Raw genomic sequence first — 142074 nt, 5'->3', positions numbered from 1 at the left:
GTATCCCCCCCCCACTTTCACTGGTGCAGTTGGTGAGAGGTCAAGTAGTTGACAGTCGTGCTGTTTGAGATAGTTGTCTTTGTGTGAGGAGTGGTAATGGCTGGCATTAGGGGGTGACTCTGGGACGCCAGTGTTCACAGTCTAGCCTTCTGGAGGTGTTGTGGGCCTAACTAGATGAAACACCGGTGAAAGGAGGTTCCCACCTGATGACCCCAAAGACATGATAGCTATCACCGCTCACTGGCCTAGTTGGATATTATCTGTAGGGAACATAGAGCAGGGTGAAAGTTTGTTGCTAGGAAGGTGATCACTGAGTCTGGTCCATTTTTTGTGGCACAAGTTTCTTGTGTTTTTTCAAAATTATGGTAGCTGTTGTTATAACTTTTCTCCAAATCCTGTAAAACCTCCAAGTATCTGTAGGTGTTTTTAGCGGTAAAATACCTCCACATTCTAGTTTTCAATGTACGGTTGAATCTTTCCACCACCAAAGCTTTCAGATCGCTGGCTGTGGCAAAATGTTTTACCTTGTGTTTCTTCATCAGCCTCTGGAAATTCTTGTTGAAAAATTCTTTATCAGAGTCCGTTTGTAACTTTTCAGGGGTCCGACTCTCTTGAAAAACAAATTCAAAAGCCTTCGCTGTCTCCGTTTACGGTACAAACACTATTCCTAGGAAAGTGTACTTTGACCGGTTTATGCAGAGTATAAGCGTCCTGCTCTGATAGAAATTCTTTAACTTTTTCAACATTCGCTTTTTTACTTGTTTCATCTTGCAAGGCCCTGCGGAGTCTATCCGCTCCTCCAAAGCTGCCTGGGTTATGATATGCTTTTTCATGACACTCAGACATGTTTGCAGCCCACACCTTTCAGAGATTATGGAAAATAAACAAGACTTTTTATACAACTTTTAATTTATCAAAAAGAATCAAAAAATATATGATGATGGTGCGCTTTCTGATGAAGATGTTGAAGGTTGCTTTGAACTAGCCGGCAGGGAGTAAAGTGTGTCAGAAATGCTCTGCATAGCCATCGGTGGTGTTGAAGGCCACTTGGGACTAGCCTGCGGGTAGCGAGGCGTGTCAGGAACAATCTGCATAGCTGTCAGGGAGCTTGGCAGTGCACAATATCCGCTCGACGGATAAGGAGCAATCCGTGTGAGATGCCCTTTCCGGTGAGACCACAATGGCTGTGGTTTAGGACGACGAGGACTGGGCGAGTGAACTGTTTTCTTTAAGCGTGTTGGAATTGGTCAGGAGGAGGACGAGGAGGAGTTATTCGTAGATCAATGGCACAGAAGCGGGTGGAGTCTAATGCACCAGAATTTTTCTCACCAGCAGAATGTCTTTGGAACCATGACTGCTCACAAACAGACTTTTAATTCTCTCCACATATTCCTCCATCACCGTCAACCAGTTCTTGAACGGAATGTGCAAACATCTCTGAAATACTCCGCATTCGTTGTTGTGATACGCCAACACAAACTCATCCTTACACCCTTCACTCACCCAATGGGCGGCTCTGTAGTACCATCCACTCGACAAGGTACTCTTGGTCTCCCATGCAAAGCTGGCTGCCATTCTTTTTTTCGGGACTCCTGATCCACTGATTCCACTTCTTCATCCTCTTCTTTTTTCACTCTTAAATTTGATACACCCATCACCAACTTTTTGGGAGCTCATTGTAATTTGTGATAACTCATTATAGCAGTCTCACCGATCACCACAGTCCGGATGGTACACTCTAGAGCTGAGCAACCAAAGTAAGAGGCTCGTCTGAGCAGAGACAATTAGAATAGTGTGCATTGCATTTTATTTTACCGTGTCTTTTGCTTATTTGGGATTCAGTTCTATCTGTTGTTTGATTTGTTTTATTTCCTTTAAATCCCAAAAGTTGCAAAATTGATTGGTGCTACAGATCTCCTGTCAGCCGTCACCGTCATCAGTGATTGAGCAATATCACTCGTTAAAGGACCAATACCCAACCCCCGAACTCTGTTCGCTGGTTCGACTATTGTGTAGTGATATTGTAATAATCAGCTGTGATGACGTCGTCTGGGATATCTTTCTCCTTCCCTCTTCTTCCCCTCACACACATTCACACGCGGCGACCAGTCATCACTCTGTCACCATTAAAGACTCATGTGACTCTCCGGGCATCTTTACTGCTCACACACACCCACCCTCCCACACACTCACAAACTCCTTCTCTCTCCTCCCCACACGCACACCCACATACACACACCATCAAGATCCATAGATAGACTGGTGCGATTGCTGTTGCTGTTGCTGTGCTACTGTGATTGTCATCGCTACCACAATTTATTAGTGTTACTGCATATGATGTTACTACTGTTACCGCTATAGCTATCACCATCGCTAAGGCTATCCATATTGCTAACCCATTCTCATTACATATGTGTTATCTGTTGTAGATTAGTGGCTGATGTGTGTCATTGAATAATTAAACTATAACAGCCATTTATCCAGAGTGATGTTATTTTCTGTTGTATTTTAAACCATCGTTGTTTGTGGTTATTGTGGCTATAATTTTGACAATTGCTGAACAGTCAGTGCTCGAATTTATTGCTTTTGTTAACCCTTTTCGAGACTTGATATTGATTTTGCTAATTTGGACATTGGTCCCTGGTAACAGGGTGGTGCCCCGACATTTACTACTCATAGTAAATATTTTTAGATATCAATAATCAGTTTCATAATCATTGATATTAATTGCCAATTTCCAAATTACTCCTACTGGCACACAACAGGCCTACGGATGCAAGGTGTGGTATGGCAGCTGCACTGCATCCGGGATGAAACAACTGCAGCGGGTCGTCAAGACTGCTCACCAGATCATTGGCTCCCCACTCCCACACCTGGAGGAGATCCATTCTAACTGTCTCCTCCGAAGGGCTAAAAAGACCCGAGATAACCCCACTCACCCAGGACACTATTCCCCAGCCTCCCCTCTGGCAGACTCAGAGTTCTGTGTCATGTAGCTGCTATCCAAGAGATGCCAAGAGAAATTTCTTATCTTATCTTACCTTATCTAATGGCTACAGTCTTCCCAAACCATATATCGCCACACAGTCTCTACAAACCACCAGAACTAGATTTTCAGCATCTGGGAAATGCTGTAAATGTCAAATAAAAATGATGACTGAGGGACACGATGTCCCTTTCATGTACCTCTTCTGCTTGTGCTAATATCACTGCATGATGCCTCACATATTTATTAGCTGACTGTGTTTTTGTTAAGTGCTGACCATGTTCTCCCGCACTAACAAACAGGAACATCAAACAGACCTGCAGTTGCAGTGAGAATACAAAACATTTTCCAGTCTAGAAGAACATTGTTTGTGTTAAGCACTGAGACTTACCTTTACACCTGAACGCTTAAGAAGGTTAAACAAATATTTTATTCAAACAAAGGAACTCTGAACATATATTCTTGTCTGTTCTCAACCTAGTGAAGCTTTAAAAGCACAAAGTGTGTCAAGCGTTCCGTTATCTTCCCATGATTTCACTGGTTAGTCATGTAGCTCTGAACCCTGCCATTAGCTAGAAGAAGAGCCTGAATGTGGGAGGCCAGTTGAGCTAGCAACTAAAGGGCCACTTGGAGAGTTTGGGTCCCTCCAGATTGCTGTGGCAACTAGTCTACTTCATCGCTATTTGAGGGAATTCTGCCACACCTACTCTGTTCTCTCACCGCGTCTCCTCTACACCCTTCAGCACACAAACATGGGCACGCACGCACGCGCGAGCGTGCACACACACACACACACACACACACACACACACACACACACACACACACGTGACAAGCTAAAAACAACCTTGCCCTGGAAAAGGTTGAGTGGCTCTCAACTACCACTACTGTGAGAATAATACACTCACTGCATAAATTTATTCTGGTTATGTGAATAAGTGCTTGTGTTTAGTTTCATATTCCACACAATGAATCACTGGGTGAGTTTTTTGAAGGAAAAAAAACCTGTGAATTTAATGATTATTTTTCGATGGGATTTTATGTAACCCACAGAACAAAGCAGAAACAAGTAAAGAATGTTTGGGTTAAATTTTGCAGCCATCTGGCACCAATAAGGTAGGAAAAACAATGCACATAAAGCTGCATTCACCAGTTTCTGTTTAATTATTCAAACTGTATAATAAAAATACATTTAGTTCTGCTGAAATGTTGCTCATTTTATCTGATCAATACATTCATTTCTTCGCTTATTTTCAATCTACACAATGGCTCTCCAAAAAAACTTTGTCACTAGCAAGGTGTCCCCTGAGGCTCTGAAATGCTGGTGGGGGATACTGGGATACATGATATTTTAAATATATGTTGTTATATTTTTTCACAATATCTTCCTATTCATCATATTAATGTATACTGCCTACATGTATCAATTTGTCATATGCACACTTATTCTCATAGTTTTATTACACACTAGTTCAATGACACCCATGAGAAGGTTTATGCCAAAAATGCTTTTACTAAAATATATCTTTTCCAAAATAAATATTAATCGAATTCCTTGGGAAATCCTCTTGGTGGGAGTGTTGCCTCATCAACAGTCTTTGAGGGACCTTATTTTACGTTGAATGATTGCAGAACATCTATGACTGAATGTTACATTAGGAAAAGTTGGAGGAAATTAAACTGAAACTAAGCTTTAATGAGGGGAGAGTTCGCTCTCAAATGGTGGGCCCTACACTATGTTGTCCAGATCCAAGATGAATGAATTTTTGTTTTTTTGCAGTCTCTTAATGACCAACTGTTGCAAAAATGGAACCCCCCCCTCGTCTCTCTCTCTCTCAACCCAAACGGCTGAGGCAGATAGCGCGAGCCCTGTTCTGCCCAAGGTTTCTGCCTCTTAAAGTAAGTTTTTCCTTGTCTCTGTTGCCAAGGGATCTGTTGGGAGTTTGGTCTAGACCTACTCTGCATGTAAAGTGCCTTGATGTAACTTTGTTATGATTTAGCGCTATACAAATAAATGTCATTTGATTTGTTTGACTCTGGTTTCCTCCCACCAACCACAGACATGCATGTTTGGATTAATTGGTGACTTTGAAATTCTCCACAGGTCTGAGTGTGAGTGGTAGTTTGTCTCTGTGTGTTGGCTCTGCGATGGACTGGTGACCTGTCCCGGTTGTACCCCACCCACACCCAGTGTGAACTGGGATTGGCTCCAGCACCCCCGTGACCCAGAAACAGGTAAGTGGTAAAAGATGAAAATAAATATATGAATGAATATTTTTTTTATCACAGTGGCATTGTCAGAGCTGATGAGAGTGAACCCAGGTGCAAAAAGGGGAAGCGAGGCAGAGGTAGTGAGTCCAGTAGGGCAAGAGCTTTTAATCCAAATGGAGGCAGGGGTCATACACAAAAAGGCTGGCAGGATCAGGCAGACAAAACAGGCAAGGAGTAGGCAGGAAAATCAAACATCAAAAAACAGTCCGGTCGTACACTGGGAGCAAACAACTGGGACTGGGACAAGAGAGAGCTTAGCACACGGGAGGTAACAAAGACAATCTGGCAGAGACGTGGAGAATGAGGCGGGGTTTAAATACACAGGAACCAATACAGGTGAAACAAATTAGGAGTCAACTAATGGCGGGAAAAAGAACAAAGAGGGGAAGCAAACGGCAAACAACAACATGGAACACAAGATTTTCAAAATAAAACAAGAAGTGTACAAGACAACGAACAAACAGAGTCTGACAAGCATAGTGGTTAGCACAGTTGCCCCGCAACAAGGTCACGGGTTGGGTTCCTGGAGTTTGCATGTTCTCCCTGTACCTGTGTGGATTACATCTCACTGTCCAAAGAACTGCATGTTTGGATTAATTTGTAAGTGTGAGTGGTTGTTTGTCTGTGTGTTGGCCCTGTGATGGACTGGTGACCTGTCCAGTGTGTATCCTGCCCTCGCCCAGTGTGACTTGGGATTGGCTCCGGCACCCCTGTGACCCAGAAACTGATAAGCAGTTGAAGATGAATGATTCCACATGCATATAATTGTGGCCATTTCTCAGCTAACAGAGGACACGCTATTTTAAAAATCAACAGTAAAGTTCTTTTATGACTTGGGTTATTTTTTTATTGCTGCTTTTCTCGGCTTACGAAAAATCACAGATTTAGAGATACATGGTTTTCAACGGAGAGCGATCAGATGGCACAATAAATTAATGGAGGTTACTACACTACAGGTCTGGTGACCATGTTATACTTCTTATAACTTAAAGCACCTTGTGTCTCACTGAGTGAACAAGAACACTGACTCAACTCATTTGTATGTTTTTTTCTTACCTACACCTAATTTCATATTATTTCATTCAATATCATTCATATTATTTTCCTCTGTTGATTGACTGGTTGCCTCTACCATGTAAAGACCTTTTACATTTCATCTCCCTGAGGATGAATGTTGCTTTTGAGCACACACATTTGTGTGAGGAAATACATCTTTATAGGCACAGAACAAAGAACAAATGTTATATCATCCAATCAGGAAACAAGATGTTGCTCTTTTTAAACAGACCATAAACAGTTTAAATTGTCCCTCTGAGACCATTCTACCTCTGGCCATTTCGATTTCTCACACTGACCACATGTAAAATGAAACATTAAGCTGTTGAAGTACTTTTACTGTGGGAATCTGTGAGAACTCCTTGACTCCAACAGTGTACAGTATGTTCAGCTGAAATTTAAACTGGCAGCAAAAAGACTGCATGACCATTACCCAGAGTAGAGGTGCATGGAGGTGTGACCTCTCAAGTGTCAAACAGGACTAAATGTTATGATGAAATTAAAAATAAATGAAAACAAACAAAAAAAAAATTTAAAAACAATCTCATTTGAAAACATTGCTAGAATGTTAAACAAATTTATAAATCTGCCCCAAAAAATGAAAAACTTTGTGGAAATAAATTTAAATTACCTAATTTAAATGAATACTGCTGTTTTCATACAGTAATCTTTGGTAAATTCATATGGTTATCGAATCCATAATATCCTGCTCAACCATTTAGTAGAGCACATTTTGATATGTGAATGTATTTTAATACATTTACAATGAAGTGTCATCTCAACCGTTTGGTAGAAGCCTATATTTTAAAAACGTAAACATTTTTTTTTATTTTGATGTTATAATTGCCCCAAAGAAATAAAAATGCTAAAAATTTTCCATTGCATTGCAGGAACATAGGATGGCAATAATTCATCACCTGCAGAATGAGGCCAGGGAGAGAGGAGAGGAACTGGGAGAGACAGAGACTTCAGGAAACATGGTTAGTAAATAAAGTACAGATGCTTAGAACTGGGAGAAACAGGGACTTTGGATAAACATAATGGTATGTCGGTGCATGCAAGGGGAGGTAAGGGAGGGAGAGAGAGAGAGAGAATGAGCGAGGGAGATGCTAAAGAGTAGATGGACTTTGACTTTTTAACTATAAGCTCTGTCAGACAGAAAAGTTTTAAGCCTGGTCTTGAAAATTGCTAAGGAGTCCGACCCCTCTGAGATATGATGGAGCTTGGCCATTAAGAGCTTTATATGTTAGAAGAAGGATTTTACATTCTATTCTGAATTTTACCAGCAGCCAATGAAGAGGGGCTTTTATTTCTTCAAGACATGCCTGCAGTCTGACATTTGACTGACTTCATTTGGCTTCATTGATAAATACAGCTGAGTGTCCTGATAATGCTGCCTAAAGGAAGCAGATACAGAGTGAATAGTATTGATCCAAGTACTGAACCCTGTGGGACTCCATAATTGGCTATAGAGCGTGAGGAGGTTCTATTGCTATTGTTAACATGAACAAACTGATGTCTATCTAATAAATAGGATTCGAACCACCTTAGTGCAGTTCCTTTAATGCCAATTTCATGTTCCAGACTCTGTAATAAAATATTATGACCTATGGTGTTGAATGCGGTACTGAGATCTAAGAGAAGTATGGAGGCTGAGCCATTGTCTGAAGTCATTAGAATATCATTGGAGACTTTAACCAGCGCTGTTTCTGTGCTGTAGTGAGCTCTAAATCCTGATTGAAACTCTTCAAGCAAACAGTTCCTATGCAGATGGTTGTGTAATTGGTTCGCTACTACTTTTTCATTGATTTTAGAAATGAACGGAATGTTTGATTTGAGTCTATAATTGGCCAAAACATCTGGATCAACATTTGGCTTTTTAAGTTGTGGTTTGATGACTGTGGTCTTCAGAGTGTGAGATACATAACCCAAAGATGACGTCAAAGTAATCAGATCCAGAATGAAGGTACAATTAAGTAAAAATCTCTTTAAAGAGGCTAGTTGGTACTGAGTCTAAAAGACAGAGCTAGATACAGTTGCATCATCTAAAACATCAACCTGAGAGATTCAGAGAGAAAATGATTCCAGATGTACAATAGGCATTGCAGTTGATTAAGGAGTTGCTGTATTCAGTAGAAGATTACCGTCTAATGTAGGTAAGAGCTGATGGATTCTTTTTCTGATTGTTACAATTTTATCTGTGAAAAAGTCCTTAACATCATGGCTGCTGAGAGCTAACAGTTAACAACTAATATTAACACGTTTCTCCTATTAATGTATTTTGTTAAGTTCATTTGATAGTAATTAAAAGTGACGAACTAATATATATATAAATACCTTTCACATTAACATACAGGGTTTACTTTCTATAAACATCACTTGACAGTAATTGTGAGCAACTACAATAGAGTATTATCCAATCCATTCAATGCAGAGCCCCATTTGAGATGTGTTTCAAGATGTATAATAACCAGTGTATCATCAAAAAATCCCTTTTATTGCTTGCTTCACAGGAGTAAGTAATTCACTATTTGTACAGTGTTATCTTTAAAGGTTCAGAATTTATAAACCAATAAACAGGCATATCAAATTATAATGTGGGTCTGAAGCTGGCCAACCCAATAAGAGCTCAAACAATACTTTGCTAGAATGTCTTTATTTATTTCTCATTCTGATTACTTCAACAGATACCAAATAAAAGCAAAAACAGTTTTGTACATTGCATCAGCACAATGTCTTGAATATTGCATTCTCGTAAAAAGGGGAACTACAGCCTGTTACAAACCCACCTCGTGCAGGGTAATCGGGAAGTAACACATGGTGGCAGGGATTGTAAATTAAGAAGTGTTTATTGTTGCTCGGACACAGGGAGATGAACAGAAAAGGGCCGCCAGTTGCTGTCAAAACAATGAACCAAATATAACAAAAGGAGGACTCCTAAACAAATGGGAAATAGTTGTCTAATACCTAAAGGGAATAACACAAATGGCTATCTAACTATCCTATTGAATTGGTGCAAAAACAAAAACACAATGGGCAGCATCCCTGAACCTAGTGAGCATAAACAGAAGATTCTCTACAGGGAGATCTCTTGTGATGAGACATACTTTACTGTGGCCCCAAGTCTGGGTTACACAGGTTTTAAGGTACACGAATAAGAGCCACACACACACAGGTTTTAAAGTACATAGACGAGAACCAACCCTGGAGGAGGGCTCTAAGGCCCACAGCTCGGGGCCGTAGCACAGTGAATTTCATTCATACATGTTATTCCAATGGTCTAAGATGGTTCAAATTGTTGGTGAACATGAACAAATCTCTCTCAAAAAGGGATGTTGCTATTGAATATTCTAGTAATCGAGTATTCTACTGAAAATTTCATCGATGAATCGAGTAATCAAATTTAACATATTTTTGTTTAGTTCAAGAGCAGTTATAAATACAGTACAGGTCAAAGGTCTACTTTCTCATTCAAATGATTGGGAAAGTGTGTACAAACTTTTGGCCTGTACTGTATACTTGAGAAAATAAGACATTTCACTTAATAATGAACAATTGCTTGCTTTTTTAGACGATCAACATTTATCTTTATTATCACTTTCGCCTCCATAGAGACAGAGCGCATTTAATCCCCACCCACACTGGAGGAGAAAACAATCAAGAGCTCTCCATTGTGTGAAGGTGTCTCTTGTCACTCTCCATGTGCCAGCGAACACAAACAAATGGCCAAAAGCTGCTGTGTGGTAGGGTGCACTACTAACAGGGTAACAAACCCTGATCTAAGTTTTTATAAGCTGCCAAACAGAAAAAAATTGCCTTTCTCTGGTGTTTGGGTCGGCACCAACCCGTTTTCAAGTTTTAAATGCATTAAAAAACATGTAAATTAGTTTATTGCGTCAAGGCTTTTTGACTTTGTCAAGAACCTCTATTTCAACAAAATAAAACAAAAAAAAATGTTTTCACTAAATTATAAAATGCTCTGGTTGAAATTATGACCTTTGTGTTGTTTGGGTCGGTTTCGACCCAGTTATAAAAGTAAGATTATAAAGCAATAATTAGAACCAAAACTTAAATCATAAGTGCACTGTCAGCCAAAACACTGACAGCCAGCTCCTCTCCCAATCATGCGAGCTTTAGGGGATTCTCATTTTGCCTTGTTTTCCAGTATACCTGCACAAAAACAAAACAAACAAAGACGGGCATGTCCAGACATGTTACGTCAATTCACTCATTTGAGTGGTCATTGAGTGCACATCTCCAATTTGCAGCACGCAAAAATGAGAAGAAGACTTACAGTGACCCAAGTTCTGGATAGTCTTTTTGGTGAAAATGAGGGAGAGGACACAGAGTAGGTTTCTGAGGAGGAAGACAATGTGGAGTATCATCCAGAAGACACAGACACATCTGATGAGTCTGATGAGGAGGTCACCGGTGGTGAAGCTGCTCCCGCTGAAAGATTCAAGTCCCAAAATGGTAAGATCTTTTGGAGCTCAGTACCTAGGGCAGCTGCTGCAAATGTCATCAAAATGACCCCTGGAATCACAAGGTTTGCTGTGACAAGAGTCAGTGAGACATGTTTTGAGCTATTTATGCCATTGTCACTAAAAAGAGTCATCATTGCTATGACAAATCTGGAAGGAAAAAAAGTCCATGGCGACATGTGGAAAGACATTGATGAGGAATACCTGGATGCCTATATTGGTGTTCTTCTTCTTGCTGAGTGTACAGATCCTGCAATGAGGCCACTGATAGTCTTTGGGACGCATCGACAGGCAGAAATATTTTCCGAGCAACAATGTCACTTCAGACCTTTCGCATGATATCAAGAGTCCTCAGATTTGACAACAGAGATACCAGAGCAAGATCTGACAAGCTTGCCCCCATCAGGGATGTCTGATGTTCAACTCAGGGCCAGAGGTGACAGTAGATGAACGTCTTGTCGCTTTCCGAGGAAAATGCCCCTTCCGGCAATACATACCCAGTAAGCCAGGGAAGTATGGCATAAAAATCTGGGCAGCCTGCGATGCAAAAACCAGCTATGCCTGGAAACTACAGATCTACACAGGAAAAGCTGCGAGTGGCATCCCTGAGAAGAACCAAGGAAAACGTGTGGTCCTCGATATGACTGCTGGACTGCAGGGTCACAATATCACTTGTGACAATTTTTTTACCAGCTATGACCTTGGACAAGAACTTCTCAGGAGGAAACTTACCATGGTGGGCACAGTGAAGAAAAATAAACCTGAGCTATCTGCTGAAATCTTGCAGGTGAAGGACAGGGCTCCACTTTCCTCAAAGTTTGCTTTTACAGACACCACCACTGTTGTCTCATATTGTCCAAAAAGAAAACGGAATGTGATACTTATGTCGACTCTTCGCAAAGATGCAGCTGTGTCATCAGGAAGTGACAAAAAGCCCACAATCATCCTCGACTACAACAAAAACAAAGGAGGAGTGGACAACCTGGACAAGCTGACTGCCACCTACACTTGCCAGCGAATGACCAGGAGATGGCCAATGGTTGTGTTTTACAACATCCTTGATGTGTCTGCATGTAATGCATTTGTGTTGTGGACCCACATCCACCAAGGGTGGAACTCAACCAAAAAAGCCAAGTGGAGAATGTTTCTTGAGGAGCTGGGAAATTCACTTGTCAAGCCACACATTGAGCGAAGGGAACAGTTGCCCAGAGACCCAGACGCTGCCGCCTTGGTCAGACAGCTGCAGAGCTCACCTTGCACTCCGTCCATGCCATCAGCAACACAAAGAGCATCCGCAACAGCATCCTCCTCAGCCAGCCCTGCCTCAACACCAACCAGAACAGCCACAGCCACAGCCACAACCCCACTCAGGCCACCTGATTCTAAAAGAAAGAGGTGTCAAGTCTGCCCAAGCAGTAAGGACAGAAAGACAAACGTATTGTGCTTCAAGTGCAAGAAATATCTCTGCAAAGAACACACTAAAAGTGTCACTTTTTGCCACACATGCAGCTAAACACACACACATACACATGCATGTTCTTGCACACAGAGACTTTTACTCTGATTTCGTATTTTGGTTTGATTTGCTGGATTGGTTGTTGTTTGTTTGACCTTGCAAATCTATATTTTGTGTTATGACCTGTTCTGCTTTTCATTTTGTGTTTATATTAAAGTTCTATTGCTGAAAAAAATACTTTTTTGCCTTTTTCTTGAAGTAAATATATATGGGTCGAAAATGACCCGTAACACCATAGATGTTACTATAGTTAATAATATTAAAATAAAAAAATAAATAAAACAAATTTATTTAAGAGATGTGTTCTAATAGCGCTTAGTAATAGTCAGGTAACACAACAACCTTTTATTTATTTATATGATTCTGTTGAGGTTCATTTTACCATTTTTTAAAATTGAAATCGAGGGGTACACTGACAAAAAAAAGGCCCAGAGGCCTACACCAAAAATATTAAAACCAATATTTTCATGGATATGGAAGCCTAACAAGGTAACCAAGAGATGAGAAACAAATTGGATGATAGCTAATTGTTTTTAGTGTATTTTACAGCTGATTTAAGACACGGGTCAAAACCGACCCGTTAACATAAGAGATGGTAACAGAAAGCGAACACAAGAGGAGTGGAGACAGGCAGTAAGAAGAGACGCTGTCAACAGCAACACATCAGCCTTGAAGACTGGGCAGTCAGAGTTGGCTGGTTTATAGTGGAACACAACTTGGATCAATTCACTCACAAGAAGAGTCAATCGGCATCCAAAGAGCTGTAATTTCTCATTGTTGTGCGAGTGTATATTCCTAACAAAAAAGAAGATAATAAATAAGCAATTAGCCCTCACTGGATATTCTTCTCATGCCAAGCTTTTAGAATATTTTGTAACATAAAGGGTGTAGTGTTAAATTTTATAAAGCTAACAAAAAGATAATAAAGCAATGCACATTAATTTATTTTAACTCTAAGTTAAGGTTGCAGAATTGGCAAGGCTAACTGTAAGAGTTGAAGCGAACCAAGGCTAACGTGCGTTCACCACTTATGTTTTAACCCCATAAAATGGAGCAGATTTGAAATGTTTGGGTTATAAAAAGCAATTTTAAAAAGGTGATGTAGTAGTGTAGTAGCCATGAACCATAACCAGCCGACTGACTGCCTGGTCTTCAAGGCTGATGCGTAGCTGATGACGACATGTTGATCAGTTTTTGAAATCGATGTACTCAAATTATTCAAGGAATTGTTTCAGCCCTACACTCAAATACATTAATAATTTTTTAAAAATTCAAATTTGTGATGCCATCTGATAATGTTTGCAGCTTTTCCAAAACAATGAATTGAGAAAGATGCCATGACACTAAGAGCACTCTGGTGCCTCTTGGCCCACAGAAAAAAACAAGGGGTAAGGGTTTTATCTGACAACTGACAATCCAATCCTAACCTTTCCCTTTGCTCTGATCACATCCACCGTCACCTTCCTACCGATCACTTTCCCGCTCGCTATGCTACCAAGGCTTCCCAGGCAACGACCCTGACAGGGGTGGCAGGAAATTAGGGTGGACCCAAGAGCACAACTCCAACAGAGGGATTTCCAAAAGTCAGGTTTAATAAACAGGCTCGGTACACGGGAAGGCAGTCAGTGAAGGCAAAGGTACAAAAGGAGTACAGCAGGGGCAAAGTCCAAGGGTAAGTCCAAGGTCAGAAACACTAGAGAGTAATGACAAGGAAAAAATGCTGGAACGCTTGCAAGAGAAAGACAAACTGGCAGAGATGGTAGGGATCACAGAGACTAAATACACAAGGAGATTATGGTTAATGAGGCACAGGTGGGGGAAATCAGGGGATGACGAGGACAGGGCAAGGCAACACATAAGGACAGGAAGTGGATCTGAAAAGAGAGGAGAGTTCGACACCAAATAAAACAGGAAACAAACTGAATGAGGGAAACAAAATAAAACATGACCAAAATCCAGGATACATCATGACAGACCCAGAGGTTGATTCAGCTATCAGAATAGCGCTGCACAAACGCTATTAATTTCTGAGTGATTGCATATTAGGCGTTGTTTTTGTATAAAAAATGTTTTTTGGCCTGGCAGGGGTTCTCTTTGTTCTAATTGTAGGAGAACTGATTCAGTAAACATTCAGCAAACACTTGTTAAACATGGAGTACAATTAGACCTAGCAGTTCCAGCTGTTAAGTTGGAGAAGTTCAAAGTTGTGAAAACCACAGGGGTGTTTTGAATACCCCCGTTTTCACAGGTAATTTGTTAGTCTGTCCCTCCCACCACAGGAAATAATGGATTAATGCTTGAAGGTTGTTGATGTAGCACTTTTCTCCTTATTTAAGTAATACGGGAATTATTTGACCAATGAGAATTTGGTCAGAAGAGAGCATAATGACCAACTAATTGACCAGTCGACCAGGAGACTACGGCCCTAAAGGTTACCATGGAAAAAAGCTCATTTGGGTATTAAAAAAATGTACAAAATTTGTTTTTGCATTCATTGTCCATGAAGCAGCTCCCTAACCCTTTCCATGCTTGTGTAGGAAGGATGTAAAACAGATTGCAACAGAGTGGTCAAGTCTACTGCAGTGCACACACCTGGTAAACAGATAGTAGGCCTGGGTCATACAGTGTAGCATCAGAAGCTACTGGAACGCTACTTGGCTTTCCCCTGGCTGAGCATGCCCTCCTGCAGGGTGGTGAGACTGGGCATGACCAATGGGGTGTTGAGGCCAGGAACCTTCCAATAACCATGCAGGCCGTATGTGAAGGCAACACTAACTTAGCTGGTAGGCAGCAGTTTACCGGTAACATATTTACTTTTAGCAGTAAGTAGGAGCAGCTGGATATTCTAATGTTTTTTTTTATTAATAGTATTAGGTTATTAACTTATTAACTAGTGAACTGGATAAACTTAATAACACTAGCATGCTAGCTTAGACTCAGTCTCTCTCAGGACACAATTTGCCACAGTCTTTTATTCAATCAAATCAAATTAGATTTATTTGTATAGCACCAAATCATAACAAAGTTAAATCAAGGTACTTTACATATAGTGCAGGTCTAGACCAAAGAGACCCAACAGATCCCCCAATGAGCAAGCACTTGGCGACAGTGGCAAGGAAAAACTTCCTTTAAGAGGCAGAAACCTCGAGCAGAACCAGGCTCAGGGGGGGCGGCCATCTGCCTCGACCGGTTGGGTTGAGAGTGGGAGAGAGAGAGGCGGGGGGCGGGGGGATGTAGTGTAGGGTGAGAATGAGAGCAGGAGAGGGGGATATTCAAACAGGTGTAGGCAGGAAGATGATGCTGCATGAAGTTCATGGAGATGATGATGTAGTATGTAATGAATGAGTATAAGGGAGCAATGATGGCAATGCGTCACCACCTGCAGGATGACGACAGGGAGAGAGAGGAGAGGAGCTGGGAGAGACTTCAAGAGAACATCAGGATGATGGCATCCTCAACTCCAAGTTGGGGCTGGTTGGCAAACTGTAGAGGATTTAAGTGTGGTTTGACCAGGGGCTGGAGCTGCTCCAAGATGAGTCTCTCCAGGGTCTTCATGATGTGGGAGGTCAGCGCCACTGGTCTGTTGACCTTGGTGCCAATCTGTTGAAATCTGTTGAAAAACAGGTTGAGTTCATTGGCCCTGTTGCCAGCTGACCTGAAACCTGTGATGGTTCTCATCCCTCTCCCGACCTCTCTGGTGTTGTTCAGTTGAAGCCTTGACTCCAGCTTCCTCCTGTCCTCCTCCTTAGCCTCTCTGATCCTGACCCTCAAGCACCTCTGTATTGTTCTCAGTCCTTCTCTATTTCCATCTCTGAAGGCCCTCTTCTTCTTCAGAATGGCTTTAATGTCCTCTGGTCGCAATGCTTCAGGGCGATCAGCTGTTCTCTCGTGTAAACAAAGCGGCCCGGTAGCAGTTGTGCACGGCATAGCGAAAACAGTATTTTAAGGGTGAAAAGACAGACTAAAGCTCTCTCCACCAACATGTTTTGGAGAGGTAACTTCCAATAACCACCAATAACAAATGCAGTACACAGTACGTTGAATAATAGGCTAAAATAGTTTAAATCGTAGGAAAACGAGAAAAACTAGCATTGTTAGTAAATGCAGTACACATGCTTAGAACTGGGAGACACAGGGATTTTCTAAGAAGCGTGATTATTGTGAGTGGAGGGGATGCTCAGTCCTTCCCCCAGTAGCCTAGGCCTATAGCAGCATAGCTAAAGAGTAGATGGACTTTAACCTTTTAACTATAAGCTCTGTCATACACAAAAGTTTTAAGCCTGGTCTTGAAAATTGCTAGAGTTCGCCTCTTGGACCATTACTGGAAGTTGGTTCCATAGAAGACGAGCCTGATAACTGAACGATCTGCCTCCAGATTTACTCTTGGAGACTCTAGGAACCACAAGTAAACCTCCATCTAGAGAGTGGAGTGGCCGACTAGGACAATAAGGAACTATGAGCTCTCTGAGATATGATGGAGCTTGGAGCTTTATATGTTAACATAAGTATTTTAAATTCTACTCTGTATTTTACCGGTAGCAAATGAAGAGCAGCTAACACAGGAGGGATGTGATCTCTCTTCCAAGTTCCTGTTAATATTCGTGCAGCAGCATTCTGAATCAACTGAAGGCCTTTCAGTGATTTGCTTGGACATCCAGATAGTAATGAGTTACAGTAGTCCAGCTGAGAAGTTACAAATGCATGGACTAGTTTTTCTGCATCATCCTGAGAGAAGTTGTTTCTGATTTTCCTAATGTTTCTCAAGTGGAAGAAAGCTGCCTTACTAACTTGTTTTATGTGAGGGACAAAGGACATGTCCTGGTCAAATGTTACTCCAAGGTTTCTTACAGTGGAGCTGGAAGCCAAACTAATGCCGTCCATACTGATGAGATGATTAGATAGCATTTCTCTGAGGTGCTTAGGACCGAGTACAATAACTTCAGTTTTGTCAGAGTTAAGAAGTAAAAAATTTTGGGTCATCCAGACCTTTATGTCTTAAAGACATGCCTGCAGTCTGACTATCTGAGTGACTTCATTTGGCTTCATTTATAGGTACAGCTGAGTATCGTCTGCATAGCAGTGAAAGTTGATGCTGTGTTAAGAGGATTGGTCCAAGTACCGAACCCTGCGGGACTCCATGACTGACTACAGTACATGAGGAGGAGCTGTTGTTTACATGAACAAACTGATGTCTATCTGATAAATAAATTATTTATGTCCATGTTTGCAGGACAGAATATGAGCTTAAACATGTACTCATCACCTGATAAAAGAAACTTAAGCTTACATGACAGGTGCAAGATTCTTTAACAATTTTTTGGATCGGAATAACGTTTGGTTAGCAAATGCCACACAGTACAGAGTATTTAACGCATACAAAATGTAAATGCTAATGTTAGCTCTGCGGATTCGATATACATTTTAAAACTCTCACACTTATGCAACATTAACAATTTAGTTATGTCAATTTATAGCTAGTGTTGATTCTTACTATTTTACTTTCCCTTTCTGCTTCCCTTAGCGTTACATTAGCTCAGCTCATGACAAGTTCAGTTGATATCTCTCTTTATACAAACTGTCATGTGGAGACAAAGAAAGTTATTACCTTTAGTGAAAGCTGAAGGTGAATCATCATCCTTGACATGTACCACTTGTGTTACTTTATCCAGAGAAATTGCTATAGTCTATTGCTCTATAGACTTTCACACTGCGCAGATTGATCCTTCATGCACAGATTGGTCGATTACATCAAAGACGAGCTGGTGTCAAATGAAGTTCCTACCTCTCTTGACGACATCATCAACCTGGCCATCCGCATGGCCATCCTGGCTCGCAATGGGAATGATGCCAGGCAGCTAGCCACCAACCCCTGTGGCTGGGATGCACCTCCCTTACCCTAACCCTGCCCCGTAGAATGGAGCCAACGTCAGTTAACTAAGCTCTGCCTGTATAGCTCTGGAGAAGGACATTTTGTTGCCATATGCCCAGTAAAAAGACAGAGGAGACAGTTGAGGAGGTAAGGGTGAGCTCAATAACAGGGACTCCTCACACTCACCATCCACTGCTCCAAGCTCCTGCTTCTTCTGGATGGTTCTCACACCCTGACAACCCTCAATGACTCTGGAGCCGATTCCTGCCTTATCAGTGAGATTGTGGCCCAGCAGTTGGGGCTTGGCTGGGTCCAACGTACTCATCCAATCCCTGCACGAGCCCTTGATGGTCACAAGATGGGCACCATCACCCACCAGTAATCGCCAGTCTCCATGCTCATGTCTGGGAATCATGGGACCATCCAGCTCCAAATTCTGGACTAACCTGATTTGCCTCCGTGTTTCATTCACAGACAGTTAAAAGTGGACCTCGGTTCGGTGTCTGTGAATTAAAGCCATTGGTGAAGAGCCTGAAACTTGCATTCTACCTCATGATCATCAGCTACAACTCCACTGGCTGTAAAAATTGGTCAGATTATATTGAAATATCTGGGAAACTGTATTTACGACTTCCTTGATTTATTTATTCAGTAAACATTGTCTTCTTGGTTTCTAAGTTAAAAGTCCTTTTCAAAATAACATTATTTTTTAAAAATCATATCCCCATTTAGTCCTTTCTGTGCGGAGTTTACATTTTCTGAGTGAGTGTGAGTAGTTGTTTGTCTCTGTGTGTCTTTGTGTGTTGGCGCTGTGATGGACTGGCGACCTGTCCAAGGTATACCCCGCCCCTCACCCAGAACGTTGGCTGGGATTGGCTCCAGCACCCCCATGATCCATAAACTGAAAAGCGGTAGAAGATGGATGGATGGATGATCCCGTTTAGAGATGGAGAGAGAGATTCAGTCATGGATATGGTGAGATTGAAAGGATAGTACCAAACACCTGCCTGACAATCAGGATATTTGGAACATATTGGTTTCATCTCTCACTCCTCAGCTCTATTTTATCCTCAAATAAATGTGTTTCTTCCAGTTTCAAAATATCAAATTACAAACTGGAAATGGTTGTTTACAATTTATCTTTCATCTTTGTCAGTGCTTTAAAAATGAAAATTATGAAACTAAACATCGACTTCCAAGGAAAACACTGCACAAAAGGACATTCTTTGAAATACATGTACATTTTATTGGTGACATTTTTAAGTAATACCATTGGTAAAAAAAAGAAAATACAGCATTTTTGTGGGGAAAAAGACATTTAGGTATTGCAAACTATATTTAAAAAAAGACAAAATGTGCATAATCAACAAAGGACTAAAAGAACAAAGTGTACATTGCGCTGTGTTCCAGCGTGGCTGAGAGGATCATAACTACAAGCTTAATCCTTTTAGAAGTCTATTTTTTTCTATTATTATTTTTTTAAGATAGTGTTAAGTATATTGTTGTACATAATGCTAGCTGACTAGACTGCTTCCTCAAATCATTTCCACTGAACAACTGGACCTCAGACTGATCAACTAGAGGTTTGATATGACAACCAAACGCTGCCCCTCATGCTGCCAACTAATATTGTCTTCAGTCATTTTATCAATTCTTCAAGTATAAAGCTTCTTCATAACAGTGTCCTGTGCATCATATAATACTCAAGGCTATTATGTAATAATGGAACCATGAAACAACATACCAGTGTGTTATTAATTTAATATAATTAAATATTTGTGAGTACAAAGAGGTCTAGAAGGAAGACAGATCACTGTTAGTTAATGGTTAAGTATGTGAAGCGCCCCTGTCATCATTAATGACATAAGCTGAGAAGACAGCAGAATTTTACACATAGCCAGGCCAGTCTCCAACACTGTGAGGTTCCTCCATAAAACATTACCAATCACCATCATCGTCATAATCAGTGGAAAACCTTGTGGAGTAATAATAGCAGTCTAGTTTTTTGTCATTTCTATGTGACACATGCAAAGCGTGCATTGCAGAAACGAGTGCCTGCAAAAGCAGTGGGCACAGAAGCTTGTCCAAGTTTTTACATGGACACTGAGCAAAACAACCTTCAATTCACAGTTCAAATAAAGAAAATGGCTCAATGGATATAATAAAATACACTACAGAATTTATATGTCAGTGGGGGCTGTTGATCAACATCTGATCAACTCAATATTAACTACGCTTTGTTGAGCCAGGCCAAAGCATGGCAAAAAAATGGCACATTGTTCTTACAGTATTTATTTTTAGGAAGATGCTTCATGTTTGGGTCTGCAATATTTAGCTACTTGTGTAAAATGTAAACATTATGTTTCCTTGAGTTGTTTTAGGATATAGTTACACATGTAGTCAGGTGACAGGTCACATCAAACTGAAAACATTTTCCACTTGTAACTGCAAAACAGTAAGGAAGCACTTCAATACATAGAACATAAATGCCTAAAGGCTAAAGCTAAACATGCTGAAGCAATACACAACAGCATTTATAACGGACATTTTGTGACTGAAGTTATTGAGTTGAATAATTTCAATTGAACTATGGATTCAAGTATGGAATCACAGAATATTTGGTTGGAGGAACTTCCCAAAACAACAACAAACAACTCGAAACTCATATTGACTTTACAGAGACAGGTGCATCTCATCAACTTGAGATCACTTTACAAGGGACTTCAGGAAAAGACTGTTAGCTAAGACTGTCCATTGAAGGTATATCAGCTTTGTTGTGTTTTGTGTTGTGTGTTACTATGAGCCAGACCTTGACACATGAACTGACACCAGTGGCAACAGCAAACCATTATGACAATGGTGACCTTTGAGGGACTGGCCATTGGGAGTTTTCCCGGTGGGCCGGTACGGCTGGAGGGGGGAAAGACGACTTTCGGTGCAGTTAGGCTGGCATTCACCACCATCATCCACTGCCCTGGCCCCTGAGTGGGCCAGTCAGGTACTAAATTACTAAATGACGCCTGTGGTCACAAATGTATAAAGCTAGAAATATCATAAGGAAAGTGAAGAGATGCACTTTTGAGTGACATCACATTTTACAGTTACATTCACATACTAGGCACTCTGTTAATGAAGAACCCAAAACTTAATCTAGGCATGTGGCTTTTTTTTTTTTTTTTTTTACATAAATGATTATTGCTGCATTTGCTTTAGTTTGAACATATTAGTAACAATTTATGATGAATTCAATGACTCAATTTAATCTCAGTTGAGTAGAAACAGATCGTATTGATATTTATCAGTTATCAGGGTGGACGCAGAAGGGGACTGGACATATTCTGACACTTTGTCCATTGAAATGCTTTTTAAAGGATGGAGTTATTCCAGTGTCTTTTGTTATTACACACAAAAAAGAGAGAGAGAAAACGAAACAGGTTACAAATCCTGCCTCTTTTTGAATGAGTAAAGCAATGTGAGCTGCCTTAGCCCCTCATGCTATAGCTGTTGAGAAAACTAACTTCTAGAGATGTTCATTTGAAAGCATGCACATAGACACAAACCCAACCACACACATACATATAACATGAACCAATGCTCTTGGCTCTATGGCTGCGGACACAATGCTAAAAATCTGTACAATATTTACCACTGTATTTACATAAATAAACATACCTTACTGTTTGTCTTACACCTGGCTTCAAAATATTTAATTAATAATCAGAAGAAATAACACAAAGGCAACTATTAAGCACATTTGATGATTGTATTTTTGTATTTGTCTGTCTGGGAATGTATGGACAATCTTTAGTGACCATACTGGTAGCTTTGGATCATTTTGGGGTATTTATTCCAAGATATTTGACATTATTATCCAAAGTATGTGTTCAGGTATCGGATTGATTCCTATTGTTAAACTATGAATGGATTTCAATATTCTGTACCTTTCAGGTAGCAACTGATATTCTTCAGTACAATAAATAATATGGAAATAAGGGAGTTTTTTTGGTCAGGGTCAATATTTAGGTAGGTAATGATAAATGCTTCAGATATCACAGCCAAATGTCCGCTCTGAAGTATCTGAATCAGATCTCTGAATCAGTATATCAGCATATACTAAGCGCTATTCCTGTATTTTCTGCATCGTTAATTGCAATAAAACTCACACGCATTAATCTGTGATGGAGATGGAGCATTAGGTTATGAATCAGTGATAATTGGGCTTAACTGACTGAAGTACTTTTATTTGCATTCACAGTGGATCTTTCAGCTCATTGTTTTGGCTTCATGGATAACAGTTGTGCTGCTCATTCCAGCCTAACTTTCTTCAGCCTGTGGTATAGAGCTGTTTCCAATGAAAAGGCTGTGCGCGGTACACTACCTGTCCCACAGCCAACAGCAGATGGCTCTACAGCTCTGGACCAGTTAGGGAACGCAGTGGAACATGTAGCAGCTGAGGAGCCAGATGTTTTTCTCAAGTGAATTTTGGTCGTCAGCAGGAAAATCAAAACAAGTTCAACTGAATAATAATGCTAACACTACTCCATGTCTCCTGAGCGTGAATTTTGAGTTGTTTGGCAACACTTTTACTCCATTAACTATCACTAATAATATGTTAGTGTCGTCAATAGCATGTAACTATTGCATGATCCCTGACATGCAATAACACAACTTGTTCACAGCAAAGGATTGCTATTAGTAATGCTTTTGTGTGATCTTTTGAATCTGTCTAAAACAAAATGGTACAGTGGAGAACATGGTTGACAGCAGTGTGACATAGTCGAGCTTTATATTGGATACTACACTGTTGAAAAGGTTGAATTGTGCAAAACCATTGGAATCGTGGTCAAGTGGAATTTATATAATTTTGATGGATGTTATTACATCCTTTACATGCTTTGATCCCACAAACTGTTTCATGGTGCACAGTCACAACATGGAGCAACCACAAGTATTGAAATACAATGGTGTGTGAAGCTGTAGCATGTAAAGATGTATCCACTGTGGTTGTGCAGAGATATTATCGTGTATGACTTCTTTTTCTGGAGCTTTTCCTCTGGAGTGCACAGAGATTTGAAAAGTTGATGACCTGGATGTGATCAATCATTGCTTAAACCTCAATCCATAAAGTTACAGCCTCAGCTTGGGTGTATGGGTTTGTTTGGGTTTGTCAGAAAATAAACTACTGAGATGAGGTGCGTTGATGGACCTCAGATACACCTTTTCTTTCCCTTTTCATAACAGTTTCTATGGTTGAATGTTCGTTTAACATTTCATTCAAACTTAATTCTACTAGACATATCATTCAGTATTACTTGTTTGGCTAAGCTATTAGTTTTCATTTTGATTCCTTACATTCTATTACATACATTTTCTAGTAGCCTGCCTAATGGCTCAGGAAGTCAATACTAGACTTTACAGTGCGTCCGGTGGACACATCCACTGCCATGGCCCGGATCTCTGTATCACCAAACTGCATGAGTGTCTGGATCTCTCGACGTGGTGCTGTGCTTTCCGTTCCACTCACATCTAGACGAAGTGTTCCACACTTCCTAACACCAGACTCACTGATGAACCCCACACTCTCTTTCTCTGAGCAGTAGACATGGATGACAATAACTTGCTGGGATGGCTTGGCTGGCGTGTAGCTCCGTTTGACCATCTCCCCCAGCGCCACAGACTGGTCAGCGGCGATGAAGGTGTCGAAGACATCAGTGCACCATCGAGTGCCATCCTTCACCAGTAGCTTCTCTTGCGGGTGTTTGCCCTCCACAAAGCGATTGAGGACACCCACACCATATGTGAGGGGTGAGCGGCGGACTTTAATGACACTGGGGTCCAGGCCAAACAGCACAGCTCCTTTAAGGATGGTGAGACCAACATCATGGGGGATGATGATACGGCTGCGGCCCTGTAGCATGTTTTGAACAGCATGCTGCAACAGGGGTGACTCGGCAAAACCTCCCACCAAAAACAGGAACTTAATGTCGCTCACTTCCGGCTTCTCAAATAGCTCAGCTGTAGGACAAAAACAGAAAAAAAAAACAAAAAAACAAAACACTGTAACTGTAGCTAGTAAAGGGAGGATAGATTTTCTTCTCATTGCTGTTCAGAGATAAATGTCTACATTAACATAGAACATTTACCTCTAATTCATCATATCACCCACATGCAAACTCTTCAGTTCCACCTTTTAAAGGTTTAAAAAAAAAAAAAAAAAAATATAAAAAAACTACAGTGAAGTCAGTATTTAGTAGCCTTAAACTAATGACAATCAAAGGGTGACTCCACTAGTTTTGAACTGAGTTCTATCTGAAAATGGTCCTAATTCTAAATTTGCTCAGTAAATCTTTTCCTAACATGCCTACGGTCTCAGTTTCTGGTTTAAAGTCTTTAATACAATATGATGTTCATTATTTCAATAATGGTTCAATTTAAAAGCAAAAAACCATAAAGCAGGGGATTTTTTAGGGTGTAGCTACCTGCTTGACAACTGGGATAGAGCAGAGAGCAAGTCAGCTCAACATTTTCCTTCAAATAAAGTAAAAAAAAAAGAAAGAAACAAGCTGAATAACAAATTTGAGACTTCAAAATGGGAGTTAACAAATCAATGATTGACATGAAATCGAAGCGGCCTTGTATGACAAAGCCATTGTGGGTCCACTTAATTAAGAACTGGAACAGAATGGCTAGGATTTGCAAAAATATTTGAGGTGTTTTCATTTTACAAACGTGGCCAAAAAGAAACACACCATAAACGGGGATGGGGAGGGGATTTCATTAATTATCTACCATATATAGCAGAAAAAAGTGGAATCAAACCGTTTCCCTATTAAACAAATATACACCAGTCCTGGCCTCGACACCCCTGAGCCAAATATCCTAGTTACAAACCCCAAAACCTGACAGTATACTCAGCAATAAAATAACCTACCCTGTCACCCAATCAACAATGGTACAACCTGGATTAATCACACCTGCTAGTGACAGCTTTAGCCAGTATATACAGTACAGCCATACATTTTATATGTATATATACGATACAGGCCAAAAGTTTGGACACACCTTCTCATTCAAATGAATAGGAAAGTGTGTCCAAACTTTTGGCCTGTACTGTATGTCATCCCTGAATTTCAACTCTGTTTAACCCTGGAGACTGTGGAAGGGAGGACATGAAGATAATGAGATGCTCCAACAGAACACTGCTTTTGAGATCTGTATTATAGTGACCAAATTGAAATAAACAGTGATGGAATGTATTATTTTGCTAACGTTAAATGTTACTACAGCTGATGCTTGTCAATTTGTGATTATTGGTTTATTGTGGTGTGTGCATTTACCACAACAGAGGCGGCTGATATGTATGTGGCTGTGTAATTTAGAGTGTTTAGAGTACAAAGGCATGATGATTATATTAATTAGTTACTAAGGCCATACGTTTTCAGTGATCTGATTGCAAGAGTCAGCTTCTGGTCCATTAGTCCACACAACTTTTTTTTTTTTTTTGTTTTACCACTTTTTCCACTCATATCCAACTTCCTGCTTCTTTGCATTTAAAAAGTATGCATTTTTTTAATTTCTGCAAGAATGTATCCAAATTTGGTCAAATGTGGTCCAGGCCACCTTTAAATCTGAGTGATCACATCTCAACTCATGATCAGATCATCTGAGACTGATGTTAATACCAGATTTGAACAGAGTTTGACAGTAGTTAAGCCCCCTATATCATGAAAGATATATCCTTTTGAGATGAGTGTGCCTGAGTGTGTTTTGAACAGCTGAAGTTCAGTGGCTTACTGAGATGTTGAATGATGTGATCTATGGTGGGCTTGAAGAGGGAGTTCATTGCATCTGGGCTCATCCTCAGCATCCCCTGAGATGACCATTTCACAAAATCCACACTGCAGAGAGAGGATCAGTTACATCCAGGGCATCAGTTCCATCTGCTCAAATGAAGACCAGAGCATTAATGAGAACAGACTACAAGCTGTCACTGATGAATGATCAATGATGTGTCGTACACTGGTGATGACTTTGCAAGATCATGCACCTAATGCAAGTATTTGCAGATATATAAAATGCTTTTGTTTATATCATTATACTATATCAACTTTAATGAGAATACATTTCAAATCAAAATGTGCCAAATTGCACGAGCACAAAAATGTATATTCAATTTTAATTACAAAAATGTTCTACATATTTTTGCAAAACAATAGCACAATAGCTGACCATGATACTGTTCTATCTAAAGTTACAGGAAACACAGCAAACACATCCTCTTACTGACGCCATAACACAAGAGAATCCAGTTTCATTTACAAATATTTGAGACAACAAATTAATGAAATTCAGAAAGAAAAAACTGTATAAGATCTTGAACAAGCGGGGTGCTTTGTTACTAAAGCAGCAAATGCTGTAACACATTATGCGTGTGTTGTACTGGCTCTTGAACTGCTTCTGCTGAACCAAGTAATCGAGTCATGATTAATAGATGTGGCAAAGCCTTGCAGGGAAAATACTATATCTGTTAGTAAGATATACAGTACAGGCCAAAGGTTTGGACACACTTTCCTATTCATTTGAATGAGAAGGTGTGTCCAAACTTTTGGCCTGTACTGTAAGTACTTTTCAAACAGTTTAAAAGTGGGTCTGTAAATTGAAGCCAGTGCTCTAGCGCCTTAAAGTGCCATTCTACCAAGACCATCAGTAGGCAATGCCATTGGCTGTGAAAATAAGCCAGATTGCATTGAAATTTATGGGAAAATAGCCTAACTTCTTCCTTGATTTATTAGCTCAGGAATGACTTTACAAATGAAATTATGATCTCAGTCTTTTTCAAATCATTTTTTTAATGATGGCCCCTAGTTAGATGGAAGATTGACCATTTCTTGTAACTTCATTCTCACAAGTAATTCCTTTTCCATTGGGAGCACCCAGCAAGTGGATAGCAACGATGTGTTAGGGGCTATAGCATTGCTCCTCTCAGACAAGATTGGGGCAGAGACTTCAGAGGTAACCACTACATTAAGGGGAAAATAGCAGCGCTACAAACCAAAAGCGACGCAGCAATATCGGCACTTAAAGCCCCAATGGACTCACAAACCCATATGTTAGAAGACAAGAGACAAAAGTCAAAGGACTTTTTAAGCAAGCTGAATTGCTGTCAGAGAAATACCTTGATCTGGAAGGCCACTCGAAACGGAAAAAAAAAAACAGACAGTGGTCTGAATTAGGGAGTGGAAAAAAATGGCCAAAAACCAAGATAGTTTGTTTGTGGCTTGTTTTTAAAGGGCTAGAGTTATCAGTTTCTCTCTCCATTTCTTTGATAGTCTGGTGTGTGTGTGTGTGCGTGTAGCATGGCGGCATAGACGATAGCACTGTTGCTCCACAATAAGAAGGTCCTGGCTTTGGTTCCCGGGCCATACATTTATATATATACTGTACAGGCCAAAAATTAGGACACACCTTCTCATTCAAATGAATATATATATATATGGTGTTATTTTGTACGGCTGTGGGGGGAGGAGGAGTGTGTGTCGGTATGAGAGAGTCAGCAAAAAACTTGCAATACTGAATAATGAAGAAGCAATCAACACCCTGGTTGTAATGTTGGTGGCCAAAATACTAACAGTAATCTATACTGTTCTACCTATCAAGAAATTAATTCTTTGTTCAATCAAGGCAGACGGAATATCCTCTCAGGCCAGGCAGTTTCTGCACATCAGGCTAACATGCCTGCGCTGCATCAATGTTATTATTATGATTAACCACTTTGGATGTAGATCCAATGCTATCCTATGGCTTTGTTGTTTTTTTTTTTTGTTGTTTATCAAGTAGGCTATTTCTTGGTGATTCATGAAATGACTTACAATATAATGGTTTTAGAGATGCTCTGATTGATCAGACGCCGATCATGACTGTCATGGCATGACACCATTTTGCAAAAGCAGGCAATTCGGAAGCTTATCTGAAGTTTTATTCCATATAGTCAAATTTTCATTCAATGTATCCAATAATTTCCTAAACAGCATGCCATTATATATATGTATATATGGATCCATGTTTTCATGTTTTTTTACACCAAATTCTGACCCTACCATCTGAATGTTGCAGCTGAAATCGAGACTCGTCAGACAAGGCAACTTTTTTCCATTTTTCTTCTATTGTACAATTTTGGTGGGCCTTTGTGAATTGTAGCCTCATTTTCCTGTTCTTAGCTGACAAGCGAGGGACTCGGAATGGTCTTCTGCTGCTGTAGCCCATTTCCTTCAAGGCTGTGCGTTCAGAGATAGTATTCTGCATTCACTGGTTCTAATGAATAGTTATTTGAGTTACTGTTGCTTTTGTGTCATCTCGGAACAGTCTGCCGATTCTCCTTTGACTTCTCACATCATCAAGGCATTTTGACCACACAATTGCTGCTCACTGGATATTTTATCTTTTCAGACCATTCTCTGTAACCCTAGAGATGGTTCTGCTGATCCCAGTAGATCAGCAGTTTCTGAAATACTCAGACAAGCCCATCTGGCACAAACAACCACACCACACTCAAAGTCACTTAAATTCCCTTTCTCCCCCGTTCTGATGCTCTGTTTGAAGTTAAGCAAGTTATCTTGACCACATCTACATGCCTAAATGCATTGAGTTGCAGCCATGTGGCTGATTAGCTATTTGTGTTAACTAGCAATTCATTGTAATTGTATGTAATATATATGTATATTAGGTACACACACATATAGAGCCCTCAAGGGGCTCTGAAATATCGGCAGAACTTTGGGAGAAGGCACTATCTCAGGTCCATTGTTGCTCTATTAACACACATTAACACCGCATTACTCAAAAAACTCAAAAAACAAAGATCTGTGTCTCCTCTGTGTAATAAGTGTCATATTTCTGAGGGCTCGCCAGTGCATCTTTTCTGGTTCTGTCTGAAAAGCCTCCTCCAGAATCATTCAGCCTAACCAAGAGTGAGTCTTAGTAAACAGAGAGAATTCGTCATCTTTCAAAATAAAACTTCGTTCGGACTCAGATAATAAATGAAATTGAAATAATAGAAGTTATTTATTCTTTCTGTGTGGCCCGGTACAAATGACCCACGGACTAGTACTGGTCCGCAGCATGGAGGTTGGGGACCGCTGCTTTACACTACCACTGGCAGCATTTCATCATTCACCCCTTTGATTATAGACAAAGGGTTTTTTTTTCGTGGATCAATGGAAAGAATTTGGGTTGCACAGTATATAAAATTTGTACATCAGCGATACATTTGCATAATTTAAATACCCCCAGATCAGACACTATGTAATAACACACCTAGAGCATTTTGTAAATGCCACACTGGAGACACGATGGTGTAGTGCTTAGCGCTGTTGCCCCACAATAACAAGTTTGCAGGTTTGGTTCCCGGCCTGGGGCCTTTCTGTATGGATCTGGCCCACAATTGATTTGAAAGCAACTGGACTTAGGACTTAGGTTGCAGTCCTGAGTCCAGTTGCTTTCGATGCAGTTGTTGGCCGGATATGACCATAACCTGGATGAATGAGAATATACACACTTTCTGTCCGGAATTTGCATATCCTTTCTGTGCCTGCATGGGTTTCCTCCAGGTACTCCGGTTTCTTCCCACCGTCCAAAGACATGCATGTTTAGATTAACTGGTGACTCTAAATTGTCTGTAGGTCTGAATGCGAATGTGAGTGGTTGTTCATCTTTGTTTTTCTTTGTGTATTGGCCCTGTGATGGACTGGCAACCTGTCCAGGAGGTACCATGCCCTTGCCTGGAACGTTGGTTGGAATTGGCTCCAGCATCCCCCACGAGTAGAAGATGGATGGATGGATGAGCTACTGCAGGAACAAGACTAAGCTTGTTCTCAGCATGCTGAGGAATGTTTTGCTCGAACAGACTGGGAGGTGTTCAAACTGCAGCCACCCTGGATGACTCTTCTGTCAGCCTACAGGACTCTGCTGAGTCTGTGGCTGGGTACATTAGCATGTGTGTCAACAACATTGTGTCCACCCTACAAGTTAAGCAGTTTCCCAACCAGAAGCCCTGGATAAACAGTCACATACTGCCTGCTTGGTCTCTTGCATTTAAATCAGGCAATGAGTCTGAGTACAAAGCTGTGAAGTATGGACTGAGGAAAGCCATCACAGCGGCCAAGAGGCACTACAGAGAGCCTCCTCAGGAAATACAGCTCCTGTTGGGCCTCCTATGCAGCACATCTACCACCACAGAGTCCACAGGAGAGCTGCCTCCCTCCTTACGGACCCCACCCGTCCCCAGCACGGACTGTTCACACTTCTACCCTCAGGCTGGAGGTACAGAAATGTGAAATGTAGGACTAGCAGACTAAAGAAGTTTCTTTCCCACAGCCATCTACCGTATCTAACCGTCAGGTAACTGTTGCACTACATTTTGCACACAGAGCTGATAGCTTATGTCTGCTTGTTCTATTTTATCTATTTCTATTATCTTATATTTTGTTTTTAACATGTTTCTTCACTGTGCATATGACAATAAACACTATGAATTTTTCAATCTTGGTTATATTGGGGTCATTGAAAAACTGTGTCTACAGAGCACAGTGCCATCTTCCATCCTATGGCCTCCTCTGTGGAAAAAAAAAACTTCTCCTCCCACACCAACATTTAAAGCATGGGTAACAGTACTGACTGATACCTTACGCTTGGAGAGGATTCAATATATCCTCAATGACAGATTGGAGGAATTCAAAAAGACTGGCAAACCGATAATCTCTTATTTGAAACAAGATGTAGGTGGCACTAAGTGGCACTTTGTCAAGTGCGATGGGATGGGGAGGGAGTTAGATTTTAATATGTCTCCTCAATTATTGTGTTTTTGTGTTGGTTTTTTTTTTTGTTTGTTTGTTTTTTGTTGTTTCTTTTTGTTATTTACAGGGTTACATATTGCATTTCTATAGTTTCTGTTAGAGATGCAGCAAAGGTCAATTTGCATGGTTGTTACACTGCTTCACAATAAAAATATTTGAAACTATTTTTGCACATTATATTATTGGCATTTCATTTTTGTTAGGCTCCGTGGTGTGTGTGTGCGTGTGTGTGTGTGTTACGTGTGGTAGTGTTTGTGTGGGTGACAGTATACTAATTTTCTTTCTGGTGTGGCACTCCCAGGGAGGTGCTTCTAAGCTGGGGCCAATCAGACATCAGGGGAGGTATAAAGGAGACTGGAGGAGATGCCGTGGGGCCTGCTCAGCTGTGAACCTCTGTGTCCAGTTACTGTGTGTTTTTTCACCTTAATGAGAATAGCATACGAGTGTGCCATAGCTCTCAGGTGAAATTGAAATGAAATGATTCAGTCTTATTGTTTGTTTATCGTCCCTCCTTTTGAGCAGATTGTTTTCGGTTCTTTAAATAGGTTAGAGTGATAAGTTATAGTAGGACAATTTTTTTTTAATGATTCACCTGAATAAATTACAACAATTGCGTATTACTTGTGTATTATTTTCTCCCTTCCTGGTCATGATTATTTGTTAGTCTTGTTCTCCCTTAGGACGTAACAATTATATTGCAGTTTTGATGTGTAACTGCAATTTTTCTTGTAATTATTTTTTAATCATGATTTAGTTTGAACAAACATGTTTCTCTGATCCTGGAAAATATGATGTGCAGCCAAAATGTGATTTCAGGTTCTGGTCCCTTGCTTTTAGACTCACTTGCTCTTACGCAGGGCATGTTCCACACTGTGGCCCCTGAACTTCTTATAGTAGTCGATGAAGGAGAATGGCAAGTTAATGTTAAGTGGGTTGGTTCGGTCTGGAGCTGCAGCTCTCTTCCGAGACTCAAATGCAATCATTAAATCCACCCAGGCAGCTGGTCTCTTGACCTTAAATTGATCGATGAAATCTTGGCCAAAGATCTTGCACAGCAGCTTCTCAAATTCATAATCAATCCCAATAGAGCCATAGGGGCCACCTGCAAAAAAGGGGATTATGAATGAGAATAAATATTAAACTCCAGAAGTTACTTTCAAGTGCAATATTACTTTATTTACTTTATTCAACATTTTACCTGAAGCCTTGTAGAGCTCCTTGAGATGCCCCTCTGGAAGCCTTATCTGGTGAACTGTCAGGTCCACTGTCCCTCCACCACAGTCCACCACAACATAACGGTCACCTACACAGAGAACACAGAGAAATGTAACAGTGTGTGTAGTGTGCTCAAGCAAACGGGATCTCAATATTATCTCACAGTTTCCTTCCTGAGTGGAACCACTGCCTCTCTTCTGCCACAGCTCTGTTGTTTTTACACTGTAAAGGGGGACTGGAACCAGTGATAGGGAGCCTAGCTTACCCACACCTCTCTAACTATAGAGTAAACAGTTCGTTGGTGTTGTCATGACAGAAGAAACTGGATGATGTAAATGATATAGGACTCAGAATTGGCAAAGGCAAGCTTGTGTACAGCAAATGATTTACACAATGAAGTACTTTCAAAATCACATCTGAAACATCCTTTACAACTATCGGTCACAGAAACACACACACCAATAAAGAAAGATTTAGAATAAGATTCTGACTTTCTGAGAAAACAAAGTGTATGCATAGGACCTATGATTTACAGAACAGTTATTTTCACCTACAGAAACATTACCTATGGTCAAGTAAGTGCCCTGTGATTATTCTATTTACTTTTACTTTTCATTTAAACTGAAAACAAGTGCTGCCATTAATTCCCAATATCAGAGGAAAACTGTAGACAAGACTACAGTAAATCTAAATAGAGACAGTGCGGCTAGTTGACTGTCACTGAACCACCTGCCTGCTAGTGTCTCAGCCAGATCTTGTTATCACAGCCTGAAAGAATCAACTACAAACCCAAGCAAATGCCACATTTCCTTCAAGGACATCAGATATGAGACATGCAGGCATCTATGCATTGAGTTTGAAATAAGTGGAACCACCTAAAAGGGTATCACACAATGAGGTAAAATATGACAAATTACTTTTTTGAACTTTTCCTTAAAAAGCTTTCTATAAATGTTAGATTTTCTAAGCAACATGCTGCTTTTGAAAGCTACTACTTTCTAAGAGATTGGCAGCATAGTTCAAGCAAGAGTAGTGCCCTCTGAGGAGGAAAAGGAAATCGTAAGTGATGAGTAAAAGAAGATAAAGACTCTACCTTCTTCCAGCTCCGACCAAAGCTCCCCTATGACATTTTCCACCAAAAAGGTGCGGCTCTGCCGGTTTCGCCGAACATGCTCCTTGGCTGGTTGTTAACAAAGAAAGAATGTTCTGGTGAGTGTGATGAAGACATGAAGCTCTGCTGTGAGAAGCTGTGTGCCGTATTTTCAATGATGTGTGAACAAGCAGCAAGCTCAGAAACATAGTGGGAGCAGATCTAAGATCAAAGCATCTGTGCTTCACGGAAAAGCTTCATTTAAATAAGTCACCAACAGATTGGTTTCTGCTCAAGACATACAGTCTGCAGCGTATAAAGATGCCTTCCACACCTCAAGAAAAATATGATACTGGTCATGCAGCAATGAAAGAGGGAGTATAAAAAGCTGAACTCGACCCAGACACTGGGTTTATAAAGTTACCAGAATTAGCAAATTTAGCAAAACTTTAAACTCTTAAAAATAATACTTACACAGAAAACAGAGGAAGAAGACATTATAACAACAACCACCAACCAAAATAGATTTAACGGCAGAGAAATAAAATTAACTACCCTCACTATAAGTGATGCAAAGTCCATGCAAATTTATCCAATGACAAAACGGGAGGTTACTTATACTTTAGGGTCAAATCAGTCTGTTGTGATCTAGAACAATTTTTAAAACAACTTTTCATAAAAAATACAGCATAATTGCTACAGTACATGCCTTATGAACAATGTTGTTTTTGTTTTATTTTACCTCTTTAATGATGGCAGGTTACTACCCTGCATAACAATGAAGCTATTTGACATGATGTTGACTGGCTGATAACAGAACGTAGGCAGAGGAACATTTCCTCTGACACAGAGGAAACCAAGTGGAAAAAACCTAAATGTTTAGTTGACTTGGTATTTGATAATATTTTGATAAAATCTGTAGTAGATACATCTATCCCTCCAACAACCAGTGAAACAGCAGCTCATTAGTGAAAGAAATATTGAGATTGGGAAAGTAATATGTTTCTGGGAGTGCCCATGACCTTTGGTGTCTCATCAGTTCTATCTTGACTTTAAGCGATTGTGAGAAGCAAATATGAAAAAAGTGACTTTGTAACTTTAACTCTGTGATTCCAGCATAAATATTAACATTTGAAAAAGCTCTGCTTTGTGAAATGTTTATTACAAATAAATATATCAAAGTACTGTTGCTAAGAGAGAACAGAAGGTTGAACAGTGAGAAGAAAAGAACAATTGCGTAGCCACAAAAAAAGCAGTAGCAAGATGAGTCAAAGAAAAAAAGAAAGTCCTGATCCCTTTAAAAAATATATATACAGTAAACTACCTTTCACACTGCTTACTGACCCATGACACCATACACTCATAAGATCCCAGAAATAATGGGCTGTCCATAGCAAAATGACTGAGAAAGAAGGACAAAACATGGAGAAGCATGACACAGTGCCCAGATTAAAAAAAAACCCAAAAAACTTTCTGTTATCTAACATGACAGCATTCAGAGGAGAAACAGGGCAGGGACCATGCTGTCTATTAGCTCTGGGGCCCAGAAACTATTTTAGGAGCCTCAGCGGATACTTAATATTATTCCTCATTCTACAGCAGAAGCAAAACATTTAGACAAGGCTGTGAAATACTGGTATATAGTATATAGTCTGGTCAGACCAAAATTGAACTCCTTGGATGCCATAATGCACACCATGTTTGGGGGTCAAATGGCACAGCATATCACCCCAAGCACACCATACCAACAGCGAGGGTTGGAGGTGGCAACATCACGGTGTGGGGCTGTTTTTCAGCATATGGCACTGGCAGACTAAATGTAATTGAAGGAAGAATGAATGGAAAAATGTACTGAGACATTCTTGATAAAAATCTGCTGCCATCTACCAGGATGATGAAGATGAAACAAGTGTGGACATTTCAGTAAGGCAATGATTCCAAACACACAGCCAAGGAAACTCTCACTTGGTTTCAGAGAACGAAAATAAAGCTGCTAGAATGGCCCACCCAATCACCTGACTTGAATCCAATAGAAAATCTATGTAAAGAATTTAAGATTAGAGTTCATAGAAGAGGCCCACGGTCCCTTCAAGATTTGATGACTGTTTGTGCAGAAGAATGGGCCAGACTGACACCTGAGCAATCCATGTAACTAGTTTCCCCATCCAAGACGTGTCTTGAAGCTGTTATTACTAACTAAGGCTTTTGTACTAAGTATTAAAGAAATTTAAGTAAGTGTGTTCAATACTTTTTCCTCTGTGCCATTCCATTTTATCACACATAACTTAATTTATGGACATTTAAGGTTTGATTTATTTGCATGTGTGGATTGCATGGGTTGTTACTGGCATCTTGAGAAAAATATGTATTGATATTTATTGATTAATACTTATTTTACCCCCTGTATAACATACTTCAGGACAAACACTAAGGAATGGATTCCAGATTCATTTATTCAGACTCGCTCAATTCTCAACACATTATCTTTATCTAAAAACATCTACTCCACATAAGGAAACTATTTATCAACAAACCATCAACTATCAGCTCCAAGGTCCCTACATGGAGGTTCCTGACATCCTGAACTACCATCAACTCTGTACCACATAGTGAAGCATTACCATGTATTGAGTTTTCATATATGAAACTGGCTTTCTACAAAGTCACGTCTGATCACAGCATAACAACAAAAACAAGGTCAAGTCGATGACTTCTTAATAATTGTTCTTCAGCTTTGCTTTGTGTCACCTGCTGTTGCATTACAAAGCAGGGCTCCTGCAGCAACAGCAATAACTTTGTGTAGTGTGTTTCACAACCTCATGAGGATTTTAATATCTTATGTTTTGGAAGTCTGCTTCCATTCGATAACATGGATGGAATTAATGCTGGCATAAGTTAGCCAGTGAAAGAAGGCTGCATCTCACAGCTGCATACCTTTGAAATAGGACAGTTTTGCTGCTGTGTTTGGCTTTAATATGCGGCCTCTGAAGAGGTGCAGTGCCTGAAATGGGACACAGCTTTCAACAGATAACATTGTCAATGTTTCCCCTACTCAGATTTGACAGCTTTGACAATTTATGCTATTTATCTTTACATACATTTACATTAGTTTTATTCTTTTATCAGGGCCCTCTTTATTTTCTGCCATTTTCTTTTTAAGGTCCAATCCTTCAAGACATATTCTTACATTTTAGCATTTCATTATTCTTTATCTTGTCCAGTTTCCATGACTGTTTTGTCTGGTTGTTATTCCTATCTTATGTTTATAATTTCAATTTATAACACAATTATTTTTTACCCTGTCTGGGTCGTGTTTTTATACAAAGTATTTGATTGATTGATATAAACATAAACTCACAGCTCTGATCTGCTCTGAATCTCAGCCAATAAGTAAAAACAAAGAATGTGATGATCAGAGGGACAAAAGAAGTCAGTCTGCTTTCACACACACAAGTAAAGTTTTACTTTGAACAAGAAACCAGATTTACTATGATCTGAAACTCTAAAGGTTTGCCAGATGTGAATGCTGATGTCTTCATAAAGAAACTCCATGCTCATGAAGGGTAGTGTTTTGCATAATTAGTGCAGAAAAAAGTGCAAAGGTGATATACTATGAAAGCTTCAATCATGTACAGTCAGCACCTCTTGATCCACATTGATAGAACTTACCTTGGGTCATTCCACTCCCAATGTTGTCAGGGGGATTGAAACCATTTTGGGAGCTCTGGGTCCCCAGGTCCACCATCTGGTGGAGACGGAGCTTGCGGCAATAAATTGAGGCTGCTTCAGGTTCTAAAGCGATGATCAGCTGCTCAGGGTTTTCATGGGATACCAGACCAGACTACACAGGGGCAGAGAAATAGTCTTTTACAAATGAGTCATAAGGGTGATGCATTTAAAACATCTATAACTTTAGCAGGTTGTCTGTTTAAGTTGTAAATCCACAGTCACAGTCACTGTCACAGAGGCAGTGTAGCTCATAGTTGTGTACAAGATAGTGATGGACACCTGGATCCCAATGAGATCAATTCTATTCTTTTGTATATCAGTCAAATGTTTGACAAACAGCATTTGGTTGGGAAGGTGTTAGAAATCTACTTTTCATGTATAAGCTGAGTTAACTAAAACTTATATTATATATAATTCAATTTCATAATGAACAGTCAGAGATGACCTGGTGTTATTCAGCTAACATCATCACTAGCATCAAATCCCTTAAGTTTACATGTGATTAGTTTTTTCATGTTTGTTTTTGTTTCTCACACAACCAAAAACAGTCTAGTCTGAATAACATACCATATTTTGCGGACCATAAGGGGCACCGCATTATAAGGCGCAATAGCAATGAAAGGGTCTATTTTCATACATAAAGTGTACCGGGTTATAAAGCGCATGATAAAACATATATAAAGCGAAACAAAACAGTCAGGTAAGTCAAACTTTATTCAACTCATAACTCAGAATATTGTTCAGTTGTGGCAAATACAGAAAAGTACACTCACATTTCGAATCATTCGTCTTCCACAAATCCATCAAATTCCTGATATGGGTTCGAAAATTGGGTTTACGTTAAAAACCTAATGTTGGCTTGACGTCTAATTAGGTAAGGTAAGGTAACATTGACAAAATTTTGGATGATGGTTGCCTGCCAGAACTAAAAAATTAGTTATCTAAAATTGTCTGATGTTGTAACCCATATCCAACCAAGGACCAACGTTAACACAAACGTTCCGGGGTCAGCTGGGAATGCTGAAGCAGAACGGCTTCATCGCTGACCAAAGTCGGACTTAAACAGTTTGACAGAGCGTAGCGTACCACATAAAATTGGTTTGAGGTCAGTGAGCACAACAAGAATTCATACATAAGGCGCACTGCCAATTTTTGAGAAAATTTAAGGATTTCAAGTGCGCCTTGTAGTGCGGAAAAAACAGTAATCAACGAGGCTGCATTGTTCTTATGGTCAGAACAGAATGAGAACAGTGACGGATGGATTAAAGATGGACAAAAAGAGGAAAGGCCTCTTTTTTTTCCAGTGCAACTGCATGTCTATTGCAATCAGAGGAGTGGCAATGGTGGGCTCCATTGACATCCAGACCGCTAGGCACTGACTCAATGTAGAGATCCAGCTCATTCGCTTCCTCTGTGTTTTAATCAAATCCTTTCTTTGTCAACTTCTCCATCCAAGCATGCCTCCAGATGATGGCAAAAAGCTTTCCCTCCCCCACACCTTTCTTCCTCCTTCAAAGAAAGCAATGACATCACTAGAGAAGATTAGAATCTGGATCATTGTGAAACCACAACAAAGTTTAAAAGACTCACTGAATGCGTTCATTCAGTTTCAGGTGGTAAACCAAATGGGTAAGACTCTTCATTTAACTCTTAATTGTCCAGTCACATGAGAGGACTGATATCCTTTTTACTTCTGCATTCAATTAATATTTTTACATGCTAAATAGATTGGACAGTATGTGCTATGTGTAACCCTGCCCACAGTTCTCTCCACGCAACCTGGCCAAAACCAAAGTAAAGTCAGAGATGACCTGGCAACTAAGGTCTTGCAGCCAGTGGCAGATTGGTGAAGACCAAAACTTAGGTCAAAGCAGAGATAATAAAAAATAACTGGAGTCTAGAGACATGACTGCTATTGATTGTCACTTGGTACTTACATCTAAATAAGGTGAATGGTGTAGGAATTACAATGCCCTCTGCCTTTTTAGGGGACCAAAAGTAATTGAACATTTAGCTTCTCAACTGTTCCATGGCGAGGCTTCTGTTATTCCCTTATTATTTTATTTGCAAGGAGTAGATAAATGTTTCAGAATTAATTTCAACCACTTCACAAAAGGCCAGATCAGAACACTCTCCAGGAGGTAGATGTGTCAAAATCAACAATTAAGAGAAGACGTCACTATACTGAATACAGGGGGGTTAACCGTGAGGTGTAAACCTTTAGTGAGCCACAAAAACTGGAAGGCCTGATTAGAGTTTGCCAAGAAACATCTACCCCATGAAACAGATAAGATGACGAGTAAATGAATGAATGAATGAAGAAACATTTAAAAGAGTGTGCAGTTCTGGAACAACATCCTATGGACTGATGAGACGAAAATGAACTTGTACTACAATGATAATAAGAAAAGAGTATGGAAAAGGTTAAGGGTCTGCTCAAGATGCAAAGTATACCACCTCATCAGTGAAGCGTGGAATTGGTAGTGTAATGGCATGGCCATGTATTGCCGTCAGTAGAACTTCTCTTATATTTATTGATGATGTGACTTTCTACACCATTCACCATCCTTCTGCTATTTGTGGTTGAGTTAATGACACACTCATATCTGTACTCATACAATACAGTGGTTAAATTAGAGACACTCAAACCTTTCTTCTCTTTGCTGTTTTCCCTTTCCTTGTGTTTGTTTGTCAAATCAAATCAAACCTGGTATAGCACTTTCCATGCAAGTAAGCAACACAACAAACAACACTAACAAACAAACCAAATGCGCCTTGTCTCTTGAACCAGCCACTTTGGGTCAAGTGGAGGCAACTGTCACAGCCAAGTGAAGTGATAGGAGGCACATTTTACTGTCTTATTAATTCATGCTTGGGTTTGGCTAAGTGTCGTTGTGGAGTCAGCGTCAGCATGTTCAGAGTGTAGATCTTGTTGCACAACGCTAAAGCCATAAGAATGGTTAAAATCCATCATCCAGGTTAAAAGATACATGCTACTGCACCATTAAAGAGCAGGCCAACTCACTATTCTGTCACATCAAGTGGTATAAACACCTTGGTCAAACGTTTTGCTCTTTGTTGTTTTGGACTGGACTTTGGACTGAATTAACCTAAACATGTATGTCTTCAGACGTTGGGAGGTACCCGGAGGACAATATGCAAACTCTGGACAGAAAGTCCCCAGGCACAGGAACCAAACCTGCGACCTGCAACCTGCACCACACATAACTGATATATTCTAGACAACAGCCTATGCCACCAACAATTTGCGTTCTACTTTGAGGGTTTGGATCCATGCTTAAAACATCACATTTCAAAGTGGTAACAGAATGATACAATTAATACAGCAATCTTTACATCTGTATATGAAAGAACAGGCTTAATAGAGATCTTAATCTTCTGCCACAGTGTGGAGTGTGGAGGCCTGTGCATGGATGTTGTGTGACTGTGTTGCAGAATGTCTCTCTTCAGTCATGTTTAACAGATATTAATTTAGCAAACTATCATATTGAATCATTCTTAAATATACGGTTAGAATTTTCGTCAAGACTTGAAATTGGCCTTTTGCAAACTACAGATAGAGCTTAAAAACAGGAAGATGTGAGCATATGAATCTGACTTAACAGTCTCAGCTTACCTTATAGGCAGCTTCCCTCATGAACTGCTTTGCAGGCATTTTCCAGATGGCAGGAACTGTGATCACCCATCTAACATCATTGTTGTCAAACTCACTTCCTGTCTGATCACTAAGCTCCTGGAGAAAGAAGATTTTAAGCAGTTTTTTTTCCCCAACTCATGGCATGGTAGTTTTGATGCTGTCATATAAGGCCTTGACAACTAGTGAGTCAGGTTGATTAGGATAAAGCATGTGATTATAGAATATCAACCAAGTATTAGAAAATACTGCACTTGTAAAACATTCTAAATGTGTAATGTAGTGCTGACAGAGCTATATTACCTTGAGTGCTTGCTCCTTAAAGAAGGCCAATGCATATGCAAAAATATCCAGAGCTTTAACTCTTTTTCCGTTGGCTGCATGGAGGTCTGTGTCAATGGACAAATTCTAATTGCAGATAAGACATGAAAGTTAGACAGGTGAAGAGGACATCTGGTGTTATAATGCATACTTCTTACTCTTATGAAACAACCATTTCTTCATTTCATTATCAGTTTGGATCTGTATATAAGATCTACTGTATTTACATTTCTGATATGCAAACAAAATGCAAAAAAATATAAAATTATATTATTAAATCACCATCATTTGCCTTTAAATATGTAAATGTAATATTTTCTTGAAGAAAATCTGGAATATTATCAGCCTCAACCTTTCAGTCTCAACCTAGCTCACAAGACATATCATGATGCAGTTGTCCAAATTATTGGAGAACTTAAAAGTGAAAATATGACAATGGTACAATGTCATATGTTGCTCTTAAAATGAGGTATGGTCAGGAGAACTGGGAGCCAGCTAAGTCAGTGTCTAAGAACACATTGTCTGTGGAGTAAGTTGCCTCAGCTGTTTGCTGATAAGCATGGATAAGCCTTTGGAGGTTAGATGGTAATATTGAGAGTCCATACATACGTCTTTTTCTTGACTACCCTAAAACCACCAGTGCATCCCATTAAACACTGAATTCTGTCCACAGTTTCATCACAAACTCAGTATTTACCAACACACTTGATTGTGTAATATAAAAGATGTCTAATGTTGAAATTTGTACTTCCACTTTTTAGTGGAGCTCTGCTAACTGGAGTCTGTGTTGAGGGATAGACTGAGTGGTCAGGACTGGATTCAGTTGTCCGGACGGGACTGACTGGTAAGGACTGATCAACTGACTGATCAAGGAGTGATCAACTCACCACAAACAGAATCCAATCCTCTGAAAGTCTGCACCATTATAATATCAATAAACCAAGGTGCAGGCATGCCTACTGTTGAAAAGAATGGTGGATGGCTCCGCGATCTAACATTTTTGAATTGAGAATTGATTTTTAATAATTCTGATTAAAATTCTGAGTCCACAAATTGAAATCAAGACAAATTCTAGATGAAAATAAAAACAGAGCTAGCAAACTGCTGAAGTATCACTTTGATGAGCCGGACCGACTGATCTGTGTTACAGTTCTGCATTTGTTCAAGAATAACTGCTGTGTGTGTGCTTAAGTCCTTACTGCAGTGGTGTGGAGCTTCATTTTGAATTTTTCTAGGTAGAGCCATTGTTTGGACTCGCTGGGATCCAGGTCATGGTAGAAGTCACGAGCTGCATAGCCAAAACTGTGAAACTTCCTGTCTGGAGTGAGCAGGATTGTGGTTGGTGTTTTCTGATTGGACACACCGGGGTCTCCGCCTTCCCAACGCCTAGGAGGAGGGAAGTCAGTTGACAATCACGTACAGCATACCTTTGATGGATGCTTTTGTCTTCACCAAACTAGTGTAGTATGGTTAGTCTCTGTGTGTCTTCAACACACCAATTTTCATGAAACACAAAAAAAGGTTAGATACATATTGCGATTTGAAGTGAAATACAGAACTCACAGGCAACAACTTTACATTTAACTATATATGTATATATAGTTAACTTTTTATACATTTATTTCTACACACGACTATCAAAGAATGACACAACAACATAACAATTTTGATAAATGCAGTCAATGCAATGGCACGGCAGAAATAGTTTTAAAGCAGACTGTGACCAGTAAGTGGTGGTAAATTTAGGATCAATGCTGATTTCCAGAAAGGGAGGCACTTGTGGTTCTGCCGAATGGCTAATTGTGCATGAACAGAAAGAGGGGATGTTGGGGCAGTGTATGATGTTCAGCTAAGGCTGATGCTAAAGTAATTAAAATAAGACATCACATATTAGGCTCTCATAGTTATGCACAGTCATTGTACTTCCAGAATGCAACTTTAAATGTTAGAAAAAAGCCTATGCAAGGAAGAGTAAAACTATACATATAACAATGAAAAAAATTGTTTAGTCACAGCATTGCAGTTCCATAAAGTTCTTCTCTCATCTGCCTGGCAGGGAGCTTTTCCCTACACATATCGTCCATCCGTCCATCCATCTTCATCTGCTTATCCGAGGTCAGGTCACGGGGGTAGCAGCTTCAAAAGGGAGCCCCAGACTTTCCTTTCCCTGACCACACCGATCTGCTCTGACTGAGGGATCCAGAAGCGTTTCCAGGCGATTGGAGATATAATCTCTCCACTTGGTCCTTGGTCTGCCCAAGGGCCTCCTCCCACTTGATGTAACGTTATGATTTTCCGCTATATAAATAAATCTGATTTGATTTGAAAAGGCATCAAAATTGTCTATGAAGCCAACTTTATGGGTGCTGCAGGCAGAGTAGAGCCAGCTGTGTAAAGTCCTGCTTTAAAAGCTCGGACTGTTGTCTGCAGGTGTTGTTGGTGCCCACATGAAAGACAACTCAGTTTACCTGGGGATGAGAATCCAGTATGCCTGGGATTTTCTCTGTTATATCTGTAATGGTGGCGCCGAGAAAGGATGGGGTGAGGGGCCCCTCAGATGGACATTCTGGAGGATGGAGTCCCTGATGTGGAGTGTGGTAGCCCGTCAGCCTGTTAGCAACTTGGTAGAGCTGCATATCCCGGTGAGGAGGACGCAGGAAGTGCCATCGCACAGCATCCCTGAAGAGCTGCCTCTGCTGGGCTGAGGAGTGGAGGGATGAAGGCGAGCGCCTCAATGCTGGATGTCCATCCACTGGGGCGCAGGCAGCCGTGAGTGGATGGAAAGCCGTGTTGTCTGTCAGCTGGAGCATGTCACCCGTCGGAGGGGAGGCATTGGGATTGGCAGGGGCATTCTCCTGTTCCAGCACCCTGACTGGCTCCACGGTCATGGATAGCGCAGAGTGTTTCTTGCTAAGGGTGATGCTTAAGGAGGAGGGAACCCTGCTTGAAGCGCCGCCAGGAGCCCTCTTCCGACTGCAAACAAATAATTTGGTCCAAACAGTCCTGTTGCTCAGAGTAGAGCAAAAGGGCAGCTGACAGGTGGAGGAGGAAGACTCCCAGAGGAAGTGTCTCCCAGTGTAGCAGCAGCGCCATGCTGTTATAGCTCACCGGTCTGCAAGGTCTCCAGCCAGCCAGACAACACCAGGAGCCAAGATGTGAAGATGGCCAGCAGTGAGTCCTTCCTCCGTAGTTCATCAGACAGCCGTCCAATACTGTCCAGAAGGTCAGCAATCTTTTTTCTGGGCTTTAGTGAGCTGCGTTCCTACCTCGGCAGGTAAGGAAGTGTTCATAGTAATCTCTGTTGCTAAGCACGGTAAATCATCCGAAATCAATCTTTTGCAAAGGACAGCCTCTCTTCACCCGAATGTCCAAAACATGTGGTTGATGATATGATAATAAAATATATCATCAACCTTCAGGCTAGGGTGCTCTGGTACCAGGTATACTTATGAGCCTCCTTATGATCAAACGTGGTGTTTGTTATGGTCAGTCCATGACTAGCATAGAAGTCCAACAACAAAACACTAGTCAGGTTCAGATCAGGGAGGCCGTTCCTCCCAGTTACGCCTCTCCAAGTTACTCCATCATTGCCCACATGTGCATTGAAGCCTCCCAGAAGGACTATGGCGCCCCCTATCGGGGCCCCATGTAGGACCCTTTTCAGGTTCTCCAAGAAGGCAGAATACTCCTAGCTGTTGTTTGGTGCATACACACAGACAACAGTCAGAGTTTCCCCCCCCTGCCACCCTAAGGCGCAGGGAGGCGACCCTCTTGCCCACCGGGGTAAACGCCAACACAGCCCCACTCAGCCGGGGGTTGGGAGTATCCAAGATAATAAGATATCAAGGCTTGACGCCTCACATCTTGGGCAACTCCGGAGAAGAAAAGAGTCCAACTCCAATCAAGGAGTACAGTTCAGGAGCCTCAGATGTTTGTGGAGGCAAACCCCATCAGATTCAAACAGTAGCACTCCACATCCAGCACTGGCTCCTTCAGGGCCAGTCTATGTCACCTGGGTCCAGTATGCCGGGACACCCCCCCCCCCACTTCCACCGCCATCCATTTGGCAGTGCACCTGACCCCACTGATATTCCCTGCGGCTGGTAGGTCCGCGGCGGGGATTATTCACATGGCTTTTTCGTGTGTGGCAGACCTGACCACTAGGTGCTTGTGTACGGGATCCCCATCTGGGCACTGGCTCCAGACAGGGGTGTAACAATTCACTAAACAACGATTTCATTTGAATCATGATTCATGGTTGCTGATTCGATTCAAGTACGATCTTGGTTCATTTAGACGATTTGATATTTGATCCACACAGTGACTTGAAATCGATTCAGTAACTTTTTAGACAAAAATTCAACCAGTGTGACTCTGAAATAAATACCTTGATACTGGACAGTGCAGGCAAAGTTTCAGAGATCCCTGTTGTATCTTGTAAGGAAATCAGGTTAAATTCTGGATATTATAAACAAGCAAACAACAATTAATGGCAAATACATCAACCTTTTATTTGAAAGAAGTGCAACCAGAAGGTAAACCTTCCGCTCTCATTTTCAATATATCACACAATCATGTGCAATCAGCATTTCTTCAGGAGAGGTGCCTGGGCTGTCGACGTTTTGTTTAATCCCATGGCCCCTGAGTAGATGTTTGGAAACATTTGTCGTGTTTCCGTGTTTTGTTTTTTTTTTTGGCTTCCACATATTCTACAAACAGCAACCAACAAATTTAGAACAGCCCCGTCTTTGCAAAAGCCGAAATGTTTCCAGACACAGGATCGAAAAAATGGCTTGCAAAATTTCTTTCTCGCTGTCTCCCCCGTCATGCTGCATTTTGTCGTTTTGAGTTTCGCACTTGCGGATTACGTCACAGACAGGCAGACTGAATTGAGTAATGTTTAGTGTGTCTAAAATGCTAAAAACAAACAAACACACATCCATACAATTTTTGTGCTTACATTAAATGTGCAGTTTCCAATTATTGATGAAAATTGATTCTTTACCATTTCAAACTATTTTAATCGATATATGTCATCAGGAATACCAATTTGAGCACAGATCGATGCAGTTGGATCCCAAGAATATAAATCGATTACACTAAACAGAACACTTTCTGATCACTTCTGTTTCACCTTTGCTAATGCTAGCAGAGGTTATTTTCAACGAAAAACAGTGATTATCAGAAAGAGCATAATTTACCACAATATCAAAACTGTTAAGACCAGTATAATCCCCTTGTTGCCTCCATCACAAGGTCAGAAAAAGAAAGGTCTACATGTAAACCCTGAGGCCTGACCACGAGGTCACCTCTGTCCCTTTGCTGTCTGGAGACTAAACAATCCATCAACAGACACCATTGTCCCTTGTAGTTCACATCCAGAAGTGGACTCAACAGGAGGTGGCAGGCTCTCTTCTCTGGTTGGCAGAGACGTATCTACAACACAGGGAGCCGAGATAACGGGGCAGTGACATCCCTCCCTCTTTGAATACAGACCGGGAATTCATCTTGTTCTCAGAGTGATCTCTAGGTCACTGACGAAAGTGACCTATACACGCGTTTTTATTCCCCTTTTGGAGTTTCACCCTTACTGGAAGAGACGAGACCTAAACCATGTTCACCTGAACACTTTTCCAGATCTGTGAGAGTCAGCTGCTTGTAACCCACTGACCTCTCAGCTTTTACCTGCAGAAGGAAGGAGGAGTTTCTTTACTGAGACACGGATAGTTTCTATGCCCCATTGTCTACCGGTTAAGTCAACCATCCTGTGTTTCATCGCTGTCCCGCCGAGAAACCAGAGCTGTCAGTCTCAAGGAACAAGGACAGCGCTGTCAGCACCACCCATCGAAGGACCTGCTGCTAGACCACACTGACGGATTTATACACACACTGGTTCACTCAGGAGACTGACACAAGTAAGAGGTTGTCTGGGCAGAGAAATTAGATTTGTGTGTTTCATGAGGTTAGTGCTCAGTTATTGCTGTGTTTTAACGGACTGCCAGGTCCTCTGAGGAATAATTTAGGATTATAATTGCTTTTGTGTTTGCGCCACTGTGAGTGAAAAGCAAGTTTCTTTGTTAGTCTACAACCAGACAGTGGGCTACAGACTACCATCCGTACGTTTGCTCTCTGTAGTCAAGGCAACCACTGCTCTCCTCTCACAGTTGCGGGACCGAGAGTAGGTCTCCCTTCTTCTCGATTTGCTCTCTTTCTTATTAACATACACACACAAGCACACACCTACATGTCCGCGGCCGCCAGATAACACTGGCATGGCGCCGCCTTATGCCCAATGTTTATAGTTTGGTTATTGGTCCCGGTTTCCAGGTGGTGCACATTATTATTTGAATTTAATACTTCTTGGTTTTATAATCTCTAATTATCTCTGATAATTACGAATTATATCTGATAGCTAAATGCACCCTTTTATGTGTTGGATCTGCTACTTTTGCACATCTGTCTCTTTCACATTATTCTTATGAATAATAAAATCACAGACTTAAGCACAGTCAAAATCAATGCAGATAATGGAAAGTAGTTTGGAAAACTCATGAAAGACCTTTAAATTGTATTTTGGTGGCCTGTAGTTATTTAATGTAATTGCTTGACAGGAGAATCTCAACTGAGCAACATACTCAAAAGAAATAAAAGTTATGTCATTTTGCTGCGCTAAAAGTTTCATTAAACAAAATCTAGCACTTCCACCTCCTCTCTTTAAGGTTCCCTCATGAAACTGAAATTGGGAGGCTTTGATTCAACATGAGCTTGCTGAACCATTATCTTGACCAAGCCAGATTTTTGTTAAAAACAAAGTTTATGCTCCATAATAAAATCATTGGTGAGAAATTATTTGCCTGCTATAGATTGCTAAACATCTATTAAGCCTACATTTAATCTGTTAAAAAATCAGAAATAGATTTTAAAACTGTAAGCTGATTGTGGCTGGCATGGAATAAATGTTAGATTTTGTCATGACCCTTCTTCTTGACAGATTATACATTCATTTTCCTGTTCCCCATCATGACACGAAGCTTCCAGCACACTGGGCCACTTTTTCTGGGAACAGTCAGCAGTGACTTCTTTGGACTGTGGACTCACAACACATCAGTTAGTGATAGAGGCAACCAAGATTGCTAACCTCTCATTAGATGTTGGACAAGGGTGATTCTGATGTCTATGTAGAGGGTAGGGGGGTCAAGGGGGTAGTTGCTTTGGTTTTGGGTGTGATGGTGTGATCTCTCACAGAGTGGTGGGAAAATTATTGAGAATCCTGGAGTAGGGAAGGTGGTAAATCGAGGGAGGGGACACAGTGCCAAGGGTGCCAAGGGTGGACGGTGGTGATGGTTGATGAGGTGAATAAAATGAAGAAAGTGGAAGAAGTAAGATATCATCTTCATGTTCCCACTGATGTTTCTCTTGATCTAAGCGAGTTGCTGAGTTGGCTGTCCTTGATGCCACTTGTCTCTTGATGTCCCATTTTGACTCTGTCTTTTGTCCTTTGCTTCCAACCTAACTTTCTCCATGCATCACCAGATTGCAAACAGTTTTACTCCCAACCTGTGATGGTGAAATCCATCTCCCTTAAAAAAGATATTTATATCCCAGAAAAAAAATATATCAATGAAGTGGACTGAGTGGGAATCACATGCAGCAGAAAACCATGTTTTAGTATCAGCAATCTGCTAAATCTCTCAACTCCTCCTCTGACTGGTGGTAGAGTGCCACTAATAAATACCTCAGCCACCAGAGAGCGAATTGCTACCAGCAAATCACCAAGTAAGTCCTGTTTCAGCAATTTAGATTGCTGCTTTACAAAATCATTTTTCTTGGGATACAGAATGGTTTTTGTTCGACAGTCAGATTTGTAGCCACATTACCTCTGATTCTTTATGTTATGTCAGTGACCATATCCCTGGGAAAATAGAGAATTTCATATTTTCACTGCACATGAATCTAATCACTTTGACAGCAGTGTAACCCACAATCAGAATTAAGTTCCAGTTTTTTTCCTGTGGCTTCTTAACTTCTGATTTACTGCAAGGCCTTATTGCATTTTCTGATGATGAGAGGATATCCAGGTCATCAGGTAGGGATGCAGAACTATGTGTTAGTAGAACAAATCTGTTCTGCAGCTGCACAGTCTGCTCCTTGGGAGATTTGTTTTTGCCGTTTCAGCAGCTGTCTTCTGCTTTTTCTGTTGGCAATGTAGGCCAGTCGCTTAAAAATGACCAGGTGCTTTGTTCCCCCTTTTACTTGTCCTTCTATGGCCCAGGGGACTGAGCTCTTCCTTGGCCTTGACTTTCTAGTGTCTTCCATGGAGAACTTCCATTTGTAGATTTATAGTAAGGCGCACAGCTTTCCTGTTTCTTTACAGCCTGATCAGTGCTAGTTAGTGTCTGTGGTCTGCTAGTCTGTGTAAATGGTTGTAAAGTTGTGCCATTATCACCCAGTTCCTTTGCCTCAAAATTTACGTCTAACCTGTGGATTTTGGTTTCCACCGGAGTAAACTTCCGCAGAAGCTTGTAGAAATCATCTGCGGCGAGGGGTGGCATCCTGTTGCTTTCAAGTTGATCTTAGAACGATGTCCCCATTGAACACAACTTGCCAAGTGTACCTTTCAATTTAAAAGCTCCACTGTGTTTGAATTCTGCAGCAGAAAACCTTTACCTCCGACCATCCCAGGCTGAAAGTCCGAAAAGCACAATTTTCTATCCAGTTGGGGAAATCAGTTTGTCTGCCACATCTGGTCAAGACCGTGTCTGTGTTAAACATGTTAAAGAACCTCACACATCAGAGGCTCCAAAAACTTCAGCACAGAAATGTAGAAGTGTGATTATTAGCAGACTTCAAACATAAAAATATTTTAATACAGCTTGTACCAGAAGGCCACTTAGAGTTTGTGTAAGTGGTATGGTATGAAGATTTCTTCAGCAAAGGAACCTGGTCAGAAATGCTTGAAAAAATACCTTGTATACCCCTATCAGCAAGATTATAGTCTTGCTGCCTAACACTTCTCAAATACTTGCATTGCAGTGCCAGCTCACCTCATGGTGTGGATGCACTCCGGCTCCTTTGTGAAGGCATATGCATATCCGCTGGACGTGGTACCAAAGTCGATGGCCACCACAACCACAAAGGACAACTGTGACTGGACCTGGTCAGTGTCAGTCTGCTCCACAGAAACAAACTGTTAGCTGGTGTCAGGACAAATGGTCAACTACCCTCTCTCACACACATGCAAACACTCAAATATCCCAGATTTATACTATGAATGTGCAAACACTCACTCAGACTGCAGGCCCTTATTCTAACATGTAACCCTAATTCTAAGGGTGCACTCACACTAGGCCATCCATGCTGTGTACAAGCACATTTGACCCCTAAAGTCCAGATTCTTTGACTAGTGTGAGTTTGAGTGCGCCGTAATGTACTTAAGCACAGTAGACTTTCTGGGCCATCAAACCGTTAGAAGACATAGATTTAGGCACAAACACACGTACACAAAGTAGACATGATACATAATGAGATAGGCTACGAACAGTCATTTTCCAAATTAGAAGTTGAGTGTTAACTCAAAATTTGGGAAAATGCAAATATCAAGTCTCAGCTGGAGTAAATACACAAGAAACCAGAGGTCTTTTGGAAAATCTGCTCATATCTTCTTGGGTATGGATAACACAGGGCATTAAAGCAGTTTTGGGAGAATTCATGATGTAGTCATGCCTGCGCAGTATTACGATTAGAAGGTATACACTTTTACAAATTGCTGTGTATTTATGGTGGATTTAAAACAGTATCTTACTGTATTTTAGATTAATTGTAAGTTACTGTTGAGTATTCATCCCTTGCCTGTAAATTAACTGTTTAGTCAGTAATTTAACAATAACAGAAATGAAATGTTATATAGTAGCATAACATAGTATTGCATTACTGTAAATTTACGGGTGATACAATGATATCTAACTGTATTTTGTACAGTGATCCCTCAAAGGTTAATTGCTTAATTTTTGGTTCACAATAATAATAATAAACTATAACTTGATGGTATAAAACTGTTTTCCCTTATGTTTTGAAAAGAAATGACATCAGTAGTCATTGTTATCTTGCTAGTTATCTTAGCCTACTGGATCACACAGTAACATACAGTTAAATAAAGTAAATGAATAATAAAATTACATTAACAGCTACTTCCATTCTAAATTTGTACAGCACTGTACTGTAATTCAAAGTACAGCACTATACTGTTAACATAAATTACATTAGATGCCATGTAAAATAACAATAAAATACTTGTGTCCCTGCTGCCAGTATTTTATTGTTACTTTACATTTAAATTTGTAACAGTGAATGTACAAGCAATAACCGTGATTGGGCACAGTGCCAAAGTAACCCTTAAACAGCCAAGAGTGGGGAAAAAGAACTGTAAAAAATAATTTGATTTTAATTTTTTTGGGGGGGGGGGGGTTAGGTTAATAGGTTGCCATATTAAGGTTTAAAATATTCAAGATGGCAAGTTATGCATTTCTCATTCTTCTGGTTACAGAAGTTTTTAAATTGGTGTTATTTTTTATTGAAGTACAGGCCTACCACAACCTTCGGTTTTACTAATCCTGTTCTATGAACGGATTGCTTCCACATAAATAGTAACTTTACAACTGAATTCGATGTGAACTAATTTTTAAACTGATTCAAAAAGTAAAACGCGCATACAAATGAACAACAGCACCTCTCAGTTCCTCTCTGTATTCACTTTTTGTGAAGTGTTTGGAAGCAGTTGCATGTTATTTTTTTTTTACGTGAATTTTTCAATGTGAAATGATGAGGGATTGGTTTTTCTTGCAAACTGACCTGAGTGTGTGAAGGAGACAGTGGGGTGATACCAGGGTCCCCCATGCTTTTTGCTGGAGAAGGATCAGCCATCACATCTGCGGAGAAAGGAAAATTATGATTATATCATAATAACACACTTCATGCTTCATTGTAAAGGATCAATTCAGAGTGAATGAACTGAACATCCTGAGACCTGCAGGTCATGGGAGGCAACAGATCTAAAACCGTAGACTGTGTGCATAGCTTCTTAAACTTGCATTCTACCTAATACCATCAGGGAGCACTCCACTGGTTGGAAAAACAAGTCAGATTGAATTGAAGTCTATTGGAAAAAAGTGGTCTTAGTTCTCGCTTTATTTGTTACGTGAATAAACATTCTCCAATTCAGTTTATAGTATCAATCTAGTTTCAAGTTGACTTCGGGACATGATGAAGTTAAAACAATGTTTGTCTCACTGGCATAGTAAGTCAGATCCAGCCACAGTGCTCCTCAGTTAGACCTCATTCACATTCTGTTTTAAGAAGACACTGTCTGTTGAGCCCTGTGACCCAGAAACGGACAAGCAGTAAACGATGAATGACGAATGACTGAATGTCTGATGAGCAGGATTTTTCAGGCAGCTCAGACTGCAAACATATTGTCCCCTCAAGTTTGAAGAAGGTTCAGAAGCAAGTCAGTAATCAGAAATGTCTGTATCAATCTGTGGGGTGTACTGACATTTTGGGGGTAGGTGCCCAGTGAAAAATAAGGGCACTTTGTGCGGTATGAGGAACTGCTGACTGTCTTATTATAAAAATGTGAGATTAAAAAAAAAAAAAAACCAACAAAAACCATTACAGGCAGCACACATTGAATTGCATATTTATTTATGTCAATTTGTTAATAAATATACTTTACCTTTCAGCAGTGGGAGAGTATTCCAGCCACTCATTACCAGAAAAACATAACCCCATAACCCTAACCCTGTTTGTGGAATGACCACCTCTCACCATTTTTTGGGTAAGGCATAGCTGGTTGACATGGCCTACGCTGCAGCACATTGAGATGTAGTTGTCATTCCACTTGTTATGAAATATGTCAACATGTGAAGGATCTGTTCGATATTGCATAGCAGCTATCTTTGTAATTATGTCATCTGTTTCACATACAGCTGCTGAACGCTGGGCGATAAAACAATAACGATAATAACTTTTCCTCGATTGAAATATAAGACTTGGTTGACAGAACTCATTCCATCCATGTTTTGACAGACAACACGAACAGCCAATGATAATGAGAATGGTTGACACGCATATAGACAGAGTAGATGATGCAGCCACCAGTAAGTTAGGAGTTGGATTGAAATATGTGAAAATGGCAGAAAATATTAACACGAGCGACAGCATTCCTGAAGAAGACACCCCAATGGACAGAATCCAAGGCTCAAAAGACGAGGACATTGTTGGTAAGAAAGATCTGAGGAATTTGGTAGCGTGGGGATATTTTGGCTATTTAAAGTCTGAAGAAGCAGAGTAGCAGGCACTGCAAATTGTGTTTTTTTATGTTTTTTGTTTTTTGTCTATTTATTTATTAGGTTTAACTTCTGACAGAAAATAAATAATGTTGAAACCAATTTTAATGTGGTATCTTCACATCTCACATAAGAGTAAAAAGGACCCTTTAAACTTGACAGAAATGGTTATGTGATTTATGTTGTGATATATCAACTATCAATTTTGACTGATATGATACATGTTGTGTTCCACATTGCCAAGCCCTACTAGCTGCTACAACAAGCCTTTCTTGTTCTCCCTCGTTTTGGTCATCAGAGGGCACTGTTTCTGATTCTGCAATTGTGTATGAACCTAGTGCTGCTCTGGATTCTGCTTTATCTGTGTATTCTGGGGGTTGATCTTGCTCCTCTTCCATGCTGGTTGATGGCCTATTGCAGATCAGCATCGAGCTGCTACCCTGTTGTAGCTGCCTAGAATAGAATAATAATAGCCTATTAAGGTAAATACAAGATTACGCCAAGCCTTGTAAAAGAGAAATAACTTATGGTTAATACAAAATAATATAATTAGCTAATATTCATGCCTTCATGCCTCAATTGGTACCACCAAACCACTTTTTGTAGTTAAAATAAAAAAAGGACAGCTTTTAAGATGCTTCAAAACAATTTGAGGAATAGTTCAACTTTAAAATCTGAGCTTTAAGAGGCCCTAAACAGTTAACATGACTCTGGCATTTCATCTTCCTCTTTCTCTCCCTCCTTGCTGTTGGAGAGCAGAGAGCTGCTCCCCTTGGCTGCTTGCTGTAGCTCCCTTTCTTTTTCCTTTCTAAGCATAATGATGCAATTGGTAAATGAAAAGAGACCGACAGTTTGAATAAGACTGCTTGGTTACATTATGACAAGGCACAAGGCTATTTTTTCTAATTGGGAATTGCCTGTATGTCATTTGAGTAAAATTACTGCAAATGTTAATTATGTAGCCTAATGTAAAACTACACAAAACTAAATATTCAGCTCAAGTATACTGATAGATTCACATGCTGTACCAATGACAAACTCTACCAACATTAGTGGTGGTCATCACGTCATATCTATTATTGACTTGGGCTTCGCATCTAGCTTATTAAGAAGGCGAGTGGTCGGCTAATTTATGCTCAGCTGTGTGGTGCTGTATGTGCTGCAATTTTTAGCTTGGCAACTGAGGTTTAGGGGGAAAACAATACACTCAACTCACTTATGTGTTACCTGCCTGGTGGGGCAGGGGAGGAGGTATGTGTGTGTGTGTGGGCTGCTGCTGCTGCTGCAACGTGCCTCTGTTTGTGTCCGCTTTGCCTCCACCTCCTGCACCCTCTATACTTTCATGCCCCCTACCCGAACCAAGGTCTGTATCCCATTCCTACTTTTATCTCCACCTCTTCTATTTCTCCCCCCTACCCAAACCAGGGTCTGTATCCCCACCCCGCTTTCACTGGTGCAATTGATGAGAGGTTAGAGTAGTTGACAGTGGTGCTGCTTGAAATAGTTCTTTGTGTTTGTGCCTCTTTGACACCATGCGGTTAGCCTAGGAGAATTGGCCTGCGTTGGAGTGTTGGCTTTGGCTGTTCAGGTGAGTGTAGTTGCTGAATCTGCTTGTGTAGCTTGTATTGCCTCCCAACTCCTGCACGCTATACTTTCATGCGCCCTACCTGAACCAGGGTCTGTATCCCATCCCTACTTTCTCTCTCTTTTATTTCTCCCCCGTACCCGAACCAGGGCCTGTATCCCCACCCCGCTTTCACTGGTGCAATTGGTTAGAGTAGTTGACAGTGGTGCTGCTTGAGATAGTTTCTTTTGTGTTTGTGCCTCTTTGACACCATGCGGTTAGTACAGGTGAGTTGGCCTGTGTTGGAGTGTTGGTTTTGTTTGAGTATAGGACTGTTTAGGTGAGTTTAGTTGCTGAATCTACTAATGCAGCTTGTATTGCCTCCACCTCCTGCACCCTCTATACTTTCATGCCCCATACCCGAACCAGGGTCTGTATCCCCACCCCGCTTTCACTGGTGCAGTTGGTGAGAGGTCAGAGTAGTTGATCGTCGTGCTGTTTGAGATAGTTGTCTTTGAGTGAGTAGTGGTGATGGCTGGCATTAGGAGGTGACTCTGGGACGCCAGTGTTCACAGTCTAGCCTTCTGGAGGTGATGAGGGCCTAACTAGACGAAACACCGGTGAAAGGAGGTTCCCACCTGATGACCCCAAAGACATGATAGCTATCACCGCTCACTGGCCTAGTTGGATATTATCTGTAGGGAACATAGAGCAGGGTGAAAGTTTGTTGCTAGGAAGGTGATCACTGAGTCTGGTCCATTTTTTGTTACACAAGTTTCTTGTGTTTCTTTCTAAATTCAAAGGAAGAGAGGCATGTGTGGGGAGGGGGGGGTAGCATATTAATTGGGGCATTATTATCACACGCTTTTAATCGTTGAGCATTTGTAGATGATTATGTCAGCATGGGCCAGATACACTGTAAAAAAAAAAAAAAAAACTTTTAAAAGGGCACTTGTTTGGTCCAGTGGGTAAAGGGCAGGTGCTATAGCACCATCTAGTGTCTACCTGTGAACGCCACTGGTATCAATACAAAAATGCAGAGGCCAAGCAGAGCAGGGGAGTTAAACGCCAAAGATGGAACCTGTTACAACTGTAACAAGGTCGCAACAATATCTAAGGAAACTCAGAAGCTGTGGTTGAAAGCTGCTGAAACTGTTTTGACAAATTTTGGTTGGTATGTTCAAAGATAGTACCTACAGTCTGTTTGAACCTGCTGTTGATGCCTGGGGTACAGCTATGAGTGTGTCTATTATTCAAATTTTAATTTCATCAGTCTTTTTATGAATACTTTTTTCCATAAAATGTTCAAAAACTATGATGAAATTATTTCCCAGAAAACCAAGTGGCATCTTCAGTCTCAGGACTCAGTCAGGGGCCTCTCAGCGGACTCAGTTAATTATTTTATTTTGCAAAGGCTGTAAATATATATGTAAATATATACACCAGTGAATATTTAGTATTTCTGTTGTAAAAATAATTAATTATATCTATTCTAATGGATCTAATGGATCCAAGCTTTTATAAGCCTTAAAATACTCTTTGTTCTCAGTTTGATCCTTTAAGCTGACAGCAGGTTTTAACTAAGGAGACAAACAACACAGTGGAGCTATTCCTGGCTGGACAGTGAGTGTAACCAGCAGAGCCACACTGGCCCAAGTGACACCAGATGACCGCAGAGGTTGTGTTGCGGAATTCAGAAAACCCTCTCTCCCAGTGAATAACAGAGAAAGGAAAAGATGCCTCGTCACCTGGTGAAGAGCTGCATGGTGTCTGCTCGATTCAAAAAGCAGAAATTGGCTGTTGCACCTGTCTTTAAAACACAATGACACTTCAGTTGAATTGGAGATTATCTCTCCATTTGCTATCATCATTTTCATTAGTCTGGCTTTATAGCGTTCACAGAAAGTGTTCTTTGAATCTACAAAATAATAAAAAAAGCGACTCCCTCGACATATTGTAAGTGTTTGGCAGAATTGTTTTTCACAACGGGACATCATGTTATCCATCCTTTTTTTCTGCATTACTCATCCTTTTTTCTTCTCCACCCCTACAGAGTGAATGAGTGGTCTGAAGACCCATAATACACTTTGCCAGCAATTATGGTGCAGAATTACAGACCACCTGTGGCTAGACTCCATCTAGTCAGCATGCAGCCCATCTTTTCATGGGCCCAGTAGCCTACTCCCAAAATCACCTTTAAAACCTTGACTTTTTATTCCCACAATGGCCATAAATATCAAATCATGATTACAGAACTTAAGTGATTGCACTTGCAGTAAATGGTATCTCAAGTACTGACTACTGAGCTTCGTGCCAGCTCACTCGCTTTACCAGTATGTAATAAGAAAATTCATTATTGGGTTTCTAAACAGACAGCAATGTGCTGTGAATGACAGCTCTGAATCCCACTTTTACCTCAATACACAGGGTAACTTGAGAGGAGCTCATAGGCTACAGCTCATCTACAGAATGCTTCATACATTTTCATCACTGTGTCATTAGCCTTGAAATTCCTGAGCATTTAAGGAAAATGCAGTCACATGAATTTGACCTCTACTACATTCTGCTCGGGGTATACGTTGGCAAAAATCAACTGTAGCATACTGCTTTAATTTCTTCATAAAATAGTTCAAGACAATGTATAGCTTTTAGAATTCAGTCACAACTGGTCAGAAAATGCCCTTTCTCTCAAGGTAAATATTTTGGAAATTATCTTCAAAGTTAAAATTTGTTCAAACAACAAATTGACCAGCACCTGGTTATAACAGCTACTGAAACAAAAATTAAGCTGAAGCAGTTACAAAGAAAAGTATAAGAACTTTAAAAACAGATTTTCCTCAGCATAGATGTGACTGTTTCAGTCTCACTGTTTGATATACTACAAGTAGAAAGCTATTTCTTTTCATGAATGTAAACTTTGTGTTATTCCTGCAGATGCAGTATAAATAACAAAACTAAACCAAACAAAAAACAATCAGATGTAATGTCAGTTTCACAGTTGGTAAGGCGGTTGGAATTTAGCATTAAAGATAGACTCCCAACTTTACCATTTACTGCATGCCAATCCCCATCCTCTTCCCTGCATTGTCTCCAGTTGCCTTATCAAAAGGTAAAGGGATGGGGAAAAAAAAAAACAAAAAACATCTAAAACTAGGTGCAATCTTCAAGCTATCAATAACTATAAATAACAGGGAACATAGGCAAAGTGGTAGGTTCTGGGTCTGAAAACTGAAGCTAGTACTGAAGAGCAGTAAACCTGCATTCTATCTAATAATCATCTGGGTCATCAGAACCACTAATCTGTATCTAGTTTAAATATTTAACTACTCATAAACTTGTCAATAAACCCAGATCATCATGCGACAATGATAGTAGCAGAAAAGTGACTGTGTAAACTGACAGTAGTATCTTTCAGAATACAGTGTAATGAAGCACCAGCAGATACCAAGTAAAGCACAGACTTTAACGTACAACAGCAAAAAGGGGCCTCATTAAATTAAGCAAACTGAGAAGCACAAATAACGAGGAAAAAAAAAATCCACCATCAAAGAGCCACATTCATGAGGCTAAAGAGATGGTGGTGTTTATTCTTCCCATCTAAGGTCCCATTCATCAAGGCCATACTCCCCTCACCCTGCCCACTGCATCCACTTGGCTGTCAGCCCAGACACACAGGGAAACAGCCTGACAATAGCTGCAGCCACTACACACATACAAGTACACAAACAGAACCACAGCTAAAGCTCACACAGATCTGCAAAAAACCCCATATTATGCCCTGGGATTTTAAAGATGAATGCCAATATATTTCAAAATTTAGCTTAGCTACAAATACTGATTAGCTTTATAACTAGTCATCGGCACAGCAATCATTTCTTTATGTTGTCACGGAGGATTCATTTTCTGGAAGAACTTTGGATATTCAAACTCATCCTCATGCTGAGCCATTACAGTGAAAGAACCTGGTTTTGAAATCTCAGTCCTGGTGTGATCCACTCATCTGACACCTGTTGTAAAATATTCATAGTACCACAAGTTTCTGGTTTTGACTAACACCAGACACAGCATTCTGTCTAATTGTACAACCAACATCATTTAACTATGGTTAGTGGAATGTATGAGATACAGCTTGGGATAGAAATTATCAATAAAATCACAGAACATTGATTTGTTCACTTTATCGATTGATTAGAGATTAATTGTTAAGTGGCAAATTTCTTGAGAAGAGCAAAGACGGCCACAGGTTCACTTCCCAGACCGGGGCCTTTCTGCGTGGCATTTGCATGTTCTCCCTGTTTCTATATGGGTTTCCTCCCACAGTCCAAAGATATGCACACACTAATTGGTGACTCAACATTGCCCACTAATAGGTGGAGGTGTTGAAAAGTTGACTGACAACCTGTCCAGGACGAACCCTGCCCTAACCCAGAACATGAGCTGGGATTGGCTCCAGCATTCCCCATAACACTGATGTATAAGCAGGTGAAAATGAAATGGAAAGAAAATGTAGGTTAGTTTCAAATGGAAATAAATTGTATACTGGCTTATCTATGAAGTGTATTTGCTGTCGAAATAAATGCTATCCACTTTTCCATCATCACAAACTCTTCTCCCCAACACTGTGGTGGTTGTATGTCATGAAGCCTTTGCACTTGATTCTTGCAGCACAGCTGAATGTCAGATATTTAGGTGGTAACTTAACTCCTGAGCTGTTGTACTTAAATGTAGGACCAGAACATGTACATTTGGCTTTCTGTCATCATTTACTAGTTTACTAGATCCCATACAGCACACTAGTTTGACAGCATCACGTGTTTTTGCTTTCGCGTTGTGTTCAGGTACGTCAGGTGTGCAGAATAGTCAACTGGTTGACAAATATAAATGTATTGAACCCTTCTACAACAAAGATAACTGTTTTTGCTTATTTTAACTGCAGACAGTCCAGGGAGTGTCCTGTCAGTGGGTGAAGTGTGAATTCAAACCATCTGTCTCTTTCTTGCGGTTTATTGTGATGCCCGGCAGCATCCAGATGGACCCAGAGAAGGTTAGTGCGGTCACTGACTGGCCCATTCCCACAGATAGGAAACAGCTGCAGAGATTGGGTTTTGCTTATTTCTACAGGCGCTTCATAAGGAATTACAGCTTGGTTGCAGCTCCTCTTCATGCCCTCACATCCTCAGGAACCCAGTTCAGGTGGAATCGTCAGGCTGAGTAGGCATTCCAGTCTCTCAAGCAGCAGTTTTGCTCTGCTCCCATCCTCACCCTACCCGATACCCGAACCTCCAGTTTATCATTGAGGTTGATGAAATCAACTATTTATTCTCCACAGCAAAATGGTTCCAGAATTTTAATTCCGCTATTATAAAATTCTAGTCAAAGGACAAAGACAAGAAGTAGCCTCCCTAACCTTCAAAAGAATAAATTGGAATGAGGATTGAATGCACCCAATTTCATGAACTACTACTTGGCAAATCAGTTGCAATATATCACTAAACGGATAAATCCAAAAGCAGATTACAACTCCTGGCTTGAACTTGAACAGGTAGACCGTAACAACATCAGCATCTCCGACCTCCCCTTCATTACCATGACCCTTAAACGTTATAAGTGCTTCAAAAAGCCCATTATTGCCTCCACTCTCTGCTTGGTGGAAAGCTTTAGAGACCACAGGTTCCCAACTGGAACCCTGTATGTTGTCCCCGATCTGCAACAACCCAGATTTTGTAAGTAACAAAGTCCCTCTCCATCTTAGCACCGCGGAACAGAAAAGAATCACCCACCTCCATCACCTCTTACAGGAAAACCTACTTCTGAAACACAGATTTATTTGAGGCTTTCTGATCAGACAAAATAGAAGAAAATTCCTACATTCCACAATATCATACACCCCCCAGAATTTGTCATTACCATCACAAGGCTTTCTCCAAAAAAGTAGAAAAATCTCTCTAAAATATATGTTACTCTCAAGCACCCATTCTGTGCATTTATTGATATTGAAATGGGCCCAAATCTGCTAAAATACATTTTAAATGACAAAAAAAACCTTGAATTTACAGCTGATCCAGTTCTAAGTGCTTCACAGATCACAAACAACTCAATACAAGATGCATATTGGAATCTCTATCCATGTGCTTTGAAAAGAACATGTCCTTCCAAAAGCCTGAGCCAGAGTCAGTTGACCGTTTAGAAACAGAACCACCACCCCCACGATTTCACACCTAGATGTGAAACTGAGTTTGAACAAAAACTCAGTGTGGACATTGGCTGAAACCAATGTCCACCAAGGCACACTCAGCAGGGGTCCCCGGCAACATCAGTCAGGTAATAAAAGCACCATGGCGACCCACTTCCGTGCTTTTTCCCAGTGCACCGGTTACAATAGAGAGCTACTCCAAGCTTTCTCCAAGACCTGGCCGCCAAAGGGAGCAACACCACCTCAAACTTGAGATGGTGACTTCCACCACCTTAAAGCCTCGGTCACAGTCTTCAATCGCGGGACGCGCATATGGACTGTTGTTGTCTTTTTCCCTCTTTCTTTTTTTTTTTTTGGACCCAACATAGATCACTGTGCAGTCAGCTGATCTTACATCCTGTAAAAACAAGTGCGCCCACTTTGTTGAAGACGCAACAAAGTGCCGCCTTCCAGCCATGATTATCTGTAACTGTGGTGATGATCTTTTCCGGACTCTTTCTCGCTGGGGACCTGAAAAGGGGGGAAAAAGTAGAAGGATTTGAGGGGCCCATGATTGAGAGGGACCCAGAGAGGCCCCTAACAAAATTATGTTAAAATATATATAAATTATAAATTGTAAAGATTCTTTTCACAGGGCCCAAAATCCCTCGAGGTACCCCTGTTCTCTCATCCCAATCACACACACATCTCACAGACATTAAAGTTGCCATTGGGTGTGGTCGCCTGATCTTGAGTCCATTACATGGAGGTTATGTAATGGTAATGCGTAAAGTTCAAGCGCCTTTCCCTTTGTTCATTCCTACCACATCTCATGATGAGTCACCATTTTGGCTCCAAAGACAGCGTAGCTTATGTCACTCCACCGCCATCTTGACTCTGACAGGCACATTACTCAAGTGACCCTACCGCCACCTTCCGTCTCTCTCTCTTTTCCTCTGTCTTCTCCCTATACACACACACTTCACCATTATGACTGCTGTTGCTGCTGCTGTTGTAATTGCCATTTCTATCACTGGTGCTACTGCTGTTGATGAATGCTATTGCTACTGCTACCGCTAACCGCCAGTTGTAATCAGTGTTTAGCTTTTGATAACTGAATTATGATGACAGGTTGGTGCCCCAAGATTTACTATTTTTAGTAGATAATTCTGATTATTGATAATTATTCCCCACAATTATTAATATTAATTGCCAATAACCAAATTGCCCCTACTAGTGCACAACACACAGAATGGGTTTCTCTCGCTCCGATATGTGCACACATTGCACCCAAAACACACCAGACTCCTATTTCCACACACTCTGTTCTCCTGTGCAGCACTTCTGGTCAACTGTAACAAAGACAATCTCCTCCATTTTGGACTGCAGAATCCCATTAACTCCTAACTTTTGCCTTATTGGTGACCTAACATCAACCAACTTACATACCCATCTATACCAATCTGTTCTTGTAGCTCTAGCCATTGCCAAGAAAACAATCCGATTTAACTGGAAAAATAAGCAGTCTCTCAACATCTCCCAGTGGCTGAAACTTCTTGTCGAATATATATCATTGGATTATATATATGCTACCTGATTGTCTTTACAAAAAATGGGCTGCATTCAGCAATTCTCTGAACATTAATTTGGATCTTGACCTTGCCTCGTAGCATACGTCATCGCTGCTCATACCTTCCCTGCACTACAAGTTTACTCTCTCTGCTAAGGTGATAACTTCTGTTTATTGCAATGTCATCATTGCTCCATATTCATATACAGAGTGATTGAAAGCTCTCTCTTTTCATGTCTTACTTAACTATAGTGTCCTGGAATGTGCATGGCATTTGCTCTAGGGCAAAAAAATAAATGAACAAAAACAAAAACAAAACAAAACAAAAAACAAGAAACCCACTTACTCGATTCAGAAGAAAACTGACCTTTTCTTTTAAATCCAAATTTTAATCAAAAATCGTCATTGCTTCTACAATAGCCGACTAATGGATTCTCCACTTTGGAGAAACTCTCCTTGGCATACAATTCACGAGTAAATGGGACAATCTCATATTTTCGGGGATCCCAGAGAGTTTCCTGGACAATCCAGAGGCCCAGATTAAATACTTTATGTTGTCCGCTCTCAATTTTACTTAAAACAGTATGGTAACAGACCCGGAAAGCCAATACATCACAAATACATGTACACAAAGAAATCACAATCATCCAAAGTCCTGAATATATGACTTTGGAATTGGCGATGGCTGGAGGCTTAAAAATCCTACAAAGAGGGAATATATCCTCTTCTCCCCAGTGCATCCCTCTTTTTCAAGAATTAACTTTTTCCTGTAAAATTCCATTGCACTTCAAATCAACACCAGACTGCACAAAAGTATAATCAGTGATCATGGACTGGTGTCCCTCCACCTTCAAATAAAATCCACGGTGAAACCGTCCCCCACTTGGTGCTTCAACATTTCATTACTAAGGGATCCACAGTTTCACACAGTATTAAGGGAAGAATGGGGAAAAAAAGCAGCAGGCTTTTCGGGTCAGGCTGGCAGCACAGTCATTTGCTGCGACTCTTCTCTTCCCTATGTTGCTGTATTTGCTTATTTTGTTTATTCCTATTTCTGCAAACACCCAGAAATACAGGAAGATAGGTACACTGTACAGTGAATTAGTGAATTTGTGAATTTTACCGGTAGCCAGGGAAAAGTGAAGCTAACAGAGGAGAAATATAATCCCTTTTTCTAGTTCCTGTTAATATTCATGCAGCAACACCAGACAAAGCTATCACACTAGTGGGCCATACAGATTGACAGAACTAGCTACTCGGGTAAAGGCAAAGGACAGGGGCTCTGCATCTACTCTAACAAGAGCTGGCGTATCAACATCACAATGACAGAAAGATACTGCTCACCAGATCTGGGGCCTCATTTATAAAACTATGTGCAGGATTGTCACTAAAGGTATACTGAGGCCAAAAATCCAAAGTTTGTGTATGTCAGAAACTATTCAGATTTATAAAACGCTGCGTATGCACACTTAAATCACAGACTGACTATAAGTGTGCACACCTGTATCGGCTTCATGCCATGTACTGTACACACCCATAAAGGGTCAATGCAAAGCACCTCATGAATGCAGCCTGCATATAAAACAAGACTCAGATACAAGTATGACGTCTTGTTGGAAATGATGGTGGATGCAGGAAGAAAAGGTAAAAAAATAAAGTTTTCTGAAGTGGAAGTGGAAATGCCTGTTGGAGAAGTGGAGGCTCAGTGCTTCTGACCTGACACTGATGTACACAAAACTCGTCCTGCAGCTACAAAAGGAGACAATACAAGCAATCAACAACCTGACGGAGGAGTTGAGACAAATTCATATCCCGCTTGTCTTGAAGGGGGCTCTGCCTCCGGGTCATAATCCAATTCGTCTATGCCACTTTGTGTAACACGCCACACGCTCTTATAATGTGACATACTTTGGCAGGATGGTAAAGAAGCTAGTCCTCCAACACATCCAAAGCACGCCACCAACACTTCAGGAGGCCGATGGGGCACTCCACCACTGGCCACGCATGGGCATGGACCTCACTGAAGACAGTTTCCTCTGCATTTTTCCCATTTAAAAAGGGGTGAGGACCTGTGTCTGCACCAGGATGGCGTGGTTCTGGCATGTTGCCCTCTCTAATGCTGGACCCAGTTCAGCACATAGATCCAAGAGCAGCTCCAGGTCATCTAAAATGGCTCATAAGACAATCATCATCATGGACCAATAAGTCTTTATGGTCCTGAAGACCTTCTCCCTCCTAATTCGGCCAATGGCATAGTCCTCCAGCAGTGCCATGGATCAGCATTACGGACAGGGCTCACCACTACATTTGTCAGTTTAATCAGTTTGTGCTAACCCCCATCATGAAAAATATTCTTTAGACTGAAGTGTGTGTACATTACCATTTTCTTTATGCCTGGTTTGCTATGAAAAGCATCAAGTAGAGCTACACTGAGATAAGGAAAGTATGTAGTAAATGTAACAAATGTTAATGGCTTTGTTTTCCACACTATAATTTTTTATTTAATTTAATCGGCATCTCATGATGCGATCACAGTATCACAAGAAAATATTGTGCTATTTACATGTTAGGCAGATGCCGCGCCGTCCTCTCCTCCTCCTCCTGATAAAGAATTTTCAGTTAGATTCTAAGGAGATGTTTCCTAAACAATTACTCAATCCAATGCAAATAATGGAGTTGAATTAAATCATTCTGATGACATTGTTCAAATGCATGATACGGGTTGAAATCAAATGTGTGAAGGGCAATAATAAAAACATAACTGTTCTTCCCACTCTTCATTTCTTCAATCGGACTTCAGTTCACCTCCGCACCGTCTGTGTTGCAAATTCCCCTTTTATTCCAAACTGTGTGTATGCATGGGCCAAAAGTTGCTTAGGAGTGCACACATTTTTCCATCAAATCTCAAGGACGGAAGTTTTAGGTCACGTTTTGTGCATACGCAATGTTAATATTAATATAGCCCCTGGAGTTTAAGGGGTATATAAGGTCTCTGTGTGCCCACATCTAAGGCAGTTTGACCTTCTTTCTCACACCGGCAAACAGACCTGCTGTTAAGAGATCAGTGCCTGAAGTCAAACTAACAAAAATGTGGCCAGCTACTGTGATTCTGCAACTGCGAGACAGAGAGGTCAAGCTGCTGCTGAAAAACCATTATAAAGCCTCTAACCTAAAGTCAGGCCACAAGGAGGCTAAAGCAGCCTACAAGAGGCGGATTGAGGGGCACTTCAATGCAGGGTTAGGGTTAGGGTTAGGCTAGCGCTTCTGGCAGAGAATCCAATACCTCACAAACTTCAAGGGTTCAAAAGACCCAAGCTCAAGTGCCAGCTGCAATCTGGCCAAGCTCAACCTTTTCTTTGCATGCTTTGAGGTGGATGTAACCAGGACTGAGTCAACACCACCCACAATATCAACACTCATGCATACAGATGCCCTGACATTCACTGAACACAGAGGAGGTCAAGGGGGCATTTCTGTACACTACTACTACTGTAACTCATTACTATCTGGATGTCCAAAGAAATCTCTAAAAGGCCTTCAGTTGATTCAGAACGCTGCTGCACGAATATTAACAGGAACTAGGAAAAGAGATCATATCTCTCCTGTGTTAGCTGCTCTTCATTAGCTACCAGTAAAATATAGAGTAGAATTCAAAATCCTTCTTTTAACGTATAAAGCTCTTAATGGCCAAGCTCCATCGTATCTCAGAGAGCTCATAGTTCCTTACTGTCCTAGCAGGCCACTCCGCTCTCTAGATGGAGGTTTACTTGTGGTTCCTAGAGTCTCCAAGAGTAAATCTGGAGGCAGATCGTTCAGTTATCAGGCTCCTCTTCTATGGAACCAGCATCGGTCCGGGGGGCGGACTCTTTAGTAATTTTCAAGACCAGGCTTAAAACTTTCCTGTATGACAGAGCTTATAGTTAAAAAGTTAAAGTCCTCTACTCTTTAGCTATGCTGCTGTAGGCCTAGGCTGCTGGGGGAAGGACTGAGCTTCTCTCTCTCTGTCTCCCCTCCTCTCCATTACCCTCTGTCCCCCTCCGTCTCACTCGCTCTCCTTTCCTCCCCCCTTGCATGTATTGATAAGAACCATCCTTCTTAAAAAACACAGTTTCACCCAGTTCTAAGCATTTATACTGCATTTACTAAGCATGTTCTGCCAAAGTCTCTGTCTCTCCCAGTTCCTCTCCTCTCTCTCCCTGTCCTCATCCTGCAGGTGGTGACTCATCTCCATCCCATGTTCCTGCAACACCTGCTGGTCCCATATAACATGAATTCTGTATTACAGCTCAACTCCATGAACTTCATGCAGCAACATGTTCCTGCCTTCACCCCCCCCATGCCTCTCTCTCTCCCTCCCTCTCCCTCCCACTCTCAACCCAACCGGTCGAGGCAGATGGCCGCCCCCCCTGAGCCTGGTTCTGCTCGAGGTTTCTGCCTCTTAAAGGAAGTTTTTCCTTGCCACTATTGTGCTCATCGGGGGATCTGTTGGGTCTCTTTAAATAAATTTATAAAGAGTTTGGTCTAGACCTGCTCTATATGTAAAGTGCCTTGATGTAACTCTGTTATGATTTGGCGCTATACAAATAAATCTGGTTTGATTTGATTTGATTTTGATTTGAAATTTGCATGTCATGTCTACAACAATATTTAGGCCTTGCATTATTGATACAATTACAAAATGACTTCCGAGGATTATAGTGCCGTGAATTGTTTCAAAATTTTCTACCTTGACACTTGGCCTGAAAACAGCACTGAACTGGTTGATTATGGCAACAATCAATTGGAGGCCTTAATGGAGCGTTTCAGTCATGTCCTCACAAGGCATGTTGCTGTGTCATGGGTTCGATGGGTTACCAGGCTATGAAACAGATGAGTGACAAGACTATGTTTTTCTCTCGCTAGTTCTGGATGCCAGATGGATGCTGTGCCCGGGGAGTGGCAGAATATGAAGACCCTCGTCAGCCAGACATTTAAGGACAAGTCATACAGCAGCTTATGACAAACAATTCTAACCAAAGAGTCATACAGAACTGACTACAAGGTAACGTACACTTCAGAAGTGGAAACATCGATGGAAGGTTGCACCTTAATTGTAATGACTTAGATCTGGTATGCAGTTATTTCTTTTGATCAGTTAGTATGAATACCTTTTAAATTACTTCATTAATTTTACAGAACCTCCTACACCTTGTGGAAATGCTGCTGGTTCTTCCCATTTCAGCTGCACAGTGTGAGCAGGGCTTCTCTGCACAGAAGTGCCTCAAGAGCTCGTTGAGGAGCTGTTTACATGTCGACACCACAGAGGACCTTATTTGAATCACAACAGAGGGCCGCTCCCTTGAATTATTTGATCCAACTGAATGTGCAGAAAACTGGCTGTCAGCTGGAAATAGGTCATGACGACCCACTTACAAATCCTGGCCTAGCGATTACAACATGAATTTTGTGTAAATGCAGTCTGCAGTTTTGATTATTCTTTTCTTTTAAATGTCATCTTAATGATCTTATAATCAATCTTATAATAACAACAGAGGACTGTTTTCTCATAGTGAGTGACTTTAATTTTCATGTTGACAACCCCTATAATGCAAATGCTAAAGAACTGTTAAATATTACGGATAGTTTTGGACTATCTCAGCATGTGACAGAGCCAACCCATAATAAGCGACACACTCTAGACTTAATCATTTCTAAGGGTTTTCAAATCTCTGAGGTAGAGGTGACTGATGTGGCTCTCTCAGATCATAGTGTATAGTGTCTTCCTTCCTGTTTACACCTGCAGAACCCAAACAGAGGTAATAATGAAACGCTTCATTAGTGAAAACACTTGCTCGCTGTTCAGCCAGGCTTTTACACCTTTACACGCTCTGCTTTCAGCTTCTGTCAATGACCTTGTTGGCTCATTCAGTTCCAGAGTCATGAGTGTTATCAATAACATCACCCCATGAAATCTAAAGTTGTGTCTGGGAAAAAAAAAGGTACCCTGGAGGAAGGCCAAACTTGTTGCAATCCAGAAGAGTGCGTGTAGACAAGCAGAGTGCAGATGGTGTAGAAGAAAATTCCAGGTTCACTACGAATTTTTTTTTCTCACTTATAGCCAAGAGCTGAAATGTGCACAAAAGTCCTTTTTCTCTGACATTATTAACACAAACAAAAATAATGCAGGCACTTTATTTAACATTGTTGACAGACTGACAAAGCCTGCAGCATCAATTCCTCAATAGCTCTTATCTACTAATAGTCAGAAACTGACTCAACTGAGACTTTAGTCTCGAAGAGGAACAGCACCTCAGCAGAATTATTTAGTTTTAAAAAGGAAGATGCTGTGCAGCATCAGGTATTGTGCAGAACATGCCGTGCGACTGTTGCTACTTAATGGGGCAACACTACAAACCTCTTCCAGCACTTAAAAAAAAACACCACAAAGCCATTTATGACAGTTGTATGGCTAAAATGCCACCACACACACTAAACCCAAGACAGGCATCATTGCCTGGACAATTTGAAAGTGTCACTCTGTATGAGCGTAGTTCTAAAGGGCATGGGGAAATCGCTCGGCAATAACTGGGTTCAATGCATAGGGTTTACAGGGTTAACATATATAATGTTCAAGGTAGTTGTTTGTTTTTATTTAATTTAAAAGTGTATTTATCGATCTTTTTAATTCTAACTTTTTTTTACCTTGATTTCACAAAACAATATCAAAGTAGAAGAGGCAAATTGTTTCAGTTTGTGTGAAATGTTACTGACTTTGGAGCAGTAAGATAGATGTCATTTAAAATTATCTTTATTTTTCAGAATGTTTAAAAGTGCATGTTATTAAACAGTGCCTTTTTTCCTTTCAATGACTTTGTAAGTTAAATGCAGAGAGTGCTACGGCCCTGGCCATATTGTGTCTGTTCTGTTGTTCCTGTGTTGTCCTTCTGTTTGTCTGTGTCAGAGTGCTTGTAGCAGCTGCACTGATCCTGCCTTCCTCCTGACAGCAAGTGGTGTTGCTGTCCTATTGGTTGCTGCTGCTGCGTCCAGGGATTATAAAACCGAGGAATTCCAGTCACCAGTGGGAACTCAACTTGACAGCAGTGACATGCGATTTTTGGCGATTCACATTTTGAGAACCCCAGATCTTGTGTATAACAGTGTTAGTGATTAGTGTTGACTATTATTATTATTATTATTATTATTATTATTATTATTATTATTAGTGTAGATTAGTAGCAGTTTTGGTGGTGGGTTTTGATCTCTTTTGGTTAGTACTTTATAGCTGATCACTGTATATATCTAGTACTTTTTTTGTTTTGATTTGGAGACAAAGTTTGTTTTTGCACTCTTATGTTGCGTCCCTGCTCACCTAGACTGGAGGTAACATAGAGGCAAAGCCAAAGATTTGTTGCGCTTATGTTTCTGTAATGAACATTTAAATCAAATGTTATTTATTTCACCTCTTGCATCTTTTGCATCTGACATCTTTTAGTTCTGGCAAAGACACCCAGCCTATGGAAAAGAGCATTGTATACTAAATGTATCTAATATTATGTTGGCCATATTGACATAATTCATGAAATTTTGTTGGGAAAAAGAGAGGATAAAATAATAATTTCAAAAACATTGCATATTAAATCACAATTGCAACATTGGATAAAAACAAAGCGAAATTAGATTATATTCCCAAATCATTCAGCCCTAGTTAAAACTGTTTCACCGCCAAGATTAAACCTTCCTAAACAGAGATTGCGACAGAGACCTGCAGCCTGGATGTTTTGCCTACCACTTTTTAAAAAAATATTTTTACCAGGTTAATACCAGATGTATTTCAGATTGTGAACAGCTCTCTTCAGTCAGGTGTTTTTCCATCAGCTCTGAAGATTGCTGTTATCAAACCACTCTTAAAGAAGTCTAACCTGGATGCCTCAGTAAGAAACAACTATAGGCCAATATCAAACTTAGCTCCTGAAAGGTCTGACTAAATCCAGTTTATTCAGAACGATGCAGTCAGAGTCCTCACTAACGCCAACAAGGTCCAACAAATTGCACCTGTTCTTAAATCACTACACCGGCTTTCTGTGAGTCAAAGGATACATTTTAAAATCCTACTGCTGGTCTTTAACCCTTTTGAACAGGTGGAAGCACGCGTGCATATTTTTAAATGTCAGCAGAAGTGCAACCAAATAAGACAGAGCAATGCTTTTTTTTTTTCATATGAAACTGGAAGAGTGACACTTAAATACCACACATTCAATGTGCCCCGAAGCGCTGTTTCATTGCGCTAATGGGTTCTCAAAAATCTGGTAAAAAGCAAAAAACAATAACATTGTAATCTATTCTGCAGCTGTTTACACCACATCCGACGATGGAATATTTACCATCTCGTTGTAAACATGATCACATGATTTTCCTGTGTGTCACTTCTCAACACACTACCTGTGTTACGACAGGAAGTGACGTAATTTTCCCGGTACTTGTTGTTTTTCTGTGATAAACACTAAGCCAGTAGTTACTAACTCGCTTTCGTCTCTTGCTTTTTCACAAAAAACACTGAAAACACACAGTCCACACACTCCAGGCACTCAGCACACACTCAAATACTCCATTCCCACACACATATTTATTGGGTGTGGACACATTATTATTAACATTATTATTACTATTATTATTTTGATTTTTTTGTTGTTTATTGCACTTTTCATGGATGAACATGGTCTTGTACAAAGGTATGTATCCTCACAAGTACCTGGCAGAGTTAGGCACTAAATTGTTTGTCATCTCCTTCGGGCCGGGTCATGACAAAATGGGGGCTCGTCTACTTGTTTTCCTTAGTTTGGTTGAAAGGTGTTCTGTTTAAGGTAAGTTTGTAGCTTTTGTAGCATTTGGAATTTAGTTTGTTTACAAGCAGGGTTTGGTGATATAGTTTGTATTTGTTTTCTCTTAGTACGAGTTTTTTTTGGTCAGCGCCGGCAGTGGCATGTGCGTAAAGTTGTGGTGGGGTGCGTTTGGCGTGCCTGGTGCCTTTGTTTCTGTGTTTACCTTGATGGTGGAACACTTGTCACTCATTTGCAAGCATTTGCTGTGGTTGATTAAGGGAGAGCCCAAGGTGTTTTTTGACTGACTGATCAGGGAGAGTTTCTTCTTCGGACTTACCTGGAGTACATTAGCAGAAGACTGAACTCCTGACAAAATGGGTCGGTCTGACCGGGTGGCGAGTGTTGGTCCTTCGCGTCCGCAGTGGTCATAGCGTGGTACAGAGTTTTCCCTTGTAGGTTTAGCAGCATTCCCCTTGGGTTCGTTGCGTCGGTTGTGGTAGTTCTGTGGCGACATAGTGCTTGAAGCATTGTCTTGGGAGCATGTCCATGGTTTCGGGAGGGTTGCTGGCTTGCTAGTCGCCTTCCCGTGCCAGCGCTCTTTAGTGCATAAATACCTGCCACTGCTCGCTGCATGAAGACTGGGGGGGGGCTTAGTTAGCTGGGGTCATAGCGGGGAAACTCCAAACCGTTATCCTCTTTGTGCGCACAGGGATACTTCACTGGCTTGCTGGCCCTGTTCAGGTGTGAAGTTGTAGTTTGTTTGTCTAGTCCTGATGGTAATCAAGTTGTATTGAAATGGCTGAGTCTGATGTATTCATGGCAGCTCCGTCAGAGGAGGCTCTGGAGAAGTGCACAAAAGAACAGTTATTGAAATTGGCTGAGCATTATTAAGTGGCCGTAGGGGATAGGATGCGGAAAGAAGATATAAAAACCGCTTTGAAATAAAAACTTTTGGAACTGGGAATGTTTACATCTGGTCCGGTGCCAGTTTCTTCACCTGTAGTGGCCGTGCCTTTCCAGACTCAGGGGCTGACATTTGAACAGCAAAAAACTTCTCTTGCTGCAGATGGAGCGCGAGAAACGTTAAGTGTAAATTGGAAGCTAAAAAACAAATTGAGCTGGAGGTGCTCTGCCAGCAGACAGAGAAGGCAAAGTTGGAATGGAGGGTGTGTGTCCCTTTTGACCTAAATAACTTGCTTTTTCTGCAAGTTATCTCACCATTTAATGAGAAGGATCCTGATTAATTTTTTGTGCTGTTTGAGCGTGTTTCGGCGGCAAGATACAGACTGTGCTCTGCTGCTCCAGTGCGTTCTCACAGGTAAAGCGCAGGGGGCATATTCATCTTTGAGCGCGGCTGATAGTTCTAGTTATTCTAAAATAATTTCCGCCGTGCTTAAGGCCTATGAGCTTGTAACTGAGGCGTATCGCCAGCATTTCCGAGCTTGGGAAAAGACACGTGGCCAAACATATGTTGAATTATTTCGCAATTTATCTACCCATTTTAAACGTTGGTTGGCTGCACTGGATATTACAACTTTTGATGATTTGTGTGAGTTAGTCATTTTGGAGTAGTTTAAAAACACACTGCCTGGTCGGATTGTGACCTATATTAATAGGTGCTGATGCGGCTGTGCTCCATAAGGGCGGTTGGAGAGCGCGCACGCCTGACCGTGATGACTCTGGCTGGGGTGGGGGCACAGTTGATGTGCTGCGGCGGGTGACCAGATGCGTTCTGGGAAGCCTAGTCCGTTTAATTCCCGAAGCAGTTTTGAAAGCAGTAATAACTTTAACTACAGTCATGAGAAGGGCCATTGGAAGGCCGAATGTCCTGTGTTGCGGTCTAAACATATGGCAGTCAATTCTCAATGTTAAGCCTGCGGCGGCTGCTGCACCAGTGGGTACTGGCGGTGTTGCTGGAGTGTTTTCCTCTGTCGGTGAGCCAGATGTCCTGGATGCATACGCTCCTTTCATCAGACGTGGGTTTGTGGCACTAGTTAGTAGCAATGTTAAAGTCCCAATTACAATCTTGAGACACAGGGGCATATGATTCCTATATGGTCCAGTGTGTGCTGCCTTTATCCGTGGAGACTGACAGCGGTGACCGTATCCTCAGTCATGGGGATGGGGTTAACTGTTTTGCCCCTGCCGTTACGCAAGGTGGTCCTTGATTGTGAGCTGGTGAGGTAGCTGTGGGGGTGCGGCCAGCATTGCCTATTGAAGGGGTTCATTTTATTTTGGGCAACGGCTTGGCTGGCAGCCGCATCTGAGCTGATGCTCCTCCCTCACCTGTTGTTTCCCTTTGTCCGGTTGATACCATTTTCAATGTGAGTTCCAGTGCCATACCTGAGTTTCTTTCAGCCTGCATGGTTACAAATGCAATGCTTAAGGCTGAACCTGAGGTATCTGAGAAGCTTGGCGACACTGATTTTGAGGCTCTGTCTTTGTCTGATTTTCCACTGTCTGTGCCACAAAGTAAGTTAATGCAGGAGCAGGTGTGTGATTCCTCCCTGAAGGAATTGTCCTGCCCTCTTGTCCTGAAAGTGGCCCACGATGAGTGGGCATTTTGTGAGGGAAAACTTATTTAAACATCTTGAAAATTTCTTTTGGCCGCACATAAAAAACAGATGTTGCCACGCATATTAAAACATTTCATGTGCCAATTGACAGGCAAGCCGAATCAGCGTGTGAAGTCTGCTCCTCTGCAACCAATCCCTGCCGTAAGTCAACCATTTGAAAATTTGATCGTGGACTGTGTCGGCCCGTTGCCGTGCTCTAAATCTGGCTGTAAGTACTTGTTAACTGTTATGTGCCAAAGCAACAGGTATCTGGCTGCGTACCCGCTGAGGTCCATATCAGCTAAAGCCGTGGTGAGGGCATTGTCGCAGTTTATTTCGGTTTTTGGCATCCCAAAAGTAACCAAGGGTCAAATTTTTTTGTCACACATTTTAACATGTGTTAAAATCATTGCGGATAAAACATAGTCAGTCATTGGCTTACCATGCACAAAGTCAGGCTGCCTTGGAGAGGTTCCATCAGACTCAAGTCTCTCCTGCGTGCGTATTGCACTGAGCTGGATCGAGACTGGGAGGAGGGGCTCCCGTGGCTGATGTTGGCTGTGAGAGAGGTAGTGCAAGAAAGCACTGGATTCAGTCCAAACGAGCTGGTTTTTGGGCATGTGGTGAGGGGCCCATTGGCTGTGTTAAAAGATAACTGGGTGGATGCTGCGCCACCAAAAATCTTGATTGATTTTATGAAGAGGTTTTGGCACCGGTTGTTTGTAGTGGGTGCTATGGCACGCAATTAGTTACAGGTGTCTCAGAGTAAAATGAAGAAAAATTGATTGTCACACACAGCGGCAGGACTTTCGTCCTGGGGACCAAGTGCTGGCACTAATACCTATTGTCGGTTCGCCCTTTCAGGCCAAATACACTGGTCCATATACAGTCGCTGAGAAGCTCTCGGATTTGAATTACTTAATTGTGACACCAGGATGGCAAAGATCCAAACAGCTTTGTCATGTTAACCTGTTAAAGCTATACTACAGCCGTGGTGGTAAATCAGATCAGAGTGGGGATGGCGTGTGCCCGGCCTCTGTGCATCCGGTTCTGGTTGCCAGTTCAGTAGCTGTGACCCATGAGGATGGGGTGCCTGAGCCTGATGATAGTTTGCTTTGTGGTCACTTAAAAAAAATTCAGAATCTCTGTGTAACTTGGACAAGCTGCTGTCTCATTTACCGGAGTCAAAGCGTTGTGAGCTGGCCAAGTTGGTCCAGAAATTTCCTGATTTGTTTGATGTCCCTTCGAGCACCGATTGGGTGGAGCACGACGTTGATGTGAGAGGCGCGCAGCCAATAAAACTGCGTTTTTATCATATGTCACAACAGAAGCTACTACATCTTGACTCTGAAGTGGCTTATTTGATTGAAAATAGCATTGCTGTGCCGTTCTCTTCTCTTCGCTTCCCCGTGCATTTTGTTTCCAAAGCCAGACAAAACACCTCAGTTTTGTACAGATATGCGTAAAGTAAATTCAGTTACAAAGCCAGAACCTTTTCCATGAATGGACGACTGTGTCGGGTCTGCTAAATTTGATCTGCTCAAGGGATATTGGCAGGTACCTCTGTCCAAGTGTGCTCAGGAGATATTGGCATTCATCACACCATCGGGTCTGTATTCATATACCGTAATGCCATTTGGTTTAAGAAATGCACCAACACCGTTCCAGCAGTTAATGAACCAAGTTGTGTCCAAGTTGGAAGGATGCTCAGTTTACCTCGACGACTTGGTTATTTACAGTGACACATGGCACTGCCATCTGCAACGCATCTGGGAGCTGTTCAAGCGGTTGGCAGAAGCGTGGCTCATGGTTAGGTCTGGTTGGGTATTACAGTTTCTGTAAAAACTTTTTCACTGTGGTGTTCCCGCTTACTGAAGGCCAAGGCAAAATTTGTATGGTCTCTGAAATGTCAGCAAGCCTTTGATAATGTGAAGTTTGTGCTATGTTCTTCTCCTGTTCTGGCAGCGTCACGCTTTAACCGCAGCTTCTTGCTCCAGGTTGATACTAGCCAAGTGGGGGCAGGTGCCGTCTTGTTGCAGGGGGACGACCAGGGGGTGGTGAGACCAGTTAGCTTATTTTTTCAAAAATTCAATTGTCACCAGTTTAATTACTCGGCGATCGAAAAGGAGGTATTGGCGTTGATCTTGGCGTTACAACATTTCGAAGTATGTGGGTGGAAGTGCGCTGCTTGTGGTTTACACAGATCACAATCCACGGACCTTCCTCCGTTCATTGAGGAGCCCTAATCAGAGATTAATAAGGTGGTCTTTATTTCTGCAGGGTTGTGCCTGTTTTCTTAAATTTGCTTCTCAAGACCCAGGGTTGCTGAGGATAGGTGCAGGAAGGAGCACGACATGGGCAGGATGCAGGTTATGTGTTTTTTTGTTTTTTTTTTCTCCCCCATTAGGTTTAATAATTTCGGGGAATTGTTTATTTTTCAATGATTTCAGTTGATTGTTTTATTGTTTTAGGATTTTCGGTTGTTTCTTTCCCCGTTTTTTTTTTTTTCCAGGGTGTAAGGGTTATGGGTTTATTTTTTATCAGTTTTGATATTTAGTTGGGGAGATAATTTCAGTTACTTTGGCTGGTATAGTGTGCCAGTGTTCCCCTTGGGACACTGACTTTATTGGGGGGGTGGGGTGTGACGGCCCTGCCTATTTTATTATGGGTTTTCCTCTTTAGTGACTTTTTTTTTTTTGAGGTAATCAGCTAATGTAATCAACTTGATCAGGAGCACCTGGCCCTGGTGCTCCAGATGATAAACGCACCTGTTGCTGGCAGCCAGTTCTCTCTCTTCCTCCTTGCCAGTGCCACACTTTTGATTTCTTTGGCTGTTTATCCATTTTCGCACCACACCACCACACTTTACATTATCACTGCACCCATATATGTATGACTGATACCACTGGCTTCCACACTTCATACCTGCGTTTAAGTTTAGTTTTTTTTTTTTTTTTCCCCCAAAATAAATATATTTTTCTATTGGCATTGCACTCTCTCCCACTTTTGTCATCTCCTTCGGGCCGGGTCATGACACTTTATTGCTGCTCTGGCCACCTCTTGACGGATACTTGAATATTAATTTTCTCTGCTTTTAAATTATTTCAGATTTGTCTTTGTCAGTAATGTCTATAATATGTCTCCACATGCTGCTGCTGAAACGGTTTGGAAAACCATTTCTTTCACATATGTAAGATTCAGCTTGAACACGGAACCTCTTGATCACAGAAAACTGCAACAGGCTGTGTGTTGCTCTCAACCATTAACATGGGCTCAAAAATATAAATCAATATGTTCATAGGGTGCCACAAATATGCAATACATCCGAGGTACCTCCAGCCTTACAGTCACACAGAGATACCAGGGCATTAAGGTTCAGAAACCTGGGTCATACCTATTGCAGCACTGTGATTTCACAACATGTGAAATCATGTTTGTGATACATTGGTACTGTTGTGAGACACTGGTATGAAGTTTTTGCATTTCCATTGTAATTTACATTACTACTTCATTGAAAAGGCTCCACCTACAACACCACCACCATCATCTTCATGCATGCTTTAGAGGCAAGTAAAGCAGCTTTGGGCTAAAACGCATTTGTAGTTCTAATTTTTGTGAAACCATGTGCATAAAATACAGTTTATTCACAGATGTGTGGGGTGCTGCAGGGGATAGTAAAAGCTTTTTAACCATTTTAGACCCAAATTATGGCTTTTCAGTCTCTTGCTACCTTTGTGTTTTTCCTCTTTTCTGTTGTAATTTAAATGTTCCACATATTCAGCCTCAGCACAACCTCAGCTAATGGCTCATGAATCTAGAAAAAAAACCCCAACTTGATTTATTCTTTATTTTATAGACAAGTACATTGTAAACTATAAAAGCCAGAGAAAACTGATTTGACATTTCTTTATCTGATCAGGAATTCTGTTCATTTTCTTGAGCAGTAATCATGAACAAGCAGCTCCAAAGCCCACAAAAGTACTCTTTCTGGCCATAATAGTACAAATTGAGGGCCTGTGCATCTGTGTTTGTCCAGTATGCTTGACCACTTCAGCTTTTAAGTCAGCCCCTGTTACCAGAATGTGACCTATTGTGAAACTGATGTTTAAAACACCCTTGTTGGTTCATTTTTCATTTTTCACATAGAAAAAAAGATATGAAATGTCATTAAATTATAGTTTCATGATATGAAACAATAGCACAAAGGTAGAATGATTCCTGTAGTGGGGAAAGTGCTTCAGCCCCACTCTGCAGAAATGCCATCACACTCTGTTAAACAATGGCTTTCCTTCCTGTCATCAGTGTAGGAAAATCTCATGATAACCAAAGTTCAGCTGAAGCAGGCCCTGACTACTAAAACCCTTTCTGTCAATCCAGACTAGACTAAAATAGTTCACCATTGTGCAGACATCCACTTCTACATGCTACAATGTCTGTTTGTAATTTTGGCAAAATACACATGGATCTCAATCTTGGCAACAAACAAGCCAACAATTACTAAGATCATATGAGCAAACCTGATAGCTATGCTATACAAATTTTTTATATTTGTTTTTTTTTTCTTTTTTTTTGTATTTGTGTGTCCAACACATGCTTACCTCTGATTCTGCGGTCTGAAATATTTAGCCTATGAGGAGGTGTTCTGCTGAACACAGCAGCTTCATGTTTTAAATAAATTAATACATTTAATTAATATATACATTTCTTTCTATGAGAGCTTGTGGCTTTAATTTTGCTTCATATTCACTGCTCTTCATTAACCAACAGATTCTATGTTGCTAGTAAGAGAAACACAAACTATCTCCCATGCTTGAGTGCATTGTACCACATGTGACAGTTATGGTCATTATGTGTATGTTATTAAAGATGTCAGAGCTGAGAGAAAGGGTCTCAGGTAAGTATTCATCTAGGTGCGGTGTTCATCAATGCCAGTAAGAACTGCAGCTGACAAATGTCTGTCTACTGCAATTGTTTGATTGTTCCCTGTTCCATTGCCAACAAAAGCCAAATGTTAGGGGCTTTTAGTAAGTTATCTGTGGAAAAGAGGCTTTAGAGTTTAAAAATTACCAAAGCCAAAGTAAACCCGCACAGGCACAGCAAAAGTACACAAGGAAGGCACAGAATGGCACCTTGACTTTATTTAAGCTTTCTGGAAATGGTCCCATCACACACTCATCACACCTCAAAGGTTTTCCTAATAGGTTTGTGGTCTTAGTTTCTAATTTCAAGTCTTGAATAAAGATATTTGTTTGTTGCAGGTGTGGCCACACAGCAACCTGTCTATAAAAATCAGGCTAGATTATAGAGCAGGTCCAGCCCTCATTCCTCCTAAGCTCAACCTTCTCCACCAAATGTGGTTTCTACTAGTTTTGAATAACCAAGATGGCTATGGCTAGATAAGTTCAAAAACCAATGGCTCACATCGTAGTAGGCTGACAACGCCTGTGTTGCCTTCATTCAGAGCAACACACACACAAGACACAAACAAAGAGTGGGCAAGAGAGCACAACTGCTCTTCACCTGTTAAATTATTCATATAAAATGATTTCAGCCTACACTGGATCTCTGCTATTACTGTATACAGAATGCTATAATGCATAAAAAGTATATTATTTATATATCTACCATATTCAGATTGACCCCTGACACTAGAACTGTGATTTATACAATGCTGCTGGTATTATGTCAATATCTTTCCTTCTATTTTTGCATAAAACTGCACATCACACACAGAAAATAAAGCACTCTAATTTATTAACATGAGCCCTGAAATGAAAACTTTCAAAGTTAACCTTGCAAATGACTAATCCCATTATAAATAACAAGAAAAGAAGAAAGAAAGACGAAGATGTTGCAGGGACTAGAAGGCTGGTATGACTTATTGACTCAAAGGGTTAAACTGATTAACTATAGTGAATGAACTATATATTATGAACTATATATTATGAACCAATATGGGCGGAAAATACTGTGATATTATTTATTGTTATTGTTGAACAAATCCTGTCTAAAAATGCTTTTTAAAAAATGTATATTCTAACTGCAATGTTCTGCATTGTACTCCAGGTAGAGACTTACTCTCTTATTACACCAGTCAACAACACTATTCTACGCTTGTTCTTTCTTTTCATAAAACACAATCACCTTGAAGCAACATTTGTTTATCTGATCCAGTGGATACAAAACGAAGCATTTTAGGTTTAAATTGTGGCCATTTTTGTCATTAAACCAAAGAGGAATAACATTGAAACGTTATGGGGCAACAGAATGGGCCAGGCGCTGAGCAGTTACAGGACTGATGGCGAATTGTGTGCCTGCTGCCAAATTGAAATGAGTCATCCAGTTAATAGTGGTATTTATTTAAGTAGTGTCATTTCACACTTATAGTGAGATTTTTACAGTTGGCAACATGAGCAACAATGACCAGGTTGTTTCTAATTTACCTGAATTGCAGTTATTGGTGTTTGTGAATGGTTCTATGTCAACTATATTACTTGGCACAAATTTCTCACTCTGCGTGTTATACACTGATGAACAGAGATGTGATCCAGCTCCAGCGACTCCCTGTGGCTCTGAGCTTCTCAATGGTTTCACTGACATCTAGAAGTGAATTGTCTCAATCTACTTGAGTTTGACTGAGCACTGATGGAAATATTCTCCAAATGTAACTGAATCATGCCAATCAGCTTTGCCTACAAGTGGTGACACAACATGAAGAATTAAATCACAAGTATTATAGTCCTACACTTGAAAGTTTCAACTTCCTCTGCTGTTGTTTGGTTGGATTGCTTTTGGTGATCAATCAGCCATTTCCTGTTTACAATGTCATCAGCATCCTCAATGTACATGAAGGCCATGCGATATAAATTTTTACTTGTGTTTGCCTTGATGCAGGCTATTTCTGATAAAGAGCTTAAACTGTTTTTTGGTCACAGATAGTTTTTAAGTTTTTTGCAGGAGTCACACATGGTAGCAAACTTAATTGATGTTTAGGGAATCCTGTGACAGACAGAATTGCACACACACTCCTAACCTCAGGGCTTGGCCCAAAATATTATTAAATACATGACCTCATAAGAGAGACAAAAAAAACAACAACAAAAAATAAAACCCAAAGTAGTCAAGGTTGTTTGCTCGTAATATTTTCAATTTGTGATATTGCGCACAAGCACCTCCAGAAGCAGTGATTAACTTCAACAGGAGTAAACCTTGACCATGTAAACAAGGCCCAATCATAGGCGTGCTCACTTACGCAAATGGCACTGTTCCAAATCTGCTCAACTGGAATATAGGATTACAATATTATAAAAGGTGCAAGTGCAAGAATTCTCCACCTTTAATCCTACCGCCATGATGCTGTATCTTCCTATCTGACATCTCCTTTTAATCATCTTTGTGAGGTCTTCCCTTAGCTGTATATGCTTGTAGACAGAGTCCTTACACTCAATAGAATGTTTCATTACCCAATAAACACTTTCAATGCAAAGTGTTTTCATATGTTGACACATTATGCCATTTACTTAAAAATGTGAAATTTGACTCTCAGAAAATCTTCAGAAACCCCAGACTTTTGCAAATTCATAAAACAAACATAAACTTAGTTTAAAAATCACTTTGTATTCAGACACTTTCCTCAGTAAAATTTTGAACCCTCTTTAGCAGTTTTCACAACATCCTGTCTTGATTATTTTCTGCTGTTCTTCACTGTAGGTCCTCTGAGGATTTGTCAGAATGGAGGGGGACTTTCAGCAAACAGACATATTAACATCTTTCTGGAAATGCCTGATTGGGTTCCCATCAGGACTCTGGTTCTGCCAATCAGGACAGTAACTGAAGAACCTCCTACTCGAGGTTTCTCCTTCTCAACACAGAATCTCTAGAGCTCAGCCAGAGTGACAATTGGAATCTCGGTTACATCTCCAACCAAGACCTTTCTCCCTGATGTCTCAATCCTGCTCCAGCATTTGTGGGGTAATTGTTCCAAACTCCTTCAACGCAAGAATTATGAGATTACCGTGGTCTGCTAATCTTTTAAAATTTCTTTGTTTCTCTTCCCAGGCTGATCTTTGACACAATCCAGTCTCTGAGCTCTGTAGCAGCTCCTCCCTCCCCATTCTACTGCTTTGATCTGCATTGTCAGCTTTGAGACCTGATACGGACAGGTGTAAGCCTGTCCACATCAGGTCCATTAAGTGTTTTTTCCTTTGCAAGTAATTTGCTAAATATTGCTTAAATTTAGCTTCCACATTGTCATTAAGGGAAAATAAAAGCAGATTGTTGGGGGGGCATTGTTTTCCTTATTTTAACCATAGACTGCAATAAAACAAAATGCAAGAAGTGAGGCAGTTTGAAGATTTTCTGAAAGAAGTATTATCAAAAGAATACTGCATTGTTTGGTGTGCTTTCTAAACAAGAAGTATTCTGGGATAGCCACAACATGGTCAGTGGATTAAAACAGCATCAAACAATTTGGATGCACTCTCAACTAAGCCCTGGTCCGAAGTGCACAGAAAGGGATTGTCAAACCTATCCAACCTTTAAAAAACAGCCCTGAAGGATTTTAAAGCACATTTCATCCTCTTCAGGCAGAACTAAATTTAGTTCCAGGAACTCACTGCCAAAGAGTATGGAGAATGAATGTACAAGATGCTTCTTTACCACCTGCTGTAGAAAAAACCAAGATTAAGTCATTTTTGTTTTCAACACAAGTTAACTAGACAAAGGGCTACTGTGACATTGAATTAACTGCCCTTTCATGCACGCGTGTTCTCCAAGGATATCTAATTGAAATGATCATGAACAAAGGGCCAGATTTATCCTCAGTGTCCTATCCTCACTGTAAAAGGGAAGGTAAAAATAAATTAGGTTGTTGAGTTCCAAAGTGACTTATTCAACAAAAAATGGGAAATGGTTTAAAACCCTTAAAATATTATGCAAATCACAAGACCAAATGCTTTGTCAGGAAAATCAGTAACTAGCTGACCACTCAAAACAACTGTATCAAGAGTGTGACCACTTAGGTTTATCAAGTTCGGTTTTATTTTTATAAAACATAGAAGCAGCAATTTTAGCTTAAGTCACACAAAATCTGATCTTTAGCTTCCATCCCTGCTGGACCTCATCAGGTCCCTATGGCAGTCTATCAGTTTCAATTACATATTGGCGGAGCATTTCCAAAATCTCTAATGAGGAAAGAAGGAAGAAAAATTGCTCGCAAAGAAAAACAACTGAGGTCAAACCAGGGCTGGGCAATAGAAATGTGTTATGTTTATGATAGAAAAATAAGACATGGTCGATAGAACTCATTCCATCCATGTTTTGACAGACAAGACAAACAGCCAATGATAATAGGAATAGCACCGTGCCGAGCCAGTCATGCAGATAGAATAGAGTTACAGCCACGTCAGGCTAGGTTGACACACACATAGAGAGAGTAGGTGATGCAGCCGGACTAAACGTAAGCACACATGCTTATGTTTTGGCCACCAGTGCGTTAGGAGTGAGAGCAAAATAAGTGAAAATGGCAGAATGACAGTGTCCCCGAAGAAGACACCCTAACAGACACAGCCCAAGGCTCAAAAGACGAGGACATTGTTGAGAAGAAATGGCTGAGGAATTCAGTAATGTGGGGATATTTTGGCTATTTAAAGTCTGACAAGAAACAGAGTAGTGTGCACAGCAAATTGTGTCGAGCTTTTGACTGGTTAGAATTGAGATGTTAGTTTATTTTATAATCATTTTATTAATTTGAAATACAGTTCTCCAAGGTCTGTAGTAAATTTCACATGTCTAACAAATGACAGAAAATATTACTATTAATGTGGTATCTTCACATCTCACATAGGAGTAAAAAGAAACCTTTAAACTCGACAGAAGTAGTTAATTGATTTATACCATGATATATCGACTATCGACAGAGGATTTTGTTCCATATGGCCCAGCCTTAGGGCAAACACATCATTGTAGTTAATGAACACTTTCACAGCTCTGCGGAAGTGCATCCATGGGCCACTATCACCTCAGCGCAGGATGTGAAATCATGATGTAGAAATCTTTCAATCAAAGCGACTCTAGTTCATGTCTAACTGCACAGCAACAATATTAAGAGTAACAGATATTGCACGATGATTTGCAATTCGACGTTTTTGTTTGGAACAATTAGAAACTAGAAAATATGAGGAATCCCGGATGAGGTCTGCCATTACAGGATGTCCCAGACGAAGAAAAAGGTCCTATCAGGAAAGGGCCGCGGTTGGACGTCCTGTCCGGCCTCTGGGCTGCTGACTAACACTGCGTTACCTGAGGACATGGTGCAGACTTTTTGCTGCATTGACTCACAGCTGCGATGGGGCGGGCCATGTGACCAAACTCTGCGGCGATGTGACAGAGCAGTACGTGCGCCGCATCTTACTACAAGGGGGCAGGTACACCGAGCTCCGCCATCGGCTAGAACAAGTCATATTCCCGAGCTTCAACCCCTGGGCACGGCGGTGAGAAGAGAAGGGCTCGGTACACGGCGTTAGGCGAGGTCCCCTGTACTGCGGCTGTCCTGGGAAAGCCCGAACAGCCTCCATACACTGCAGTGTGTCGGGGGGGGGGGGACATTTTAGACTGAAATACATCGCAATGGATCACCGTCCGGTGTCCGCAGCCATTATCTGAGCCGTAAAACAAAGTAATGTCCCTTCAGTGCGTGCGAACGCATCCTACGGACGACTGCACTAAACAAGACAAGCTCATTAAACTGCTCAAAACCACAGCCGGCCGATTTGGATATCACCAGGCGAGCTTACCTGTTATTATCTTCTCTGTCGCCGTCTGTTTCTCTGTCATCATAACCCGCAGTTTCACCTCCTCCCGAGCCTTCTCTCCGATACAGCTACACCAGGCAATTTTTCCTGATTTACCAGGCACACCGGGCGGAAAAGGAAAACATTGACACGCCGCTAATTCGCCGACTTCTGCAACTTCGCCGCACCGCTGTGCGCCTATCTGAAAGCCCTCTAAGGAGAAAGGCTGGGTTCGTCGGGGAGTTTCGGAATAGGGCGGCAAGCGAGTGCGAACGTAGGAGGTGTTGGAACCCAGACTGCTGTTTCTGCTGTCTGCGGCTGCTCATTCCGCCCCTCCCATCACAGCATGGCCGTCCTGGCTCGAAGTTCTGCCACTGCCCAGTCTGCAGTTTCCCGCGGGGCCACTGAGCCCGCCACAGCGACGCAAAGAAAACCTTTGTGAACGAGTTTAACAAAATAACCTCATTTATCAGTAAAGTCACCGGACAGGGTACTGAAGCACTGCATCTGGTAATCTTATTTTTAGTAAAGAGATACATCCTAAAGAAAGCTAGTGCAGTCTCTGGGAAATCTGCTGGGTAATCTTTCCATTCACATTTCACTCCAGCCTTCTATCAAGCATATAGAGATTTATTTTTTTTTCACCCATGGTAGTGGCGAGGCCAATTAACTTGTGTTCACCCAATGAAACGCAGAAATTATTGCTGAAGGTTGGGTGAGAGCTCACACAGCAAGTCTTTTGTCTAATATTCAGAAAATCATGAAGAACAATGGTAGAGCTGTTATTATTTTCCACAATCATTTAACGTCTGACTGACATCATTTGGCTGGTTCATAGTAGAATGACTTTACCACAGTTTCGATGGGATTACCAAGAGGGCAATTCAAGCAGATAAGATGGCGCTGATGAGCTCACTGAAGGTCATTTGCTTTCTATTAGCTAATAATCATTCTGTTTGGGAACATGCAGCACCAAAGTAAAATATCACAGGATATGATAAATGTCTGTGACTACAAACTGAATATTGAAGCAATCATGACTCTGAAAATAGACTATGCACATGCAGGCAATTTGTCTCAGTGTGACTCAGCAAAAAATCCCATCTCGTTGGAGCTTCTTTGGGAAATCAGGTGAAGCAGTCATTCACCTCTAAAGGCTCACATCATTGTACAGATGCATCTTGTACAGGGATGCATCTGTAAAAAATTAAAAAGCCTAATTTGAAGACTGATCTTTAACATTTGCTAGATAATAATAAATTAAACAATAACCTTTCATTATTACAAAAATCCACTCAAGATGATTCAAGTGAGTCACACACCTGCATATGTACACGCATAAATGTGCATGCATGTGCCAGTCTGTCTTATGCACACATATTTACACATACAAAAGGAACATCAATAATATAAGTAATAAAATTGTCTTGAGTATACTAATGATAGTCTTTTGGTCATTGACTAAGCCTGTGCAGGAATCCCATTCCATCTCCGGTTCTGGCCTCTGAAATTGCGCATCTATATAATTGCCCTTCTGGAGAATTGAATTCAGGCCTTAGAACTGTCCACAAAGCCTTGTCATTCTTGTTCAGATTGGTACCAGCATCCACCTGCACTGCTGGGTAATGCCAGAGAATAAGATCATCATGCATAAACACTGCAGATGGAGGTTGATGGTAAGTGTAAGATGAAGGACATCTTTGACAATATACTATCTGGCAAAGAAACTTTGACATGTGTACTGGATGTTGATCCAGTCAACATCCTAACTCACAGCCATCTTATAGATCAAACACTGGTTAACCCAAACTTATTATATTAAACAAGAAACAGTAATGGCATTGCTGTGATTATCACTGTCATGGTATAGCAAGGAGGTTCTCTGTTTTTACCCAAGTTCAAGTTCTTTCTGTGTGGAGTTTGCATGTTTTCCCTGTCCTCTGCAAGCCCCTGGTTTTGGTTTCTAAATTTTTTTTTAATAAAAATACTCAATCCTCATCTCGGGATGAATATTTTTTTTTCTTCTGTGGCATTTGTTTTTTATTAAAGTAAACATTTGGGCAATTAGTCGTGTTACAAACAAATATCATACAAGAACAAAAGTGTTAATTTCAAGACAACGATCTTGACCCCAGATCGCGACCCCAGACTTGGTCAAGTCAAGTAATTAGAATACACATAAATGCTGCCACAGTCCACCCCAACTATGAGAAAATTGTGCGGAGTTCATGATTGTTGCTACTGGTTGTCTACTCTAGATGTAATTTTGATTCAGCTCTGTATTTACAAGGAACCAAAATGGCATGAAACAAATTTGGATTAAAGTAATCTAATTTCCACCTCCAGCGTCAGTGTCTGTAACCCCAGGGTCCAGTTGCAATTTTTTTTTTTCTGGGACCTGAGATTGTGTATGAACCAAAGCATTATTACATTACATTGTTTGCACTGACTGGCTTTCCGTGTTTGTTGATAATTAAATACAATCTAAAAAGAAAATGGCATAAACAGCGAATTAAATGGCAAGGAGGACCATACAGTTACAGTTCTACTGACCATTGGTCTGTGTCCCACCAAACTGTCAAATTAATCTGCAATAATACAATGACAATCTGTGGGAGAAAAACAATAGACAAAAAGAAATATACCCTACTGAATTCTGCATCATATGCCAGTCTGTTCATATCCTTTTATAGTGATGCACATTGATGTACATTTTCAGATATTTTTGGTCTGCTGTCCACAGCACATGCTTCAGATTCATGAAAAACAAGACAATTCTGTCTGAGGTTATGTTTGTGGTTTTTGTTATCATTTGTTTTCTTTTCTTGTTCTATTTTGGTGTGTGTCTCACAGAGTTCCACTTCCTGCTGTTGTGTGTTTCCTGCTCCTGTGATTTCTGGTTCTTGTTATCACTGTTTTTCATTTCCTGTTTTAGTTTTGTATGTGTGCCTAACCTCTCCTCTTGTAACAGATTTCTATTTCTTGCCATCAAGGTTTCCACTCCTGGGATTTCTGGTCCTTGTTATCATTGCTTTTCATTTCCTGCTTGAGTTTGGTATGTGTGCCTAACCTCTACTCTTGTTACAGATTTTTATTTCTTTCCATCATGTGTCCCTCTCTCCTGTGACTGGTGACCCTACCCCTAATGTGTTGTGCCTGTGTCTAACTCTGTTGTTCTCCTAGCTGCCCTCCTCTTCCTGTGTCCTGTGCCAGTTCATCTTGGTCTCTGTGATCCTATTATGCTTCTGGCCAGTTTCAATTTTGATAATGCTTCAGCCTTCCTTCACTGTTAGGAATCTTGGAGTCATTTTTGACCAGGACATGTCATTTTTCCCTTACATGAGACAAGTCTCTAGAACAGCTTTCTTATTGCAAAAATATCCTGTCTCAAGAAGGAAAAATTAGTGCACACATTTTTTACATCCAGACTGGACTACTGTAATTTATTACTGTCAGGATGAACAAATGTCTGAAAGGCCTTCATTTAATTCAGAATGTTGTTACAGGAATATTAACAGGAGCTAGAAAAAGTGATCACATAGTTCATACAAATTCATCATGGAATTTAAAATCCTTCTCCTAACATCCATCCATCAATTCATCTTCATCTTCATCTGCTACTGGCCTCTACCCTGCCAGTGGCTGGAAAACACTTGTGGAAGTGGGCTTTGTGAGTAATGATGCTCACAGGTCTCCGGTATCTATAGTAGTTTGAGCGGAAGCTTTGAACGGAGCATGAGCTGGGTGGTGTTTCTCTCTGAGGATGTCCTACGCTTTTATCCTGGGTGTATATAGTGTCCATGGAGGGAAGACCAAAGCCAGTGACCATTTTCTGCAGTTTTCCGCTGATCTCCTCTCAGCCAGGGTGGTGTTAGCATAACACACTGTAATGCTGCTGGTGAGGATGCCTTAAATGAGTCCTCTGTAGTCTTGACTTGAGGGCTGATGTTAAAGTCCAGTCAATGTCTACTGAGCTCTTTTCTCTGTTGTAACTTAAACACGGACTCTGATGGCATAGAGTACAGGTCAAATCAGATCTCTCCTCTAGTTTGCCTGTTGGAGTTGACAGTTTAACGTCAGATGTTTTTCAGAGACGTTTAAATTGAACCCGACTGAACTATGGTTTGCATTAAGGCCCAGAGTATTTTGAAGAAAATTTGGCTCGTGTTGTCATTAATACATGATGCTCACTCAGTACACATTATGATCCATCCATCCATCCATCCTCACCTGCTTATCTGGGGTTGGGACGTGGGGTAGCAGCTTCAGCAAGGAAGTCCAGACTTCTCTTCATATCAACCAGCGCTGACTGGTGGATCCCAATGTGTTCCCAGGCCAGACTGGAGATATAATATTTCCGCCTGGTCCTTGGTGTGCCCTGGGGCCTCCTCTCAGCTGGACATGCCTGGAACACCTCCCAAGGGAGGCGCCCAGGAGGCATCGTACCCGGTCATACACCTTCTCCAAGTCCACAAAACACATGTAGAGTGGAAGGGCATACTAGCAGACTCCCTCCAGGATCCCCACGAGGGTGAAGAGCTGGTCCGTTGTTCCTTCTTCATTTGGACCACTTCCTTGGCAACCACTGTCCACCACAGTGTCTTAGGATTGCTGCCCCTTGAGGCACCCAGGACCTTGGGAGTATCCCCTCATCTGCTTGGCACATCGTGTCTTGAGCAACTTCAGAGAAAAAAAGAGTCAAACCCCTATCGAGGACCATGGTTCTAGAACCTTGGCTGTGTGTGGAGGCAAGCCCCACCAGATCCAACTGGTAGCACTCCACCCAGCTACTAGGCACTCATACACAGTCTCCAGATGGGGGACCTGGGCTCCCACCGGGCAGGGTCTTCTTGCTCCTTCCTCTGTTTTTCATGGTGTGGTTGTGGACCATTCTTTGTCTGGCTCCTCGCCTGAGACCAATTTGCCATGGGAGACCCTACCAGGAGCCTGAAGCTCTAGATAACATAGATCCCAGGTTCACAGGGACATGCAAACCTCTCCACCACATTAAGGTGATGGTCCCCAAAGAGGCACATTATCATGCAATAACTAAATGAGAAAATTTTGAAACAGTTCAACTGTCCGCATCTCATTCACTGACAGTTTATTGTAAACTGAGGTGAGTTGATTAAGATTTCCTGAAATTATAGTTCAACAGCTTCACAATGTAAACCAATTAGCTGTCCTTTATTTTATGGATGATATTGTTTGTATGGTGTAAATGTTCTTATGTCCTAATAACTCACACAGCCAAGAGGGAAGAGCTCATTTTCAAAAGTTCAAGAGATGCTAATTTGTGCTTTACAATCAAAATGATTTTGAGAGCTGTGCAGTCTAACACACACATTTTGTTATAACTTATTCCCACACTAGTAAGTAATATAGTTGAATTAGCACATCCTTTATCCTTCAAACTATGACCTTTTAAAAGTTGAACAAGCTTGCATGAAAATGCACGCGGAGAATGAAGCATAGCATGTCAAATTGATCAACCTCGAGGCTCGCTCTAAGCATCAAAATATCAGAATTATGCCCTGCCTGAAAAGATCGAAAACTGATGCCCTGTTGAGTTTCTGTCAAGGTTTATCCCTGAGCTGCTAGGTGCTAACAATTTCCCTTGCTCAGTTGTGGTGGATCGCGCCCACCGTCTCGGGAAGCAGCCTTTGGAGGGAAATGCATGGCCAAGCGCAATGAATGCCCGGGTTCATCACTTTAAAATCAACAAGTGGATACTACAGCTTGTCCGCCAACAATATCCCCTTGTTCCCCTTTCCCTATTTTCCGATAGAGGTGATAAAACAGCGGCAGGCTTTCAATAAGGCCCGGAAGAAGCTTAAGGAGGCTGGGGCCAAGGTCAGTTTCATCTATCCAGCTCAGCTCAGGGTCACCATGGACGACTCTGAAAAGGTGTTTTCTTCACCACAGAAAGCCGGGGTGTTTGCAGAGACTGTATGCTGAACACTACACGTCGCTTGGTGCACACTTTCTGAACCCATGCAAAACCCCACACAGGTGCATTAAAAGCAATTGCTGCTTGTACTGTGGCCAGGCTGGCCATTTAATCCTTCTAAACTGAAGATTCCTATTGTCCACCAGGACCTTTTGCTTATTTTAACTATTCAGTAAGTGCTTTTGCCCATTTTTCCAGAACACTTAGAACCTTTGATATCTAGCAGTCTCCCAGTCCCCTGTCGAAAAAATCTATTAATGTTTAACAACGAAGGAGCGGATTCTGCTATTTCTGGCATGAGTGGAATTATCATAATGACCCTATATTTGCTATGAAGCACAATTCTCAGCTTTCAGAAACTGCTGGAATTTCTCAGATAGAGCAAACATTTGCGAATTTGTGGTAATTTGGAGTGCGGTGGCCACTGGTGACAGACTCAGCTTAGAAGGGTATGCTCTACAGTTGGGGGAGACATACTGTTGAGTGAAGTCACCTATTTGTCTCCCTCAAGGACAATGTCAAATGGTACCGTTGTGTGGCTTGGCCAATCCACTGCTGTGTCAGGTGTGGATGAGAGCTTAATTTATTGGCAGGTGGTTATTAATTGGTTATAAATTTTGGCTTTAAGACTGCCCCTCTTGATTCCCCCTGGAGTCCAACACACTCAATGGTCAGCTCTTAGTCCATGTTAATGAGAAAACTGCTCCTGTTACTCTTTATTTGTCAGGTAACCATCAAGAAAAGCATTCGTTAACACATTATGGACTATCCACATTCTTCTTTGGTTCTTGGATATCCCTGGTTAAAGTTACACAACCCACAAATTGACTGGGCCACAGTAAAGGTAACTTCCTGGAGTAATTTGTTTCATTCTAACTGTCTTTCTTCAGCTGGCTCCTCTGTTTTGCCTGTGCCTAAGTCTGTCTCAGAGCCTCCAGACCTATTGTCAGTCCCTCCTGAATACCATGACCTGGCCCTGGTATTCAGTAAACACATTGACCTCCAGCCAGCATCCCCTCTTTCCTGTAGTTGTTTTGCTTGATTTCAGGATAGGAGACAGGTGTGCAGGAGCCAGGTAACCAGCTACCCATCATCAACTCTTACCAGATTGTAGACTCTGTTGAGTGAGTCATGTTCCAGCCAGTTTCCTTGATTAACATCTGCCGTGTTTGTACCAAGTTTGCAACTTGCCCTGTTTCTTTTGTGTTCCAGAGGATCAGCCTGGTTGCTTGCTCCTGTCTCCTGTTGCCCTGACCCGCCAGCCTTCCCTCAGCGCTGCACACATACTTGATCAGTTGCTTTGCAAAAGAAATTTGCCTTTTTTTTTTTTTTTTTTTTTAACCACAAACTGACCCCTACCTGGCCCTAATAAAATGCTATATGGAAAAGTTTGATTTAAAGACTGTTTTTTGTTTTCTCCACTTACATTGTTGGATATCTGTGGTTTTTTTTAGCCTGTATGAAGTCTTGATCAGTTTCCCTCGTCTCCCAACATCACTGCTCTTTAATTATAAATCATTCTCTCTTCAGGCATAGTCACTAACTATTTTAAACAGGCAGTGGTTCAACCAATTTTAAAGAAACCAAATCTGGATCCTACTAAACTAAAAAAAAGTTATAGGCCATTTTCAAAAGTGCTTTTTCTATCCAAATCCTGGAAAAAAAAGTGTCAGCCGATCGATTAACTGTCTTTCCCAATGACAATAGCATTTTAGTAATTTCCAGTCAGGTTCCTGTAAAATGCACTCCAATGCCTTAGTTAAAGTCTCTTGTGATATCACAATGGCTGCAGAGTCTGGCCAGTACACTATCCTAGTTTTATTAGATTTCATTGTAGCATTTGCTGCAGTTGATCAGAATATTCTGATAAACAGACACTTCAGGACACTTTTCAAATCAAATCAAATCAAATCAGATTTATTTGTATAGCGCCAAATCATAACAAAGTTACATCAAGGCACTTTACATATAGAGCAGGTCTAGACCAAACTCTTTATAAATTTATTTAAAGAGACCCAACAGATCCCCCAATGAGCAAGCACTTGGCAACAGTGGCAAGGAAAAACTTCCTTTAAGAGGCAGAAACCTCGAGCAGAACCAGGCTCAGGGGGGGCGGCCATCTGCCTCGACCGGTTGGGTTGAGAGAGAGAGAGAGAGAGAGAGAGAGAGAGAGAGAGACAGGCAGGCAGGCATTGGAGGGAGGGGGGGGGTTTGGTTGGTTTGGTTTGGTTTTGGTTTTGGTTTTAATGGAACTGGTTTTTATAATTTTTTACTGAAAGGAATTTTTACATTTATATAATCAATTTGTCACATGCAATAGGAGTATCCTGCCATGTCCTTCAGAGTTCAGGGGCCTTATTATTTTCTTGATCTACCTACATCCTCTTGGGATGACTAATAGTCAGTTCAGCAGCATTTACAATTTTCATGCTGATGGCATTCAACTCTGTTGTTTTTTTATTTTTTCCAAGAAAATTAGCTAAACAGACTGTCAAAGATACTGCAAGCAAAATCAGAATGAAAAATAGTTAATATAAATACTTATTTATTAATCCCAGATGGAAACTTCTGCTGTTTGGAAACTTACTTTCTAATAATGAAATAGTTGTAAAGTGGGAATAACCGATTTTCTGTATCTTTCTCCACTGCATTGTAGATGGAATAACTGTCCACTGTTGTGGTTAATCTGACCCACTAGGGTGTTGTGAAGTGGATTATCTGAGTATTTCAAGATGGTTTCAAATCATATCAAATCAAATCAGATATCATTTATTCTATTTCCACAGCAAATACCAACAGCCAACAAGGCAGTCCATCGCCTTTGTTAGAGCTGGGGAGAAACCACAGCAGCTCAGGGGTGAAGCAGGGGGTCTCCTGGCAACAGCCCGGGACTGGCAGTTGAAAGTCGACCTAGGGAAACAGCTCAATTTCCAGAGAACATCGCAGTGACCACACTCAGGCCAGACATCGTCTTGGTGTCGGAAACAACAAGGCAAGTGGTCCTGCTGGAGTTGCCTGTTCCCTGGGAAGACAGGATGGAGGAGGCCTTTGAGAGGAAGAGAGCCAAGTATGAGGAGCTGGCTTGTGAAAGCCGAAGCAGTGGATGGAGGACCCGATGCAACCCCATCGAGGTTGGGTGCAGAGGATTCGCCGGCCAGTCACTCATCACGGCACTCAAGATGCTGGGAGTGAAGGGACTGCACAACAGGCGAGCCATCAGGAACATCAGCGACACAGCAGAAAAGGCGTCCAGCTGGCTGTGGATTAAGCGGGGCGATGCGTGGACACATGTGCTTAAGACACAAGCTGGGACTTGATCACCCCGGCTGGGTCCCCTGGGCGAGGGTGTCTGTTGTGAGACCCGAAACACCCAGTGAACCTAGGTGTCAACACTGATGATGTGTCTTAAGTTGCACCAAAAGTGTATTTTAGAACTAGTTGATCTGGCCAAGCCAGTGACCTCTGGGAACAGGCTGGATGACACAATGAACAGGATGGCGACTGCTGGAGAGACAGCTGACAACTGGAAAGACAGTAACCGGGGCAGAGAGGGCCAGCAACCCAAACTGCAGAACCTGTGAAGGTGCACCCACAAACAAGCTACGGAAAGCCCTAAAGAATCATACCCCCACGGGTGCCCGAGAGAGGGGGAGGATGAGCACCCCAACAGGACTGACATACAGGCAACAAAACGGAATGGACACACGATGAGTGCAGTCTGCCCATGTGGCAAAGTCTGCAAGAACCCGCATGGTCTAAAGATCCACCAGACCAAAATGGGATGTTTGACGAGGATGCAGGTGGTGCAACGCACAGGTCCAGGATCTGGTGAGACGCAGGAGGAGCACGGCCGGGAGTCAACCCACAGTGCCCAGACCCTCCGCGCCCCATAAGCCCTGCCTCGTTTCAAGCATTCTGAACACCGCCGGGTCATGTGGCCTGCTGCCAGCAAAGGAAGAGAGTGGCTCCAGTTTGATGAAGATCTGGACCAAATCCTTGATGCTACTGCAAGAGGTGAGGCAGACCAGAAATTGCTGTCAATGTCTGCGATGATCATCAGCATGGGTGCTGAAAGATTCGGCATGAAGGAACAACAGCCAATCAGACGTCTGGGGGAGCCAAACAGGCGGGAGGTGAAAATCAGCCAACTGCGTCAGGAGCTTAGACTGCTTGGTCGGCAGTTTAAGGTGGCAAGGGAAGAGGAGAAGGCCGGGCTGGCAGAGCTCCGTAGCATAGTGAGGAAAAAACTCACCACCCTACGCTGAGCAGAATGGCATAGGAGGAGAGGTAGGGAGAGAACCAGGCGACGTGCAGCCTTCATCTCAAACCCCTTTGGTTTCACCAAGAAGATCCTTGGGCAAAAAAGAAGTGGCCACCTTGCATGCACCGAAGATGAGGTTAACAAGTATCTCAATGCCACCTACAGTGACAGTGCAAGAGAGGAAGATCTTGGGCCATGCAGAACCTTGATAACTCCACCAGAACCAACCACGGCATTTAATACCAAGGAGCCACCTTTGAAAGAAGTTGAGGAGGTTGTCAAGGCAGCCAGATCTAACTCAGCACCAGGACCCAGCGGAGTGCCATATGTGGTTTACAAGAGATGCCCCAGACTCTTGAAGCGACTATGGATGATCCTCAGAGTTATCTGGAGAAGGGGGAAGGTGGCCCAGCAGTGGAGACACGCAGAGGTTGTATGGATTCCAAAGGAGGAGAGCTCAATAACCATCGAGCAATTCAGGATCATCTCACTCCTCAGCGTCGAGGGCAAGATATTTTTTAGTATTGTTGCCTGGCACATAACGGAATTCCTCCTGAGGAATACATACATTGACACCACTGTGCAGAAGGGAGGAGTTCCAAAGGTCCCAGGATGCATCGAGCATACAGGAGTGGTCACCCAACTGATCCGGGAGGCTCGGGAAGGCAAAGGAGACCTGGCAGTCCTTTGGCTCGACCTTGCCAACGCCTACCGGTCCATTCCACATAAGCTGGTGGAAACCTCGCTCGACCGACACCACGTTCCAGACAAGATCAAGGACCTCATCCTGGACTATTACAGCTGCTTCAGTTTGAGAGTCACTTCTGGAACTTTAACATCTGCATTTCATCGCCTTGAGAAGGGCATCATCACAGGATGCACCATTTCTGTGGTGTTGTTTTCTTTGGCCATGAACATGCTGGTGAAGTCAGCAGAGGTGGAGTGCAGAGGACCACTCACCAACTCAGGTATGCGACAGCCCCCTATCAGAGCGTTTATGGATGATCTGACTGTGACTACAACATCAGTCCCAGGCTGTAGATGGATCCTCCAAGGCCTTGAGCATCTCATTAGCTGGGCCAGGATGAACTTCAAGCCAACCAAATCCAGGTCTCTGGTCGTGAAGAAGGGGAAGGTTTCAGACAGGTTCCACTTCTCAATAGGAGACACCCAGATTCCATCAGTGGGAGAGAAACCAGTCAAGAGCCTGGGCAAGATCTATGACTGCACCTTGATGGACACCGCAGCACTCCATGCAACATCAGAGGAGTTGGGAACCTGGCTGACAGCAGTGGATAAGCAAGTTTAAAGCCTGGATTTACCAGCATGGCATCTTGCCTCGACTCCTCTGGCCACTGCTGGCCTACGATTTGCCAATGACCACCGTTGAGTGCTTTGAAAGAAAGGTCAGCTCTTTCTTGAGGAAGTGGTTGGGCCTACCACGAAGCCTCAGCAGCATCGCCTTGTACGGGAGGAACAACAAACTGACTCTGCCCTTCAGCAGTCTGAAGGAGGAGTTTATGGTTACCCGAGCAAGAGAAGTGCTGCTGTATAGGGACTCAAGTGACAGCAAAGTCTCCTCGGCTGGCATACAAGTGAGGACCGGCAGGAAGTGGTGCGCTCAAGAGGCAGTCGACCAGGCTGAGTCCCGCTTGCGGCACAGCGAACTGGTGGGGACAGTGGCATGCAGACGGGCAGGGCTTGGGAGTAACCCAAGACCCTCCTTCTACAAGACACAGGGGAAGGGAAGGCATCTGCTGATCCAGGAAGAGGTTCGGACAGGGGTGGAGGAAGTTCGCTGCAGTAGGTCAGTAGGAATGCGGCAGCAGGGGGCGTGGACCCGATGGGAGGAGGCAGCTGGCTGGAAGATATCGTGGACAGAGCTATGGCGATCGGAGCCACACCGGATCAAGTTCCTCATACAGTTGGTTTACGACGTCCTGCCAAGTCCATCCAACCTCCACCGCTGGGGCCTGGCTGAGAACCCACTGTGCCCACTCTGCCAAGGAGCCGGATCGCTGGAGCACATCCTGAGTTGCTGCTCAAGAGCACTGGGAGAGGGGCGTTACCACTGTTGCCATGACCAAGTGCTGCGGGTCATTGCTGAGGCCATCAGCACAGGGATTTCCACCAGCAAATACCAACAGCCAACAAGGCAGTCCATCGCCTTTGTTAGAGCTGGGGAGAAACCACAGCAGCTCAGGGGTGAAGCAGGGGGTCTCCTGGCAACAGCCTGGGACTGGCAGTTGAAAGTCGACCTAGGGAAACAGCTCAAGTTCCCAGAGAACATCGCAGTGACCACACTCAGGCCAGACATCGTCCTGGTGTCGGAAACAACAAGGCAAGTGGTCCTGCTGGAGTTGACTGGGAAGACAGGATGGAGGAGGCCTTTGAGAGGAAGAGAGCCAAGTATGAGGAGCTGGCAGGTGAATGCCGAAGCAGTGGGTGGAGGACCCAATGCAACCCCATCGAGGTTGGGTTAGGGCGAGGGTGTCTGTTGTGAGACCCAAAACACCCAGTGAACCAAGGTGTCAACACTGATGATGTGTCTTAAGTTGCACCAAAAGTGTATTTTAGAACTAGGAACCACAAGTATACCTCCATCTAGAGAGCGGAGTGGCCTATTAGGACAATAAGGAATATAACCTCTCTGAGATATGATGGAGCTTGGCCATTAAGAGCTTTATATGTTAACTGAAGGATTTTAAATTCTATTCTGTATTTTACCAGCAGCCAATGAAGAGAAGCTAACACAGGAGCAATGTGATCTCTTTTCCTAGTTCCTGTTAATATTCGTGCAGCAGCATTCTGAATCAACCGAAGGACTTTCAGAGATTTGTTTGGACATTTAATGAGTTACAGTCGTCCATCCTAGAAGTTACAAATGTGTGGACTAGTTTTTCTACATCCTCTCTCAAGAGGATGTTTCTGATTTTCCTAATGTTTCTCAGATGGAAGAAAGCTGCCTTACTGACTTGTTTTATGTGAGGGGCAAAGGACATGTCCTGGTCAAAAGTTAATCCAAGGTTTCTTACAGTGGAGCGAGAAGCCAAAGTGATGCCATCCAGACTGATTAGATTATTAGATAGGGTTTCTTTGAGGTGCTTAGGGCAAAGTACAATAACTTCAGTTTTGTCAGAGCTCAGGAGTACAAAATTTTGGGTCATCCAGACTTTTATTTCTTCAAAACATGTCTGCAATTTGACTATATCACTGACTTCATTTGGCTTCATTGATACAACTGAGTGTCGTCTGCATAACAGTGAAAGTTGATGCTGTGCTTCCTGATAATGTTGCCTAAAGGAAACAGATATAGAGTGAAGATGATTGGTCCAAGTGCCAAACCCTGTAGGACTCCATAACAGTACATGAGGAGGAGCTATTGTTAGCATGAACAAACTGATGTCTATCTGATAAATAGAATTTGAACCACTTTAGTGCAGTTCCTTTAATTCCAATTTCATGTTCCAGTCTCTGTAGTAAAATATTATGATCTATGGTGTCAAATACAGCACTGAGATCTATGAGGAGAAGTATGGAGGCTTAACATCTTTGATAGCTGAATTTATACCTTGATGTTGTGAGGTCATGATTGTAGCAGTGAGTGGGTTCAAAGAAACCCAGAACTAAGGCCGTCACTTTCTACATCTACATGAATATTGAAATCTCCCAGTATAATGATTTTATCTGGCTGAGTACTAACTCTGATATAAACTCAGAAAACTCTGATAGGAATTCTGAGTACGGACCAGGTGGACGGTATACTGTAACTAGCAGAACTGGTTTTTCACCTTTCCAGTCTGAGTGGGAAAGACTAAGAGTGAGGCTTTCAAAAGACCTGCAGACAGATTTTGGGGTAGGGTTGATTGGTAAGTTTGACTGAAATATTGCAGCTACCTCCCCTTCTCGATATGTGGTATGAGGGATATGAAAATTAACATGAGTTGGGGGTGTAGTTTCATTAAGACTAAAATACTCATCCTGCTGCAGCTAGGTTTCTGCTATACAAAATAAATCAATGCAATGATCAGCGATGAGATCATTGACTAGTAAAGATTTTGATGATAGTGATCAAATATTCAACAGTCCACATTTAACTGCAGTATTTGAGACCAAATTTGTGGTTGTTTTGATTTCAGTTATGTTTTGGAAAAGAGGACTAGGACTAGGAAAAGAGATCACATCTCTCCCGTGTTAGCTGCTCTTCATTGGCTGCCAGTAAAATATAGAGTAGAATTCAAAATCCTTCTTTTAACGTATAAAGCTCTTAATGGCCAAGCTCCATCGTATCTCAGAGAGCTCATAGTTCCTTACTGTCCTAGCAGGCCACTCCGCTCTCTAGATGGAGGTTTACTTGTGGTTCCTAGAGTCTCCAAGAGTAAATCTGGAGGCAGATCGTTCAGTTATCAGGCTCCTCTTCTATGGAACCAACTCCCAGTATCGGTCCGGGGGGCGGACTCTTTAGTAACTTTCAAGACCAGGCTTAAAACTTTCCTGTATGACAGAGCGTACAGTTAAAAAGTCCTCTACTCTTTAGCTATGCTGCTATAGGCTGAGGCTGCTGGGGGAAGGACTGAGCTTCTCTCTCTCTCTCTCTCTCTCTCTCTCTCTCTCTCTCTCTCTCGCTCTCTGTCTCTCCCTGTCACCCTCTCTCCCTCTTTCTCTCTAACTCCCTCCTTGCATGCGCTGATAAAAACCATCCTTCTTAAAAAAAAAAAAAAACAAAAAAAAAAAACAAAACAGTTTCACCCAGTTCTAAGCATTTATACTGCATTTACTAACCATGTTCTGCCAAAGTCTCTGTCTCTCCCAGTTCCTCTCCTCTCTCTCTCTGTCCTCATCCTGCAGGTGGTGACTCATCTCCATCCCATGTTCCTGCAACACCTGCTGGTCCCATATAGCATGAATTCTGTATTACAGCTCAACTCCATGAACTTCATGCAACAACATGTTCCTGCCTACACCCCCCCCCCCTCCAATGCCTGCCTGCCTGTCTCTCTCTCTCTCTCTCTCTCTCTCTCTCTCTCAACCCAACCGGTCGAGGCAGATGGCCGCCCCCCCTGAGCCTGGTTCTGCTCGAGGTTTCTGCCTCTTAAAGGAAGTTTTTCCTTGCCACTGTTGCCAAGTGCTTGCTCATCGGGGGATCTGTTGGGTCTCTTTAAATAAATTTATAAAGAGTTTGGTCTAGACCTGCTCTATATGTAAAGTGCCTTGATGTAACTTTGTTATGATTTGGCGCTATACAAATAAATCTGATTTGATTTGATTTGATTTGATTTTGTTTTTAGCGGCCTCACCCACGGTGGGATGGACACCATCTTTCCTAGTCAGACCAGTTCTCCCCCAGAAAGTCTTCCAGTTATCTATGTGGCCCACATTGTCTTCAGGACACAGCCAGTGGTAAAATGATGACATGTGGGTATACATATCATCACTGTTCCGATTGGGGAAGGGGCCCGAGAAAACTGCATCAAAAAACAACAATGACACGAAAACAACATTGTTTTGACAAACTTGCACACCAATTCCACATTAATTTTTGTGACTTCTGACTGCCGAAGTTGGGTGTCATTACTGCCAATGTGAATAACAATTTTACCATATTAATGTTCATCCTTTGTTGAAGTTTCAGTTTCAGGTATGACTGGATGTCGCCCCAGAATACACTTAACAATTTCGCTAACTTCACGTTCCTCAGAATGGAGTCAACAGTCACTAGAGTTGGCTTTTCAGCAGCTGTGTCGCTGAGTGGGGAGAACCTGTTGGAAACGTGAAATGGTTGGTGATGAGCTGGGAGCTGCTGCCTACAACTATGCCTCTTGTCTTGGACAGTCACCCAGCTGCCTTGACTAGATCCCGGCTGCTCAGGAGCCGCTGGGGGGGTGGAAACTCTCTCGGCTGCTGTTGGAGCTAATCTAGGTCAGCCTGTACTGGCTACAGGGGGGCGGTTATCTAAACCAGCATAGGCTGGGCTAGCTAAGGTGCGGAGCCGCGATTCTAACTCGCTAATTTTCGCCTCCATTTCTACCATCATCTTGCATCTATGACAAGAGGTGCTATCATAAAAGGAGGCAGAAGGATAGCTAGACATGAGGCATACAGGAGAGGAGAGGAGGGGGAAAGAGGAGGAGAGAGTGGAGAGAGAGAGCTATAGGCCATTGCTAATCATGTAGTTTGATTGATGGAGTAACAGTATCGTCTATAAGATTAGAAAAGGGGAGAGAGATTGGGTTCTATACCAGTGTAAGTGTGATAACTGTTTGCTGTCAGATTCACTGGGTGAATAGGAAAGAATACCAGAGAAAACACATGAGGTGACACAGAGCACAACCACCAGTGACCGAAAATGATGTAACACGCTTCCTGCAACCAGCAACCAATCAATCACAGAGCCAGCTACTTCGACCAGTCACCTTGCATCTTTTTGTTTTATGCTGACTTCCCAACAGACTGCATAGAACAGTAAACTTGTCACCACAAACTGTTAAAACATCTGAAGCATCTTTCTGTAGATGTCTGAGGATCTGAGCCTCCTTAAGAAAAAGAGGTGGCTCTGCCCCATCTGAAAGTGAATCGTATGTTCGCACCACCTGGATGTCCACTGTGAATGTTTGCTGGACAAAGAGGGAGCTTGGACTTTCGGAAATCCATCATTATTTCCGTTGTCCTTGAAGTGTTCAAAACGAGACAGTTTTTTTGACTCCAGTCTCTGAAGATCTTTACCAGCCATCTATATTCAGATTCCTGTCCATCCCTGATACAAGCCATAATAGTAGTACTATCTGAATCTTTGTGGATGTGACAAGAATCTGTTTTATTGAAATCTGCAATATATAATGTGAATAATGTAATTTACTGTCCAGAGACATAGTTTCCCAACCTAACAAACTATGACCATTCTGTCAGGCAATCAGTGATCCAGAAAACAAGTGTGGTTAAATAGTTATTTGATTCAACTGAACATTAACTAGTCAAAAGTGTTGATTATTGCTTCAGATAACGTGATTTCTCTCATAAGACAACAAAACATCATCTTGGTCTCTTAGGTTCCTACCTGAGTATTGGTTTTGAAAAAGTCATGTCCATGGACTTTCGTTGTAAGTGGTTAAAAAGCTGTAAAAATAAAATAAAATAAAATAAAATAAAGGTTTATTCAGTTGAGTAGTATTTCAAAAATAAGGGCCCTGGTGTCTAAACTTGAACTTGAAATAATCATTCAATCAAGCATACTGTAATGCCTTTTTCATTTGTTTAAAAAAACCTGCTTTTGCCCACCTCCACCTCCTGTTCAAAATACAGCAGCAAAGCTTTTGACTGGAACCAGAAAAACATCATCCCTGTTTTATTCTCCTTTCACTGGCGGCCAAGTTATTTTAAAGTTCATTTGAACATTTCCGTCGTGACTTTTAGAACCAAGCCACTTCTTAGATCTGCAATCTCCCCATATCTGCCATTACATTCACTAAGGTCATCTCATCAAAGTCTCCTAGTGGTACCTTGCACTCATTTTAAAACTCAGGATGATTGGTCCTTCCAAGCTGAAGTCCTGTGGTTTTGAAAAGCCCTTAGGCTGCTTGAAGTCTATTGACTCTTTCAGGGGTAGTTAAAATTTTTTTTTTAGACAGGCTCTTGGTTCTCGATGAGCAGGTCTTTTTTTGTCTGCATATTTTCATTTCATATTTCATTTATAGCTGTCATTTGGAATTTATGTCATGTGCTGTCTTTTATTTTGTTATGAAGCACTGTAGGATTTTTCTTTGCACACAAATATAAGAGGACAGAATACTGAGAGCTCAACATTTCTATCTCTTCTATGCCTAAATAAAACTATCCAATCAATAACTCCCACATGCACAGTTTGTATTACTCTTTCACAGCAGAAACAAAACACTAGCAAATTTCACAGAAAACAATGCTTTCCATCATTTAAATGTATGTGATTCCAACAAAACAAAAATAAATAATATTTAGCTTATTTTGTTGTTGTGTGTGTTTAAAAAGCAGCAGACTTAACACTTGCAACTCCATCAAACTCTAGGATAGCGTTTAACTGCGGACATTATGACTGCAATCTCCACATTCATGCATTCTGGTGACATTTAGTTCCAAGTATTGTAGTCTTGTTTGGCTTGTGCGTGGAATTTTAGCAAAATAAGAGCAAAATTGTTCGGTGCAAAAACTGCAATAGTGTACCTGAATCCACGTCTTACAAACATCCAATAATTTACAAAATCAGATATGATAGAAACAGAAAAGTACAGATAAATATAAAGTATATACACACAAAGTGTATATTGCCTTGCTGTGCTCTCCTTCCACCTCTCAACCCTCCTCCATCGCTTCATCTTTCTGCTTCCACTTTTGTTGTCAAAAGGTATCTTTTTATTATTTGACTTTTTCTAGTTGTAGCACAGCAGCATAGTGGTTAGTGCTGCTGGCCCACAATAAGGAGGTTGTAGGTTCGGTTCTTGGGCCTGGGGCCTTTCTGTGCATGGGTTTCCTCCAGGTACTCCAGTTTCCTCCCACCATCCAAAGACATGCAGCTTTAGATTAATTGGTGACTCTAAATTGTTCTGAGTGTGAGTGGCTGTTTGTCTCTGTCTGTCTCTGGATGTTGGCCCCGCGATGGATTAGCGACCTGTTCAGGGTAGAACCTGCCCTCATCCAGCACCACCTACAACCCAGAAACGGATAAGAAGTAGAAGACTGGATGACTTTTTTCAGGGAAAAAAAGAAAAGCAATGGAAGTTTACTGCAATAATAATGAATACAGTGGCTTAAAACTGTCGAAACCATTTTTCTTTGAAAAAAATTATACTTGACTTTGGTTATTCCTATTGAAAATGACAGCAAGCTATTTTCATGTGTACAGCAGGATTAATATGAACTGAATGGTAAGTAATAATGAGGTAATATTTATTGAGTTTTCATGCAATAATAATAATAATAACAACAATCGAGTATGAAAATATTGAATGTTGAACTCTCTAATAGTGTTTGACGGCATTTTCTCTTTTTTTTCTGTTATTTCTAGTATTATTCATTTTTATTGTACATGTTCTTTCTATGCGATAGAATTATTTCTATGTCAGAGGTAAATATGGTATACTGATGAAATGTATACTAATACACAGCTACAATTAGTTGGCATGTAAAGATTCAGGTTCTTTTACATTGTCACGTGTCTGTAATGATAAACTCATGAAACAATGCATTTTTCTATACTAAGTTTACTATTTAAACTAAGTAATTAGCTGTACAAAACTGAACTGTGCTAAAACATCATTTAAGAGGAAACATCCAGACAGGGCTAAAATTAATACCTTTTCTTTCAAAACGTTAATATTAAAATATATTTTCCTTATGATGTCCTACAAAACAAAAATAAATAATATTTAGCTTATTTTGTTGCCGTGGGTGTTGTTGTGTGTGTTTAAAAAGCAGCAGACTTGACACTTGCAACTCCATCAAACTGATGATGATTTCCTAGCACAATGTCCACACAATTCTTTAATTTTTTTTAATAGTAATTGCACATTGTAGTGGTACTTTCTGTTATATAGTTTAGGACCTGAATCTTTCCATATCACTGACAAACAAGTACTGGACTAGCATCAACATAATGAAATTTATAAAATAACAATGATCAGCATTTCACCCAATCATGTGGTTAGTATATAGAAGAAGAAACAGCCTTGTCTTCCAAAAGTTGTTGTTTTTTTTTTTTTTGACTGAATGAATTTGATAGGAGAGTGAAGTTCAGAGATTAGGTCATATTTAACATTTGGTCTCACATATGTCTACATTGTTTTACTGCTAAATATTATCATTGTTAAGTGATTTTTTTGTGGTGGACCCCAGGACCTCAGGAAGATTAGCTCGTCCCACTTTGGTGACAGCTAAGGGGGATCCTTTTAATAGATAAATGGATATAAATGATTTGGTTAGGACAATACAGGCCCTTCAAATGAGCCCAGATTACCTTGACCTGTCTTTGGAATGTGAGAAGAAGCCAGAGCAGTTGGAAGATCCAGCCACACACAAGAAAAACATGCTGCTTCCATAAAGGCAGGTGTAAACCCAGAACCGTTCTGGGAACCACTATCGGCACCACTGTGCTGCCACAGAATAAATATCATGTCAACTTGGAGCAGAGTCACAGAGGAACATTTCAGCATCTAGGGAATCCTGGACATGAGGTAAGCCTGTTAAGAACAAAGTGAGAACACTACACAGTGTGTTTTGTAAGTCCCATAAGTTTGTGAAAATGCAGGTAGGTCGAAATCACTGAGCCAAATCATTTAATAGCTGGTAGCTTTATGATCATCACCAACTGGGGTTCATTGTTTACATTATATACAGATCTAATTTGCCACCTGACTACTTAAGATCAGTGAAACATGTTTATTTTGGTAAGTTTATACAAGTCACTTATGGCATAATGTAATGAAATTCAGTAATTGTAGTTGCATGATACATACATGTTTTCTTAAAGATTATAGTGAGAGCTTGAATATTCTTTCTGATGCTGGATGCTGGACCGAGCTTAGCCCAAGACAATGTGATGGAGGTGAAGCTGCAGTGTTCAGTGAGGATCACTAGAGGGTAGTACAAGTGTACAGTAGAAATTGGAGGCAGACTGCCCGCCCTCAGGACAGGAAAGTAAATACATATATTACATGTGCGTGTGTGTATGAATTAGGTACATATATATGTACCTAATTCACACACGTGATATACATGCACTATAATAGTAACTATAATAGTAATTATTTTATTATTATCATTATTATTATTTTAAGACTCTTTTAAAACCCTACTGAGTAACCTGAACATGTGTGGTGATGATCTGATTTGTCCTCAGTTCCACCTGCACCAGCTAGCAGCAGACACGTTATAGCACTAAGGAAACCACTCTTCATCTTGGTGGTAAAACTGCATGACTGCATCCCAATAAGCACTGTCATGTTATACAGAGTGTGTAGCAGGCTCACTACTATTTTAGCTGCAGATTCACAATTACATTGCAGAAAAACATAGTTATACGCTATAAAGACGTTTGACACTTTATGGAGACACAAAGCAAATTTTAGGCCATCCTTTTAGCTTTTTGCTAATCAGTTTTAAACTAATCAATACAACAGCCTGCAGACTTGTGTGTTTTAGGATGTTATTGTTTTATTATTTCATACAATCTAATTTCATACAATCTCACTAAGAATATTTATGAATCATTCCACTGAACAGTAAATGATTTGCTGTGCTGTGTTCATGTATCATTGAGAGACAAGTTGTAAGTATTCTTCATCATACACCACAAATATTCCTATACAAGCCATTTGAAGGCACAGCCTTACTGCTTTACAGAATTATTATTATTATTATTATTATTATTATTATTATTTTGCTAGCATTGTTGTTTTCACACTGTTCCTCTCTGTACAGTTAAAACTGTGGATTCTAGTGTGAAATGTATTCATTTCTCTCTGTTAATCGCATAAATATCTGAAAAATATTTTTGAAAAATCCACTGTAAACTGCTTATTTACACAAAAAGTTCAGATGTTGTATGTAAACATTTGTTCCATCCAATCGATGACAGTACCTGGGTAAACATCTTTTAAATAATCCAAACATGCACAAACTACAGCAGAGATGCCACTTACTCTAATTGTAGAAGCTGTTTTACCCTCCTTTTGTTAAAGTAAATCTCTAGTGATGATGTATGACTGGTTCAGAGGTCCATCTTTTATCTGTAGAGCTCTGCAACTGCTCACAAACCAGGGCGCAGATATACAAGTCAGCAAACACACTTCAGCACTCTGTATCTCCATCATTGGCGATTCTTCTTCTGATAACAGTCTGAGGCCAGAACTTTTAAAGAGCACAACTACTCCCATTCAAATCACACCTGGTCAAGTTTGAAAATATAATTAGGGGATTTTAATTAGATACAACTGGAGACTAGGAAAAAAGGATGTGCTAATTAGCCCAGAGGCTACTTTTTATTCAACTGACCTGTGGAGACCCTGCTTAAGCTGTTTAATGTCACTGCTCTGACAATTAAAACAGGAATTCATTTGAATGAGCTGTGCATGTTGACACAAACCCACAGCATCACATTTATTCCAGTGAGGAGAGTTGTCTCTGACCCTTGTATGGCCTGTGTGAATGAATAAATAGGAACAGGTGACCAGCAGAAGGGAAGTGTCAGAACCATAGTGCAGACATGTTCCTCCACTTGTCCACATATAAACTTGTGCAGTTAAATATTCAACCCAAAGAGCTACAGTGATAAAGCTTTCTTTTGACTGAATTTATCTATTTATTTATTTTGTTATAGAGAAGATTGCATACAATAACGGGTGTGTAAGTATTTTATATAGCTTTAACACTTTGATCTGTGAAACACACAAACTTCTGGAGAAACTTCCAGTCTGTGTGCAAACGTCTCAGACACCATTTTGTTGTTAAATTTAACTATTCTCTATTTTTCTTTTGGACCTAATGAAGGACCACACTAGGGACCCTGGGAACCCCCACAACGGCACATCATGGACCCCATCAAGGCACAGCAGTGGTTCAAAAAAGACATTCAGAGTTCTTCTTCCTGTGACAAATTAGCTGAAGACACTTTTCATGCAGCCCAATTTCATATGCCATTTGTGTCACTTAGACCAAACTGGTCATTTTCTTGGCAGCTGCAGTTTTTTTCAAGTCTGTTGGCACCCCGCTGTTGTAGCCTACCATCCTCTGGAGGAATAAAAAAGAAAGTAATGATGGCCCTATTATATCCTCAGATGTGAGAGGAGAGTGTCCAGGAAGAAGCTGGTGCTCGGCTTCATTGGCTGAAAGCTGCACAGTTTTAGGATTTGGCGTCTTAAAATGTGCCCCCTTTTTGACAGACTTGAATGGGCTTCACTTTCTTTTAATATGTTAGCTCAAACTGTTGCTCCAGGCCTGCCAGTCCTGCTCTGGCAGTTAAGACCACTACCTTCAAGGATTCATGGGAATATAGTTGTTCTCATTGTTTTAGCCTCTGAGTTTCTGATGCAGTGGATTAAGCCAACACACAGGACATCCAGATTACAATGGCACAGTTCTTCTGCTCAGCATCCAGGTGGTGGCGGCAGTAACTTTCAGGGTGTGACCTGACCTAAACTACAGTTATGGTAATGTGGATGCAAATATAAGGTTACATAAATGTCCAAGGATATGACAGTGTAGGTAATGGAAAAGTGCAAGAGTTTGTTTTCTTCTGTCAGTATTAATGTCTCATTGTATTTTTTACACCAGTGTGAACATTCAATTCTACTTCAAGCAAAGTCAACTTTTTAAAATAACTGTTATTTTTTGGGTTTTGGGTATGATCACAATTATACAGGAGAGTCATGTTGTCATAGAGATAGGGCTGCAACAAAGTTGGATTTTCATCTGGAATCTACAATATTTTTTCATTTGTGTTGGAAACTAGTGGCTTGGTCAGCTCATCTAAATAATCATAGTGGCTGTTGTTTGGCTCATGACCGATTGAGCAGAGTTCTTATTTTTGTAGGTTAAGGCTATAAGAAGAGGCAAATTCATTTTAAATGTATTGATGCATGGTCACTTTAAACATCTTTGTGGTACCAAAGAAATTTTAACAACAATAATTTCCAAGTGTGACAGAGACTATTTAAGTGATTGAATAAATGTAAGCTCATTTGAAGTCATGTAGCACAATCCGACTCTGGTGTCTTTCACAGTACTTGGAATGAGGCCCTGTGGGTGGCCTCACAATGACCTCTGGAGCTGTTCTGGAGACTCCTGAGCCAAGCAAACTCATTTGAAGGGCCTGGAATTTGGTTGTTCTGTTTACGATGAAGACATTTTACCTAATTACTACAAGTAATTATTAGCACAACTTCATTAAATTATTATTATTATTATTATTATTATATTTGTTGTGGTTGCTGTTGAAGCCAGGTAAAGGTGAACATATAAAACGCCCAATGTTTTGCTTTATGCAAATTTATTTTAATTGTTTTCTGAGTGAACTATGCTGTGTAAGAGCTATAGAAAATAATTAATTCCATAATGAATAACAGACGATAAAAATTCGAGTTTGGGCAGAAACACGTGATCCTAAACACCGGAAATAGAATGAATATATATAACCCCCGCATGGGGTAATCATTGGAATTATATTAAATATATGTTATACATTTACATTTTTTTCAAAACTGAGCCACAAATATAAAAAAAATCCAAAATGATTAAACGCTGATTCCACTTAAAATATATAAAATAAGGAAGAATACAAAATAACATGAAATAAAAACGTGTCAAGAACTGGCTGCTGAAGACAGAAAACATTTGAAGGACCATACTTTTAATTCAGAGTGACGCTTTGGCAGAGCGCGGATATTGTGTGGGAGGCAGCTGTGTTTTTATTTACAGCCTGCAGACCTCAACCATAAGCCTTCTAATGTGTTGATGAAGGAGCCGCCTTATTCAACCCTGACTGTGGGCGCACTGCTCCGCTCATTGCTCTCTTGGTATGTGCCTGTGTCCGCTCTACAATAGGCTGAGCCACAAACCTGGCAAACATGTCCATCTTCTGCGTGATATAAATATAAAAATAACTTACATTACAAACACACACACACACATTTATATATGTACTTAAGTTGTATGTCAAATTAAATAACCTTATATATTTAATGTGATATATAAAAAACCATCTGAACGTATTTTGTAAGTTAACAGTGTTTGCGTACAATTCTGTCTCTCTCGCGCTAACAACTTTTCAAGTCACAATCTCTTCAATGGGATATTAAAGTCAAGAGTTCATCGTCGGTGAATAACAGCACCCGTTGGGTCACAACCACTTAACAGATTCAGCGCGTGAATTTTCACAGCGAGCATGTAAATCAAGCAGAGGACGGAGGGAATCAGTGGATGTAAGAAAAACTCAAATCATATTCTGCATCCACTCACGATTATTCCTATAGTTTTCAAAACTTCAGCTGGGGAAGAAAATATTATTATAAAGCTATCATTATTATAGCTTTATAATAATACCTTGTTGTTTTTGTCAAAGGCCTTTCTTGCCTTGCGTTGTCATAATAAAATTTGAGCTCCCTCAAAGAGCTCCCTTGAAGAAAGAATTTTACTGGGACGAAGACGATGAACATTTTCAGATTTTCATTGTGCTGAGTACATGCGCTTCCATTCTCGTTTGTGTTTGTTGACAATTATTAATAAAGTTTGGAATTCAGTCAGTCCTATGTGACCTTGTGGGTGTGAGTGTTGAGACTGAAAGGTTGCACGTCCATTTCACTGCCTGGTAATAATTTGACACGCAGGCTTTGAAACGCGCCGGGGTTAAGGCCTTCTTCAACGCTCCCACCGAGGACGACAGCTCACCGAGTGGGTGTACTGATTGTTTAGCGGAGGCTTGTTCATGGACAATCACTCGGTTTTGACTGTCAATATTTCTAATGACATTTTCCCTGAAGTTGCTTACAGCTGTCATCCATTTTATTGAAGAGTAAAAAATATGAATACTTTTAACTTAATAAACTATTGTGACCTATTTGAATATATCGTCAAAGAACAGTAAAACTGTTCGTTGAAATGAATTATATTTAAGAAAAAATTTAACCAGCATAACAGCATAAAGGAGAAGTGAATGAAGTAGTCTGCTAAATTACTAATATGTATAATGACAAAAAAATATGTCAATTAGACACAGTATTAATAATAGAATAGAAAATAGAATACACAGGCTAAACATCTCATATTCATTGCGGTTGAAGACAAAAATGGTAAATGGACAATTAATAAAAACTCATTCATTAATAAAAAAATGTCACTCAATCTAATGAGAAAACCTTGCTTTTCAGTCTCAAATATAATTTAGAAATGGTCTGAATTTATGATAAGAGACACTTGTTTTTCTTTTGTTTGCCTTTACTTTTTCAATGTTATATTGTGATCCCCCCCCCCCTTTTTAGGCTAGAGATATTATTTCATCCTGTGGCTCAAGTCTTGTTTGAAGATTAAATGAGTTAGGCAGACATATATACATGCACCTATATATAGGTACATGTGAATTTATGACAGAAACATGTATTCATACAAATCATATATCTTATATTTTTATGTACACTTTCAAAGGAATTCCTGTTTTTCCCCAGTAAATTTACCAAATAGTTGAAGTGTTATTGCCTTTCACTTTGAATGAATGCTCAGTGCCCAGAGACTTGCTTCAGTTGTTATTGTTCTGCACTTTGGGTGTCATTTGGCTACTTGGTTAAATCCTTGAAATCCTCTTCATCTCAAAACAGTCATCAGTGTGTGTGTGTGTGTGTGTTTGTGTGCACATGTTCCTTTCTGCTTGCTTATTTTCCAATTCTTGAGTACGTATCTCCCGTCCAGCTGCTGGGTACTAAGATTTCAGCTCACTTTGAAAAGGAGTTTGAAGTAGGCTTGACACTGTTGTCCAACCCAAATCTCTATGTCATGCAGTAAACACTAAATAAAAATAAAAATAAAAAAAATCAACAAAAATCATTGAAGAGAAACACACCCTCTTGTGTATTCTTGTATATAGTGTAATGAGGAAGACAGATGCCTTGGAAAACAATCAGCAGTAAGGTATACATGATTTAGAAACTGGTTTAATGAAGTCTTCTGTGGCATGTTAACATTTTGACAATTCAATGTGGCTAAATATGAGAGCTGATGTGGCAATAGAGGTTTCTGTTTCTGTTACAGTAAACTGTTTGTGGCCTGCAGCTGCTGTACACACTGAGCCTGAGGACATTCAGCTACATTAGCCTGCTTATGAGCTGGTCATAGAACTTGTCCACACACTTCAGCATCTAGGCCTCTCACAACATCAGTTACTGTCGTTTCAGGAGAATTAAAATGTTTGTATTGATGAATAGAATTGATGATATGGCGCGCCCTCACTGACACACAGTTTGTTTATATTTCAAATATACAGGCAATAATGTGTATCATTTAGCTGCATGACAAACCCCTGCTTAATTTATATTTTTTCTTACTTAAGACAGCACCTGTCTCCTGGACTGCGGCGGGATCACCCTGTCCATTCTTTTATTTTAAGCTGGTGCAAGGTAGTTCCCCGAGGTCCGGATTTGGCTTCCATGGTAACAAACAACACAAAGCACAGAGACAAGGCGACGACGTCAATGTCTCTGTCAGGCTACTGTCAACCGCCATTCAGAAAGGCGAGTTTTACGGAGCTCCAAAACAGATAGAGAGAGCCCTGAACGAGCCTGGTATGACTGATTCTTTAACTAGTTGTAAGTTGACATCGATGTGCTGAGCTGAATTTGACTAATTAGCTAACGACTGCACTTGTTCTGGAGCGGTAGATCTGTGTGAAGAGATGACGAAGTAAGCTTGAGTCACAATCTAAGGGAGCTGCCCAAACTTGGCTGATGTTGTTAGCGCATGTCCCTCATAGCAATTCACAACAAAACAATCGACTATAATCAGGGGAATATAGACGTAGATAATTTTGTACCATTCAAACCATACTTAAATACAACCGAGGAAGCTCAGTTTTGGCCACAGTGCATTTTATCCCGTTTAGACATAAGTGGCCTTCTCATTGCTCTTGTTCAAAGTGTCAGAAATTGGTAGTGATTGCGACACCTTCACTTCCATCGCGAGTCTTCATACTTTTACATATCAACTTGATCAAAACCACTTAAACAGAAACACATTTGATTTGATTTGATTTGATTTATTTTCTTACTTATCAAATAAATTATGTATTTACGCAGTTAAACATGTCCCTTTAAATAAACAGCCAATCAACAGCATTATTGGAGCTGTACCCAAGTACAGGATTTTTAATGACTCACTGACAAATTTATTTATTAACTTCCAAAATTCGAAATTTTGTATTGAGAAATAAGACTTTCCTATGGAATCAAAGCCATTTCAACACCAAGTTCAACACCCAGGCCTAGAGGTAAACTTTACAGAGCTGCCTAATAGAGATAAGATTCACATGTTTGGATTTAGCGATCAGCCAAACACAATGATTGTTCCTAAGTTTTGAAAAATACATTAAACTAGTTCTCTGTTACTGCATTTATGTTGGTCTTATGAAAGCAATACATGAAGCAATGCACCATTGTAGTGACCCCTCACTACAATCTCCTTTCCTTATGTGATGGAAAGTCCAATGTTCTTTGTGCTTAAGGACATAAAGGAAACATTGAAGCAGCTTAAGCATCCTTCCTGAGCATTTAGAGAATTGGATCAGCTATGATGATTAACATTGCCTCACCCTAAAAAGGAAGCCACAAGGGGTAAGGCTTTGTAATCTTCCCTGGGAATAGGGACACCACTTGCTACGTCACTATGTTGTTTACGTTCGGGCATGCAAGTGACTGCGTAGCCCTGGCAGCTCCTGGAGGGTTAGGGTTAGGGCATGATTTTATTTTTGAATGTAATGCCCTCACCCTGTTCGTACTCTGTGTTTTGATTTGTTCTTGTTTGTTTTTTATTTTTCTTGACAAAATTTACATTGACAGAGTCTACGGTTGCGATCGGATTTTTAGCATTCATTATGCTTTGGTTGTTAAAAAAACCCAAGAGGTACACAGAGAAGAATACACAATCATCATCTGTTGTCTCTTGTGAATTTTTTCACATCTTCTTGCTCTCTGGGGCTCGCTCTCTGGCGCTTTCTTGGCAAGTCAGCATCAGAAAACCCTTGATGTTAGGGGCTAGATTCACAGCCCATACCCCTCGTTATGCCCCCTACCCCTACGTGAAACAAGGAATTGGGACATCACTGCCCTCGAATTTGGGAGTAGGGCTAAAAAGTAGGGGTAGAGGGTGTTTTGGGACTGGCCTAAATTGAGTGTGAGTGTGCATGGTTGCTCATCTCTGTCTGTCTCAATATGATAGCCGGGGCACATCTTGGACAGGTCACGAGTCCATCACAGGGTCAGCACAGACAAACAGGGACAAACAACTACCCACACTAAAGCCAACAGGCAATTTAGAGAAACCAATTAATGGAGACATGCATGTCTTTGGACTGTGTGTGAAAACCAGAGTAGCCAGAGGAAACCCATACAAGCACAGGGACAACATGCAGACTCCACACAGAAAGGCCCCAGGCCCAGGAATTGAACCACCAACCTTCTTGCTGTGAGGCAACAGCACTATCCACTATGCCACTGTGCTGCCCTCATGCAAATGTTCTATCATTTATTTTCAACTGCTTTTTCCATTTCCAGGTTGCTGGGGTGCTGGATCCATGACATGACCAGCCATGGAAAGACATCAGTTGAGTATTACCTCTCACAATTCCCTGTTGTTCTTCATTGTGAACTGTTCAAGACAGAGTTTCCTACAGTTATCAACAATAAAAGAGAATGATCAAGTGCAAAAAATAGAATGAGGACAGCCTTTTTGATCTTTTATAAGCAAAATATCATAGGACATTGCACCAGGCACACCTTTACAGGTACCACAGCCTGTGCATTCTGTGGGCACTCCCCTATTCGTTGATTCAAGCCCACAACACCTCGGGGGGACCAACAGGGTTAGGGTTGCTTTTTCTGCCTTCTTGATAACATTTCCTCATTCGCCTTTCATTCATTCTTGCAACCCCTTCAATCTCCAGAAGCCCAAGGGTTCTACAAAGTGACTGCTTAGTAAATGCTGACTCATTGCCATGGAAAACAGGATCACCAAGATTGATACCTACCTCCAGTCGCTGCCAGTAAGTGGTGAAGTTTCCGCAGGTGAACCACATGTTGAAGTTCTCAGCACCACAGAAACTTCTGGAATGGCTTAGGGACATGGCAGGTGTTCAGTGTTAACTCCATCTGCTTGCATGATATGTCCTATAGGCATTTGTGAGGTTTAACCTGTCAGGTTGCCACTGTTTCTCTTTGCAACCTCCAAGTGATGTTGGTGATCATAGTTGTGTGCTCGATACACCCTAGTACCCCTGGAAGTCTACCCTTTTGAACCAATGTATCCATGTACCCGTTGTCTAACATGAAGGTGGTTAACCTCTTTGCCAAGATCCTCAAATGAGATCTTACCTTCAACACTGAGGAGTGACTGAGGAGTGAGCGATACACAATTGCTTGATCCCTGTCAAATCCTCTTCTTTAGGGATGAAGCATCCCTCAGTTACCAGCAGATGTCTGTAAAGACGCTATTCCTCCACGCCACTTTCATTAGCTTCCAGAGTTGTTTTCTGAACCTTTCGCAGTACTTGTATGCCTTATAAAGGATGCTGCTTAGCCCTAGGCTGGCTTTTGCTCTTGCATTATTAAGAAAGGTGCTCATTTCCTGCCCGATTGGTTCCTAAGCTCAAAAGGGGACAGATGGCTTTGCTGGTTTTATGAGCTTGTGGATTTTCTCCAAATTATCCTATCTTTTTGGGGCATTGTGGACCTGGCAAAGATGCTCCTCAACCTCCTCCTTTGTTGCATTCAGCTCCCCTGATGTTTTTTCCACTAGGAGTTTTGACAGGTATTTGAATAGGTTCTTCCTGAATTCAGAACTTTCGTTCATCCATTGCATTTGGTCCCTGTGGTGGCATTCAGCTATTCGTAAGGTCTTAATTTGCTCTCTTAAGTTGTCTCAGAGTTTTTGAGTGCTGATTTCTTGTCCACTGCTGTTTGTCATGTACCTGGAAATTCCAGGAATTGCGGTTTGCCTCCTGCCCTGGCCTCTACTCTGTCTCATCAGGTTTCCCTGTATGTTGTACATTACACTCATCTTTCAGGCACGTCATCTTTGTCTGATGTTTCAGACCCCTCCCACTGTTGCATATCTTCCCACATTTGGAAACCCACCATGAATTGCTTAGCTGTTCTTTAGTCGATTGTCCGTCATGGGTAGTCAAAACAATGGTCTCTCCCATGGGCCAATTATCCTCCACTAGTCTCAGTCTGCCTTGGGGGTATTTTACAACGTATCTTTCCATATCATTAATTAAATTATTTGTAAAACAAATTGAGTATCTTTCATTTAACTGTTTATTGGATTTTTCTCACATCAGTTACAAGTTGAATAAGAGAAAATTATCCTTATTCTCACAGGGGAAATTTGCGCTAATAGAAAACCAAAGAGTACTGTAAAAAGACAAGAAAACTCTATTTCAATAACAAATATTTAAAAGAAAATACAATATGTAAATGAAATATTTACAGTTTGAAGTTTGAGTTTGAAGGTTGGGAGGAAGGCTGTTGTTCATAACAATTGTAATGAAATGTGAACGTTTTTCTTATCTTTTCTCCCCGTTCTGTCTTCAGAGCATGTCTTTAGCTGCTGTTTCGAGCCATTTTGACTTGAAAGTTCCATGTCAGTAGAGGTGTGACCATGTGATGATTGCTGTCCAGTGGATCAATGAACCTCTGAACAACATGTTGAGGGGCCAAACACACCTGTGACCAATCAAAAGTCAACGTTACACTCAGGTAGTGTTCAGATGTTTTTTGAAGTACTCTGAAGGGTGCAACTCTGGAGGCGCACTGAAAAGCCAAAAGGTTCTAAGACCTATACATTTGCCTCTAGATACTTCAAATATTAAACCACGCTATTAGACAGTATGTTTTAGGTTGTCTGTCTCTGCCATTCTCATCAAAGCATTGTCTCAGTTCTTCCTTGGGGAAAGTTCTTGAAATTTGGCCCAAACATTCACTTGGACTCTTGGTCAAAAGTCAAGGTCACTCTGACATAACAAAATCAATTTTTACAAATGTACAATATGACATTAAATTCAGATTAACTGTGACATCATAATGTTTCCCAAAATCTCTTCTGCCCAGTATTTGCTGTAACCCAGGAAGGGGAGACTATGACCACATATCCTCTTTTTTCTATCTGATCATGTTGTTGTGAAATTATAACTAAGGTAATGTAAGTTTTCTTACATTCTGGTGTTTTGTTTTTCCTCATAGCTTAATGAGTTTCCATGCCAAACTACGTCTAGACTTGGTTTAAGAGCCAAAAAAATAGATATATGAGGAATTGTATCAGTTGCATCAATATATAAGTGTAAAAAAGGCTTCATATGAAAGACTGTTATTTAAATGTACTCGTAGCTATTCTTTTATAAAAACACAAACAAGTTGTTCCAAACTATTTCAGTTTATTTTAAATAATCAAAACATACGCACATTGCCAGTATATGTGAAACATATGTAGACTCATTTTCAGGCTTGTGATTATAGTACTTAAAAGTATTAACTCAACCCAAACTATATTCACAGTTAGGTTTAAGCCAAGCATGACAACTAAACTTTAAAAGAGAAAGACACCTTCATTTTGCCATGCAAAGATTGTGCCAAGTTGCCGTATGGCTCACCAAGAACAAGAGCTTCATTGTTGCACTTTGTGTCAGTCCTAATCCCAGCACACAGAGCATCATCCTCAATTCCATCCAGCCATAAATATTACTGTCCACTTGTCACTGCATTTTACAGGTGAATAGAATGCAGTTTATTAGACAAATAGCATTAAAAAAAAAAATGACAAAGGTTTATTGTATTTGCTAGTTATTAGGGTATATGTGTATATGTTGATCCTCTATTTTAGGTGAGACATATTCAGAAATGTAGTCCCTACACACAAATTTTACCCACTGAATGTGTACCCTTTTTTGCGAAACAGAATATCGTGTTCTGTAAATGGACAGCAATTTCTTCATGGCCCAGTATCTGGAGGAGGAAGGCATCTTCAACAGGGAGGAGGAACAGCATCATCCAGCCACCAAGTTTGAGGCAGTGCTTCCTTCAGTATCAACTGCCCAGGCTAGAGACAAAACAGCGTTGATAAGGGTAGGATGGTGACCAGTTATGAGTAGTTGTGCAACTATATTTCCAAAAGTTTTCAATTAATGCAATTCAGTGGTAGAGCACATACTTTGCATGCAGAGCCCAAACCCCAGCCATAACACAAACCAGTGGTCTTGTGCCAGTTTTAAGTCCAGATGAATGGGGTGAGTTGCGGCAGGAAGGGCATCTGGCGTAAAACTGTAAGCAAATCAATCATGCAAGTCACTCAAGAAAATCCACTTAGTCACCGTCCATCCCTGGATATCAATATGCTGATTAAGCATTTAACCTTGTGCAGAAATTATTATGCTACTGAAGCTGGTGCCATGGAAATATCCCTTTGTGTTCAGAGTTTTTCTCAGGTCACAGGAAAGTCAAATCAAATCAAATCAAATTTATTTGTATAGCGCCAAATCATAACAAAGTTACATCAAGGCACTTTACATGAAGAGCATGTCTAGACCAAACTCTTTATAAAATTATTTAAAGAGACCCAACAGATCCCCCAATGAGCAAGCACTTGGCAACAGTAGCAAGGAAAAACTTCCTTTAAGAGGCAGAAAGCTCAGGCAGAACCAGGCTCAGGGGGGGCGTCCATCTGCCTCGACCGGTTGGGTTGAGAGTGGGAGAGAGGGTGAGAGAGGCATGGGGGGTGTGTAGGCAGGAACATGTTGCTACATGAAGTTCATGGAGATGAGCTGTAGTACAGAATTCATGAAGATATGGGACCAGCAGGTGTTGCAGGAACATGGGATGGAGATGAGTCACCACCTGCAGGATGAGGACAGAGAGAGAGAGGAGAGGAACTGGGAGAGACAGAGACTTTGGCAGAACATGGTTAGTAAATACAGTACAAATGCTTAGAACTGGAAGAAACAGGGATTTTTAAGAAGCATGGTTGTTATCAGCGCATGCAGGGGGGAGGGAGGTGAAGAGGGAGAGAGAGAGAGATGCTCAGTCCTTCCCCCAGTAGCCTAGGCCTATAGCAGCATAGCTAAAGTGTAGAGGACTTTAACTTTTTAACTATAAGCTACGTTTTAAGCCTGATCTTGAAAATTGCTGAAGAGTCCGTCCCCCGGACCGACACTGGATGTTGGTTCCATAGAAAAGGAGCCTGATAACTGAAAGATCTGACTCCAGATTTGCTCTTGGAGACTCTAGGAACCACAAGTAAACCTCCACCTAGAGAGCGGAGTGGCCTGCTCGGACAGTAAGGAACTATGAGCTCTCTGAGATATGATGGAGCTTGGCCATTAAGAGCTTTATATGTTAAAAGAAGGATTTTGAATTCTACTCTATATTTTACTGGCAGCTAATGAAGAGCAGCTAACACAGGAGAGATATGATCTCTTTTCCTAGTTCCTGTTAATATTCATGCAGCAGCGTTCTGAATCAACTGAAGGCCTTTTAGAGATTTGTTTGGACATCCAGATAGTAATGAGTTACAGTAGTCCAACCTAGAAGTTATGAATGCATGGACTAGTTTTTCTTCATCATCCTGAGAGAGGATGTTTCTGATGTTCCTAATGTTTCTCAGGTGGAAGAAAGCTGCCCGACTGACTTGTTTTATGTGAGGGACAAAGGACATCATGAGATGATTAGATAGCATTTCTCTGAGGTTCTTAGGGTCGCAGTCTGCAGTCTATCTCACTGACTTCATTTGGCTTCATTGATAAGTACAGCTGAGTGTCATCTGCATAACAGTGAAAGTTGATGCTGTGTTTTCCTCAAAATTTTGCCTAGAAGAAGCAGATAAAGTGTAGAGATGATTGGTCCAAGGACCGAACCCTGTCGGACTCCATAACTGACTGCAGTGCAAGAGGAGGAGCTATTGTTAACATGAACAAACTGATGTCTATGTGATAAATAGGATTTGAACCACTTTAATGCAGTTCCTTTAATCCCAATTTCATGTTCCAGTCTCTGTAGTACAATATTATGATCTATGGTGTTAAATACAGCACTGAGATCTAAGAAGAGATGTATGGAGGCTGGATCAAGATTCGACTTTTTAAGCTGGGGTTTGATGACTGCGGTCTTAAGAGCCTGAGGTACATAACCCAAAGATAAAGTCAAATTAATCAGATCTAGAGTGAACATCTCAATTAAATAAAAAATCTCTTTAAAGATGTTAGTAGGTACTGGGTCTAATAGACAGGTTGATGGTTGATAGAAGCTAGCTCTTAGAGATTCAGGGGTGAGAATGGCTCCAGATGTAAAAGAGCCGTTGCAGTAGATTCAGGAGTTGCTGTATTCAGTAGAAGATTATTGTCTGATGTAGGTAAAAGCTGATGAATTCTTTCTCTGATTATGAGAATTTTATCAGTAAAAAAGTCCATGAAATCGTTGCTGCTTAGAGCTAAGGGGATCACTGGTTCAACTGAGCTATGGCTTTCTGTCAGCATGGCTACAGTGCTGAAGAGAAACCTGGGGTTGTTCTTGTTTTCTTCTATGAGTGCTGAGTAATATGAACTTCTAGCACTGCGGAGAGCTCTTTAATATGTTTTTAAGCTATCTTTCCAGGCTTTGTGAGACTGTTCCGACTTAATGGAACGCCAATTTCTTTCTAATTTCCTTGATGTCTGCTTTAAGGTTCGAATTTGGGATCTTTACCATGGAGCCAACCTCCTCTGTTTGATTACTTTCTTTTTGAGAGGGACGGCATCGTCAAATCAAATCAAATCAAATCAAATCAGATTTATTTGTATAGCGCCAAATCATAACATGCATGGACTAGTTTTTTGCATCATCCTGAGAAAGGATGTTTCTGATTTTCCTAATGTTTCTCAGGTGGAAGAAAGCTGCCTGACTGACTTGTTTTATGTGAATGACATAGGACATGTCCTGGTCAAAAATTACTCCAAGGTTTCTTACAGTGGAGCTGGAAGCCAAAGTGATGCCGTCCAGACTTATGAGATGATTAGATAGTATTTTTCTGAGGTGCTTAGGACTGAGTACAATAACTTGTACTTGTACAACTGTTTTGTCAGAGTTGAGAAGTAAAAAATTTCCAGTCATCCAGACTTTTATGTCTTCAAGACATGCCTGCAGTCTGACTATCTGAGTGACTTCATTTGGCTTCATTTATAGGTACAGCTGGGTATCGTCTGCGTAGCAGTGGAAGTTGATGCTGTGTTTCCTGATAATGTAAAGAGGATTGGTCCAAGTCAAGATTTGAAGATAGTGTGGCCATAGTGCTAATCACAAGGTCATTGACCTGCGTATGGGAGAAATCCTCATTTGAATTTAGATATGGCATTGTTGGGAATGATGACAGAATGCTCTATTTAAATTTAGCCACAGCATCTTCAGATAAACATCTTCGACAGCCGAGTTTATTCCTCAATGCTGTGCAGCCAATTAAAGTAAACTCAAATGTAATGAGGTAATGGTCAGTCAGGAGACAGTTTTGAGGAAAAATTGTTAACTTGTCAATTTCATTGTCAAATGTTAGGACAAGATCACGGATATGATTGTAGTGGTGAGCCAACATTCACATGTTGGGAAAATACAATTGAGTCTAGCAGGGAAAGAAACCCAGAACTAACGCTGTCACTTTCTTTCTTTGTGCTGAGTACTAACTCTGATATAAACTCAGAAAACGTTTTCCCATTGGTCAACAGAGTGTGGTTCTGCCCAGCTACACTCACCTTCAAAAACTGACACGCTCTCTGAGAAGTCGCTCTTCGCCAAAACTTTTTCTTTGCCAAATCTTTTAGTTTTCTTTTTTTTTGCCACATCTCTTCTTTTAGCTCTTTGCTGAACTTTTTTTGCTTCTTCTTTGCACCGTCTTCACATTTTTAACCCTTTTTCTTCAACAAGTTTTACCACCAGTTTTCTTTGTTTCTTTACTGTATTATTGACAGCTGAGCAATAACGTTGTAAGACTGCAGACTTCTCCGTTTCCTACTTGGACGTAATCTACTCTTCTTTACTAGTAGCTCTGAGTCGTTTCATTTGGTAAACGAGACTATTATTAGTTACAAAGTGAAGACCAGAGCCAGAGCCTGTCAACACCAGACGAAAACAGCAGCAGAGAAGAGACTGTCCAAAAGACTCCTCTTTTTTGGTCACCTAACCAGGCAGAGACTTTTCAGAAATTGTCACGCTGCGGGAGCGCTGCGTGTATTTCCAGAGACATCACCGCCAGAGGGTTGACTGAACTGACGCTGCTTATGTCGACACCAGCCAGCAGCGTAACCGGGATGGCTGAAATGTAAACCAAAGACGTTTCCTTATCACTGCTGCGTATCAGTTGGTGTGGCATTAATCAAATCTCAACAATGAATGCTTATTCATTTTTAAGATTAATTGCTAATAATCTCAGTTTCACCAAGATTAAATCCCTCACTCGTCTTTAAAAATTTCACTGAGATAAAACCTACTTAACTTAGCTTCATTCAGCTGACTTGGTCGTGTATTTATTACTGCATTTTGTTAAATGAACATTTATTCTTATGCCATTGTTCACTCTAAATTTGTTAAATGTCACTTTAGCCCCGGTTAGCCAAAATTACTCCTTTTAAATTGTATGAGATTGAGTGGTTGTTCCATCAGTCCAAGCACACCTCCAATGCTGCTGGTGGATTTGGACAGATGCCAGGGCAGCCCTCCTCCATATGGTGGCCCAGAACCAGTGTTTGGTGGACCAATGTTGGTTTCCTGCTCCTGTCTATCAACTGGCCCTCCTTGTGCCTTCCTGCCATGCCCCCTAATACCAACCGGCTCATTGACAACCGCCCTGCCTTCACCGGCGGATGTATTCTGGATGTGCAGCACTATGGTCACAGCCTCCTTTGGGACTTTTATGGGGAGCATCCTGACAAGGCTGGCGGTGCAGGAGGCAACCTTTGAAGGTGGGGGGGTGTCATTAGCCCGGACCTTTGGAGCCATCTTGTGTTTTCCTTCCCCATGTGCCCCTCTTACTCTTGTCTGTGTGTATGCTGCATTGGAGGAGCAGCATCACCTGCTCATCCTGCACTTCAGTCATCCACCATGGCCCTCAGCCACGGCTGACTGCCTGCCCTTGTACACCCCTGTGTCTCACTGGAGTTACTGCCTCCTGGGCCAGCACTCCCCTTGCCACCCTGCCATGCCTGCTCTCTGGAGCCCCTTATATACCTTCTACTGGTCATAAATAAACATTACTTAAACCTTGCCTCACCTCCATGTCGGCTTTTGGGTCTCAATTATACTGCTAAGATAAGGAGGCATGAGGGGTGAATCTGACCTTCTAAGGTCTATTTTCCACGAAACAGGACCATGATGTAAAAAAAAAAAAAGAAAAACAACATTACACTGGAATTAAGAAAACTTGAAGACAGACATAAATTCAATAGGAAAATGTTTGAGGTAATAAGTCAAGAGAGAAGTATGGCCATTTCCCCGCAGACCTCAATAAAATATGACTTCAATAAAAACTGTTTTCTTACAACCTTTGTATTCACCTCTCAATGGAATGCAGGTTTAAGATAATTTGGCATTGGTTCCATCTTTCAGACAGGGAGTTTATAGTCACTTTTATTAACAGTCAGTGGTCTTTTTCCACATGGCATTTCTTTAACCATTATCTACCACCATTTACAGGTAAAAAGAGCAATGCTGCAGACAAACCATTACCTCCTGCGAAACCACCAGAAGCAGTTCTGCCTGGGAGCATACCCATTGGCTCAGTATCTTCGGCTGTCGCCAGAAGTGGAGCACTGTTACAGGTCATCCCTCTCTACAGATACATTCTCGCTCCAAAGAACCGAGTGGGTAGATCATACAACCACAAACACACACACACATCCAAACACATCTTAAACAACTTTATCCAGACTCAACACATTTTCGCATCCCTGTTCCCTTGGCGACATTACTGAGCTGCGGGAAGATATGTCCTGAAAACTCAGTCTGCTTGAGGAAGTGATCCTGACTGCGAAAGCAGGATAGCATGTCAAAGAAGTATGCTTCACTCTCATTCACATCTTTGTGTTCTGTCTTTGGGTGACTTCTTCTCAGGGTGCTGGTACTTAATATAGATGTGTTTGCTGTATAGTTTGTGTTGCTTAATTTATTTTTGCTATATTATTGGTAAAGCACCACAGCTCTTCAATATTTAACTTTCTCAACAGCATTTATAAAATAGACTGAACTGTGAACTTCTTCAACAGATCATCACAATGACCCTTGAGTTACAGAAGGAAATGATGAGAATAATGAGCTCCTCAACAAAAGCTGGGGTCAGGGATACTGCTATTTATTCGCTTAAAGAATTGCAACTGTGTTTTCACAGGATTTATGATTGTAGGGAATGTAAAAGGTGGAGGCGAGATTCAGAGGGTCTTCTTTTACTGAGCTTTCCTTAAAGATTAGACCATAGATGGCTAATATACAAATTAACTCAGGTATGTGGGTCTGTAAATGCTTATTAAAATATTCAATAATTCTATTTGCCTTTTCCTTCAGGCAGCATTTTATTGTATATGTAGCTATCTTCTGCATTGTTCAATGACCTGTAGCCCTTATATTCATAACAGTGTAGAAACTGAGTGAAACACACATCTAATAACCTTGAAATGACAACTGCCTCATTCAGACATTTAAATAAATACTAATCTATTGTCATTTAGTCAGCTTCTGCTCAGCTACTCTTCAACAGAACCTGTAGGTGAATGTATTCATTACCACTGTGATATATAAAACTACAATGAATAGATGATCTTGACAATACTAACCATGCATGTTTTTCACCAAAGCCACTCAGGCAACTCTGCATGACAGTGGAGTGCCAGTTGTGAGTCACAAGAGACAGCCTCTGGATCTGAACGCTGAGCCTGCTCTAACCTTGGGCTGGCACTGGGAACAAAGATCTATTTAGCATTAAGCTGCCTGTTGCCTGTTGTGAGCTAATGGACTGTGTTAGTTGACAAAAAGTTGTAAACTCCTGGGAGACTATGCAGTAATTTTTAGTCATTTTATATGCATACACCTCAAGAGGTCAGTTCATTTGCACATACAGCAGAAATAATGCAGCTATAGAGACAAAAAGCAGTGCAGTGAACTGAATTTGAATTACTCTTCAGTCTAAAGGAAAGTATGAAGTTGCATCAGGTGTTTTGAAGTCTATAGATGAATAAATGGACACGGACCAAACCCTCATCTGCAAATATACAGCAGTGGATGCTTTAACTGAACCATTTAGGAGAGGTGGGTTCAAAATGTAATTTTGTGTTCCTTGTGTTGAGGCATTTGAGAGCCAATATTTAAAGATTTTATCCAAGGACCCACAGGGTTATCAATCCAAACTCAAACTGTGAACTAGGGAGTGAGAAAAAAAAAAAAAGTTATTTCATTGTGTTAAATTGCTGAATAATTAGAGATATTCTACCTTCTCTGGTTTTAACAACTGAAACTTGAAAATTGGATGTGTGATTATTTGTATGGCAGGCTCTTTACTCAAATGGGTATCCTTGTGCCTGCATATTTTTCGGTAAAGATGCAATCCATTGGGAGAAGCTGAGCAATGTGATAGATTGTTCGCTGCTCTTTGGCCGCACTTACAAGGTGAAGACCCAGCCCTGTCTAGGGATCAGGGGGTCACATAAAATACACTTATGAGACAACAGTCAGTGATTTAGTCCATACTACAGAGCTAACAGGTCCACTGACTTGGTACTCAGCTTTTATCAGCAACAGACCATTCAACAACTTTTTTTTTTTTCTTTCCTTTTCCCTGAGCCTATTTATACCAAATGAGACCAAGAGTTTCATGAAAAAACATATTTGCTGTTACAAGCTCTCAGTTAAATATACCATCACCAGGGGCAGGTAGGTGTTCCAATAAATGGGGGGGAAAAAAAAAAAAAAACACATAAGTGTATTTTTGATAAGTGAACGTGTAATATAATTCTATAGTTGGACATCACATTGTTTCCTTTGTCACATGTGTTGGAATGAAGCCAACACTAGATTAAGACTGGGTTAAACCTGATCTGAGACTAGACACATGCATGTTAGTATTGAAGTAATCTTGTAGTAGTCTGATTTAGAGATTTAATTAGTCAGGGACAATGCACACAACATTTTAAGCATAAACATGCCAGAATTAGCCAAAAGGCTAATTTACATCTGCTGTCCCTGGATTGATGTCGAGTAGTTATCCTAAAAGAATAAAATTATTTACTTAAACATACAGATAATACAGGCAAAGGCACAGAAACGCTAGCCAAAAAGGGAGGCACGAGAGAGAACATGCACATTGGTCTGAGGGTGGTGGCCAGAGGTCAGACTGACAGTGACACAGATGAGCTAGCAGACCACCCTCCAGAATTGTGCCACAACTGCGGGACCTGGTCAGACAGGACATTCCTGGGGAAACCAAAGACTTGACAAACCTGTGACATAAGCACCTCCGCCGTATCTTTGGTGGAGGGAATCTTAGGTAATGGATGAACTTCACCATCTTAGAGATGGTCATCCATTGCGAGCACCAGTGTTACTGTCAAAGGGTAGACCAGTCATGAAGTCAAGGGAGATGTCTGACCAGGGCCGCTGTGGCACAGGGAGGGTTTGGAGGAGCCCAGAGTTGGAGCATTCTTGCTTTTGTTTTGTACAGATGCTGCAAGTCACCACATACTCAGACATCATTTCTCATTCCAGGCCACCAGAACCTCTCATGGACGCGGGCGGACAGAGCTCTGCAAGAACCAGGATGACAGTAGAGAACAGAGGCACAAGTCCAAGTAATCACAGGTACTCGGAGGTTGGGGGTAACGTTGGGTGGTACCTCATGCGGAATCGGAATCCCTTGGTTAGCTCTTTTAGCCTGCTCTTCTATTCCCTAGGTGACAAAGGTCTCAGGGATTGTAGTCTGAGTCTCTAGGGAGGGGGTTCTCCCTTGAACAGTCTGAATAAAGCATCAGGCTTACCATTCTTGGAACCAGGGTGGTAGGAGATGATGACGTTAAATCTGGAAAAGAAAAAAGGCCCACCTGGCTTGCTGAGGATTCAGCTTGACTTGATGTATTTGATGTTCTTATCTGTCCAAACTAGGAGTGGCTGTTTGTGGCCCCCTCCAACCAATGCCTCCAGTTACATGGCCAGTAGTTCCTGGTTTCCAACATCATAGTTCCTCTCCGGAAGGGTAAACCAGCAGGACAGGAAGGCACATGGGTGGAGCTTGTGTTAGTGCATTTATGGGAGAAGCAATTTGGCTGAAATTGCAAATAAACCTTCTGTAAAAGTCCTGCAAACCCAGGAATCGCTAAACCTCCTTCCCAGACCACTCCTGGACTGACTGCATCTTCTCTGGTTCCATGCTATCCCTCCCCTCCAACACCACAAATCCCAGAAAAGACACATGGGGGAAGACACTGGGTATATATACACAGGGGAAAATGAGACACAGGTGAATGACATTAGGGTGGGGACAGTAATCAGGGGAGGAAGAAGATAGGAAGTAAAACAAATGAAGACAAGACAGCGAGGGACTTCAAAATAAAACAGGAAGTGACAAACAAGACAAAATCGTGGGACCTGACAATTGTTACAGACAAAACAGAAACAGCATTAAATGGCAACACCAGCATCAACAAAAATTGATTACACAAAACACAGTAACAAACTAACAAGTCAAACAAGCAGAACCTAGACACTTAAAACAATAAACAAAAAGCAACAGTAATACTAGACAGCTAAACTGACAGACAACATGACGGATGGCATCAGAAAGCACCGACAGGCAGAGCAGCAAATGAAAAACTAGTGAGTTTCATCTCATTAATCCGCTAATTCGTAAAAATGCACTGTACTGTACACCACAGTACCACAACCAGACAGAGACAGTTTGAGATGAACTTGTCACACACTTGTGTCAGAGCTGATGAGAGTGAACCCAGGTGCAAAAAGGGGAAGCGAGGCAGAGGTAGTGAGTCCAGTAGGGCAAGAGCTTTTAATCCAAATGGAGGCAGGGGTCATACACAAAAAGGCTGGCAGGATCAGGCAGACAAAACAGGCAAGGAGCAGGCAGGAAAATCAAACATCAAAAAACAGTCCGGTCGTACACTGGGAGCAAACAACTGGGTGCGTGAGAGAGCTTAGCACACAGGAGGTAACAAAGAATGAGGCGGGGTTTAAATACACAGGAACCAATACAGGTGAAACAAATTAGGAATTAACTCATGGCGGGAAAAAGAACAAAGAGGGGAAGCAAACGGCAAACAACAACATGGAACACAAGATTTTCAAAGTAAAGCAGGAAGTGTACAAGACAACGAAAACAGAGTCTGACAACTTGAAACAAAACAGCAAAACAACCAAGAGTCACTAAGAAGTCTGATGTTGTGCCTGGTTGGCTGACATGCTTCCAAAAAATAGTTGATGTATCAACATTTTATTAACAAAGGGATAAACAAATTATAATGCACACAAGAATAAAATATAATATATATAATATAATCACAATCATCTAAGGAAATTAGCAGTCATCAAAAATACATCGACCTGCTCAGCCCCTCTCCAACCTTTTGCACACAGGTGCTTAGAAGATATAAAACAGCCAACAGAGAGCTACTGCAATCACATGCACATGTACAATATGTACAAATTAGTTCTCAAACAGCTTCACGTCTTCATGTTATGAATAATTTCTGCTGATTTCTCAGCTGCCAACCTCCTGTTCTACTAAATATGGAAGATCGTCTAACAGACAGGAAGAAGCCATTAGGATATGATGAACTGTGGCCACAAAAGTATAAACATGATCAGCATCAATACTTGGATAGAGTGGACTGTGAAATTGAGACCAAGATTCATTGGTATTAAGGCCCGAAGTGCATCAGGAAAATGTCCCCTTACCATCACACTATCATCAAGGCACAAGGCACACTGGGCCCATGGATTAGATCCAAGACTATGAAGTCTTCTGCCTCAGCAAATCAGACCGTGGTACATTGAGGGATTGTTCATCACCTTCCATCATCACCATGTACAGTAAAGATGTTCATGTCACGCTATTGAAAAAGTGAGGCCATTATCCAGGACAAAAAGATCTAGAAGGTTTCACTGTAAACAAGAGCCTGGAAAACAGGAGCTTCAGTCCAAATGGAATGACCAAGTGCTCACAGAAGGCAAGGGTCGTTGGCACCTTCATTGATCCTCACCAAATTCCTGAGCTGAAAGATTCTTCGTGGAGATTCTCAGCAGATGGGATTCACCAGCAATGGGTATTTTTCTTAACTGTAATATCAGAAAAGAAATCAATGCAGTGACAGAGACTTAGTCGACTCTGCTTTTCAGAAAAACCCAACACCAGGAGGATGGGGGCGATTACATGCTATGTAGTCTGTGGCGTCTTTTGGGGTGAGAAAGGTTGTAGAGTGAGCTTGAGGTAAGGGGACCCAGGGCAGCAGGTCGATGGTGCATAGGGGGAACGAAAACGACCAAAACATGCTTCTCATTCAATCATACCTTAAATCAGGAGTGGAGGAAGGTGAATGCTTTATGACAAAAAGCCCTGATATTCATTGATACAGACAGGTGTGAATCTGTCCACTTTGACTCCATTCAGTTAGTTCCCCACAGGTGGACTCCAGTCAGGGTGTAGAAACATCTCAGATTTAGAGAGTTTCCGTAAACTTCAGATCCTCTGCCTGCCATTGTCTTCCCTCTAACTAGACTTTGCTGTATTCACTTGCTAATACACTTTTGTAATGGGTTTGACTTTTATTTGTGTTTTGAGATTCCCTGGGACACTCAGTGCCCCAGCCTCCAGACACAGCAGCACTTCGGCCCCTGTCCCTCATTATTCTGATTGCACTCCTACAGAGTTTACCCCAGTATTACATCAGATACACAATAAAAAAACAAACATACAAAAAAAACAAAACAAAACCTGAATAACAATATCGAGAATAGAAAGCTCTCAGAATGAAAAGTAATTTTGTGAGACTAAGATATTTGGATAACTGCTATTTACCTGATTAAGATTTCATTGATGAAAATGTAATTTCACCTTTTTCTAGTCTATTTCAACTAAAGGAAAATATATTGCAGCTGAAGTCAGTACAGTTTCTTTGGGGAATATCTATGCATTTCCTCCTACCAATTTGTGTCACACAGTTTGCTGTTTTTCTCCTCCCTCAGGCTGTGGGTCTGGGCATGGACTATTTCAAACTGGGAGGTCTAAGCAGTACAGAGAGGATGGCTAAATACAATTGTCTGATTTCTATAGAGGAAGAACTGGTGCAACGAGGAATCCTGGGTGGGTTTTTTATGCCCCTCCCTCATCTTTTTTCAGCTGGCCAGAGAAAACGGGGGCCAGACAAATTACATGAAAGAGAGAGAGACAGAACACACGTTTCTTTTTCTCTCTCATCTATGCTGGATGTAAAAAGAAATTGTGTGAGGTATCATACAAATGTGCGTGTTTGCGTTTGTGTGTGTGTGTGTGTGTGTGTGGGAGTGGAAGAATGAAAGCCTTTAGCTTAGATCTGTTAATTGGCTGCCTAATTACACACAGAGCAAACACTTTCCCATCCATCGTCCCCCTAAAAGCAGCTGAGATAATGGACAGTTAATAGGAGATGAGTACATGTCTTTTTGTAATCAAGTCATCATAAGAAGTTTATTCCAGGTTTATTTTTATTTTTATTTCATGTCTGACATGCTGAAATTTAGGCTGGGTTAAGGTGGAGTGAAAGACTACTGCTTTGGCAGCAGCAATGGAGACATGATTTAAATCCTGTTGTCTAAGGGCCTGTGTTCCGGCTTTTGTAGATCCACTTTATTTCATTACTTTATCTTGTCACAGTCCACAAGTAGAAGCACCCCCCTCCACTGTTCACTGAAAAGCAGTCCACGACTGCAGGGCGAAGTCGGTCAGACTGAAGAAATACAGTTCCCTGCTTCTTTTTCTGTCAGTAAAATATGACTTCAGTTGGACAATGTATGAGTGCTATTACATTATACAGTGCTAACATCATGAATCAATTCCACTGTTCCACTTACTTACAGGTCAGAATTTCACATTTAGAAGCCATTGAGTTGATTATAAACATTATAAAATGTAATAATCTACTGTTACCATTCTGTTTTATTTAAAAACATAGATGTAAAAAAATCAATATGGTGGTATTCAGACTGGCTGAGCGGGTAAACATGACCTTCAATAAAATACTTTTCAAAAGCCAAACATGTTGTTGCCACCTCAGGTGTATAAAAGATGTATAACCAAGTGCTGTACAAAAACAGCACTACTTTGAAAGCTCAGTCAGCCATCTTCATAAAGATAACCAAATACAGCAGCACTCATAAGCCAACGCAACACAAGTCCTTTGCGTCCCCTGCAATGGACACCAGACACATCTACTACAGTGTAGGTCAATGTTTCATATGTCATTTAAAAAATTGCTTTTATGAATTATGGTTGTATCTTTGGGGTTCTAAAAGACAAAACAGTTGATTCGGTGGTCAGACCCCTCACAACAGTATACTTGGGTCATATATAAACAAGATGTAGTTAGCTGTAACAGTGACTCTTTATTTTCAAAAGGTATTATTTGAATAACAGCTGAGGTACAATAGTTTGTTTCAAATTACAAGAAAATTTTTATTTTACCTTTACTAGCTTATGCATATTTTTTACCTTCTCTGAATAGAAACATGCATACATCCACACACACAAAGACACACAATTCAAACTGTTGTGTTTATTTTCATTTTCAGAAACTCTGTGTGCTTCAGTAGAACTGAATAAAAAGTCTCTAAACAGCTGGGCAAGGACAAAAGCCAAAGAAAATCAATTTTGACCTCTCCCCCCATCAGTTACTGAAGGAAATGATTGTGAGAGTATATACTACTGGAGTAGAGAGGACCTGCGCCTGGCCTACAACACAGAAAACAAGGGCTGGTTGTATACAGTGGGGAATTGAGGACATTATCAAGTGCTTTGTGTACCAGCTTCAAACATCTGCATCAATATGCCTGTCAAGTGAGTTATCCCATATTCACAGCTCTTTTTCTATTGAAAAAACAGCTGACGGGGGTGGCATAGTGGTAAACATTGTTGCCCAACAGTAAGCTCACAGGTTCAGTTCTCAGGCCTGAGGCATTTCTGTGCAGAGTTTGCATGCTTGCATGCCTGCATGGGTTTCCTCCGGTACTCTGGTTACCTCCTAATGCCCAAAGACATGCAATGTCTAGGTTAATTGATAGCTTTGTGCCCTCAGTGTGAGTGGTTGTTGGTCTCTGTCTCTTTATGTTGGCCCTGCAATGGACTGGCGACCTGTCCAAGGTCGCCCAATGTCAGCTGGGACTGGCTCCAGCACTCCCTGCAACCTGGAAACGGATAAGTGGTAGAAAATGAATGAAAGAATGACACAGCAGACGTGACTGAGACAGGATGTGGAAGGATGACCCTCCTGACACCACAGTGCCCTGCTCCAGTCTTCATCCATTGAAATGAACATTCAGAATGAAGCCCCTGTTCATTCTGCACAACACTGACAATAAGTATATGTTATTATTTCAAATTGTTTTTATTTTATTTAGTTTGGGGAGTGCTGCTCTAAATGTCTGGGAGTGAATACAACCTCTAATCAATGAAACATGCAGACAGACTGAAGCCGGGTACACAACTGCAGTTCAACGGAGGCTCCCTGGTAGGCAATCACTGTGTTGGTGAAAATAATTGAATGAATAATTGAATGAATAACATAAAAGGTCAGATTAAGTGTTTTCCAGACACACTAAAAAGATTTTCCTCATTGCTGGTCCCTGAAGGGGCAAAAATACAAAAACAAGCAAACATTATATTGTATTGGCCGATGAGATAAAAGATGCAGCATTAACAATAGGTTGTGGGAGTGGAGAAGAAGTGCATTGGAAAAAAAGGACACAGCATGGTCTTTGTAATAACATGTTTTTCCTCGACTGGCAAAGTGTGTACCATCTTTCAATCATAATCAGCACATCTGCAGCTGGAGCAGATGGTGGAGGAAGGAACTGACTGGTCGTTGACTTGTTTCTCCTGAGGGAAGAGACACCCTCATCACTTTTTCACTGAATCAAAGATTATATTGTACACTGGCACACTACTGAATCATGGAGGGACGGCCTCGACAATAAGAACCTCATTATATATTGAGGATATGAGGGGACACAAATCAATATGAAGGCTCTCTTTTCCACTGTGCTACTGAAACAGGTTGGTTACTCACTGACATTAAACTCCAGGATGTCATCCAAGATAAACCTCACATTCTCATATGCCCTTGTCAGGACAAATTGGAGGACAAAAAGCCACATATGCTCTCTGCACAGCTGATTACTTCATATATTCTCCTCACACACCATTTCCTCTTCTGATGATCCCCACTGTTGTTAAAAAATCTGCAGCTAAATAAAGTTAGAGTGTGACTTCCTCTGCTCTGAGCTCTGAAGATTGTTGCTGATTAATCTTGTTTGAGAAGAGATTTTAAGCCACAATTACATTTACAACATCCTCTGCTGGGGGAAGGGAGGGGATGGGAGTTTGAAATTGCACCTTAGTGCTAAATGAAGCCTAAAGCTCTAATTAACAACAGCCAACCATAACTGGGAGACACTGCCCTCAGTTCACAGCTCTCATGTTTCAATCCCTCAAGGAAGTGTCTGGGAAATCTGGGCAGGTGTTGAGGTACAACAAACTGAGATGAGAGCAGCCCACCATTGTGCTGAAATCACTAGCATTCACTGAGGTTTTTAAAAGGCACAGGCTGATCTTCAGCTCCACACCTGACCTAAACCCACTTCTGACACAGGCTTAAGGGGAAATCCACCATGATTAACTGTAACATTCTTACTGGACAGTTAGTGCTGTGTCTGTGTTGCAAAATGCAAGATGGTTTTTGCCCAATGTAATGATTGTAATGATTTTGTATATAAAAATGACTGAGTGAGATCATTTATCATGTTTAACTCCCCGGAGAATAAATGTTATATTTATTTAGGAGAATTAAACACAAAATTGGGAGAAATCCACAGAAGAATTTAGTGTAGCAGAGGAGCTACGTCAGAATTCTTCATACAATAATACCATAGCAGACAGAATCTAGGGACAGAAACACAGTATCTTTCCTGGAATGTATATACACTACTCTGAGCTCTAATGGAAGATTTACCTCACGCTGACGAACTTATATTCTAGGTTAGTTAATTTAAACTAAAATTAATAATCCCCAAAATCACTGCAATAAGAGTCAACAATGACAATGGATAATTTGGCTAATTCGTGCCATTATTAAAACATTAATATTATTAATATTAATATTAAAAAAAAACTTGATTGTGAGAACACAGTTATGTGGAGGTAGGCCTGTTCTGCCATTCAAATCAGTGTAAGCAAAAGTCCTCATGGTTAATTGTTGCTCACTTTAGATCACTAACTGAAGCCAAACATACTTTGGCACTTGTAGCAACACACCTACACCAACACAGTTACCTGTGTTTCAGTAAACAACTCCACCACTGAGAAACATAAAATTTTTTTTCCTTCAAAGGGGCCCAAATTGGCTAAGAGCTGGCGTCTATTCTCTAGCTGCACAGGTAGAATATACAGAGAGGAGGCGGGCCCCACATACAATGGGGGTGTAAGGGGGTTAAATGTGGGAGGAAAGCAGTGAAAACTAAATGTGCCACAGTGGCCTGTAATTGCTCACTGGGTGGCTACAAGGTTAAAACTTGTCTAGACAGAAGCATTCAAGACTTCCCTTTGGCAAAACCTCAAGGCTGCAGAACCCACTCACTGTTCTCGCACCACAGACAATAAACTGGGCTTTTCCTTCACGGGCAAAAAAAAAGAGCTGAATGAGTTGGTGTGTGATACACACCTTTCATTTCAACAGCCTCTATAAATGAATGGCATGTTTGTGTTCTTTATCCAGACAGGCCTCAGGTTTTATTGTGAGCCAGGTCTTCTGATGTGGACATGCACTGGGAAGCCATCAACCATTTTAAAGTGGCAGTCGTGGCAACTTTTTCCGATATTTTATCAATGCAGTGTTTCAAATGCTCAAACTGAATAAAGTTTGTTTCACCACTGCTCATTTTAGAAGGTCTTTGTTTAGACTGTCAAATGGTTATATTAAACATTGACAGAAAAAAGTTGACAATTAAATGTAAACACAGCTAAGTGATATTTTCACCGTGATTTTACATGCTGGGGTCCTCCATCTGCTGCATCAATCTGCTGTCCACAGTCTTATGTCACGGTAGGGGGAAGCACACTGAAACAAGTCTTGTCACTTTTTACTCAACATGATGATGAGTTACATATTATCAACACTCTTCAGAAAGTAATGCCACAACACAGACTTGGGTATTATTGATAAAACTCATCAAATGTTACAGAGTTACAAAACTGTGCACACACAGCCCAATGTCCCCTGAATGAAGCTTTATTGACCAACATGTTCTTGTGAGAATTGAGGCATACTCTGAGGCATGGGGCTAAAGCAGCTGTTAATGCAACACACAGTGATCAGATCAGAATGCCTTCAATGCTGTGACAGTCAATGTCACCCATTGGTTTGTTTTGAAGCTTTCACAATGTAATGTGTCTGTTGCCATTTTGATTTTTTGAAACCGTATATGGGTATCCACTATCACAGACAATTCATGAGACTGACCGGTGGAGAAAGAGACACTGAGGCTGATATCTTGGTTTCTTTCTCGATGGTTGAATAGTTTAACTGATACTTTTTAAACTTTATGGAAAAGAAAGCAGCTACCAAAACAGGAGCACTGCGCAGAAGGAATTTGGCTGCTTCGAATGCCTGCTGGTATTCTTTGGTCCACATAAAAGGGACCTTCAGACTGCACAAAGTTGTGAGAGGGGCAACTATCACATAGAAATTTCTACATGAACACCGGTAATATCCTGTCATGCCAAGAAAATGGTGAAGCTGTCACTGGGTGGCGGGGACTGGATATGTCACCACAGCACAACCAATCTTAGACCTGCCCATGACCTCCTTGTTTTTGCAAATAAGAAATTGTGGCCTTACCAAACTCACGTTTTGCCAAGTTTAAAGTCAGATTAGCCTCTGCTACCAGCTGGAACAGTGTCTTCAACCTGGACACGTGACTTATCCAATCATTGGTGTAAATTATCACATCATCAAGTTACACCTTACACTCTGGAGCATTGTCAAGCATGAAATCATGAAATGATCAGGGGTGACAAAAGCAGAGATCTCTGAAGCACACAGGGCCTGCCAGTATCCTTTAAGATTAATTGGACCAATCCTCTTTAATCTTTAACAGCTTCCTCTAGGCAACATTTTGAGGAAAATACAGCATCAACTTTCACTGTTATGCAGACGACACTCAGCTGTACTTATCAATGAAGCAAAATGAAATCAGTCAGATAGTAAAACTGCAGACATGTCTTGAAGACATAAAAGTCTGGATGACCCAACATTTTTTACTCCTTAACTCTGACAAAACTGAAGTTATTGTACTCAGCGCTAAGCACCTCAGAGAAACGCGATCCAATTATCTCATCAGTATGGACGGCATTAGTGTGGCTTCCAGCTCCACTGTAAGAAACCTTGGAGTAACTTTTGACCAGGACATGTCCTTTGTCCCTCACATAAAACAAGTCAGTAGGGAAGCTTTCTTCCACCTGAGAAACATTAGGAACATCAGAAATATCCTCTTTCAGGATGATGCAGAAAAACTAGTCTATGCATTCGTAACTTCTAGGCTGGACTACTGTAACTCATTACTATCTGGATGTCCAAAGAAATCTCTAAAAGGCCTTCAGTTAATTCAGAATGCTGCTGCACGAATATTAACAGGAACTAGGAAAAGAGATCATATCTCTCCTGTTAGCTGCTCTTCATTGGCTGCCAGTAAAATATAGAGTAGAATTTAAAATCCTTCTGTTAACATATAAGGCTCTTAATGGCCAAGCTCCATCATATCTCAGAGAGCTCATAGTTCCTTACTGTCCTAGCAGGCCACTCCGCTCTCTAGATGGAGGTTTACTTGTGGTTCCTATAGTCTCCAAGAGTAAATTGGGAGGCAGATCTTTCAGTTATCAGGCTCCTCTTCTATGGAACCAACTTCCAGTATCAATCCAGGGGGCAATTTTCAATTCCAGGTTTAAAATGGCTTAAAAAGTTTCTATATGACAGAGCTTATAGTTAAAAAGTTAAAGTAATCTACTCTTTAGTTACGCTGCTATAGGCCGAGGCTGCTGGGGGAAGGACTAAGCACCCACCCATGCACTGACAATAACCATGCTTCTTAGAAATCCCTGTTTCTCCCAGTTCTAAGCATTTACGAACCATGTTTTCCCGAAGTCTCTGTCTCTCCCAGCTCCTCTCCTCTCTCTCCCTGTCCTCATCCTGCAGGTGTTGACTCATTGCCATCCCATGTTCCATGAACTTCATGCAGCATCATGTTCATGCAAGCTCTCATTCTCACCCTACACTACACCCCCCCCCCCCCGTGCCTCTCTCGCTTGCTCGCTCTCTCTCTCTCCCACTCTCAACCCAATCGGTCGAGGCAGATGCCCCCTCCCCCAACCCCTTTTTCTGCCTGAGCTTTCTGCCTCTTAAAGGAAGTTCTTCCTTGCCACTGTTGCCAAGTGCTTGCTCATCAGGATCTGTTGGGTCTCTTTAAATCATTTTATAGAGTTTGGGCTAGACCTGCTCTATATGTAAAGTGCCTTGATGTAACTTTGTTATGGTTTGGTGCTATACAAATAAATCTGATTTGATTTGATTTAACTGTCCACACAATCTTCCATACGGGGCAATTGGAAACAATCAGGCAATGTGACTGCATTCATTTTTCTCAAATCTGTACAGAAACAGGGCATTTCGGAGCAAGCAAGCACAGGGAGCTCCAAGGACTGTGGCTAACCTGTTCTCTACCAGTGGTTAGCAAAGTGAGTCAAGCCTATCAAAGTGAGTCAGCATCTTGTGGTCCACGACGGACCACAAGATGCTGAAGATGAGATGGAGATAGTCTGCAAAAACTGTGCATTTTGCTGCTATCGTGTTCTGACGCAATACAATCTCCTTACAGATGCATACAGCATTATAGGGCTGGCATATAATTTAGAGAAAACACAAGAAAGTTGTGCGACAACGAAATTGACCAGACTCAGTGTCTAACGCCCTAACAACAAACTTTCGCCCTGCCCTATGTGCCCTGAAGATAATGAGCAGTGATAGCTAACATGTCTTAGGGGTCATCAGGTGGGAACCTTCTTTCAGTGGTGTTTCGTCTAGTTAGGCCCTCATCACCTCCAGGAGGCTAGACAGTGATCACTGGTGTCCCAGAGTCACCCCCCCAATGCTAGCCATCACTGCTCCTCACATCAAGACAACTACCTCAAACAACGCTACCGTCAACTACTCTGACCTCTCACCATCTGCACCAGTGAAAGTGGGGTGGGGATACAGACCCTGGTTCAGGTAGGGGGGGAGAAATAGAGGAGGTGGAGATAAAAGTAGGGATGGGATGCAGACTCTGGTTCAGGTAGGGGGCATGAAAGTATAGAGGGTGCAGGAGGTGGAGGACAAGCTACACTAGTAGATTCAGCAAACAAACTCACCTGAACAGTAATCAGAGAGAGAACACAAGTCAGATTAAACCAATACAGTTGAACTCACCTGGACTAACTGCATGGTCTCAAAGAGGCTCAAACAGGCCACACCCTCCACTTAAATACACTTCCTCTTCCTGGATTGCTTCCTCTGCTTCTCCCAAGAGTCTGTCTGTCTTAAGAGCTCCCTGATGGGCCCCCAGCTACTATTACTTCTTCTAACCCAAATCCACTGACTGGATCTTATTGCCTCATCCGACATTTCCTTCACTATTTTCCTCACACTCTCTCCGCTTCCTCCTAACTCCCTCAACAAAGCAACAACAGATCTTGCTACAAACTAAAAATAAAGTGTAATAAAGTGTATCCCGGGGTCAGAGCAGGCAACAACCAGTCTTATCTGAAACTGCTGGCTAAGGGTAAACGTAAATATGCTAATATTGTTATTCATGTCGGCAGTAACGACACCCGACTTTGCCAGTCGGAAGTCACAAAAATTAATGTGGAATCGATGTGTACTTTTGCTAAAATGATGTTGGACACTGTAGTTTTCTCCGGCCCCCTCCCCAATCGGACCAGTGATGACATGTCATCATTTAACCGCTGGCTGCTGAGGTGGAGTCCCGAAAACAACGTGGGCTACATAGATAACTGGAAGGCTTTCTGGGGGAGACCTGGTCTGATTAGGAGAGATGGTGTCCATCCCGCCGTGGACGGGGCCGCTCTCATTTCTAGGAATATGGCCGATTTTATTAGAAATCCAAAAACCCTGACAATCCCGATTAGAGACCAGGAGGCAGAGCTGCAGTTTAACACGCTCCTCTGCGCCTCAGTCAGAGCGGTCACCTGCCGAGAATAGAATAGAGTCTCTGTCTATGTTTAGGTCTATAGAAACTGCATCTGTCCCCCGATGTCCTAGTCGGCCACTCTGCTCTCTAGATGGACGTTTACTTGTGGTTCCTAGAGTCTCCAAGAGTAAATTGGGATCTTTCAGTTATCAGGCTACTTTTTTATGTGGGCGGACTCTTTTGCGATTTTCAAGACCAGGCTTAAAACTTTCCAGTATTTCCAGAGCTTATAGTTAAGAAGTTAAAGTCCTCTACTCTTTAGCTATGCTGCTGTAGGCCTAGGCTACTGGGGGAAGGACTGTGCTTCTCTCTCTCTCTCTCTCTCTGTCTGTCTCTCCCCCTCTCCCTCTTTCTCTCTCCCTCCCTCTCGCTCGCTCTCCCTTCTTCCCCCCTTGCATGCACTGATAAGAACCATCCTTCTTAAAAAACACAGTTTCACCCAGTTCTACACATTTATCTTGCATTTACTAAGCATGTTCTGCCAAAGTCTCTGTCTCTCCCAGTTCCTCTCCTCTCTCCCTCCCTGTCCTCATCCTGCAGGTGGTGTCTCATCGCCATCCCATGTTCCTGCAACACCTGCTGGTCCCATATCTTCAAGAATTCTGTATTACAGCTCAACTCCATGAACTTCATGCAGCAACATGTTCCTGCCTATACCCCCCCCCCCCCCATGCCTATCTCACTCTCTCTCTCTCTTTCTCTCTCTCTCTCCCACTCTCAACCCAACCGGTCGAGGCAGATGGCCGCCCCCCCTGAGCCTGGTTCTGCCTAAGGATTCTGCCTCTTAAAGGAAGTTTTTCCTTGCCACTGTTGCCAAGTGCTTGCTCATCGGGGGATCTGTTGGGTCTCTTTAAATAATTTTATAAAGAGTTTGGTCTAGACCTGCTCTATATGTAAAGTGCCTTGATGTAACTTTGTTATGATTTGGCACCCATGGAGGTGCCGTTGCGTTTAGCCTCGTAGTCACGCTTCTGTTTTGCGGTGTCACAATGCCTCAAACGCGTCCTCTACAATGTCTCCTCTGCTTCAGTCAGGCCTATCTGCTCAGCGCGCAGCCGCGGCGGACTACAAGATCAAATCATATCAGATGTATTCGTATAGCGCCAAATCATAACATAATAATTAGTTTGCTACTGCTTTCTCAATGATTTTATGAATGAATGGAAGGTTCGATATGGGTCTATAGTTTACCAAAACATCTGGATCAAGATTCGGCTTTTTAAGCTGGGGTTTGATGACTGTGGGTTTAAGAGTCCGAAGTACATAATCCAAAGATAAGGTCAAATTAATCAGATCTAGAATGAACGGCTCAGTTAAGTAAAAAAAATCTCTTTAAAGAGGCTCGTCAGTACTCGGTCTAATAGACAGGTTGATGGTCTGGATGATGACAAATCCTGACAAATCTTTCATCTGATGATGACCAAGGTGACCCGTTCAATGGGAAAATGAATAGGCAGCAAGAGAATTGCCACATCTTGTTACTTTCTAGTCAACTTACATCGCAATACCAAATGTAACAGCTACAGTGAAGAGTTACATCCAGGAGTCTTCAATCAATGAAATTACCTTGGCTCTATAAATGAAGATCAACAGAGAGATAAACTGTGAATCAAAAACAAAAGTATTTATTTACAGTTCTTTAAAGTTTAAAATTACAAATAGTTTATATAAATCCAAATAAAGGGGTAGTGAATTCAACTTACTCAACATTGCACAAACAATACTTTGTATTTGTAGAAACAAATGGTAATAGTAATAGTAAATAGTAATAGAATAACTGTACAGATTGCCTGTATCTAGCCTAGCCTGTAGTTCTCATCCAGCTGCACTGTGATGTTCACCTGCCCAAACACAGAAAACTTGAGACAACTGTCCATGTGAATCTTTGAGGACTCATGTAGTTGTCCATGCGGTGGTGTCTGTCGTGCTGCAATCGGGGTGGAACAATGTGCAGGCATAGCAGAACAAAGCGTTAGCAGCTTCACAGCCTGCTAGCCAAGTTTACCGCTCATACCAGCTCCGCAAAAATCCCCGGTTACATGATTTCCCTCCCTTTGTAGAAACTTGTTTTATGTTTAAATTTGGTTTTTGAGGTCCTAATTGTTTTGTTGCCAATTTATCTTCATTACTGTGATGTCTGAAAGGGACTTCTTTCAGGGAAATAATCGAGTTGCTCTGTACACTTGCTATGCTGACCTTGAAGGTGACTAGCGCGGTGGCTATGTGGGCTATGCCCACGTTACGTATGACGAGAGCACGTTAGGGCAAGCCTTCCCGGAACCCATACAGAATGCATCGTAACGACTGAAATATGAAAAAAAACTGACATTACATGAGAGTCGATGAGGGCAGTCAGGGCGATTTTCATCCTGACTGAAATCGCCCAAAAGGGGCTGTACTTCATGAAGCACACCCCTACACTGATTGGATAATGACATACGGAGCAGCTCCAACTGTCTAGAACTGTCACAACCACTATAACACTGTAAAGACTATGATAAAAAAAAAAAAAAAAAAAAAAAAAAAAAAATCCCCTTTAGTGGTTGCGTCGCCCGATCACCCTTATGAACAAACCGCCTCTGCTTGTAGGGGTAATTTGGTGATTGGCAATTAATATCAATGATTATGAAACTGATTATTGATTATTGATAATAAAAATATTTAAAATATAATAAATATAATAAAATATTTACTATGACTAGTACATTTCGGGGGAACCACCCTGTTACCAGGGACCAATGTCCAAATGAGCAAAATCAATATCAAGTC

General features: G+C 41.2%; 1 protein-coding gene and 2 pseudogenes across 3 annotated transcripts; 2 read left to right on the top strand and 1 right to left on the bottom strand.

The window, feature by feature from the left end:
• The first annotated feature begins 9345 nt into the window (after window positions 1–9345).
• Window positions 9346–12307, top strand: LOC115055837 (piggyBac transposable element-derived protein 4-like; annotated as a pseudogene).
• Window positions 12308–21342: 9035 nt separating this feature from the next.
• On the bottom strand, window positions 21343–85105 carry hspa12a (heat shock protein 12A). 3 transcript variants are annotated; one of them, XM_029521013.1, is made up of 12 exons: window positions 84834–85105; window positions 51889–51965; window positions 50085–50209; window positions 42240–42426; window positions 41023–41127; window positions 40702–40818; window positions 37005–37176; window positions 33339–33425; window positions 32229–32333; window positions 31874–32132; window positions 25974–26077; window positions 21343–24194 (listed from the first exon to the last, which is right to left on the bottom strand). In XM_029521013.1, the coding sequence occupies exons 1-12, from the start codon at window positions 84874–84876 to the stop codon at window positions 23563–23565; spliced, it is 2013 nt and encodes a 670-aa protein (XP_029376873.1). In that variant the 5' UTR covers window positions 84877–85105; the 3' UTR covers window positions 21343–23562. The 3 variants fall into 3 exon arrangements, with proteins under 3 accessions (XP_029376873.1, XP_029376874.1, XP_029376875.1); XM_029521014.1 differs by having other exon boundaries at window positions 40702–40815; XM_029521015.1 differs by lacking the exon at window positions 33339–33425.
• A 9406-nt stretch (window positions 85106–94511) lies between these two features.
• LOC115055836 (uncharacterized) lies at window positions 94512–97544 on the top strand (annotated as a pseudogene).
• Window positions 97545–142074: the final 44530 nt, after the last annotated feature.

Source organism: Echeneis naucrates, chromosome 15 (genome assembly GCF_900963305.1).
Source record: "Echeneis naucrates chromosome 15, fEcheNa1.1, whole genome shotgun sequence".
NCBI classification, from domain to species: domain Eukaryota; kingdom Metazoa; phylum Chordata; class Actinopteri; order Carangiformes; family Echeneidae; genus Echeneis; species Echeneis naucrates.
This window is presented reverse-complemented; position numbering and strand designations above follow the sequence as displayed.

What these genes read in the sequence shown, in the direction of transcription:
- hspa12a (XM_029521013.1), bottom strand. Translation starts at nt 84,876, where the DNA reads ATGATGACAGAGAAACAGACGGCGACAGAGAAGATAATAACAG. An exon ending in TGAAGCTCCACACCACTGCA is followed by an intron (nt 41,128 to 42,239) that starts GTAAGGACTTAA and finishes ATCTGCAATTAG; the next exon opens with AATTTGTCCATTGACACAGA. An exon ending in TGAGGGAAGCTGCCTATAAG is followed by an intron (nt 37,177 to 40,701) that starts GTAAGCTGAGAC and finishes GCCCCTGTGTAG; the next exon opens with TCTGGTCTGGTATCCCATGA.